Consider the following 144,179-nt stretch of genomic DNA (forward strand, 5'->3'; position numbering starts at 1 on the left):
CAGGCTAGTAACAACAATATATTGCATTTAGTGCATCATAAACCCCATGATAGCATGGCACACATGATGTGCTTGTTATGGACTTATTAAATTTGCTGAAATTTGCCTATAAATACATATTTTCTTTTCCAGATATAGTGGATTCAGTTTCTGAATAATAAATAGAACATATTTTTGCTACTAGCCTCCAGCACCATTGCTGGCCTTCTCATTAACCACGTGTTTCACGCACTGATGATATTTCACATGTTGAGCTTATTATAAATATTATAATGAGATTATAAATAAATTTGCTGTTGAGAAGGCACACAGAAAAGTGTTCATTATTTTTATTCATTATTTACTGATAAACAGGATTTATGTGTGCACACACAGACACACACATATGTTGGGACATGTTTTATGGGGAGTTTCCATATAATGATTTTTAGCCTGTACCAACTATATATTTTATCCCCTAAACACAACCCTCAAAACATAATTTAGTATGATTTATAAGCTGTTTTTCTCATGGGGACCAAAACCCAAAGACATTTCGTATACCCACAACATATAGGGAACCACCTGAAACACACAAATAAATATAAAATGCTAAACAAACATTGGTTAAACTGTTGTTGTTTTTTTTATTTATGATTAAAGCAAATAAATATGTAATAAATATATGTGTGTGTTTGTTCAGAACCTATTATTAGCTCTGTTATGCAAGAGTTCATCAGGTCGCTCCTCTCCCACACATTGCAGTGTTTGAAGAGTGTAGTTGTAGCTGCACTTGCTGTGGCACTGGCACCCATTACTAGTCTTCTTCAATCCTCTGTGAACTGCAGTTCAAGCTTAGCTGATATATGATGAAATATCTGCTTCAGACCTTTGTGTGAGGGAATAGTAAAATGGTCATAGGCTGCTTTTTTTAGATTATGTTTTGGAGACAATTGTTTCGTTGAACTTGAAATTGTTGAAAATAAATGACATAAATGTGACAAGTGAATGAAAAAATAATCATTTATGCTTCTCATATCTTTTTTTATATTTTGATTAAAGATAGAACATGTTCTGGGAATTTGGCTATTGAAAATATAACATTTAACTAGCTCAAATTAACAAAATTACTTCACTAATGATTTGTGCTGAATGAGATTCAAAGTTAAGTCAGCTAAATGATCCTCTCTTCCCATTCTGCAGTTAACATGTATGGCAACTTGTATAAAAATAGCTTATTGTATAAGGTGCGTATGTGGCCTTAAACAGACAATGTGATTCAAATTGTTCATGAACACTTTTTGTTCAAGCTGAACAGTTTTTGTTTTCAGAACAAGGTCATCTACTTGATTTAAATAAAATCACCACAATAAATGAGAGATTTCTAATGTATACAAGATTTTTAGCATTGAAGACACAAACCGAAATGCTTTCCACACTCTGACAGTAACTCTCAAAATAATTAATGGAAAAATGCACTCTAATCAAACACAACAACCATTACAGGAAAATATTGTAATCAGTAAAAGGAACAGTAAACAGTAAACAAAAAATTTACAAAAACTACCACAGTAATTTGCAGAAACATGGTATGTTATGTACATCTTTCCTATATGGCCATTTATATACATTTATTAATTTAGCTGAGGCTTTTATCCAAAGCGACTTACAAATGAGAACAATGAATTCTCAAACAACTTACAAATGACTTGCATTTCATTATCATACATGTCATATTATTTATGCATTGTAGAATGCATACAACTGTGTCACTTATAATGCAATGAACTTGTAAGTCAAGAGAAACATAACTCGAACCCAAATTAAAAAAGCAAAGCTTCAAACTCAGCGACCCTTCTGCTAACGGCTATCGGATATGTCCTCGAGCCATTTGCCGGCATCGTGACAATTTCACCGCTGCTTTCATCAATTGCACAGCCGTTCACTCGATCAAAGGGATCTCAGAAGAGAGTTGGTAAGAGTAAGTGCCGCCCTCTGACAAAACCAAAGCTCTGCAAATGGCTCTCGCTCCAGCACTCTCGTGTTGCAAATGATCAGCTAATTGGCTAATTAAAGTAATCTTTGTATAATTGCTCCTTAATTACAACCAGCCAATAATGAGCTACCCCAGAGGGAGAGTTAACCCCCTACCCACACCCGTGTGTAACTATTATTACCCCTCTTCAGTTTATATGAGCATTAGATTGGTGAACCATTACCATTCTTATTGACAAACACACATTTAATGCCAAATGAGTCAGATACCCAGAACAGCAAATACATGCAATTACTTGCAAGACAACAGCTGGCCACTGCTGACACTGAAAGGTAGATTCTGGAAAACTAATCTCTGTAATTTACAGACAAACCAACCCGATCTCACGGGAATTCATACGAATTTTACGAGGTGGCTAATTCGTAACAATTTGTACGACCTCACTCTATTTAGCTAAATCGTACATATTTTACGAATTAGCCAATTCGTATGAATTCGTACGAATGACCTACCCCTGACCCCGCCCCTAAACATAACCGTCACGTGGGTTTAGACAAATCGTACAAATTTGTACGAGTGAGGTCGTATGAATTAGTACGAATTAGCCACAATTCGTACGAATTGGTCGTGAGATAGGGTAGGACAAACCCCATTTTCTGATTGCGTTTGTTATGTTCCAGTAAAACATTCCTGCTTAATCTCCTCTCTCACTTTGAACAAATACTGGTAATTGATTTAGAAATGTAGGCCAACTGCCTTGAAATGATGCCTTTCAAGCAAAGAAGGCTATGCAATTTATACACTGTATTTTTTTCTCCAAAAGAAGTCCAGAAGTCTAGAGTTCTTAGAATGCATTTAGTTCAAAAAGATTGACATTTTTCACAAGGGAAGAAAATTGGAGTCCCATGACAGCTGAAGTGCTTTCAGGATAATATAGTATGAAGACTGGTTGGTTCATCTACTGGAATCCAGTGTGGTTATATATGTTCATGATTTAAGCATATTAAGACATTAGACATGTAGGCATACCTAAAGGGGCATTTTGTAATATTTAGGAGGATCTGTTGACAAAAATTCAATATCATATACATAACTATCTTTTCAGTGCATAATACTTGTCCTTGTATAATCTTTGACCTCATACTGAAAGAAAAGTTTCTCTTTTCAAGTTTTATGGAATTCAGTTTTTGATGGTTAATAGGAACAGCGAAGGATATTTTTTTTAGATATATTAGTTGTGTTTTGTAAAGTTTCTCTGAGAAGGCCTTGCACAGGTGCCACACTATCATTTTTCATTTCATGACACTGTCCTCACACATGGCGGTTTATTTAATGGGCCAAATAGGAGCATCAAGGTTATTTGAAGCCATGATGCAAAATGGGGGTGTGTGGTTGGGGGGTTACAGCTGAGCAACAATAACAAAACGTGAGACACTACTGAAAAGGTGGCACCCACATTATGCATGACCACAACAGCACCTTTGAAATAAAAGGGTTTGTCAATACAGTTAGCTTTACATCTTTTCAATGGCAACACAACGGCTTCAGACAAAGACATGGTGAGAGGCAGCTATGTGAACGCAAAAAAATATATATTTTTCGAGCTCACTACGGCTGCCTTGCACACTTTTGGTGACGGGTTTCTACAGTAGGTTTGGCCAGCGCAGTGTGGGAGAGTGCCTCTCGACCTCGCAGACTGAAAGGGTTTCCCAGGGACAAGCCACAAAGAGGTCCGTCCGTCAGAGGGGCCCACGCACGCCACCTCAAAGATCCGCAGCAGCTGTCACGCTGGAGTTCTTGCCAAGCAACAACAGTTCGCTGCTTTGAATAATTTCAGTGAGATTTGAATAAGCACATTTTAAAAGGGGGTTTTGCCAGCTTCAGGGTGACTGCGAGCAGCTGAAAAAAGAAAATGAGGTGACTGGAGTGAGAAATTGAAGCTCGAAGTGAAGCTTGAGAAGTTTAGAGGTGTGAGGAAATCCATCTTCTGGGTGTCGATAGAGAGATTCAAGTATGAACTCAACAAATGAAGTAGCTAAACTAATATCATGCCATTTTAAAACTATTCATTGTTTATTGTTATGGCAATTACATAGGCCTATATATTTTCAGTGTTTTCTTTTCTGTTTTGTCTCATGCTGTCTCTGCAGCCCCGTCTAGTCTTGAATTCCACATAAATGGATAGTTCACCCAAAAATGAATCAATTACTAACTCTCGTGTTTTTCCAAACCCATTAGACTTTTGTTCATCTTCGAAACACAAATGAAGATATTTTTAATGAAAACTGAAAGATTTCTCAGTTGAAAATCTTTTCAGCCTAACTCATGGTTCAAAGCGATCATAAAGAGATTGTAAAAAAAAATAATAAATCCAAAAACTAGCAACGGTCTATTTTGCTGTGACTTTTTTAAGACTTTTTTGTTTGGTGGAACAAAAGCGCAAAAATTAAATAGGACCATAACTATATATTTTTATTAATCATTCTAAAGATAACAGGGAAGTCTACACCAGCTATAATGATAATGTCACAGAGGCACAATAATGTTCGAATTTCTTTCAGAATGATTATTTTTTTCAGCTGATAATCAAGAAAAACATTAACAGCCAATCAGAATTCATCCTGCTTTAAAAAGCTCAAGCATTTAAAGTGGCAGTACTCAATACTAACCAAGCGTGCCAAGGTCACCCCGCCTCCCCATGCTATTCAACTGGACGCGAGACCAACTAAACAATTAAATTACACTTCACATATCCTATTTCCAAAGATTTTCTGTGATTTACTGTAGTTTCTATCATGTTGATGTATTTTCAAGTGTTTGTTTTTAAAATAAATTTGTTTTTAGTTAGTTATTTGATGCTATAAATGACTGCACGACTGCGCATGTCTGGTCCCGAAAACACAAGTGCGCAGACTCAAGTTCCAAGTCATATAGGGACACTGATGGCTTCAGTTCTCTCCGATGGAAAAGAGCGAAGGGGCATCGTCCATCTTTTTTTAAGTCTATGATATTGACATCTTGCTTATTGATCTCTCTTTAAAATGTTCTCTCTTTTCTTTCTTTTTTTCTTTATCTATTACATTTGTTTAAAGTTTCAAACCGTTATTTTAGTAACTTAGTGACACGTAACTCTGATATTGTATATGTATAAATATTATGATGTGCATTCAAAAAATAAATACTGCTAATCATGTTCATCATACGATGCAAGTTCAGTGCAATGGGAAAATGCAAGTGATATCTGATGACAGAAGGTTCTGGTTGATCTGAAGGGTTTCTGTACATCTCAAAATAGTCATCCTCATAAACCATATATCATACCATATATCACCACGTTTACTGCAGACAGCTTCAGCAGCCAGGAACACAGGCCCCAAGCTCAAGTTTCATTTGCATCTCTGATCAGGATTTTATCTACAAATGATGTGCAGACGCCATCTCGTCTCCTGGTCTGTGTGTTTGATCTCAGGCGCAGTGAGAATCTGATATCAGAGGCTCTTGTAAAAAAAGACAGGCATCAAAAGCCTGCCACAGAATAAGTGTTTACCCATGACATAAGGACCTGTCAGTGTGTCGTCTTTGCTGTCTGTCCCCTTGGGATAAAGAGCTGTGCAGATTTTAAGACTTTATCTCTAGAAGGGATTATATGTGGTTACAGGGCAGAACTGAATCATTAAAGGAGGCTTCCGGGTTCAAGAGAAGTTATGTTTTGGCTTAACATGCCATAGCGTTGATTGACAAAAACATTTTTTTTTTTTTTTTTTTTTTTAGATTTGTCATTTTTTAAGACAAAATTGTGGTTACAGTAAGAAACTCAAAAAATGCAAGGGTAAAGAAAATCAACCTAAAATGACAACCTTGCTTTAGGTTTTTAGTTATAACATCAGATTTCATAACTTGCAGAGCTCATGAGAACAGGCCTTGATTTCACAGCATCTGCTCCAAGATTCTGTTGTAATTGTCAATGCCAATGTTTCATTGTCTGACGAGCTTACAGCGAAGTATTTGTTCTTCTGCCAAGAAACAAAACAAAACACCAATAAATCTGACAAATGAATTTTTTTTCTCCTTTTTTCGGGTCTGGTAACTGACTTTGCATTGATGTCCTCTGGCAAATCACATTATTCATAACTGTTGACTCATTATTCAAAATCATTACCACGCAAACAAGCAATTAAAATGCACCCCAAAGTTGTTTCCAATGTGTCATTTTTTAGGGACAACTGGGCAGGCATACAGCATATTTCACACAATACAAAGATTTCTATTGTTTTTGATCTCTCAGTACAGTTCTTGTATATTACGGTTTTTGAATGCAGTTTTAAAAAAAACCTCAAAATAGTGCTGATCTCTAATGAGCTTTTTGCATTTTTATAATTCTGTTTATCAGTGGGGGAAATGTTGTTGAAAGATGTTTTGAAAGATGTTTTCCTATAACATGTAGCAATATTTAATATTACATTTTAATATCAATAAATAAAAATGTTTGCTTGAAAATGCTTGAAAAAATACTAGAAAATGACAAAAATGTTAAATATGTAATGATTTACCAAAAAAAAAAGAGGGGGGGGGCGGGGGGCTGGGTAATGAAAATAAAGAAAAATGTTATTGAACATTTTAAATTCAGCTTCCATGAGAGAATCAATGGGTTCTGGTTCAATGAACAGGTTTTGGGTTTAACTCGTTCTGGCTAACTTGCCTCACTAACAGGTAAAAATAAACAAACATAACAATACAATATCCATAAAAGCAAACCCCAAAATAAACTTAAATTCTTTTGTCAAAGCTTTATTAGTTTGATAGTTATCTAAGCTTAGGTCAAGAAAAGAACATTTTAAAATTATATTTCCATGCTTTTTTGTTCTCTCATAAAAGTTTTGTTCCTCAGAGAAATTTTGCGTTTTCTTGGAAAACTATTGCCTGAGAAGCTTTATGTTAATTTACAAAATCACTCAAATATAGTTTTTCCTCTCACCTCACAAAAAAATTGTGAGTGAATGCAAAGCTTTTTGGGGGAATGCACACGTTGTACAACATAATGCGAAAAATTTCTCCTCCTATCTATCTATTTTTTTTTTTAGCCATCACAATGTCCTAAATTGGGCTTTGTACTCTCTGATAGCACTTTATACGAGAAGTCAGTTCTTTCAACAGCTCAACATATCCTAACAGCATTGCATGATAACGTTTCATTATCAATATAATTTTTATCATTTTTGTGTGTTTTTAACAGTGATTTCCTTCATTTAAATAAAACAGGTGTGAATTTGAGAAAACAGGCCATGGTGGACCACTACAGGGAATTGAAACCCATCTGGCATCGTTTCAAACTTAACAATATCACTTTTCCAGAATGTGGCCATGGCTGACAGCAACAACTTAAATGAATCAACACAGAGGTGGCATATGCGATTTTCTAAGCTCCTCTCTCTGTCATCTTGAACAATATCTTTTTCAACCTATGGCTGGAATGGTTGAGGCCTGTCAACCCCACCAGTCACCCTTGGCTTTTGCTTTCACATGGATCACTTTGATAGATTCAGTATGATTTGAGATCAACTACCTTGGACAAAACCACTTCGGCAGGAAGATACGAGGAGGGGAAGGAGAACAGCAGGAACTTGAGAAATGGCTCTTTTATCAGCACTAAAGTGCTGGTTGATCGATGGGCCGAGATTAAAGAGACTCTGATGCTGGCCACGCTTGAGAGAGACATCAGGAGAGCCTGCCAGGACAAGTTTCTCAGAAGTGTGTTTATGCGAGTAAGCGTATAGCCGATTTGGTAACTGGGTTCAGCTGAGGACAGGAGCAGCATGGGGACTCAGGCCAGAACATTCCGCTGGAGAGACACGATCAGATTGGCCCGAGGGAAAAGAATCTCCGTTTTGAGGATACAGTCCCAAAGTGCACATTTGTGCTTGGCATCTATTCAGCACTATTGTTTGCACTAACATTTATTCAGATTGAAAACAAAATTTGATTGTGCCTTTAAAGTTGCCATGAAATATATATATTTTTTTTGTTTTTTGGCATTTTGTATTTATATGTTAGCCTTAGTGTTATCTATAAGCTGTGATCCAAAACAATGACACAATTCACATTAAGAAAATATAATGGTTCAAAAAGTACAGTCTTTCACTTCTGCCAATATGGATCAACGATTATGATGACATCACCCTGCACTTCAACAGTTTTTCTGTCGAATCAAATGCTCTCTAGAATCTGAAGCGTCCCATCCTCTACATTAACAGACGCATCAGCTACGGCTGAATTCGTCCGCTTGTTCACACATTTATGATGTTCACACACTGGAGAATGGCACATAGTGCACTATATAGAGTTAGGGCACAAGTCAGACAGTGAAAATATTGCCCCCATTTTTCATGAGCTGAACTCAAAGATCTAAGACCTTTTCTATGCAGACAAAAGGCCTATTTATCTCAAATATTATTAAACAAATCTGTGTTAGTGAGCACTTCTCCTTTGCTGAGATGATCCAGGTGTGGCATATCAAGATAGACAGCATGATTATTGCACAGGTGTACCTTAGGCTGGCCACAATAAAAGGCCACAATAAAATGTGCAGTTTTACTGTATTTACTTACTTTGGAGAGGTGTTCTCTTCACGGATGAATCCCGGTTTTCACTCTGCAGGGCAGATGACAGAGTGTATAGCATCGTGTGGGTGAGTGGTTTGCTGATGTCAACGTCGAGTGGCCGAGTGGCCCATGGTGGCGGTGAGGTTATGGTATGGGCAGGCGTTTGTTATGGACAACGAACACGGGTGCATTTTATTGATGTAGCCCAATGTAGCTGAAAGCTGAAAACATCTCAGTTCTTGCATGGGCAGCATACTCACCGGACATGTCATCCATTACCATTGAGCATGTTTGGAATTCTCTGGATCGGTGTATACGACAGTGTGTTCCAGTTCCTGCCAATATCCAGCAACTTCGAACAGCCATTGAAGAGGAGTGGACCAACATTCCACAGGCCACAATCAACAATCTTTGGGACCTGCACATTAGAACTGAACACTTTTATTGTGGCCAGCCTAAGGCACACCTGTGCAATAATCATGCTGTCTAATCAGCATCTTGATATGCCACACCTGTGAGGTGGATGGATTATCTCGGCAAAGGAGAAGTGCTCACTAACACCGATTTAGACAGATTTGTGAACTATATTTGAGAGAAATAGGCCTTTTGTGAACATAGAAAAAGTCTTAGACCTTTTAGTTCAGCTCAAAAACAAAATGTGCAGTTTATAATTTTGTTCACTGTATATGATGTGTGGGCAAATTATTGGCATCATACATTTCCATATGATTCACATCGCACAGATAAATGCGACATTGTGACCTTGTAAAATAATAACAGATCACGTTGTTAATTTTGTGCCATGTACAGACACTAGAGGAAGAGCAGTGAAGGACAGACATTTTCCAGCCATTCAGAAAAGGTTCTGTACTCACAACAGATTACAATAAATGAGGGAGATCAAATGAAGTGGTTTTTTAATTGCAAGAGAGAGGCTATTAGTGAAGTGCCCACGCAGAACCAGCTCTGCTCGGCCATCGCTACCACATTTCACTGCAAATTAATCTATATAAATAATTAAAACATAGAAAAGGCAAGATAGATGATAAAAAGCAGCAGGGAGATTCACTCACAGACAGTAGATGTAATAATTACAGAAAAGGGCAAGGTGAACTTTGGGGACAACAAGACGTGGAATGGGATCAGAAAACTGAACAAAGATCAAGGTGAATGAGGATACACAAAATGTTCCTGAAGAGTTTACTCTGGTGTCATCCGCTATATGTGTCAGCTCTGACATGTGGCATTTTCGAAAGTTTCCCTTTGTTTACTCTTTAAAGTGTGATAACAAAAGGTCCAAGTCCTGAATGGTAAGTCCTACATAAGTTTACTTTTTTACTAATGTATTCTTTCTTTCTTGTAATATACAATGAGCATTTCATAGGATCATTTTTTTCTGAAGTTTTATATCTAAATGTTATATGCTGTTGGGGGATGTGCAGTACCATCTGTGCTGTGCTTTTGAAGGTCATTAACAGGTCCACAAGGAATCTGTGCGAACTAAACTCTGCAGATTTCCACAGAATTGGAACATCCGTCTTTTTTACCAAGTTTTACCACATGTTTGTGTTTAAATGCTTTCAGCTACCAATAAAAAAAATGCCCAAGCCTGGTTTTTAGCACATGCTGGAGAAAGTTTGTAAATGTACATGTAAAATAAATCCTTGCCTTTGTATAATTCTCAAATGTTGATATTCACCAAAGAAACCTTGATGACCACATTTGAGTCATGAGGTGCCATGACACTTTTATAATCCATAATGCTATATTAGTCGTAAGTGCTCACTATGAAGTTTCAAAAAGAAAGCACCAGCAATAAATGTAAATAATCTCATACTGGTCTCTACTGCTCATGTTTTCAAGCAACTAGCTTCACACTTGAACACCAGATGCTGACCTAGATATTAATATATTTTCCATTTCACTACATCCTGTTTGATACCCACAGACACCACATCCTTTTGTTACAACCTTACCTGTTACTTTTATTTTGTGTAGTGTATAGGGTTGTCAATTTGACGATTTATTTTGGTACAATTAATTATATAATTAAATACTAATATTTACATAGTTAAAAGGGCATTTAATCATTGCAAACATTACAATAACTGTAAATAAATTAATTAATTTATCAGGATATTAATTATAAGTCACTTTGGATAAAAACGTCTGCCAAACAAATTAATAAAAATTAAAAAATATTAATATAATCCCAGGTTTTATTGACTTACAGATTGTGTTATATATGTTTTGTACATGCATGTCTCAAAAATTTTTCCAATGTTCTTCCATCCTTCTCAAAGAGTTGAAATAGTGAAGATGAGGGCAGAACGCTTCAGTGTCTGAAGTGTTTAGTTGTGTTGGGTCTAGTGGATGTCAAGAGGCACAGCCAGGAACACTTTCTCAGGTCATGTAGTCACAATACAGCCTTCAACCCCACAACCACCAGGTAAAGACAAACACAAAAGGAACCCCTGCCTGTTTGTCCAGGTGTGGGGCGACACCGCAGCAGGGGGTGGGGGGGCTCACAACCTTTACAGTTTTTCTCAATTGCTTTGGCTCAGTTCTCAAATGTTTTTTTTATTTCCCAAAACATTAAGTTCAGATCTCTGAACAATTCGCTTCTTTTTCACATCAGATTGGAATTTCTTATTGATTTGAGCAAATTGCAAATGCTTTGGCACATGTGTGCAAAGAGTACATACAACTGTCTGCAGTTTGGACAACAAATAATTGTATATGGCTTGTTGATCAAAACTGATGACTCGATTCTCACTTACACTGTCAAACACTTCAGAACTTCTCAGACATTTTTTATTGTGTAAGCCATCACATTCAAAACGATCTATTCAATTATCATAATTAGTATACATGAATGTATATTCTAAAATATATCTGACATTGACATTGTTTGTAATGTTTGCTAAATTGGCACATGACTTCTAATTGCATTCGCAATCTAATTGCAAATTACCTCTAATATGAATCAACCATTTAACCATTTAACCAATCAACTTTATACTGATATATATATATATATATATATATATATATAGAGAGAGAGAGAGAGAGAGAGAGAGTATATATATATATAGAGAGAGAATATATATATAGAATGGCAACGCATTCTCACCCCAAGGCGTCACCTTTGACCATGCTTCAATATTTGACGTTTTAGGCGCCCTTTAGCGTCACTTACATGACGCGATCCTACGGCGTCATCTAACTGACACTAAAGGAAAGCGTCAGTTAGAGGACGCGGTTAGGTTTAGGTGTGGGGTGGGGGTAGGGTACACGCGATCCTAGGGCGTCATCTAACTGACGCTAAAGGGCGCCTAAAGCGTCAGATATTGAAGCATGTCCAAATGCTTCCCAAGGCGTCAGTTAGGTGACGCCTTGGGAGTGAGAATGGGCTGAGAATGGAGGACACTCACAACCCTGAACTGCAGCAACATGCTCATGGAAGAGCAATTGGAAGGCGTGTAAGAATACGTGGTGGTGGTAGAGGAAGAAATAATCGAGGAAGAGGTGGAAATAGTCAGAGTCTCTGATGAAATCAGAGCCACACTTGTGGATCATGTCATAAATCTGACCATTGCAGGGGATGAGTGCGGCATTCAAGGAGATTTTTTCCACGGTGTGTGGCAATGGTAACATCAGATGTGATGTTGATGAAAATCTTTGGCCTGACCAACGTGAGCGACAAGATGTCCACCAAGAATAATTTGTTTTTGTTTTTTTTGTTTTTTTTTCATGAATGTTATTTGTTGTTTGTGTATTTGTGGTAATACACAAATATGAAATGTAAAGTGAAATCTTGTTACTGTTGTCAGTTACTTTACATGTACAGTAAATACACTTATATTGTGTACACATGAAGTACAAAAATAAACACTGTAAAAATACAAATGTTCATAGAATATTTTTTTTCTACATACTATTGACTTTTCTCAACAAATATGAGATTTGTTTACAATAAACCCTTAATTTTCATGGTTGACTGTTGTGGTGAACAAACAACTAAACATTTTGACCAGTGTGGCTCACACAATGACAAAAATACTTTAGATTTTGATGGCCTTGGCCAAATTATTGACAAAATAACTAGGTTTTGAAGCATGAATTAAATGTTTTGGGTGAGTAACTACATTTTGCAGACATGCTATAAAGTTTTGAAGTTCCTGCAAACAGTTGTGACATTTGCACTCACAGTTTAGAGAATGTTAAGACTGTTTCGAAAAATGTGCCAAAGCAATTGAGAAAAACTGTAATGTGGGGCTAGATGCAGGCAAGCTTTCCTTGAAAGTCATGCTGTCAAAACCATTTTGATTCCCAATGTGAACTGTTTATGAGAGTTTTAAGGAAAACATCGCTTTACAAAATCTGCAGCTACAGTTTACATGCTGTGATAACTGTTATATATACATATAGCTATAGATAGCTATAGATAGCGATAGATAGATTGGTAGGTAGCTAGATAGCTAGATAGCTAGATAGCTAGATAGATAGCTAGATAGATAGCTAGATAGATAGATAGATAGATAGATAGATAGATAGATAGATAGATAGATAGATAGATAGATAGATAGATAGATAGATAGATAGATAGATAGATAGATAGATAGATAGATAGATAGATAGATAGATAGATAGATAGATAGATAGATAGTGGTCAAGATAACAATAAAGTGAGGATGTCCAGTGGAACAGCATGGCTAGTGAGAGACACATTCGCGCTGTGAAGAATTTATCACTATGGCTCCATCAGTCTCTGCCCAGCCAAGCTGCCAGTCTTTGGATGAAACCCCACTTGGCACCGGCCACTAGCTTTTCATTTCAGCCACGTACAAACCGAACAATCAGAGAATGAGACACAAAGCAGTTAAAAAAATAAAAATAAAAAAGATTTTTTTTTTTCCTGTGATTCTCAATTATGACCTTGTGACAACCACTTTGCAGGGCACTATTGGGGCAAAAGGAAGGTACCAGTACAGTTTAATGTATTTTATTGATACAAAGAAGAAGCTGGAAAGAGCATGTGCCCTGAACAGTAAGCCATGGGTCTCTATGACATGAGGTCTGACACCCAAAACAGAGAGGCAGTATGTAAAGTGAGAGTATGTTATATTGTGAAATCAAACTGTGGGGTGTGATGTCACGGTTCTGTCACTTCAGTCTGGTTTATTCTTTGTTTAGACAAAGAAAAAACCAGACTGACAGAGCTTTGACATTCCCAGTTTGTCATGTTTTGGTGTTATAGGCTGCGTTTGAAACCACATAAGTACTTACTTAATGAGTGCTAGAAAAGTTGGTAATTTATGGCCAAATCTTGCTGAGTATAAATGCGACCTGGACATCTGCAATGTTGACGTTATCATGTGACCTACGACGCGTTATCACAAGCACAACAACTTATATGAAAATATATGAACAACATGTTTAACATTCAACTTGCTCATTTTGTGGTAGTATTGTTGAAGAAACAGCTGCCCATTGATTTTGTGAATAGATTTGGGGTTGATTTAATTTGTTATAATATAAACCCTACTAATATGACCCACAGTTTTATCCTTAGGTTATAACAATATAATTTTTCATTACGAAACCCCGTGTGACTGAATGAATTGACTGAATGAATTGAGAATATCAACTGTAAATCCGATAACATCAGCGATTTTCATTCAAGCAACTGATTTCTGTAAATTAATGTAAAATGTTAATGTTTGGGGGTTTGTATGTGGGCAGTAGGTCCCATGATGGGACCATGAAGGCTGCTCTGCCATGCCATGGTCTACCGAAGGGTTTTGTAATGTCACAGTTCTGTCACTTCAGTCTGCTTTATTCTTTGACAGATCTCTGACATTCTCTGTCGGTTTATTTTGGTGTTATAATCTTGTTTGTTGTGATTACATGGCTTGTCACGTGTTTCCTTGTGCCATGTGCTCCCCTGTCTATTGTCTAGTCCCTCCCATCTTGTTATCTGATTATTGGTTAATTTGTCCCACCTTCCGCCCCACCTCACCCCATTTAGTCTCCCTGTGTTTGTAGTCCTGGGTTTGTTTGTTATTGATGTTCACCCATGTTCTGAGTTATGACTCGTTTTGTGTCTGTTTTTGTTATACCTGGATTTATTTGAGTCCTGCATTTGAGTCCTTGCTCTCCTTTCCACAACCATTCCGTGACACGTGGTGCCTCTTATTTCACCATATGCTGCAACTATTTTCCTACCTTTTCACAAGCAGTTTTATTCTCAAGGGGAAAGTCATTTATTCCTCCTCTGGCCCAGAGGCACTGATTCCATCTAAGGAACTGAAAAATAATTAAGAGCTCTTTCTGCTTATTATGTGTTTGTTGTAAGGCACTAGCTTCTCCATATGCTTTTCAGATTTATTTAGACACTGTCTGACGTAGACAGCAGGACAATGATAAGGTCAGTGATATTTGAAAAAAAAAAAAAAAAAAAAAAAACAGGATGGCAGGCACATAATAAAAAGACTGAAACTCTGCTTTCAATTGAAAGACCCTGTCTATCAGTGCCTTAGGGTTGGAAGATTGATATGATATGTTTAGGTTTTTATTCTTTAAGTATTCTATTTTACATGCACAGCAGTATTTTAGTGAGATTAAAGGGATAGTTCACCCAAAAATGAAAATTAGCCCATGATTTACTCACCCTCAAGCCTTTCCTACTGTAGGTGCTGCATAAATGACTATCTTCTTTCAGACAAATTTTTTCAGGCCGTCTTAATTTAGTTGATAAAGTTTTAAATATGGATATTTTTCTTACACAAAACGCAACGCTTCGTTTATCAACCCATTGGAGCCATATGGATTACTTTTATCATGGATAGATGATCTATAATAAAAATTCACTGCCATAATAAAGCTTGGAAGAGCCAGGAATTTTTTTTAATATAACTCAGATTGTATTCGTCTGAAAAAAAAAAGTCCTATGCACCTAGGATGGCTTGAGGGCGAGTAAATCATGAGCTAATTTTTAGTTGAACTATCCCTTTAAAGCGAATTAGGCATGTGTCATTTTGGCCTGGGTCACGCAGGTAATCTCCAGTCACCTTTAGTCTCTGAGATAGTCACAGTCAACCTTAAGCCTATGCCTTTAAACAAATCTGTTTCATGCACATGTTAATCTCTACTCTCACATAGCACTTTGGAATAATAACAGCCATTGTTTCATCTAATAAATGTTGGTCAATTAGCTCTGCCATTGCCTTGAGTTTGCGGTGTGTCTCTTTATGTTTGTATCATAACATTACGAAGACAGCCACTGCTGTGAAATGAGCCTATAATCCTCTAATTGTTTATATTGTGCAATAAATCATTTTCTTAATCAGTGATTTTTTCCTGTTTTCTAGTAAACATCTTTCAAATAAAATAAACAAACTTTAAGGGCAAAATATATTCAAGACATACAGACTTGTTTACTGAGACTTGTTCACTTATTTACTCACTCACACTAATGGTGTTCCCAACCTGTATGACTTAGCTACTTTCTTCTGTGTAACAAAAAAGAAGGTATTTTTTTTATATATTTTTCACAGAACATAACAAAAGGAACATTATCTGAGACAATAAGAGACTTCAAGTGATAAAATAACAAGAATACAATAAAGAAAAAAATAATAATAATTAAAAAAAAAAAAATATTGAAGAATGTTTCAACAGGTTTTGCCCATATGAAAGAATCTGAAAAAACAATTAACAAGAAATAAAAAAATAAAAGAGAAAAAAGAGATAAGCTAAAACGGAGATAAAATAGACTAAGTGGCCATTCACATAGAACTGTTTTTACATTCCACTGGTCTGCTTTTCATTGTTTTTCTATGTAAACTTGCTAGATGGACGTGTTTGACAGTTGCGCTCGTGTCTCTTACATTATCACGCACACGACATGATGGCGTTCTAAAAATGAGTCAATGTCTTAGAGTGTAAAAATGAAATGATAAGACTAATGTTCTTCAAAGCAAGTTTATCTTCCGATGCATGCATTTTTACAGAGGTGGGTGGGGGGACAGAATATAGCCTGGTATGCTCTGAGAGACTCTGTTGTGCGCAGTGCATATACCAGAGTATGTTATGCTAAACCCAAGCATACATCCACTATTTTTCTCAGAATACATTTCAGGACTGTTTTCAGATCTTTCTAGCTATTATTGTATAGAACGTGGTCAGTGGAATAGCTGTAATTTAGCATTTGAGACTTGATTACAGCTTTCAGAGATAAATGATAGGGCATCGTTAAGGCTGCCATAAAATAATTAAATTGAAGAAAATGAAAGGGAAGTGGAAGTTGATGCCTTGATTTGCTGTTATGGTGAATGAATAGGGGTATTCTTGTCACGTGTAAAGGCTCAGCATTAATGTGCTTTAAGAGAACAGGATGTAATGTGATTTGCCAGTGCTTAGACTGTGCGCTTAGCCACGAGCAGGAAGAGGTAATATAAGACGCAAGAATGTGGCTTAGTTTTTGAGAGCTCATTTTCCAGGCAGGGGTTATGTTTGCATCAAATACGCAATCATATGATTTAATCTTTGACACACTACTAATTCATTGATTTAGCGTGATGTTAGTACAAATACAAAGACCCAGCTCCATTGTGATTGGGGCCTGACCATAGGTTTTGCATAATTATTGGGCATGCAGCAGTGGCAGTTAAAGCACCATGGAAAATGCTAATTAGCCACACAGAAGAGCCACATGTCCATCGGCCCAAGGACGCCCGGTCCGACGGGTATGACAAGCACTGACAGATGCGCTGCCATTTCACACGCTCCCTTTGAAATATATCGGGATAATCCCTGGCACGTTTAGAACTTTGATTAAAAGTTAATGAACTCACAGGAAGAAATATGTTAGGCATCTGCAGAATTCCTGCAGTCAACCTGCAAGGCAGAATATTCTTTGTGGTCCAGTGTGCATGATGTCACACTAAGACACTGTGCTGACAACAAGTCAGTTGAAGTATGTGTTAAATATCCACTCGAGCATTGTGTGGTGCATGTGATTGTCTAAGCAAAGAGGTTCCTGTGTGTCACAAGGTCGATAAAATGGGTAATTTCAATGGCTTACAATGACCGTCCATGGGAGCGCACGGCTACTGTAGATAAATTCTGATTTTCTAGCTCTTAATTATGATGAGCTGGAAAGGAGATAAACACTTAACAGCCACTCACGGTCAAGTTGACAGTCCCTCAAAGGCCACAAAAGAGTAATTCCATTTTAGACCAAACGTTTAAAATCATTAGCTGCACAATATGGAACAATGAGGTTTCCTGGTAATTGCTTGGCAACACTGCTCTGGCCTTGAGCAATAGAGAAATAATTCCTGTCGATCAGCACAGAGCAGATGACGGCCTAGTGAACTGCTATCTGTGGCGAATGGAAGAAAAGATGCTCTGTAGTCAGTCTGTCAATTTCCTTTTCACAACTGTTTTACATCACTGTGTGAAAGGACATGTCAGAAATATAAAACCCCCAAATTATGTTATACTACTACTAATAATATTCCTCTTATGACCAAGTAAGGAAAATAAAAACTGATGGAATAAACTGAAGTAAAAACAACATGCACTGTAAAAAAAAAAAAAAAAAAAAATCCCGTAAAAAAACGGCAAATATCTGGCAGCAAAGTTTCCAGACGGTTTCCGTTAAATTACAGCAAATTACCATTTCACAAAATTTCATGCAAAAACCCGTAAAAATACAGAATTTACTTTACAGTCAAAATTCATTAAATTACAGTAAATTACTGTTGATAATGGCTTATGGAAAAACAGATAAATTATGTCAAATTACGTTAAAAAGCCATTTATCTTTCAGGTTAAACTGTAAATTTAGGGTTTTATAAAGTTATTTTATATAATAATGCCGTCTATCTACAGTAATTCTCTTTTAATATATAGTTTTTCTGTGTTAAATAACAATTAATTATGTATGAAAATGTAATAAATACATAAATTAAAATACAAATGTTTGTAAATTTAGTTTTATTTTTTATTTGTACAGATCCAATTTCACAACTTTGACCAATCTCTATTTAAGTACTTAATAATAGCAAATTTACAGTCAATTTCTGTTCATTAACTAAATGTATGAGTACAGAATACATGTCAATGTTCTCTAAATGTAAATATCTAGGGAGAAACACAATGAGTTGTATTATCAGCACTTCAAAGTTTGGAAAATCCAATAGATATCTATTATGTCTAATTCATTTTACAAAAAATAAATAAAAATAATAATAATGTTATTTGCTTTTCCCCTAATCATTAGAATATACTGTCCCTCTGATCACACTGCAGGAAAGTAAAATATGAAGTCTTGAGTCTTGTTAAAATAATCAAAATGAAGAGTTTTATGATTAAAAAAATAACTTATGATTAATGATTAATAAATATCTGTCAAATGGGCTCAGAAAAACAAAATAAATTCAAAGGAAAGTTTTCATAACTCATTGACATATTCTTGTTTTAAGCGTAAACTCACTTGTGTTAATTTTTTTTATTTGATTTAAAGGGTTAGTTCACCCAAAAATGAAACTTATGTCATTAATGACTCACCCTCATATCATTCCAAGACACTGTGTGTCTTGGAAAAGTGACACTGGTGACGTAAGATGCTGGTTACCAGAGAACACGTCAGCGACGTCTTACTTCACCAGCGTCACCGCAGAACTGGAAGAGAATACAATGTTTAATAAAGTTGCAGTTTCTGTTATTTTTGGACCAAAATGTATTTTCGATGCTTCAAAACATTCTAACTAACCCACTGATTTCTCATGGACTTTGATAATGTCTGTATTTCCTTGTGTGAACTAACCCTTTAAAGTGCATCCATTCACTCGTCCATCCATCCATCTATCTGTGGAACTGCATTGGTTCCTTTTAAAAGGGAAAGAGGAGGTGTGGAGGTTGGTAGAAAAGAGCGATCTTCAGCATTCTCTCAGGTTTGAAATATCAGGAGAGGGAGACAATGTGCGGTGGGCACTGTCATTGATCATATGTCTTTGACCTTCACACTAGCTTAGTTTGAATATTTCCAAAGTCACCTCAGGTTGGTGGGAAATTGACATTTCACTTGTGAAATATGCTTTAGGGTGCTCTCTTCACATTTAGTTCCAAAGCTTTCAGCTCTTTCATTGTATGCAACGAATCAAGAAACAGAAAGACTTCAACAAAGGTTCAGATCACTGCAGCAATGGAAAAAAAAAAATGCTTATGGTTAAATAGGGCATCAGGATTATGTGTGAATATTTGTGGATCAGATTACATAGGCTGCATTGGGCCAGGTTGGGAGTTGCTATTATGTTACAATGAGAGCAGCACACAAATCACTAAGAACAGTCCTCTGTGGAGACCTTGTGTAGATTTATGATGCTTTTCATTTAAAAATAGTCTGGTTACTTCTCTGATGCTACATTGTTATAGTACATTTAAATGTCCGAAATAAATATATATTTTTGCATTAGGCCTAGATTAAATTAAATTAAAATACACAAAGCTGCTTCACACAATGGTCACTCCTGATCGTGACAACACATACAAAAGCATATTAAAATCAACAACAGTTACTGGTTAGCACAGAGGTGTAAAAAATTGTATTACAGCTCATATGAAGATTAATCTGCTTCATAAAGTTGAAGTATAAGTGCACTTCAACCTCTGTTATGAGTTCAGACGTTCTAGTCAACACGTGACTAAATAAAATCATTGGGATTATGAAGCAAAAGAAAATGAATGATATGTTATTTAAAGGCAACTATGCTTTTAAGGTGAAACTTTCACAAGCTTTTGTTCTAAAAAAGCTTTTTGTTCTATAGTAAAACAATAAATTAAATAACTCATTACACCTCTCCATTTCTATGATTGGTTTCCTTTCATATGATTCCTATGCAAATAAATTATTCTGTGCTGACATTTTAGCTATAAAAAGCTTTTAAACATCATCACTGTTATTGGACAAATCAATAGCGAGAATCACACTACGGGGTAGGTTGTCATAACGGGAACATGGCATCAAATAGCCTATCTACTTGTTACATCGACATATCGAAAACTGTTTCGGTGTACAAGCCTCTATTCTGTTTCAAGTGAGAATACTACAGTATCTTCAAAAAAAAAAAAAAAAAAACAGTGTAAGAGAGGTATTCATTTATAACACAAATGTAAAATCAGATGCAGTCTCCAGACTCACAGTGTTTGGACACCAATATTTTAGAGATTCAGAAGAGATTAATCAATGGCCAACTGAGATTTTGCAAAGGAGATAAAGTATTTTTAAGTACTGCACACCAAGTGTACATAGCACGTTTGTCGTTAGAGCATTAAACACAGAAATAGGGATGCCAAACTTAACAACTGTATTATAAGCTTTTCTGCTCAATTGAAATAGTTTAACAATTATGGGTAACACTTTCAAATAATGTTAATATGAAACTTTGCAGGAAGTCAGCAAGACAAATTAGTAGTATTAACACTTCAGCTATAACTAATATGAAAACAAGATTAACTAATCAGTAAGAAATAGTATTTAGATAGTTCATTATAAGGTAATTAATAATTACTTAATTAGATTGGCCTTATTAAGATCTAATAAGTATGAAAAATTAGAAAGAATTACTCATAATATTAACATGTCTGAGACATGAGAAATTTCTTATATATAACTCTGAATTTGGTCATAAAATGCATCCCTAACTACTAAAGGGTTATAGTTACTCCTCAAGAACTAGTGATCTGGAGTCAACCATAATTTTAAAGTGAAAGAAATAGAGGCCCACATCACTAATTCCTGCAGAGTGACTACATCATAGTTTAGTAATTGTTATGCATTTTATGACCACATTCAGAGTAAAAAAAAGATAACAATCCGGTCTGGTCCAGAACACCAGTAGTTCTTGAATAACACAGAACGTTCCCCTAACGTTCCCGAACGGTCCCATGAGGTTATTTTTTTGGGAACCAAACAAGAACGTTATAGGAACGTTCCATGTAGGTTATTTTTAGGTTCCATTTTTATAACGTAGGGAGAATGTTCCGGGAACGTTCCCTTAACCTTAAGGGAAAGTTCTAGGAACGTTCTGGGAACCAAAAACTAACGTTCCCAGAACGTTCCCAGAACCTAAATTTGTTTGCTGGGCACTAACACTTTTATGACCACATTTAGAGTAAAAAAGACAAAAAGACTGCATGTTAACTAACTGTCAGAGTATAAGTAGACTGTGAGGGTTACGAAAATAATTTGCATGTAGGCCTACTGCAAAATTAGTTAGAGACTGTATCCTTAAAATCTACTAATGCCTTATTTTGATGGTCCCCCATCAAAAGTTCTACTGACTAATAGTTGACCTGTTGCAAAGTTACTTATCATTAGCAGATTGTCTAAAGTGTATTGTAGAAATAAAGTGTTACCATAGTGTCCCGTAAATGTGCATGCATTTAGCCTTCTTTTTCTACTGACTTTTTGGGAGTGATTTGGAAGCATTGCTCTGCTTGAAATGTCAGTTGCTTTGCTTTGGCAACATTTTTAGATTTTATAGCGGGTTCTATGCATAGAGAAAACGCTCTCCTGTAATTGGACTTTAGACTCAAAACCTTAGGCTGTAGTGTTATTATATAAAAATGGTGACAACTTCCCCACGTGAGAACTAGCCTTGGTCTTCCCAATGTCTACCAAGGTGCAACATAAAATAAAAACAGACAATACTGCATTTTTATTCGTCTTTTCATAAAATGGGTTACATCACAGGTACGATAGTAGGCCTATAATACACAACTATTAACATACAGTGAATATTTACTGCCTTCCTTCGCCACTCTACTGCCACACAAACCCCTCATAGAGAGGGCTGGGTTTATGTGAACCCAGCAACCATAATGGTTGGTTTCAATTATTTACATACTCGATTCTGATTGGATAAAAGGCTTGTCAATCGCTACGGTTCTGAGCCTACGTAAAAAATGGGCGGGTAAAGGCAGTGGAAGACAGAAAAAAACAAAAACAATCCGCCCGGGCGTCCATCTTGAATACAGTAAGCCACTGGTGACTGACAGCAACGGAGAGTGAAATCGCGATAAATTGAGTTGCGACTGCTCTAAAAAGTCAACCGACTGCGATCACCGGGAAAATACATATTGAAGGATTACATTTAGTGACGTTATCTGTCAATTCCGTCTCATTTTTGGCGTCATATTCCCGATGAAGTTATTTCGGAGGCTGTAACGTTACATGCTAAGCTTTATTCAGCCGTCGACATGTCTTAGTTTAAAACGAGTGTTTGTTTTAACTATGCACCTTAGCAGTTCTCGAAAAGCTTCGTGAGGTTGGTAATTGCAGGTTTGAGTCATTAACACCCGAAAGGAATGTGGATATAGCGCGTTTGGCCATATTTAAGTCCTTCACTGTCAACTTGAGCTCGCGCGTGCGCTGAATCGTGCGCGTGACCCCATTTATCTATGATCAGTAATTCTACATTTATATATATATATTTAAAAAATAAAAACGCAAAGTAAGCGTGATGTGGAAATATCGTATAGGTATGTTAATTCCATTTTTATCCCCGTAAATATGCATGCATTTAGTGAACTGCCATAGACTTTTCAGGTGGGTGTGAGGCATTGCTCTGCTTGAAATATTAGTTCATTTGTATTAATAACAATATTTTATACATATTTTATGGCGGGTTCTATGCATATATTGTCCTGTTCTGTTCATTGGAAATGGGAGCTGACCCATTTACTGAAAGATCTTATTGAACGGGCTCGTTTATTCTGAGCGCTCGACAGGGCAAGATTGTATAACGTTAGATATTATTCGTAGGAATTTCCTCGTTTTTGACATGGGTTTTCAGGAAAACTGCATGGACAGTCACAGATCACTTTATTTCGAAAAGCTCGTCTGCTTTAAATGAACTGTCACTAGTGGACTCTTTGATGCCGTTTCCCAGTCGCTGAATCTGAGGACTATAATCTACCATTGGATTTGTGCACTGCCATATATCACTGACTCGGTTACATGGATGTGTTTCACTGACTGCTGATCAGTAGTTCGAGGGGAAACTTGAATGCAGAGAGTCTTGGATTTTGTAGGACAAGACAGAAGATTGAAAAATGGGACCTGCAACGAAGCTGGCGTTTGGAGTGTTCCTCATCTCCTGCTCATCAGGTGGGTATTACTATGTTGTAACAACTCTAAATGCAATATGCATGTACAGAGTGTTCGTTTCTATCATGACATGTTTGTGTGTATGTGCCACCGGAGGCTGTTTCTCTTGTTACTCCGCATTGAGATCGAATTCACTGGTTTCTCGTAAAATAGCTACACAACGCCATCTGAATATTATCTGAGCGTGCACTATACAGGAGCAGCGTTTACTGCTAGGATTATGCAGCTTATTTTCTCAGTGACTGGTTTCCAACGTGAAGACCTGTTCAGTAAAGTTTAGACAACACACTCGTGGTGTATTGAACAACTGTATGTTCGTGTAATATTGACCAATAGCGTTGTGCTGGCTGCTGCTCATGCATGCATGCATGTTTTATATGTTGCATGTTAAACCCCCTCTACTGGTAGCTCATATTTTTTTAATTATTCATGGATAAGGATCGTTCAATTTATGCATATTAGTAAATGAGTGGTTTAAAAAGGAATAAAATCATTTGATGAGGCCGGCTAGGCCAAAGGTCATTTGCATGTGAGAACGTTAGATAAGATATGGCTGAAGTTACATGAGCACATTTAATGTGCACCTTTATGGTTATATTTATTCAGAAATATATTTAAGGAATAGCAAGTCAAACGGGGGATGTTTCTATACAGACTGTGTGTTCATCATTTGAATTTTGGTTTTATTGAAAAAAGAGGCACAATCTTTGCCTGTTCTCTGTGTTCCCACTATATCCCTCATTCTGGGTTGCACTTGCCCACACAGCACTGCACTCTTTTGGCTACAGAGACAATTAATCAATACAATGTTACATTTGAGCGCATTGCTTCTGTATTTATATCAGTCTAAAGGCAGAAATATTCATGAGCATCTGGGTAACATAAGAAACTGTATCTTTTGGGTCACATTGCACATGCTCTCTCGGAGGAATCGGTGTAAACTAATGGGACGAGCATACAAACCATTATAGACCTGCTTGTAGTGATACGAGGAACTTTTCACCTGATTGTTGTTTGAATCGTGTTTATGGATTTGTTTTGTATACTTGTGTTACTGAATGCCTATTAGAGTTACTTCAGGATGTTACTGGATGTTTTTGGAGGACCATTCTTGCTACTGTTCAGATACCAATTGAAAAGTTCAATTTTGTGTGCTGCATGTACATTTTCATTTTCACAGAAGTTTTGCCAAGACATGAGTTAATGGCTACTGTACTGAAAGAATCAAGTCTAAGCACTTGCCCAGCTGAATGTAAATTAGGCCTATGCCTTAAAAGCCACAACTCTTAAAATAAATCACAACTGGCAACATCTGACCAAAAGCACACAGAAAAACGGGAAGCTTAAAGAGGAATTTGTGAATTTATTTAAATTGAGATTCTATAGATTTATCAATGCAGAATGACAGAAACAGTGTTTTTCTAATATAGATATATTTTACGAAGTAGGTGCAATGCTGTATTATTTGTTATCGTTTTCAAATGGATTATTTTTTTGTCCGTTTGGCAGGATAACATGAATTGTATGATTTTTTTTTTTCTTTTTTTTTTCAACTTTTATGAGCGATCAGATTAATGTGCTCTGATTAATTTTTTAAACCTACAACCTAAAAGTTGCAATAAGACACATTTGTTGTTGTTGTTACTAATAACAACAATAATAATCATAAAAACAGTTTAACTTTGTGAGTGGTGGTTACAGTGCCTCAGATCTGATGGATGAACTAGGGCTGCCCCCTAATAGTCGACTAAACGTTATTTGACGAGAAGAGGCTTAGTCGACCAAGATTTTATTAGTTGGTTAGTTAGTAACTCCATTTGAAGTGGCGAAGGCACGCAGTCTGTGAGGGACAGATCTTTAATAGCTGGTCCTTGTGGTGATTAGCCTACAGTATGTCGGGCAGGAAATCCAAACATTCACCTATCATCCATCAACCTCAAATATGGCTTATCATTTAAAACATGTAAGTAGTAACAACTTTACTTGACCGCTCGCTCTAAAATAAAATGCACAAAAATGTGGCCCTGCTTGATATATAGCCTGTAACCACTGATGAACTTATTCAGTTCTGATGAGAGAGCAAAAACTTTGAACGTGTAACCTCTGACACATTTGGCAAAAGATCTACCACTAAACCATTAAAGAACTCAAACAAAACTTGCGGATTTATGCATTTATTTACGGGTTGAGCAGAGAGGCTTAATCTCTTTTTCTTTTTCCTAGTCTCTTCCGACCACGTTTTCTTAGCTTTTTCGAGTATCGTATTGTCGAGTATCACATCTTAAATACGCGCAAGTGTCTTCATGCTGCATGCTGTTGTTGATGTGTGTGACGTCGTTGACGTAAAGCATGTTGTGATTCTCGCGAGATTTGTCAGGGGTGCTCCTCTCAAACTTGCATTGCTGGTTTGCATTGCTGGCTGGCATTGACCCCCCCCCCCCCCCCCCCCCCCCATACTACCAGGATGATTCTCCCTACTATGAGTTTGTTTACCACCGAAATTACTTTGAAGCTATTATATTAAGGTGCCTTTTAAAGGTTAAGGATTCCCCCCAGTAGATTCTAATTGAACGTATGCATGGAATCAGTCGACTAATGGCTTAAATGGAAAATCTTTTGATGAGGCAGCCCTAATGGTAACATACTTTAAGTGTGAAATAATGCACTTTATTTTATGATACACATAGCCTACTTCTTGGTTGAACTTTCAAACTTTATTAAGTGGCTTCTGTTTCCTGTATCTGTTTTTTTCTTGTACATATTTACTAGCTATTATAAGTAAATGCCATGGTCAGCTTTTTTTTTCATGGGACCTTTGACGGAATTGAGTTTCTTTCAAGTTTAACATTTAAAGCAAACAAAAAAAGTTTGTGTGACTTCCAGACTGCATCCTTATTTGGCAGTGTGCATTAAAATGTCACATTTATGCACAGCATTATGTACGGTTGTGAGTTTTAGACTAGCTACATACTGACTGGAGTGCAGAATAGAAGTAATGGTGGTTGCTCTTCCACTGTCTTATTCACTGTAATCTGTCAGCATAGCTGTTGTGGATAAGATGGGTTACATTTATTTCCCTTGTATAACCCAAACAGCTTAGCAGGGGTTATTGTTCAGCGACATAACTTCTAAAACAAATCCCCAAAACAAAGATCTTTCAGTGTTGTGGATAACATTAATTTACTTCAGAAATCCTCTTTTTTACAGCCACAACAGAGTTGCTGATGAGCAAATCAATAAATGTGCTTTTGGATACAGTGGCTGGTTTTTGTTGTGAGATTTTCACTCAAAAAGAATGTTCTTCACCATCATCTTCTTACTTGCTTATTTCTTTTTTGTACGTATGTGATGTGTGAACGTACTTGGAGGCTACAAGGCTAGTGTTTGTGTTGGTGCAGAAGAAAATAGTCATAAACTGTTGGTTGCTGTCTTCCTTTTATTTAAATTTTCTTGCAATTTCTGGAATAATGTGTTAACTTAATTTACTCTTTATACATGGTCATTTGTATTAACCCTTTCATACGCAAGTACAGACTGCTCTCATGAAATGGCGTATGTAATGACACGCCAATTCGTATTTCCATTTTTGGTGTGCCATCAACACGCATAATCGCTTTTCAGCGTGTTTATGAACGCCGTTGACTTATCGTTACATTACTGTATAAGTATATGACCTACCTCAACCCTGTCCCTAAACCTACCGTCACAGGGGTTAATACCATTTATGAGTCTTCCCTTACCATCCTAGGAAAAAAAAAAATCGCTCCACAGATATAGATCTACATTTTGCTTCGTTTCGCTCGGACATTTAACGGTGTGTACATTAGGGCTGGGTATTGACACACATTTCACAATTCGATTTCGATTCACAAGCTTGCAATTCGATTCGATTTCGATTCAATATTGATTATTTTGGATATCAGTAACAATACATTTTCTCAAGGAAATCAAATCTCTTAACTAATGCTGCAAACTATGGGAGTCTAGTTGTAGCCTACTAGGCTTCATTAGCCTAATATGAAGGTAATAATTAACTGTTTTGTAGCTAGACAAACACTTAAATTACACTTTTATTTATTTTTATAATAAGAAGATTATATGAAATATAAACATTTAAATGGTGGCTGTCAAAAAAAATTTGCCAGATTTATTCAAATATGCATTAAATATTGAAGAACATTAAGATTATAATGCATATGTAATATGGTGTATATTTAGCAAAATGCTCCTCTCTGGAGTTATTTTTTCTAGCTGACTAACGAGTTTATGTGGGTTTTCTGAGGTAAATATGACGATACATGACATTGATTACAAGCTGTTTAACTGACGTCTTTCCATGGTTGAAACGCTGATTGAGCGAATCAATGTGACATGATATGGATTTCGATAAGTTGTACTCTATTTTTTAACACACTTTCAGATGCTCATTCATGTTTATTTCACACTGTGACTGGTATTATTAAGCCGGAAGAGAGATCAGCGCTGCTGCTTCTCTTGAGCTGTGCCAGAGCGATCTCACGCCACAGCGCCAAAACGTTATATATGTTTTTGAATTTCTAAAGGAAATGGACGTAATTTGAAAATTGAGACTTTTTCATATCAATATATGATTAATTAATCAATAGATTTTTTTTGGATGCACGCAGCCGCGATACAATGATCCATTCATTCAAATGAAACAGGATGACTAATCGATTCTTGAGATTTAAGAATCAATATCGGTTCGTAAAAATGAGAATCGATTAACATTGAGAAATCGATATTTATTACCCATCCCTAGTGTACATACATGCGGAATCACTCAGACATTTAACAGCGTTTACATACACACAAAAGATGACAGTTCGTTTCGGTGTGGACATACACGCGGATAGCTCAAAATGCTTAGATAACACGCCACTTGACTTGAAAGTGCCGTGTATGTTTACACAAAGTCATGATGCCATGTTTACAAGTAAAAGAAAATCTAGTTGAGCCCCCTGCATGAGTTTTTTTTTAAAGGGTTAGTTTACCCAGAAGTGAAAATTCTTTCATTAATTTCACACCGTCCTCTTCGGAACAAATACCTGAACTGTATGAACGCAGTTAGTGGTTCGACTTGTCAAGACTGTCGAAAATATATTGATCTGAAATATAGCTCATTAATTTGGTAACACTTTACAATAAGGTTCATTAGTTAACATTAGTTAATGTATTTACTAACATGCACTAACCATGAGCAATACATTTGTTACGGCATTTGTTAAACTTTGTTAATGTTAGTTCATGAAAATACAGCTGTTCATTGTTTGTTCATGTTAGTTCACGGTGCATTAACTAATGTTAACAAGATTTTAATCAAGTATTAGTGTTGAAAATAACATTAACAAAGATTAACAAATGCTGTATGTGCTATTCATTATTAGTTCATATTAACTAATGTAGTTAACTAATGTTAACTAACGAACCTTATTGTAAAGTGTTACCATTCATTTTAAAGAAATACTTTAGGATTTAGCATTAAGCTTTGTATTTGTAGAAAACCTGTAGTATTTTTTTTTTCAAAGCTAAGCTAGCAGGCTCTTGTTCTGTGAAGAAACCTGAGTAAATTAGTAAGAGAAAGCTGAGTAGTAGGGGTTACTGTCGAAATCGTACAAAATGTCTGGGATTCAGCTTTTGATTTCTGCAGTCGCCTATCACTTGTTTACATGTGCAGCTTTTGTTTCAATCTAACTGAATTAATTCCGATTGGTGAATCTGAATGTAGTGTTTACACGAACGCTAAACAAGTGATCGGCTGATGTGCGTTTTAACATTGCTAAGAAAATAGACCTTTCTCACAACTTCCGTATTTGTGACCGGAAATACGCAATTGTCGTGGTAATCTTCTTCCGCTCCATTCATAACAGACAGCGCCGAAGGCAACTAGTGAGAGTTGTTGCGTACCGATCTTTTTGGTTATTCCCAAAAGCAGCCATACCTGTCGTTTTCATTCCTTCCCTCGTCAGTTCCCTGTCGATGAAGTTCAAAGGAACTGGATTCAGGCAATCTGGCGGGATGTTATTGATCCTGTGATCTTCTGTACTTCTCATGTCACCATTCACTAATAAGCCGTCATTGTTTGTTTATTTTGTATGTTTTGTGTATTTTTGAAGTAACGCTAGTTCATGTTCAACTTTATTAAGATATTTGTATCCAGCGGAATAAGCACATAAAAATATACACCACAATATAAAACAAGATAAATAAGAACACACAACAGTGGGCTACATATAAATTTAAAATATTAATATATACCATTCTGAGTATTTAACAATCTGAGTGTACAAGGGATAAATTAATATTTGTATAATTTTTCTTCATCTTTGATCGCTCTATAGCAACAGCAGTGCAAAAAATTCAGGATAACTGTTAAATAAAACTGACAGACTTCTTTCTGGTATTCACATCAAAATGCAGTTTATTGTAAATAATACTCCCTAAATATGAATAACTTTCCACACACTCCACCTTCTTACCTTTAATGAACGTATATTGGGAAGAATGAGCTTCAGTTCTGAAATCAATTGTCATATCTTTGGTCTTAGATACATCAGCTGCAGACAAGCATCACCACAGCATTTTACAAAGTCATCAACAACTGGACCATGACAAGTTTACATTTTTTTGAAGTTTTGAAGACTCTCTGATCAATTTTCTCCTCCCAGAGTAGGTTTTTCTAATGTGTCGACAGTTGACGGGAACTCCGTTTCCACAACGATTACGTATTTCCGTTTTTTGTGAAAAAGGTCTATTAGGCCTCTTAGGGCAGTAAAGCAAGCAGGTGCATTCTGGGAGTTGTTGTCTTTCATTCACATAAGCCAAAAATACATTTTCAGGCTTTTCTCAGTCTAGAAAGCTTCAAATTCAAAAATAATTACACATTTATTCTGCATAAATGACCCATTTTAAATACACATTCATCTTTCCAGAGGTGAAGGTATTTTTGTCTTTTTATTAATTTAATTAATAAACTAATTCTAAAAATATTGTCAATGCATTAAACTGGTTCTATGCCTTTACTTGTTCAATAAAACTTATTTAAAAATACAAGGTTTAAGACATTTATTTTCCTTTAATCCAGCCCCAAGCGCCCCTCCCAAAAAAGCAAAACAGGCCCCTTAACTAAAAATAATAAACACAAACATGGCAAAAAACTGTATTATATATTGATTGATGAAGTAAAACAATAACATACGATTGAAAAAAAATAATTCAATAAAACTTTAATTCAAGTTTAATTACACAAATACAATTGGGGGCACAGGTTTTGTTATATATAAGGAGGAGGACTTTAGTGAAAATAAATTAAATAAGATTCAAAAACAAGTTTACAATCAAAATCTAAAATCAGAATCGATTTTAATCGATTTGTGAAATTCCAAAAGATTACGACCCCTACTAAACGAGCGGGAAGAAGAGTAGGCCTACGTTTGAGCTGCGCCTCACAGCTCACACACCCATTGCAGCTCTGGTGGATTTGTGGATGAACGCATTATATGAAGTTGCAGACAACTAGTTGTCCAGCGCAGTTTCGTTCATTCAGCGCCGGTTTGTCGAGAATGCGGTCGAGACTCGAGAGTCCTGAATATGTGCAGGTGTCAGTTTAGATTGGAATTGTCACGCTTATAAAAACCAAAATGCTTTATGAACGCATTAGATCTCTGAATTTGTATGTTTTAGTGTGTTTATTGTGCATGATCTGTAGGGTTGGGTATCGAGTATCGATTGGAACCGGGACTAACTTTTCGTTTTTCCCGGAATCGTTCAAAAGTTAAAATTTCGATTCCTAGTTTCGATATTCACAGTGCGCCGAGCAGAAGAAGAAAACGCTGAACAACACCAACGAAGAAGTGTCTACCGGAAGTGGTGGCATAACCGCGCGAGTCGAACATGAGTAGCTTACGTCGGCGGTCCAAAGTGTGGCTTCACTTTACTAAAAATAACAAAATCTTGGCAAAATGCAAAATTTGTGACAAAAGGAGTATTTCCTTCAGAAAGGATTATTTCCTTCAGAAAGACCGTTGGTTAGCAAGGTTAGCTAAACCTTTTTTTGACCCTGCCTCTTAAAAGAATCGGAATCGAGAATTGTTAGGAACCGGAATCGAAACCAGGAATCGGAATCAGATTCGTTCAAATTCAAACGATACCCAACCCAAATGATCTGTTATTAATTGTGATTTAATTATGATCTGATCTATGATGAATTATGAATTATGAGATTTTTCCACCAAAAATAAAAGCCCCATGGTAAATTAAAATGGAAACATGAATCACATACTGTAATTTTACTGCTGTTCTACAATTATAAAGATACAATTATCTTTTAATAATAATAATTATTATTATTATACTTATTCTTCTTATTAAATGGGGTGGTTCAGCTTTTTCTTGTTCTTTTCCCTTTTCTTTGCCTCGTTTTTATCTGCTCAAATATCCTGTTTTACTGTGGGCACACTGTACGTCATTTGTGCATTAATGTACCATTAGGAAAAAAAAAACATACAAAATAAGCAGTTGTTACAACTTCTTCCTTACTGTACTTGACCTTAGCCTTCCTTAGCTGGTTTATCTCCGTAAAGTATCTTTACCCAGATGTAATCAGTGTTCTCGGCTGCACCATGTTTCTTTAATGCCAGTCGGATGGATGTTTTCATCCCAGTATCAAATGTCTGTATGAACCCATGTGCTATGCAGTTTGTTGCACTGTTATAAAATAATTCTCATTTCCCCCATGTCACAGCGCTAATATTCAAAGATGGACTACAAAAGAAGAATGGACTTTCCATTTGCAGGAAGAGAGTTTAAAAATGGAAAGTCTTTCGTTTAAAGTTATTCTTATTGATCCATGCAATCTTGATGATACAAACACATTATAATTTGATCTTTTTTTTCGCCTAAAGTGCTAATGTGTGATTGATAGCTTGACCTTGTGTTGCTTTGCAGTGTATTTTGATCCTCGCCAACTGGACTTCCATGACATAGGCAGGTTGCAGCCACTGTTGCCCAAGATGCAGATGCCTCTGTGAATAATTTACAACCACGGTTGACCACTGCTGACGGAAGGGCTATTTGAAATCAAATGTGCTGCCTTTGTCCTCTAACAGTCTGCTTTGACCCGTGCCATAGTTTTCTTATTTCTCGCTGACAGAAAGTAAATCATGATCGAATAAATATATATCAACCCATCAGTTTCTCACTGTAATAGCACAAGTTTAGGGCTTTTAGCGTTAAAAATCTGCTTGGCCTAAATATTCTAAATGGTTTTTCAAAGGATAGCAGATTAAACCTCTCATCTTTCAACGCGTTTGCAACCCCTAAACAAGATTTCCAAGTGTTTTCAAACATTTCTGTACATGAATTTCACTGTTTGAAATTTCAGTGCGACACAAAGTCTAGTTGTTTTCTGACAGCTAGGCACAGAAAAAAAAGGCTGATCCAGTTTGTTTTTTTGAGTGTGATCGTTCATGTCATATATAGATAGTCCTTTGGTGGTGGAGGGGAATCAAAGCAGATTAAAGCGATTTGCAGCAAAAAGTATGTTAAACATGATTGACAGCTGATTGACTTGAATGTAAAAATTGTAAATTGGCAGATCATTGGTGTCTGGATCTATTTGCTTATTCAGAGTTGTATTGTAATGATGAAAAATAAAGTTTCCTAAGCCTGAAATTCTTGACAAAATAGTTAACATGTCTGTATATATATATATATATATATATATATACTGTATATATATATATATATATATATATATATATACTGTATATATATATATATATATATATATATATATATATATATATACTGTATATATATATATATATATATATATATATACCAGTCAGTCACGTCAAATTACAGGACTGAATAATGCATTTCTATGGACAAAATGCATCTAAAAATAATGGGGGGAATAGAGCGAGCTGTTGAGGGATAGGTGCGTGATCCAAGCTGACAAAATAATATTGAATAATTTCTGAACATTGACTCCTTATTTATTTATCTATTTAGCTATTTGTAGAGTTGTTCCGATTCTGATACTAGTATCGGAAATTACAGAGTTTTGTTTTAAAATGTGCAACAATTCCTCAAATATTTGCTTCATTCTATTAGTATCCGGTTTTGAGCATTTCTTGGAAGGAACTTTAGAGACATGAATGCCAGGAAGTGTGTTTGTAATGGTAAAGTGCAAGGTCTCACGCCTGAGAGGGCTTTTTTCTGAGCTTCTCAATATTAGCACAGCCTAAGATAGATACCCAATCATGCAGCTTCCAGCTAATTTTTTTAAAGCAAATTTATTGTTGTTCTGTTTATTTTAGAGGATTTATAACCGAGGTTCAGCATAATATACAACATTGCATAATTATTTATGCCTTATATTCATAAATTTATAACCAGCTTAGTTCTATAAAGGTTTGTTTTTCCTTTCAAAATGTAATTCATTTGGAATTATTCAGCCTTTAAGATCAATCAGAAGCTAATGCCATCTTCTATGGTATTGGCCAAACTAATGTGCAACTATTAGCATCCCAGATCGAGTGAATGCAGAACATGATTGCTTGATTAATATTCATTTACCCAGCAGCTGCAGTGGTTCTCAAAGTGTTTTGGTCATGCCTATCTTATAGAGAATGTATTGTAAAAGGCCTATACGTAGACATTCCAAAATGCTTATTATAGATATTTAAAATAAATCTACCTATCAAATTCAACCTCATACCAAATGATTACATTTTTGATTGAAGTCGCATGAAGTCGCTTTCATACAGTGCCATTCACTCACCGGGATTGTTCCAGCATGGCCACTGTATGACTTTAAACAAAATCCCCTCGTTTAAAACTCCCTAAATACATAAACATCTACTTTATAACCTTTTATTTCACTTATAAACATCTAAATAATTACAGCTCTGTGGAAATTAATTATGATCTCCACGAGAGAAGTTCTGTGGAAATGCACAGATAACAACAGTTGCTGTGTCAGCCGGTATGTCATAATCTTGAGACCAACAAAATATTTATTAATAATTTTGATGAGATGGACTTTTTTTTTTTTTTTTTTCAGTTGTTGCAAGGGTGGCGTAATACAGAGCAACTCAGGCCACCCTCCTCCACTACTTGGGCCTCGTTTACTCTTGCTATGAAACTGCATCTTAAGTAATTGGATAGCTATCTGATTGTAATTCAATTGTCCTAGACCACATAAAAGCACTTTGTTGTGTTTACATGGACGATTTTATGTGTTTTAAACCAATAAATCTGATTACTCAACTCACTTTTTAATGGCAAACGTAATGAGGCCCCTTGGTGTGTGATGCAGTATGTGAGTACATCTAGTCGCTATGTGTCTTTTCCTGCACACGGGTATGGTAGTTAAGTACTGATGTCTATATCGTTACGCAAGGAACTAATAGGCATGACTGAAAATAAGCATTAATATTCAGTCTGATCACATAGTCTTATAGATCACATTTAGAAAAACAAATAGGAATTCATGATTTAAAATGTGCAGTTTATTTGTTAAAATGGTAGTTTGAAATGGTTCATAATTCTTTCTAATGCTTCATGGACCATTTATTCATTTAGCTGACGCTTTTATCCAAAGCGACTTACAATTGCTATATATGTCAGAGGCCGCACGCCTCTGGAGCAACTAGTGTCTGTCTTGCTCAGGGACACATCGGTGTCTCACAGTGGATTCAAATCCGGGTCTCTCACACCAAAGGCATGTGTCTCATCCACTGCGCTATCACCACCCCTACCAACAGATAAGAATGAAAATTTGATTTGATTACGATTCAGAGGGCTGCGATTCGATGCTAAAGCGATTATCGATTATTGAAATCTTTTTGTGTGTGTGTGTGTGTGTGTGTGTGACTATAAATACTTTGCTTTAAAAGTACAAAGCAATGACCCATAAAGAATTAATATACAATATATTTTGTTATCATTGCAAAGAACAAACTGCAAATAAATGTGTGTCTGTACTAGCAGCATACTTTTAGTAAATTAATAATAAAACAACGACCGGTAGCCTACAGCCGATTGTTTTTCCTCCTCTGGGTGGAAACATGTCATTTTATATATATGGCTTCATCATGTTTCCGAAATATTTAGTTTTATTCTACAAAGCTTACAAATAGTGTGGCCCTTGTCCAGCTCCTTTCCCTCTTCAACTTCATAGAAGCCAAAATATTTCCACACATTATCTTTTAACGAGGAGGGTGTTTAGATTTTGAGCCGTCTGTGTGCACGCCAATGAGGGACCGTCTGCACTTCCGCGCTTCAGAGTTCCGTCTTTTGCGTTTCTTCAATATTAAGTTTTTATATTTTATAGAAATGATTTTTAAATTGATTTTTGACATTTGTGAATCGATTCAGAATCGTCCACATAGGGCTGCACGATTATGACAAAAATCATAATTGTCGATTATTGCCCTGAAATTATAATTGCGATTATTAATTAAGATTATCACAATTTACATTGAATTTTGTTTTGAACAACTTTATGCCATTGTTCGAAGAAACTGCATGCAAATTTTTATATCAAAATAAAATGTCTGAAAACTCCTGAAACTTTCAATGCTTTTCTACAAGTAACTTTAAGTGCTTTTAACGTTTTAAATGCTTTTCTACAAGTAACTTCAAGTAACACCAAGTAACTTTTCCTCTTCGGTCGCCCTACTGGTTGGAAACGAAATTGTCCATTGCCGCTATCGTAAATAATTTAGCCTACCGTCGCACGCACACTCGCTGTTTATCCAGCACCGGCTTTAGAATGAACGATGTCCACAGACAAGGTAGAGTATGTTACATGATTTCATGAAAGGATGATGTATTGCGACATCAGAAACAAAAAAACAACAACGAAATAATGACTATTGTAGTGCTTGATGTAAAGCAGTCGAATTTTGTAGTTCTTTTTTTGGTCGGGTTCCTACCCGAACCCCGAAGTTAGTGCTAGTAAAAGTGATACAGACCCCGTCAGGCGACGGCAGAAGTGCCTTTCACCCTGTTACGACCTGATGAACCACTGATAAGATTTTGGAAACATTATTTTAAGTAAACAATGCTAGATAGTGTTGCTTTAATGCTAATTATAATTATAATGTTACACTAACTAAAATTGAAACAATGGGGAAAAAACCCTTAAGATAAACTGTAAAAAAAAAAAAAAACATTTTAAGCACACAGAATAATGTAAGTGGACTTTTTATAATTGTGCCATTGAACGATTACATAATTGTGGCATCCATAATTGTAATCGCCATTACAAATTCGATTAATTGTGCAGCCCTACGTCCACATTCACATCACAATGCATCTAAGAATCGTTTTTTCCTCCACCCCTATTACATGTCCTGTGGAATTGATTAGAATAGGTTAAAACCACCCTGTAAACTTGCACTCGATCGGCCCAAAGTCCACCATCCGACCAGCATCCGACCAGGAGGTCTTTACATGTTACTGTCTTTTTTTTTTTTATTACAACTGTGATAATTGTCTGATTACAAGCAGACTATTAGGGTCCATGTCCAGTTAATAGTAAAGTCAGTGTGCGGTCTCGCTCTCAGTGAGATTAATTTGTCACAGCATAAAAAGTTTAAACCAGAAACATTTTTATGTACAATACAGTAATGTTTTACATTATGCAACGTCAATTATCAAATTTGTGACTTTGATCTTGTGAACCTTTGTCTGGATGATCAGATGTTGTTCTTTCATTGAAAGACAATATGCTCTTTGGATCTTCCCAAATCATTTCTCTGTTCAATTTCAAAATATTATGCTGCTTATGTAATATATTTGTAATAAGGAAAAAAACAAACAAATATTATTTTGTTACACTTTAGATTGGGGTCCTATTACTATTAACTATGACTTTCATCTCAAACTACTGCTTATTACTAGTTAGTAAGGTAGTTAAGTTTAGGTATTTGGCAGGATTAAGGATGTAGGCTGGAACATGGTTATATAGAATAAAGCAAATATGTGCTTTATACAAAAAAAGCAAACACCCATTGCTATAACAACATCAGCACTGCTTTTCCTGAGGCTTCCTACACCGTTAACTAAACTGACGTCGATTGCGAGAGTTTGAAGATGAAACATTAACCCTCTGGGGTCTGAGGTGTTTTTTGGGGTCTTGGAGGTGTTTTGACATGCTCTGACATTTGTGCTTTTTTCTGATACTTGTGACATTTTCATGGCTAAAGTCTAATAACACTGTATTCAGCAGCACAAACTCAAAAAATAAAAAACGCTTTAGCCAACCTTTACATTCTAGAGAACAGGCCAGGTCTTCTTGACATGATGCTGTCCAGTATCCACAGGAGGTTCAAGTTTTCCCTGGTGTATGTGAGTGCAATAAGTGGGCGGGCAATATGCTAATGTAGCCTATCGTCTTGATGTTACACGACGAAGCGGCCTATGATTAATTTTATTGATTCAGATTCAATAGTGTTTGAGACTCACTGTATGTCATGTCCATGTACTGAGCTCTTGTTATTTAACTATGCCAAAATAAATCCAATTTCACATTCTAGGGCACCTTTAAATATGACAGAGATGGAAAATGCAAGCTTGAGAAGCATCAAACATGCCATCAGCAGACCACTTCTTCTACTAGTCAAAACCTTTCAAAAGACGTTGAAGCTTGTTTTTAATGCACAGGCAAAGTGTTGGTCATCAAGTTGTGTACGAAACCACTATACATGATCCATTATTATTAACATTGTGTCATGTGGTCTTTTCACTCATACCGTTGGCTGTCACTGGCCGTGTTTTTAAGCTTCTTCCACCAGCCCCATACAGTGCACTCTCCCATTTTACCTTGTGTAACCCTGCTGACTCAGAGGAGTCTGTGTATCCCAGCGTCTCATATTAAAAACCGAGAGCAGCTCAGCTGAGGGGCAAGGGCTGTTGTCAGGAAGAGCAGTCGTAGAATATAGGTCAAATATTTATTTAGCCATCTACTTGTTAGTGGAGAGGGCAGGTGAGTAATTCCCTTATGTCTCCCTTTTTTGTAATTTGTTTTTAATCCTAACAGATGCTCAAGGCAATGGAGCAATCCTTTTGTCATTTAGGATGAGTAAATGTTATTTGTCCTCTGTTAATCATTGTGCGTCTTGTGCACCATCATTCTTCTCTGCCTTGATGTGAATGTGACAGTAATTCCTGAAGATTTCCTCCTAATCCCAATAATGGTAACTTGTGTCTCTGGAACAAATCCTGAGGATTTATCCCCACTGAATGGCAATTAGCAGATTAATTCCCACCACAAAAAAATTAACTCCAATGTTTCCTTCAGAATATGTCTTTGTAGTGTAATAAACTGTAACAATACCTATTTTTCCCAACACATTATTACTGATTTTTGGTCATTAAAATTCTTTTCATTAAAACAAAACCTGTTGCAGATATGTTTCACTATACATTGTCATATTAACAACCAGTGAGCTTTCTGTGATTTTGCATGTATTCACATAAAATGTAATGCTATTGTTCAAAATAAAGTTTGAGGAGGGTTTTTTTTTTCCCTTTATGCTCTTCTCTCACCAAGGCTGTATTTACTTAACCAATAAACAGTAAAAACAGTAATATTATGAAATTGTATTACACTTTAAAATAAATGTTTTATATTGTAATACATTTTAAAATGTCATTTATTCTTGTGGTGGCAAAGCTGAATTTTAAGCATCAATATCTTCAGTGTCTCGCATCTCAAGGTCCTTTTGAAATCATTCTATGCTGATTTGGTGCTCAAGAAACATAACAAGATAAAGGTAAATCACAATATAGCTAGTTGTTTTTGCTTTAAAAATATTTTTTATGATATCAACATTTTTGTTTCTATTGAAATTTCATAATTCACAAAACAACTAATACTATAAGTTTAAACAAAAACTCAAGCTCACTGCAGACAAGTAAAAAGTGATAAAGAATGAAACTAATACAAGCATATGCATAGGTAAACTAACTACAATTGAACAAAGACAAATGTAATAGACCTATCTAAAACTTCAAGCACTAAAAATAAGAAATAAACTGTGTAAAGTAGTCAGATGTATTAAAAAACACTGCATAGTCTTCACTGTGTGAATGAAATATACATTTATTCTTATTAAAGTTAAATGATTCAGTCAAGAGCAGTGAGTTTTTTTCTCTTTTTGGTTGTTTGATTAACATTAATGACGACAACTGGTTAATTTGGATGCTGTCACTTTAAGACTGATATACGTTTTCTTAAGTGAACTGTTTACGTTCACTTAATAAGTAAATGGCTGTGTTTACTTGCAATTACATGATCACGTTGATACATAAATATGTGTATTTAACCGTTCAAGCCCAAAGTCTGCAAAAAGAGTTCAGTTCTCACGCGCTTTATGAGCGGCTGCTTCAGAAACAGTCTCTCTGCGTGCTGCATATAGCAAAATGAGGGATCTTTCACTTCCACCAAAATCACTTGTTTTTAAACCACAATCCTTAAAAACGCATGCAAAAAATAAGCTTCCGTGACCGTGTAGCACAGCCATGTCAGCAAAACAGCGATAGAGAAGATAGTCCAAAACATCTACCGGTTGACAAACTTTTACAGGTTAATCGTGTCTGTTGGGATACCGCCCACCCCTACTTGTATGTAGGTGTGAAATTCACTTACTTAATGATTAGGCTAATTGTTTTTGCTGTAAGAAGTGGTATGTATTTTTGGAGGATACTAAAGTGCAGTTTGTAACATTTGAAGGAGGTTTCTGTAATCACTTTATTGCTGTGTTTTTATGCACAATGTGTTCCATTCAAATATATCCAGCATGGTGCTGTCACTAAACCTGTGCTACCAGTCCTCGAATACTTGGCCCAAAGCATGAACTGTTCCTTGTGGTGCAATATGTAAACATTAGCTCAAGCCAAATGTCTGTATTACCAATGTTACCATAGATGCAAAACTCCCGCCAAGCTATTGCTTCTAACACCTGACTTACATTTACATTTATTCATTTAGCAGACACTTCTATCCAAAGCGACTTACAAATGAGAACAATAGAAGCAGTTAAACCAACAGTTGGACAACAAACGTTACTGCTATGTCCCCTCAGTTTAATTTAACACAGGTTTTTTTTTTTTTTTTTTGATGTTGTTTTAAGAATAGACTAGAAGAGAAAATAGAAAGTGTTAGTATTATTGGATCAAGTGCTGTCGAAGAAAATACTTCTTCAGCAGCAGTTTGTTGAAAGTGGCTACTGACTCAGTAGCTCTGGTTGTGTTAGATCATTCCACCAGCAGGGAAACAGTCATGGTAAAGGTCTGAGAAAGAGATTTTGTGCCTCTTTGAGATGGTACCACAAGACGACATTCGCTAAGTTTCTGGATGGCACATAAGTCTGAAGTAGTGAGTTTAGGTAAGAGGGAGCAGTGCCAGTGATTATTCTGTAGTCATATGTCAGTGACTTGAATTTAATGCGAGTGGCAACTGGCAACCAGTGCAATTTTGTGAGGAGAGGAGTGACATGTGCTCTCTTCGGCTCATTAAAGGCTGCGGCGTTCTGGATCAGTTGTAGAGGTTTGACAGAGCAAGCTGGAAGACCAGCTAGGAGAGTATTACAATAGTCCAGTCTGGATAGAATGAGCACTTGGACAAGGAGTTGTGTAGCATGCTCTGCTAGGAAGGGACTGATCTTCCTAATGTTGTGCAATCAATTCAGTTGTTCAACTGATCATCAATTACAACCCCAAGGTTCCTAGCTGGCCTTGATAGAGTTATGGATGATGAGCCTAGCTGAATGGAGAAGTTGTGATGAAGACTTCCAGTTATATTCTATTCTGTTATGCGACGTCTAAATGTTTTTGAGTGCAAGAACGGATCTTATGTAAACGTCCATGCAGAGACTTAGCCGTGCGACCTTTCAGAACCTGCACGAGATCCCTAGTGTATTTGATCAGGATTAGCAAGTAAAGAATTAGATTAGAATCTCAATCCACTATTTGCTCTTTATTTCGTTCATGAAATCCTCTGGATTTTTTTCTTGTGTGTTAAGTGATGGTGATGACATGGGGTGTGTTTTGGATAATTTCTTAACACTCATCACATCTCTGCCATATTCAAACACGATCTGAGTTGCGGTTGTTTTAGGAAAAAGTTGTGAAACCGCCCTCCACCACATCCTGTTTCAAAGTGGCCCTTCTGTGTTAATCACACTCACTACCTTACATTTGTTTTTGTTTTTTTGGTTAACCACAAAGTTTTGCTTCAACACAGTGTTTTGCTTTCTTTTTCACCATATGGTAACTCATGAGTAGCTTCTGAAAACAAAAGTCCCATCTGCGGATTTCACTTTTTGGGGGTTATTTTAAAACACTTGTGTGTCGATTATTTTCCTCCAATGCCTGTCATCTTTAATTGATTTTCAGCTGCTAATCAGTGACGGACTGATGGTATTTGAGCTTTACACTTTGGGTTGTGGTTAAAGTCTTCTGAGAGATCAGTACAGCAGGTGTCTGTTTCCACTGCAGGCAGTCCATGTCTTAACCAGCTTCCCCTGTGTTTTTTTTTTTTTTTTTCCAGGTGCCATTCTCGGCCGCTCAGAGACACAAGAGTGTGTCTTTTACAACTACAACCCCAGCTTGGAGAACCGTGGAAACCGCAGCGGAATTGAATCTTGCGTGGGAGAAAAGGACAAGAGGCTACATTGCTTCGCAACTTGGCGAAATGTGTCAGGATCAGTTGAAATAGTAAAGCAAGGCTGCTGGCTTGATGATGTCAGCTGCTATGACAGGTAATCATTTTGAGCCAAATCTAAATGAAAGAGACAATGACTTGTGAATCTTGTATGTTTATTCAATGCTCGCTCTGAATGATTTGTTAAAATGATTCAAACTGATAACCCTGCAGTTTTTTATGCTTTTTGACTGGTAGCTTCCATCAGTATTAATCAGCATAATTTTAAGTGTCATATTCATTGCCAACTGTAGTCATTTGTCACAGCCTTCCCCTCTGAATAGCAATTGTTTTGATTTAACTTATAGAGGCGTGGTCAAACCCTCCAGCATTTCCCATGCGATCATCATTCATTTTTGCTTATATCATAGTTTCCAACACTGTAACTGTAGTAGAGATGATTTTGCTCTTCATATGCAGTTTTTCACTTGTTTTGCATCAGCGTGTGTACAATTATTGTCATTTTGTAAAAATATTGCAGTGTGAGGGGCACTACCATTCAAAATTTAGTTTTAAAGAAACAATCATTTTATTATGTAGCAAGGAAGGACATTTATAAAGTTATTAGAATGCTTTCTGAAGTGACAGTGAAGACTGGAGTAATCGCTGCTGAAAATTAATTTTTGCCATGACAGGAATGAATTACATTTAAAGGAGCTAAACGCAAGTATCTGAGTTTTTGCAGAACTACGCCCCCTCTGGTGACAAGTGAAACTGCGTGCGCGCTCACACACACATACACGAACGTTTGCACGAGCTGTTCATAACCAAAGGAGCATCAGCCGCACACTGTGCGGCACACATCTTTTGTTACAGTCATAATGAGGTAATACAGTTATAAATCTGCAGGTCATTTAAAATATATGAAAGGAAAGGCATTCGAGTACACACTTATGTGTGTGTGAGGGGAAAACAGGGGTAGTAGAAAACTTTGGTTTTTGTTTCCATCTATATATTGAACTGTTTTATGTGCTTACTGTATCCACGTATTATTGTATAATTATGGAAACACGTTCATGGACAATATAAGTTATTACTTTGTATAAGACCCGTTTGAGCCCTAGAGCAGACCAGAGATCTCTCCGTTTGTTGAGCCTTCCCGATGTTGACTCTTGTCTTATTCCGACGAATGGCACTGGACAGACAGAAGTTGTATTTTCTTTGTCTCACGTGGAGTTTGCGTTGGGGTTTGGAATGAACTACAAGCCGGTCTCTTTTGGGCTGTTTACACCTGGCCACAATGCGTTTTCTCAGATCGGATAGCTATCTGATTTATCAAAACGATTCCATTACACCTGGTCACATAAATGTGTTTTTGCAAAACGGATATAATCTGATCTTTAATTTCCGCGCTATACAGGCTACAGAATTCATGAAGTGCACGTCACCGAAAGCAACAGATATGAGCTGCATTTTATTAATCATCGGCTAATTTCTAAATCAGCAAAGACAGCAATAAGAGAGAGAGGCAACAGCCCTGGTTGCCTGGTAAGATCATTTCATTTCTTTACTTTTAATGAAGATGGTAGTGTTAAGCGTCTGCGACTTACTTTCACTTTGATTTGCGATTGATTGCGACGATTGCGGCTGGCTTTATGAATAGGCGCTCAGCTGCTCATCTGAGGTGATGCGCGTCGTCATATATATGACTTAAATAACATGACATAACCTATAGCCTGCTTTCAACAACCAGATGCATTTACACTTGTCCAGTTTTGTCTGGAATATGGCCCAGACCACGTCCTCAAGTGATTTGAGCGATTGGATTCAAATCCGTCTTAAATGCGTTTCGGAGGGCAACCTGGTCTTTTCACGATCGAAAGCTATCCGATCACAGAAAACGCATGAAGTGACCAGGTGTAGGCTAAACAGCTCCTTTGAATCCATCTTCTACTTTTGTGGAACGTTGACTAAAGTTGTGTCGCTCACGTTGTCTTCTCTGATAAGGAGAATGGCGGCGAATACACTACCTGCAAGACATAGGCACATAGCCAGGCGAGCGTGAACGCACATGACGTCACGGCCAGTCTCAGATTCGAGCCCGAATCCCTCTTATTTATTTCTCTCAGAGAAGGGCTCATTCAGCCCATCAGGCGATTGTTTAAGCATGTATGGGTTAGAAAACGGCTATTTTTAACATGAAATGTTGCGCAATGCACCTTTAAATATTTGATCAAATCAGTCCAGCCTTTGTGAGCATTAGAAACTATATCTTACGTCCCCAAACTTTTGTACAGTAGTGTATGCTCTTTTTTTCTTCCATTTTCAGGCATGGTTTAACTTAAACTAACTAAATTGCCCATGCTCAATGTTCTACACATTACAGAGAGAATACACCACACATTCCTTGTAAACAAATTCATAGTATTTCAGATAAAGTCTTGTGTAAACGTGTTTCCATGTTTAGGCTTAGTTGTGAACCTTGTAACCTCCGGCCACAAAAGGGGAGATATTAAAAACAGGTTTCTCAATGCATCTGCCCCTATGCGACAGGTAGCACTGCTGGTAGATCAGGAAGTGCTTTTCCTGAACGAAGCTGTTTTGATAGCGTGCAAAGGAAGCAACACTTCTCCTGTCCTAACATGCTGCTGAACCCGTTTACCTCCCTCGCTTGAAGGATTTATGTTTTTTTTTTTTTTTTTTTTCATGCACGTTGCTCTGCCATGTCAAGTCCTTAAGTAGCTGAGCAAGTATTGCGATCGCTTAATGGCTCGTGTGCGTCTCAAGACAGTAACCGAATCACTTTTCTGACTGAATGCCTCTGGAATGTCATCCATTCCCCTTTTATTTTTTCATTTGTACCTGTTTGTGTATCTTAAGGATTATTGGTGTGCTGCTAAGCTTTGTTTATCTTCTTTAAGCCAACCTGAGAGCTCTGCTTTGATGTGGGCTGCCAGATTTTAAAAAGTATCTCTTTGGCTCAGGCATTTTTCAATCCATGTGCATTTGTTCATTTGTTTGCTCTCTTAACCCAAGCGAAATCCAAATAAACCTTGCAGCACGTCTCAATAATCCCCAAATGTGATGCAATCTTTATTTTATTGCCCAAAATTAGGGGGAGGGTGGGGGGTGCTGTCAATCTTTTTTTAATCAAATGAATTACATTAAATGTATGTAATTAATCAAATTGTATGTAATCAGTTATTTGGTGAACAGATTAAATATTGAAAAATGTGTTGTGTTCTAGAAATTTCAGTATTTGAGTGGTTAAAAAAACGTTACATCAATTGTGGACTGATAGCTCTGCTTGTTCTTTATCTTACAGCACCGAGTGTGTGGAGAAGAAGGAGGACCCAGATGTGTTCTTCTGCTGCTGTGAGGGCAACATGTGTAACGAGAAGTTCTTCTACAACCCTGACACGCAGCCAGTTCAGAGTAAGGCTCCCTTCAGCGACACAAACAGCAAAGTCTTTAAGGGTATTTGAAGTTCTTCAGTTATACCTCTTCCTTTGATGCAATTGTGCTGGTGTTTGATTCTGCCATTCTGTCTTTGTCTCATCATAGCCTATATTCCCTCATAACCACATCATCAAAATCATCAGAACAAAGCACCTCTCAGGTGTTTTTCATGACTAATCATTTCAAAAGTCATAACAGGCTCACTGTGTTTTTTGCATCTTACAATCCATTTTAGTTTTTTTTTTCATGTTTCAGATCCTGAATTATGAGGTGTGTTTCTGTAGCCACATTTTAGCACCACAATCCAACGCATACCTGCCTTGTTTGTGTTGCGTTATAATGAACACTTACTCTGATAGTCTGTACATCAGTGTTTTGTGCTTCATGTTATTTATGAACTTAAAAAAAATGTGCACATTAGGAAGACAATTTTGTGAATAGCATATATATATATATATATATAAACATCCACTTTCTTTTTCTGCCAGAACATCATAATATATAACTGTTATGATGTTTATATTAAAACAACTGGTGGTCTTGAAGGTGCTGTGTGCCTAATTTTATTTTCGACATGTTCAAAGTGTTGTCAGTGGTGTGAATGTTCATTATTAGTTCATGTTGGAAATATATGGTGCAACTGAAGATCTTTTCTTCATGCTTTTTGCCATGTATTTTTAATATCCTGTGTGTCTGTATTTATCCGTGTTTACATGGATCCTAATAATCTGATTGTAATCCGATTAATAGCACAGTCTGAAAAAAAAAAGTCACACGTATCCAGTCTAACCACATCAGTCGGAATGAATTGGCCAAATCCAATTAAAATTTCATTCAGATTGTAAGGGGTGGTTTTTGTAAACTGATCGAGAGGACATGTAAACACTTGATCGGAATGAAAATCACAACTGGAAAGTACTGCACATGAGCAATGATGTAGAAATGGCATAATAAACGCAAGGAGTGAGCTGTTGATGTTGAATAGTGGCATAAATGACTGTCGTGTCATTCTAAAATTCTCCTTCCACTCATCGTCTATGGGGTTGAGCAGGCAAACATCCCTCCAGTCCTTGTTTAGGACTCTTATCCACAGACGCCTTATTTTGGGATAGGGATGGACAATCGACAATCGTTAATTGATAATTAAGAATTTTGTCGATCACGTTCATTTGTTATCGATTAAACTAATGCAGGTTGCATTGCATAGTGTGAGTCTTGAAGAAATGAAATGAATTTCACTGTGTGGCAGCAATTAAACATTTTACCACCTGGGAGCAATATTTGACGCCATACTCAGTTATCTGCGAGTTTCAATTTTGATTTCAAAAGAAGAATCATGAGGAGAGTGGGTGTTTTCGTCGGCTGGACTGAAAGTCACCAGGTTGCGGTCGCGTCTGACCCCAGATTATGTCAGCATGCTTATCTTTCTCAACAAAAATCTGAAGACTGGTGTAGAGTAACTAGTTATATTTTTTATGAGGCTTTGTTAAGTAGCCAATAAATTGTTAGGTAGGCTAATCTCTCTCACCCTCTTTCTCGTCTCTGTGCTTTAGATAGTTTTGAGTTACATTTTGACAAAACCTGTCAGAGCTATGTATTATTATGTTTTGTTTTGGTTTTTTTTGGTCAAGTTATTGATTAACATGAACCTTTTTTAATTATTTATTATTTTGGAACAAACAAGGGTCTCTGTTTAAGTTGATCTTCCTGTAATTCCAGTTGTACTGGTGGATTTCCACGGGAGATTCGATGTGTTTACATCATTACATCACATGTACAAATAAAGGAGTATAATATACTCTCAGCTAGTATAATATATATTGCGTGTGAGGATGTTGGAGGTGGAGATTTAAAGGATTTTCTAACAGCACTTGATATAAATAAACTTATCAATTTGATGGCAGATCCAGAAAGGTTCAAACGACAATCACCAGAGACAACAGATTTAATGAATAGCTCGAGTAAAACAAGAAAACTAAGGAAGGCAAAATAAAGAGAAGTTAGTCTTAGATAACCCCAAAGCAAAAACTTCAAGGATACAGGAAGCTACAGAGGGAGCTTTGGAAAATCACACCTAGATATAACACGATACTTGAGAAAGGTCTTAGACATGAACACAAAACAACGATCCAGCAATGGCCTTGTCCACACGGACACGGGTATTTTTATAACCTTGACTTTTTTTACGCGGTTCGGCCATTTGTCCACACGGAAACGCAGTATCAGGACACTGAAACCGAACATTTTTGAAAACCCCTGCCCGGGTGAGGATTTTCAGAAACGCCGGTTACAGTGTTTTCGTGTAGACAGTGAAACTGGGGTTTTCGCCTTGCGACGTCAGAGTGTGCGCCTGTGCTGCGCTGTTATCCGCCTACCGGAACCTGTAATAACTTTTTGTTAGGCTTCTGATTGGCCAATGTGGCTTTCCGGTTAGGGTTATATTGCCACCTGCTGGTGTGGCATGCTCTTGACAGCCCTTGGTAGCGGGTTTTTGCATTTTCATGTGGACAGGATTTAAAAAAAAAAAACACAGGAGGAAAAACTCCGACAAGGAGAAAGACAAACAGCAAGGTGACACAATATAAAGGGAGTGGAGCAAACAAGGACCAGGTGAACACAATTAGTGAATCAGGACTAGACAAGGACAGCATGAGAGTGGGTTTTTTGGCGGTGGATGTGTTTTTTCCTCCGCTTGTGAATTAATCCAGAGTCCTTAACCCACTTCCAAGTCCATAGCCGGCACGATAGAGAAGAAATGGCACCACAAATAGGATCTCGGCTGGACTAAGGAACGCAATTAGGGAATCAAGACTAGACAAGGATGAGGGGACGTGGTAAGGGGAAACTAGGAGGCAAGACAAGGGAGCACAGTAAAAAAAGAAAAGAAAATATACATGAATTTGTTACAAAAATAGTACTTGTTACAGTTTAGCGTTGACCAAATTGTAAGGCTAAATCTGTAAGGCTGTGTTGTGGGACGTAATGTGTGTTTGGGAAGTTGGGAACAAAGTGACCTTTAATGTGCACAAATACAATCACAATCAATTTGACAGCATCACATTGGGACACAAATTGGTGCTAAATACAACTTGAAAAATTGTTATATTAAGTTATTTGTAAATGTATGAAAGAAATAGCACTACTTTTAATTTTTAATTACTTTTAACTAATTTTACACTGCTCTGTTTCACATGGTAATTTGACTAAGCTTAACATTACAGAGTTTGAGCCTATGTAGCTTTTCATCCACTGCAGTAGATCTTCAAAAATACATGAATTGAACAACCATCTATTGAGTGATTCTGTAATCAAGACATCAGAGGTTGCGTTGCACCATTTTAACAGCATAACGTGCTCTCAGAGATGACCGTGTCTTTTAGATTACCAGGGCTGATCTGGTCGCTTTATCTCTTCTGAGTAAACACTGACATCAACATCCTCTTAACTAAATGAGGGATGGAGGCATGTCAGCGAGCAACTGCTCTCAGCTCCCTGCAGGAGGGCTGTTGCAGGTTTCAGCAATCGTGATTTATCAGCTACCCGCGGCTGCTTTAAAAGATTCCCGATTTAGTTGCATACAGCACTGGTTGAGCTCCGACTGATGAGTTTTGCCACAACAACAGTGCAAATGTGGTGGGTAGAAGAGTCTTCAGTACTTCAGTAGCAGAGGAGGTGGGTTGGGTGTGTTGGGGGGGGGGGGGTCTCACTCGTACTTACGTAATGGGTCTATTTCCAGCACTGACTCAGTCCATATGGAATGATCTTGCATTGAATGCAAAAACCCACAAGGACATGGAGAGTTGAACAAAGCACACTGGAGTTTCTCAAAACTCGCTTACTGCAAGCATGGAGCTGTGTGCTGTTCATGACCTTGTGACTGGGTACTTTTTTGCCCCATGGCTGCATGTGGCCATTCTGCCCGTTGAGTGGGGGAAGGGTGAAGTAGGGTCGGATGAAAGTGGGTTTTTTGGGGGTGGATGTGTTTTTTTCCTCCGCTCGTGAATTAATCCAGAGTCCTTAACCCACTTCCATGTCCATAGGCGGTACGAGAGGAAAGAAATGGCATCAGGAATGGAATCTCTGCTGGACTAAAGCTAACACAGGTTCAGCCGAAGTTCGACCGAGTGGGTTGCGCACATGGTCCCGCAGTCAAACCAGGCGAATGGGAAATGCTCTGCCATCACACAAGGGTGAGGGATCACTGCATCTCTGGCGAAGAGCCACGGCCCAGTCCGATCTCTGGCACTAGATGCAGAGAAACCAAAGACCACCGTGTACTCTAAGTACACACACTATTCTCCCTCAAGCGTACACTCGTGCAGTTCTGTTGAACTGCTTTTAACGGGAATGTGCATTTGCATAGATGCATGTGCACTGGAAATAAAACTGTTTGCACAAGGCAGGATCTGTCAGTAGCCGCCAGGGAATCAAACCAACCTTGAAATACAAGGCTGGCGTGTAAGAATTGTAATTAGCAAGTTTAAAAGGTGCGGGACTTAAGATAAGTATGCAGTGAGAGATTCTCAAAGCACACTGTGAATCTCGCTAATGCAACGTATGTTAGACTTAACATCTGGCTTGTGTTTGTGTGCTGTTCCTCCTGAGGGAAATTGTATCTGATATTCTGCTTAGTAATGCTGATATCATCCCCTTTCACATTCATATCTCTTATTAAACCAATAATAATGAAGTGTGGTATTCAGCTGTTTCCAAAGAGCATATGTTTTAAAAAGAAGGGAAATGCAGATATTTATTTGTTTATTTTTATTTGTTATTATTTTTTATTATTGTATTCTTAATTATTATTTGTATTATTAATCTATTTTATTTTAGCCCTTTTCAGTGGGAGCAGTTGACTAAATTTAAAAGAATGCTAATTTAATAATAATAATAATAGTAAAATCTTAGAATGTGGACTCTCTATAATATGCATAAATTAGATCTGACTCTTTGCTTTTTTTACAGACAAATTAGAAATGTTCACTTTCATGTTTTATTAAATATGATCATGATGATCATAATTGGTATCTGTAAAAAATATAATGACCTATATCAAATCAGTATATTGTAACAGTCATACAACAAGCGTATTTGTGGTAACGGCCGATAATCAAATTCTATGATTTGACCGGGAGTCACTAAAGTAGGCCGATCCCACCAACTGATTGGAAATTATTGACATTAGCGGTGCAGTTATTACGTGGTTTCAAGAAACAATGCATTTTATAAGCCTTGTGATTGAAAAACAAGTGATTTGAAACCGCTCATGCACAGTAGGCAGCGAAACATCTGATATGTTCGCACGCTGTCTGAGAGACTGGTTCTGACTGAGCGCACAGTCATGGAACGTGCGCACTTAAAGCTGCAGCTCATACAGCGTATGAGCACTTCTCTTACTGGGCTTGTTTGTCAAAATGCCCGAGTATCTTCGTAAACGTAAACAGTGCATTCGGTGTTAAAGTGAAAGCAGGCTAATAAAGCTGCTGCCGTCTTTGCCATTCATGTTAATCAAACAGTCTTGTGAAGATTATGCATGCACTGTTTTTCTCTATTTGGTAAATGTATGCAATTTATGTTGTATTTCTATTTCTATTTGCTTGAAGTTTAGCACTCGTGTGTTGATGATGAGCAACAATTCAGCACAACTACTGCCACATGTTTTGGATAAAAAGAGGAATGGACTCTCTCCCCAAAATGCAGAAAAGCATAAAGAGAATCCTGCCTTGCCTACTTAAGTAGGACTTAGGAAGAAATGACTCAAATACTCAGCAGTTGCTGAATAATATTCCTGATCATTTTTGTATCAGACTACTCATTTTGTTAATTTCGGAGTTTGCAGTGTTTCTATTTGTTTTTGTCCTCAGTCACATATTGGCCAATGTTTAATTACGCCTTATGGGTTGTAATTATGTTCAGTTTGACATGAAGTCTTGTTGGCTCTTTAACGAGCATCCTCATTTGGATAGTGTTTTGCATAAGCCCTGTTTTAAATGGCCTATTAAAATGCTCATTGTAAAATTAATATTTGTTGTGCTTATTTCTTTTATTCTCAATTAATACAACAATCTATAGCATTGTTGTAAATATGTCTGTGGTATTACTTGAGAAAAACACTGACATTCAGCAGAGAGCTTAATTATTACTTGTATAAAAGCTTAAATGATCGGGATCTGTATTGGTCAATCATGATGACAAAACAGTCTGTAATCGGTATCGGCTACAAAAATCCTGATCGGAGCATCCCTAGTGGTCACACTTTATTTTACATTGTCCTTGTTATATTCTACATATAGTTCCTATAGCAATAATAACTGTCATGTTTGCATAACCAAATGCATGTAACCCTAAACCAAACATAATCCTAACCCTAACCCTATATTAATATGTATTAATTAATATTAATCAGTAATTAAATGTTTAATTACACTGTAACAAGGTCACCTTAAAATAAAGTGTAACCGTATTTGTATGTAAGGAGGCCTTAACACAAGCACATTGAATCAAACACAAGGGTCTTGGGGATTTTTAATGTTTCATATTTGTCATTATTTTTATCATTTTGTGATTGATTTTGCAAGTTACAATGGCTAAAACGTCTGCTAAAGGACTAAAAGTAAATGGAACTCACGACAGAATGTGTGAATTGTCATTTCCTAGTTAGTAATATTTTGGTCTCATATTACAATGTTGTTCAAAAGTTTGGGGTCAGTAAGGTCAAATTGTTTTTATTTTTTTTTATATGTATACATTTTCAGCAAGTACAAGTGTTAAATTGATCAAAGGTGACAGTAAAGACTTTTGAACCTTTTTTGACTTTCTATTCATCAAAAAATTTTTAATTAATTTTAAAAATTATTTTTTTGTACCATCCATAAAAATAATAAGCTTTGCCTCTCAGGATTTAATTACATTTTAAAATGTAATAAAATAGAAAATGGTTATTTTAAACTCTAATTATATTTCACAACATTACTGTTTTTACTGTATTTTGATCAAACAAATGCAGTCTTGGTGAGCATAAGAAACTTCTTTTGAAAAATGTTGTTTTTTAAATTACAGACCCCACACTTTTCAATGGTAGAGTACATTAAAAGTACATACAGTAATTGATTGATACTGATGTCTCTCGTTCATTTTATCTCCCCAGCAACATCCAACCCCTTCACCCAAAAGCCATCACTGTTCAGCACCCTCCTATACTCCATCGTGCCCATCATGGGCATCGCTGCCATTGTCTTGCTGTCCTTCTGGATGTATCGGCATCACAAGCTGGCGTATCCACCTGTTCTGGTGCCTACCCAGGTAACCTGATACTTTTCGTATATTATGCATGTATTTTGATTCACTTTTAGTAAAATGAGAATAAAAGTCTTATTTCAGTGTGTGAGAGAGAGAGTTTCGGTGTATCAGGAAATCTTCATATCACTAGAAATTGTGCTTTGGGGCGCTGTTATTTCCCCTGGGCAGAACCTCCTGTTGACGTGAATGACAGTGAATTCAGGGATCTAATGTGCTCAATGTCACACTAGCTCAAGCTCAAACTCACTGTCAGCTGAAATCAAACGAGATCTGTCCGGACACTGTTGTGTTTCGATGCCCGCTTCTCTTACAATAAACAAAAATGACATAATACAAGACATGAGCAATCAGGTGACCTTTACACCTGGTGTGTGTCTAGTGTTAAGATTCACATCTACTTCTGAACTACACAATAGAGCTTTATAGATTCAGTGAAGTGAAAATCTGCACTACTGGGCCTGTGGGGGGGGGAAATCTTTACTTGTAGGACATCTTTGGCAGGTCAGAATAGATCCATTTACAAGCGTGTGCTGGGATGATATATGGGACCGTATGGTAGCACAAAGGGTTACCTTTGAGTCAGGTGAGCATTTGGAATTCCCCGATTGAGTTTCAGTGTTATGTAGGTCAGATCTGACAGATAAACCATCCCCACATTACTGCTGATATCAGATATCACAATCAGCCTAAACTTGTTTTTGATTTGCTGGAAGCTTTATTTGTTCTTAGTGCAGCAGGCATAATTCTTCGGGGACTATTACAACACTTAGTCAATAAAAAACTGAGTTTGCAACTTCCATAATGGATTATTCTTTCTCTGTAACTGCTAAAATTGTTGGAATTTAATTCTTAATTGGATTGTGAAAAGCAGTCTGTATGTGACTGGTGGTTGGGAACGTGTTTGAAAATAAGGCTTGGTGATGTCAGCTGTAAAAAGAAAATCGTTTTGGAGGCGGAGAAAGTTTTATTTCATATACATTTACACTTCTGTTTCAAGGTTTAGGGTCAGTAATATTTTATTTTATTTTATTTTTTTTTTTGAAAGAAAGAACACATGAAACATTTTACATTGTTACAAAGGATTTCTATTTTAAATAAATGCTGTTCTTTTAAACGTTCTATTCATCAACAAAACCTGAAAATATTGAGCATATGATTTCGGAAGAATTCATGTGACACTGTATCCTGATGATGTCGTCATACTCAGATTCTAGTAAGAATGTGAGACTGATACCGCTCCATTGGGTGTGTTTCAACCGAACCAAGAAAAAATGCCTCAATTGGATAGATCGAATCCTGTAGGAAAGACGGCAAAAACATATTTCCGGTCTACAAATGCCTTGATCACGGTTCTCTGTTTCTCTTTTAAAATGAATGTGCTGTCTACATCTTCAGTAACTGCCACGATGGCTGAATCTACACATCTCAATTCTCCAGCGGCAGCCATTCTTCAACCCAAGCGAACCAAACAAAGGAATAAATTACATTTTAAAATGTTTGATTTAAATAGAGAACAGGTATTTTATTTAGTATTATTTCACAATATTTAAATTTTTACTTTTGTTTAATGAAATAAATGCAGCCTTTGTGAGTAAATAAATCTTACTCCACATTTTTGGATTGATATTAATTTATAGTATATTAATTTATTTCATCCAGAATTGTATCTAAAGCTGTAATGATTCAGCAGACTCAAGGGGATCCATATGCAGCTTTTATGGAGTAGTCAGACAGGCAGGGATCAACACCAGTAAACAAGGTAATGGAGAAAAGGCAGAGACAAACCAGATGACAAGCAATGCTCGGGGCAGGCGGCGAGAAGCAAGGTCCAGTAAAAATACAAGTCGAAGCAGGCAGAGAATGATCAGAAATGGGGTATACAGTCCAAGGTCGTGTAAATGAGAGGCAGATGTGTGCAACAATCACCACAGTGCAGGTGTATGGTGTGTGGTATAATCAGTCCAGGGAGGTGCGTGATGGGAAATGTAGTCCGTGATAATCCAGGGAGTGCGTGGCTAATCATGAAAAAAGCCTCGAAGCTGTCACTCCACTGAGCCACAAACGTTGGGAGATTGCCAGAAATTATTTTGTAATGGAAAGTGAGTGCAGAGAAATGCTTTAAAGTTATCTTTATACTTGATGAAACCATTCCCTTCCATTACCTTGCTCAGTTTCTGTTGATAAATAACAGTGTGTGTTGTATTTTGATGCATTCTATTGCTGCTACCACCTCCCTTTCTAGTTGGGATGCACTAATTAGCATTTTTGCTGCAGATACTGATATCGACTACCAATTTCTTGTAATCTTGATCGGCCGATACTGATTTCGATATTCATTTTACAGTGAACCTTTTAATAGGCAGAGCTTGCGCAAAACACTATCCGTTTTAGGATACTTTGGCTCATTAAAGACTTTTTTAAACTGAACAATTGCAGGCTGTCAACATGACAGGCGACTGCGGTGCTAAAGTTTGATGCCACCGCATGTTTTACAACATCAAATTGGGGTCGGTATGTAAGATCGGACCGATCGAGTCGTAGAATGGGATTATCAGCTAATACCGATTTGCAGCCGATCGATCGGAGCATCCCTCCTTTTTAGAGTTTTATACAAAGCTTTAAGCTTAACTTTCACAATGGTTTAAATATGTATATAAGTAACACAAGATTTGTCTTACTATATACGTTTGGTTAAAGACTACTCTCTTGTCTCCCTGTAACTTGGTCAGTTCATTCATTCACTTGTATCATCTCTATAATCGTCTACACTGAAACTCCTAAATGCACTGTAAATCTTTATTTAAATTTAAATGGGTCCATCTTTGAATTTGTATGGTTGCCTGATGGCGGTTGCTGTATGCATTTACATGGGATGTAATGCATGCTGTATGCATCAACATAAATGAGAATCATTTTATGATGCCCTTATCAGTTGTCATCAACATTGTTTTGTATAGCTCTAATTGAAACATTCCTCCATCAATTCTCAGGCCCTTTTAAAACATGGAGTTAAAAATAATGTCTTAGTTTGAAGCATTTGGCCCCAAGCCTCCACTTTAGAGTCTCGTACCATTTCGAAGGCAGAGAGACGCTTATTTAACAGTTTTCTTACAAGGGCCCAAGACCCAACATGCCCCTCAAGAGATAGTACAGTGTGCTTTAACAGCATTAAGTGCTTGGCTTCATGGTGAGGAAGGGAATTTCTTGTTTCAGGAAAGAACGGAGATTCAGGCAACTGAACACGTTGTGCAGTGTTTAAAGCCATGAGGTCTGCTCCTGCATTAATGTGCAACTCATTGCCTTGGTTCCATTTCTTTATATTCAGGTTTTAGCTCTTGTGCATTACAATGCTCAGTTCTTCAAACTTGTTTTGGTGTTGTTTATGGCAGTAAATAATATTTTACATGTGCCACTTCATCTAAATCATTTTTATATATTTTTTCCAGCTTTTAAAAAAATATTATTTGGTATGGATAAGAGGATGTGCTTACTGTTGCGTTATGACTCTGAAAACACCATATTCTCTATAATTTTCTAAGTTTCCCAAAAAGTCCTGCACAAACCTTTGTGCTAAGTGTTGGTTGTTTTGAGTTGAGTATGGTAAGTCTGAATGAGAATGCAGGGATATCTGTTGTACTCACTGAACAACAATGATTCATGGCCAATTTTCTTTAAACTATCTATCTTCTTTGTTTTCTTTTTTGAGATTGTGAAACTTTCCTAGTTTTCCGTTTTATTTGAAGAAGTCTCTCTGTATCTTGTGGAAGTCTGGCAGTTGCTGTAACATGCAGGTTTGGCCTCAGGTGAGAGCAGCAACTTGAGTGGTGTCCTTGGGGCAGAAGGTTCATTCTTTCCAGTTATATTCATTTATATAAAGTTAAAATTGCACACAAGCCAGAAATTCTTCTACATAAGGCAAGATTTTTAATCGGAATATCGACTTGAGGCCAAAGCCTGAACCAGTATATTTCTTTTTCATCTTAAAGATGAAATATGTGCTTTTAGCAACATAAGCTGCATCAAATAGAATTGCAAAAATACAAAATCCTAAAATTATTGGTTGGACAAACAGATTGTCCAATTCCAAAGGCAATGGTTCAGTCAGTGTAGCTTTGTTCGCCCGTTTTCGGACAAGTTAACCTCTGAATAGCTTACTTTTAGTTTCTGCACATTAAAGTATCAAAAGAAAGAAAACGCCTATTTTTTATGAATTTTAGACTTTGGCTTGACATAAATCAAAAATATTTTGGACAGACAAAATTGAGTTAACCTGTAGAAATATGTTGTGTTGGCCAGCAAGTAGAAGTTATTACTGAAATAGTGAAATTGATTTACTCGTTCTTCCAGAAACCATGAAATTCCCCATCTCATATACGTTAAACTAAAACTAACGCTTGATTTCCTCTTTCCTTCCTCAACTAGCACGCCTTTCATATAATGATAGAGGTAAGAAAAGCCTGATTCATTCATCTTTTTTTTCAAGATTATGTTGGAACTTCATTTTAAACCTTTTTTTTTTTTTTCATTGCTATCAAAAGCACCCCTTTGTTTTCGTTAGCACATTTTCCTATAATATCCCACTGGTTTTATTTTGCGTTTATCCCTGCACATTGCCTCATCAATCTGTGATGTTCTGAATTTCAGTGCACGGATAACAAAATCGAAATCCCCTCTGATTCAGGGGATTCAGGCCGAGATCCCTTGATTTAGGTGCATGGTAAAACGTCAATACTGAGATTGATGAATGCACGTCTCCAAGCATGCAGCAAATGTATGCAAAGATGAATGTCATGAATGTGGGAATGGGGAACAGCTTAAAGTGTTTTTATTGTACTTAGCATATGAAACATTTGCAGTCATATTGAAAGATTCATAGCAAACTGTCATGTTGCATCAGCGTCACTCCTTGGACATTTTCTCATTCAGCACACAAATTGCACATGAAAAATCTGTTGTTTGATCAGTTTAATGGATATGAAGCTGTGGGCCTGTGCAACACTCGTTTGCCAATCTGTGTGGTAGTTTTTGCCAAAACTCTTAAAAACTGGAATGAACCAAGATTATTCCCTAATGAGTCCTGAGCTTTACTTACTTTTGTATGAATGCACTTCATGACAGATGTTCGTCCATGAGCTAAATAAATCTTAAACGGCAAAATATTAAAAATGCCTTGCTATTTTTTTTTTCAAGGATCATGTTATGTAAAACTGGATTTTCCCACCTCCCAGCAAAAAAAAAAAAAAAAAAATGCAGCAGTATAGTGATTATATGGATTATATAGATTATATTTTATGTTTTTCAGCAATTATTTTCTATGTCACCCTAACTGCAAAAGCAGTCTGTTTTATTCCTAGGGCCAGAAACTTTAAAATGGTATGAAAAAAACTGAATATGACCAGAATATTTAACTTTTGGTCCAGGAAACCTTGATTAACATTATAAGTGGGCCTCAGGGCGGAGGGGGGAGGGGGGATGGATAAAATGCTACAGAAATATAAGATATTGCCCTTTTAAAACTTGTTTAATCACTTTGTATTCCCAGAAGTTGCTTAAACAGTAATGTTGGGCCTAGTCATTCAGTGTGTGTGAAGCCAAAAATTGTTGCTCAATTGCTGCACAGATTTAGTCCATTCTGAAGATGTATTACAAAACATCACATTGATGCTTTTATCCATCCTTGTGTCAGAACTGATAAGATGATAAGCACTCTGATAAGCACTCTGGCACTTAGATGTCTTTTTAGTTCTGTAAGGATTTTGCTTTGAATTACATTGTATACAGCATGTGCTGTCTACTCTTCCATTTGTTTCAGCAAACAGCTGTGTGTTGCTTTGGTCTAAATTTGTCATCCAAATGAACAACTGTATGTAAAAAAAATCACAAAAGATCAAAGGCCCCAAATTGCACTTGCTTTCTTCCAAAGGTTTAGTCTTGGTAAACAGTCATGGACCTTATGGCGAGGATTTTTTTTTTTTTTTTTTTGTTATAGAAATCCAATTATTTTTACCACACAGGAAATGTACAGTAGGCTTAATAACAATGCTTAAAGCTTTGCGTGCAAAAAAATGTATATTTATATTTGCATCAGATTAATTTAATCTATTAAAATTATTCAGACATGCATTAACAAAAATGTAACAATCAAAAAAAAAAAAAAAAAAGAAGTTCAGCTAATACATCTTGAATGTGATGAGAATGTGATGTACCACAAAGTAATGAAGGCAAGTGTTTCTGTGAGCTGTCCTTGTGGGCTGAATGCAAAAACAGACTGACTGATTGAATTTTTACAGAAAGTATGTATAAAATAAGAAAGCAAATGAGAAAGAGATATATCTAAAAACATATTGCTTAAGTTATATTTTTTAAAAACAGTTATGCAAAATGTAGGGTGCTTAAGATATAAGAATTAAGGACATCTGTGTTCACTATGAGACTTAACCCTCTGGGGACTAAGCCCTTTTTGGTCTGTTTTCTCTATTTTTACATTTGGGCTTATAAACTACATGTAATGGAGATGGAACACTATGTGGTATCTATGGATTTAGAAGACACTAAGCTAACATAAGCATGAATGTAATGTGTTTTTAAAGGAAGTATGAGTGAAAAATGTACAATATACTAGAGAATTTCAAAAACGGAAAATTCGATTTTTGTCATTTCTTTCTGAAAATCACACATCACACAACAATCGTGAACAGTTTTTGAACAAAAAATATATTTGTCAAAGCCTTCTGCTTGACAGACATGTGTAATTGTTAAATAAGATGTGTAAATAACATCGAACTTCATTTACAAATAGTCCCAGGCGTTTTTCTTAGGAATGTAGGAATGCTTAGAATTTTCTAAGCAATGCTTTCTCCTTGTCACTCTCCTTGTCACTTTCTCCTTGTTTTCTCGCTAGCCATATACGTATATATAGAAAAATATGTATATAAGAAAAATATTTTTCCATCGGCAGTTTTTCCATTGGTTGTTGCTTGTGAATCTGCCAAACAACATCGATTTCATTGGCCTTTGCCGGTGAGTATACAAGCCGGGTGTCCAGTTATCACTGTTTTCAGCGGAATCGGAGGAAGACGCCAAAAAGACCACGCATCCCTATCCTGAATAGTTTTTAAGATAAGTACACATTTGTAAAAGTTTGTAATTTTGGGCAGTACCGCCCAATCCGTCCTCAGAGGGTTAATATATGCATGAACGCTTCACCTGTTCAACAAATGTCCGTTGGGCTTTTTCCACTGGTCTCTTTATTTTCAGTCTTTGAACAACACAAACAACTCCAGTAACCGGCTCAATGAAATACTATATCTGCCACAGGCATCTGGGTAGACGGATAGCCCTCTTAAATTACCTTTGTTGTTCTTTCTTTTACTCTATTTTGGAAAAGGAATGCGTTAAAAATGTCAGCCTTGGGCTCCATCCACGTCTGCGGCCCCAGGGGCAGACACTTCCCATAAGACCTATTGTCATCATGTTTATGAGTGGTGTCTGTTTAGTGACTGACGTTTGGGCAAATGGAAAAGTAAACATGACCCTGACCTGTGTGGGTGTAGGTATATGAGGTCATGGTGAGGGTTGCGTCCCCCTCAGGAGCTCAGTTCCCTCCCTTACCTCCATCATTACGAGTCAGCTCTCTCGGTTTGTGTAAAAGCAAAGTGTTGCCATCTCAGAAGCAGGGTTTCCGTTGTCCGGTAATTACCAGACATTGGCCAGGAAAAAAATAAATGTCCGACAAAATTAAATCTTTCCGGTCAAATTGTCTGATTAAAATTGCCTAATAATCCTGCCCCGCTAACACAATCTGAATCTGAGAATAAGCCTAAAATGTATAAAGAAGATCAGAAGGATTATTTGCCATTTTACAAGCATTGAGTCTGCGGACAACGATCCTCTTATCAATGTCGTAAGCCTGCGACGTGAAGCACTTGCTGTCACGCACCTGCTGCATTTCTGACAGTGGCAATAGAGAAAAACAATAAAATAATACAAATTAAAAAAAAAAAACATAAAATTGGTCAACACTAAATATATATTTTTTAACTTAAATAATTAACAAATTAAAACGCCAAAGAGAAAATACTAAATCCGTTTGAACGAAGCTTTCAAAAAACTGGTAATTTTTTCCATTTCCATATTAAATAAATGAAAAAAATAATATAAAAATAATACCAGTCCTACCTCAATCCACAATGAGATGTTTGCTTCCATAATAAGTGCGCATACCGTGCACCTACATTTGAAATAACGAATTTAAGTGTGCAAAAGACATGATATGTGAACAGGCCCTTACGCTGCTTATGCGCATTGCAAGTTGTGGAGACACTGCGAAGTTTTGATTTTAAGTCGGCAGCTGCACAATTCAGCACTGCAAAATAGTGGAAAAAGTTGCCTAAAATGACAGTGTTATAGGCCTAGTCATTTGTTTGTTCCAGTTCATTTGACAAAGAGTCATTTCATGGTGGCCAATTTAAATGTTACCCGCTAAATGAGACCTACTGAGAGTGTATAATTAAGTTTGCTTGAGTAACAATAGGCTACTATTCAGATATTTTATGTGGGGAAGGGGGATTGGTTTGTTAAACTATGAACGTGAAACCATAGTAAAAACAATTGACCCTTCGCTAAGCCACGCCGAAAACCACCACTGGCCAATCATGTCTTAGCAACCCTAACTAGGCATGGGAGGTCTGGCAAGCTTTCGAGTGAGGGAAACATGCCAAAGAGTTGTGTGTATGGATTATGCAAATCTGATAGCCGTTATCCTTAAAGTTTGGATGGGGGAGTGATTATGTATTTATTTTTTTCCCCCCGAAAATCTAAAAGGCAAGGGGAGAAATAATGGGTGTGGATCAAGCAGTGGGATAAACTGTTTGATATTTAATTTTAGATTATTTTCACATTCACTTACCCTGTTGTGCTCGAACACAGCTGTTCCTCAATTTGTGTTTCCCAGTTTAACGGTCAGCGTATGAGGCGCTGCTTCTTAAGCTGGGACGATAGGCTTTAGCTTCAATTTTTATGAAATTATTCTCTACTCGATTGCATATTATGTCGTGAATATATCCCTCGAATGCATACTGCAGTCCCTTTAGTCTGGCTCTCTCAGATATTTTACGTGTTCCCCAAAAATTAGTAATTATCTCATTGGGAATGTCTGACACCGGTGCATTCACACTGTAATAGGGAACTAGGGAGAAAACTAGGGAACTGTAACTAGGGAGAGCGGGGCTTAGCGAAGGGTCAATGGTGTTGATTGACGCCAATCAGATGTTTATGTTTTTTTTCCCCGTCTATTTGAATGTTTGGCTAATAAAAATGTTGCATTCAATATGGCTTGATTATGTCATTTTGAAGTTACATTAAGCCTGCCTCCAGTTTTCCTCAACTTGACTAATTAAGGGGCATTATTTGACCGGCATTCATCAATATGTCCGTAAATCGAAAACTCTGCTGGTCACTTTGACCGGCACCAGAAACTCTGCTCAGAAGTATTCTCTTCTCCTGACCGTTTTTTTGTTTTCTTCTCTGCATGATGGATGTTCTGTTCTTTAACCTCGTCTCCTCCCGCCCACTGTAATGTGATGTACTTTTCTTTGGTATTGGTTTCCTTGAGGACTTGGAAAAAAGTTAACAACCCAGATCCATATGCTAAGGAGTCTCGGTACAGAACAATCGGTGCCAAAAACGTGCCTGTTCTCCATTTGTCCTACTTTTGCTTGAACTCCAATTCACATTTCAGCAGGTGCTCTGTGGACAGCCTTTCTTCATCCTACCTACTTACTTTTTTTTCTATTTTTTCTATTTTATTTAGTATTTTTTTTTTCTAAGGGAGGCCAAATAAAGCTGTTTTTTTTCCCCCTTTAAGCACTTAAGACTAACACTAGCCGTGTTACCAATGACTGGCCACTGTCACTTCTGGAGCTTGATCGGCCCTCGTCGGGGCCAATGGCCAGGGTTTTTTGGCCCGCCAAATTGATTTCGATGAAGAAATGAAGACATATCATATAGGCTATCACAATCATGTTTTTTTTTTTTTTTTTTGGATCTGTCAGTACGTCTCGTCTCTTTATACTGGACTCTCTGATCCATATTCATCTCTGTATATGTCATAACATGAAGCAACTCCTTTTTTTCAGGAGCTTCCTCTGTTTCTCTGACTGAAAATATAACTGTATTGCGAGTGTACTAAAGCTCATCAAGTCATATTTTTGGTGGAAAATTTGTAGAAATGAATAAACATACTGTCCTGTGAGTACAAATAAACAGAAAGAGACACGACTAAGTACGTGTATCCTTTTTCTTTTGTGATAACTGTAAATACCACTTTATTTATTTGTGACTAATGTGCAATCTTGCCAAATCAATTCCTTATGATCAATGAATCACTTATTATTGTAAAACTCTGGTAAAACATTGATGATTGCTTTTAAATCTTAAAGTAAACCACAAAAATGCCATGTTCCTTTTGCAATCTCGCTAGTTTCCAGTGATTTCTTTCTGATTAGTTTTCTGATAAAACATCCAATTGTTGGTGAATTGATGGGTGTGTGTGACGTTCTTCCAGAGAGGCGTGTTATGGGCAGGTTTTAGTAAAGCGCTGCGGAGCTTCTGGCCTGACGGTAGAAACGCAGCGTGGTTTTGGGCTCGGTGCTACTAGCTATTAGCGCGGCCCAGCCCGGTGAAAGCCCTGGCTCGCACTCGGAAAAGTGGGTACTGAGAAGTAGGTTGTTCTGAAAATTAAATTGTTCTTATATTTGCTTAAAGAAAATGTAGGCTATTGGTTATGTTTACATTTTAATTTATTGCGATATGTACTTATTGCAACAATAATTGTTGTTTAAAAAAAAAAGATATACACTTTTATATGTATATGTATCTTACACTAAAATTATATTTGTGTTAGTGAAAAATGTATTGTCTTTATATTTATATTTTGCTAAATATTTCATTTATATATTTTCATTTATTTAGCGGCAGGGTTTGTGCTTACAGATGCCATATATATTGCTTTCCTACACTGATTCACTTGAATAACTGGGATTAGTTAACTTGATAAGCGGGAAACAGCCTATTGTGTTTTGCTGACAAAGGATAATTGGTCAGAAAAGGTCATGTCGGGTGTAGACAGCGCACACTCATGCATTTAGATGAACTGCTAAATAGTCTCTGCCTGCATAAGGCATATTCAGAAAGGTTCAATCCTTCTAGGTGTAATGGCATGCATTTCACAGCACCCACAAACTAGGTCAGCTGATTATCACATCTGTGGTCCACTTACAGAAGCTGTGGATTATGTTTAACAAGCTCTGAACTTCAACTCCCATAAGCCTCTTCTGTCAAAGCTTTATGCAGCTCAGCTGCATGAAATGGGTCCACCTTTACCCCACCACATCACCGCAATCAGCTAGTATTATTTGCCTGTGTTATTTCATATACGGGATCTGGCACAATAGTTAGGAATATTTTGGAATCTCACAATTCGATTAAAAATTCTTGGGGTCACGATTCGATTAAAAATGTATTGGTGATTACTGGCTTTAGAACTATAAAGTCATGTTTCTCTTCTGAACTGTAGCTTGTGTTCTTCACTTCTCTTACACAAACATTAAAAGGTTCAGGGTTAGTAAGATTATATCTATTTTTGAAAGAAAGTAATACTTTTATTCAGGAAGGACACAGTAAATTGATTTGGAAATTGTTTTTTAAACATTTTCAAAATATTAGCTATTTTTTACAGTATGTTGAAAGAATTAGAGTGTTGATGTGCATAAGAGACTACTTTCTAAAACATTTTTAAAACATGACCTAAAACTACCAAAATGAGAGTATCCTCCATGCTTGATTTTAATCCAAGAATTCAATCTGGATGTTTTGATCCTATATTTGTCAAATAGATTTTCTCTATGCTGATTCACAGGTCAGGGTGCAGTGAAGACAAATTATTTGCATGTGCTTGTGTACCCATTCTCTTACGTTTGCATGCACATAAAATTGAAAATAAAATCTAGCATGAAACGACCCTGAATTCCTTTAAAGTGGGGATCACAATTTCTGTGCAATCAGTAATCAACAAAACGGAGATGATGTATTAGAAAAGAGTCATGGGTTAATTTCAGGGTCTAAATTCCAGACAGTGTCCATCTGTAAAGGTCATTTTAAATGGCCCTTCCCTGTACACACATCTAATTGAAATGACCTTGGTGGTTAATGGTGTCACTCTAATCTGTCGCTGTGAAACATATTGTTTGAGGATGGTCACCAAGTCTTCAGCAGTTGGTCTGTTTAACCAACCCTAAAGCTTACACTTCCTTATTTGTTGTCTTTATAGGACCCTGGACCCATGCCGCCGTCTCCCACCCTGGTTCAGAAGCCACTGCAGTTGTTGGAAATCAAAGCAAGAGGGCGCTTTGGCTGTGTGTGGAAGGCTCAGCTGCTTAATGACTATGTGGCAGTGAAGATATTCCCCATTCAGGTACCACGTGGACCCAAGGCCAGGGAATCAGCTTCTAAAGCTGATGAGTTAATCTAACCTGATTAACCAATTGCACAGCCAAATGTGGAGCTGAGCCATGTGTCAGCCTGTGAAGCACACAAACAATACATTGTTACAAAGCATTTCTATTTCAAATAAATGCGGATTTGAAATGTCTGTTCATCAAATAATCTGAATAAATCAGAAAAATTGGGTATATTAGAATGATTTCTGAAGGATGTGACACTGAAGAAAGGACTGCTAAAATTCACAGGAATAAATTACATTTTTACAACATATTCCAATAGAAAAGTGTTAAATATTCACAAATTAAATCACAATACATAAATTATAGAAAGATAAATAAGTATTTCTTGAAATGAAATGAAAATGCCTTAGTGGAAACACACCTAACAGGAGCCATCTCTCTCTTAGAGTTACAGCTTAGAGTTTGGTGAAATCGTGTTTCATCTATCAATCACCCGTGTAATAATTTGCTCTGGTAAATACTTAAATAATCTTAGTGTATTGCGAATGTCAGCTAATACTCAATATGTCAATTGTTTTAATGGTCAGTTAGCAGACCTACTGATGTCGACTGACCAGTGGATCAGTGTTTAGGGATTTGCCCATCATGCCAGTGTGCTGTAATAACTGTGTACTTTGTGTCTTTCGCAGGACAAGCTGTCTTGGCAGAATGAGTATGACATTTACAATCTCCCTGGCATGAGGCATGAAAACGTTCTTCATTTCATCGGGGCCGAGAAGAGAGGAAGCAACCTGGACATTGAATTGTGGCTCATCACTGCTTACCATGAAAAGGTCTGGAACTGGATGGGGGCTGGACAGCATTGGCTTTCGCCTTTTATAGGAGGAACATTTCTAGATCCATATTTTAGTTTCTCAAATTTAAAAATCTCTCTGCCATCATTATCAGCAGGGATTACTTTATATTCTTTTTTTTTTTGCAGTGTTTCTAATGAAATTTAAAGTCTTTTATTTATTTGATATACATTTTTGTTAAGACTTTGAACGAAAGACTTTAGACGAAAGACTTGAGTTTTGCTCATTGAAATTACCAATCCTAGTAGCTGAACACTCAAATAAACATGACAAAAAAAGTGATAAATGATAAAGAAAATTAATATATCACATTGCATGGCTATTTTTTGAACGCTTTTGCTGTTGTAAATTTGCTGTATAAAACATTGTGTTATGTTGGTCTTAAGGGGCAGAAGGAATGAAGTGACAAAATATTCATTACAAAAGAAACGTTTTTCATATGTCATGTTGATGCCCTGTAGGGTTTATACAATTATACAAAATAAATCATTTTCATAAAAAGATGATTAAATATTTTTGAGTCAATATGTGCTACAATAGTGCTCAAAGTGAGTTACTTTATCAGCAGTCAAGTCTTTGTTATTGCTGATTTTATACTTAGGAGTTAAAAGGTTTTAGTTGTTGATACTGTAGGCTGAAGCACAGCCATGATCGATCCAAGCGCCTCTGTTGTCTGTGTGCAGGGCTCCCTGACAGACTACCTGAAGGCCAACGTGGTGACGTGGAACGAGCTGTGTCTCATTGCTCAGACCATGGCTCGAGGACTGGCTTACTTGCACTCTGACTTCCCAGGACACCGAGATGGCCACAAACCGGCCATCGCACACAGGTTAGAAATAATATACATTGTGTATTCTTTTATTGCAAGGTGGACATTTGGTCTAAATCTTGTCTCACATGTTGTTTCAAACCTGTAAGACTTGCACAAAATATCTTTTTTAAATGAGCATCTGTGTTTCTTGTCCATACAGTGGAAGTCAATGCGGTCCTGTGTTGTTTTGGACCCTGTTGCCTTTCATTGTATAGACACAAACAAAAATATCTTTTTGATCAATTATTATGTATTATACATGCACAGGGATATTAAGAGCAAGAACATTCTGCTGAAGTCAAACCTGACGGCTTGTATAGCTGATTTTGGTCTGGCTCTGAAGTTTGAGGCAGGGAAGTCAGCTGGGGACACGCATGGGCAGGTAAGTGTTGGAGCCAGTGCTGTTTGAAGTGCCGCCCTTCGTGCGAGGGTTGGCTGTGTGAAGTGTGTTTAAATATGAATATGATTCTGTGGAGGTGTATCAGAGGCTGCATCTCAGCTGTCCACATAATAGACAGACTAGACCAAAATGTCAGTAGTCGATATCGAATGAGCAATGAAATTTCATTATCGATACCACAACAAAAACATATGCAATTGACCACACTCTATGTAAAAAGTTAAATTATAATCTAAATGCTAATATAAATTATAACAAATTCAATTATAACCATGGCATTTAGCAGGAGTGTTTCTCGATGAAGTAAAGACATCTTGAAGTTTTTCCAAGAAAATATTCAAGTAAACAGGTGGTAATAAAAATTTAAAATAAAAGAACAATTAAAAACAATAGAAAACGGATACAAATTAATTATGGTTGAGGTTTAAGAGCAGTCCATCCATTTTGAAACCAAGATTGAACTGACTGCAGTGCTGGCAGAAACTTTGTAGAAGGACTTACTGTAGAAGGATACTATCAAATGTATCAAATATCATTTTTTCATTGCAATGACTTGCTGGTACCGATTTTTTTTTTATTATAGGTATGTTTAAGCATCTAGGTCATTAAAACATTCTCATATACTTTAATACAAAATTTGCTCTGGCAGCTGCATCCTAGCCCATAATTCCCTTACACTGTACTCATTAAGGCAGACTATATGCATTTACATGTACCGTTTTTACTGTTGTGCTAATCAGAACGTGGCCTCTCTGTGCGCTTCAGGTGGGAACCAGGCGTTACATGGCCCCAGAGGTGTTGGAGGGGGCCATCAACTTCCAGCGAGACTCTTTCCTCAGGATAGACATGTATGCGGCTGGGCTGGTGCTGTGGGAGCTGGCGGCCCGCTGCACTGCATCTGATGGTATGAATGCGTGAGCTGCTGTTCCTCTAAGACTGTTTTGACATCACACTATACAGTTGTATCAATTATTATACCACAGTCTTGCTAAATGCTCAATTGCTTTTGTCAGTAAAGTGTGCATTCAAACCATGTAATGCACAGGTTGTTCTAGTCAGTTTAATCACATTCTGTATTAACATGCTGCCTTCATTGAAGCATGCAAACACACAACAGAGATTGGAGATCGCGCAGCACACGGACACACAGAAACATTCACAAATTTGTTGTCAATACTGCCCTGTGGCTTTTATTCATAAATTAGTTTTGCTACTGAATCGCTGCCTTATATTTATCAGCAACAAGGTGGTATGGTTATGCAGGGTTTCCGCGGATCCTTAAAAAGTCTTAAAGGGGTCATGCAGTATAATGACATTTTTGTACAAGCTAATATGAATCTTTAGGGTCTAAATGAAAACTTTGTAATATACTTTTATTGAAAATTCTCATTAGTGTTGTAAGAAAACACTAAAATAAAACACGTTTACCTGGTCAAAAACAGCTCTGTTTTGAGCATGCCATTTCAGTGCATATGCCTTTAAATGATAATGAGCCTCGCTCACTCCGCCCCTCTGTTCTGCGGGTGTTTTGATAATAATGATTATATAGATCAGTGTGTTGCCTTGACAACAGTTGAGGATATATTTTGGAGAAAGAATGGCAGTGGTAGTCTCTGAGTACACATCTGTGTCTCGTCGATGTTGTAATATTGATTGACACGAGGGGGAGGCGGGGCCTTGAGTAGTTTGTGCAGCCCTACGCAACTTGCATAGTGTGCGTATTGGGAGGATCGACTCTGTGGATAGGTCTACAAATGTCCATATACTGTATAGGTGAAAATGCCCCTGGAAATCAATTTAAGGTAGCAAATATTACCCCTTAATAAAAAATGTTAATTTGTTACTGCTGTGAACTGACCACTGCATAGAATATGACAAATATGAATATCTTTTTGAGTCAACTGTCGAAATTAACCATAATTTGTACACTTCCAGTCAGGTGATTCTTTGCCTCCATTGAAATCTTGTAATGCACACCCCTAGCTGTGTATTATCCCTTTCTTATATAGTAGATATTTCATTAAAATTAGAGTTGTAACAGTCTGGCAGCACTCCCTGATCACAAGCACCCATTTTGTGAATGTTTTACTACCATTCGAGCTCCTGAATAAGCCTGTCATTGTAAGTGCAGTATGCTCGCCATTATTGAGTATTGCTGTCTGGTCTAATGGAACAGTATTGATCAGGTGTGGACGGTGAAGCAGACTGGGACTGTTGTGACAGTGGTCGGCATGTGTGACGACCTCATTGAGTTCAGTGCATGATGGGATTGAATGGAGTGTGATGGCAGATCAGGTGTTTAAATGTTAAAATTTCCTCTTCTCCAAAGCTTCTCTCCTCAAACTGAATTTCAAAGTCGTTAAAGGGGACTTTTCACTTTCATGTGGTGTTTGAACATAAATGTATGTCGGTAGTGTGGTAAATGGTCCACCCGCTCTTTTTTTTTTTAAATCTCCATACATCATAAGCAGTGTTTTCGGTATACGCCGTTTGCAGATTGTAACAGTGACGTCACACATGCTTATGCCCACTACTGCTGACGGGCTGCATTTACACTCCAAGTCTTAATACACAAATCCGATATCCGATACAGACCATATCCGAATTAACTTTAGACAGGACTGGTATCCGATATCTGTGTTTACATTAATTCCCGCCCAAAATGATTTTCGACAACCTTTTTACTACACACATGATAGACCCCGGTTTTGAATGGCCGTGCAATTAAAATTATTTACATAGTATACATGTTGGGTATATATATATATATATATATAAATTAACCAGAGAGAAACATCGATGTTGGTTTTGTTTTAATTAATTACAGCAAAGTTATCACCTCATTTCTGAGAAATATAATGTTGCCTATAGTAGTGAAGCTGTTTTATTTATAAAAGACACGGGCAGAGGTTTAAAACCAGCTTTTGAATGTTTCGGTGTTCACTAATTACGTTTCTTTATAAAGATTTTAAAAAAGTTCCCACCTAAATAAAAAGCTGTGAGCGAGCGCTTACAGGCACGTCTCCCTCATAATACAACATTAAAAAAATATCTTTGTGAATAAACGTGTCATCCTTGCCATGTATTGGCTTGGAATTCAAAGAGGAATCGGAAATGCGTGTTTAGATGTCCAGATATCGGATATGTATCTGATTTAAAACCACATTTGGAAGTGTCTCTGATCGGATGCGAAAAAATCGGATCTCATGCAGATTTTTGTGTTTATGTGTGCAACAAATTCCGATCAGTCAGGTGTGGGTAAAAGATTGGATTTGGATTTTCTAAAATACACCGATCTAATATACACGTGAATTCTTCACTTGCTGTTACGTTCACAGATGTAACCGATAGTGTTATGTGAACTTTGTGTTTTTTGACATAACCTTGTGTGATTTTGACAGTTTAAGCGCAATAATACGTGAAAGAGAACTTCGTTTAATACTCACGTGACGCGCCGTCTGACATCTGTGCGCTCAGTAAACCATACATCAAATATATCTTAAAAATGCATGCAGTTAATAAACATTCATGATGATGAACTGCAATGTCATGTGAGCGTGACCGCGATAGAGATGATAATAATCAAATCCAAATTAGATGTTTTAGGTTCATATACCTAGATAAATCACTTTTTGTTTTTGTCTTGCAAATTTTCTGTGTACCCCTTGTAGCTCCCTGAACCAAGTTTGAGAACACCCTCAGTGATTGGACTTCCTGATCTGAGCAGATGTTTGTTCATTTTTTCTGAAGGTCCAGTTGACGAGTACATGCTTCCGTTTGAGGAGGAGGTGGGCCAACATCCCTCTCTAGAGGACATGCAGGAGGTTGTGGTCCACAAAAAGCTCCGGCCCACTCTCAGGGAGTGCTGGCAGAAACATCCGGTACATAACGTCTATCCTAAAACCTCATCAAAAATTTTCATTGAGTGAATATTATGCATAAAATAAACACGTTCATATGTCTCACAGGGTCTGGCCATGCTGTGCGAGACTATAGAGGAGTGTTGGGACCACGAGGCCGAGGCGCGTCTCTCCGCGGGATGTGTCGAGGAGCGTGTGGTCCAAATGCAGCGACAGACCAGCATCTCTGCACCAGAGGAAATAGTCACCGTCGTAACCATGGTGACCAACGTGGACTATCCCCCTAAGGAGTCCAGTCTATGACTAGAGGAGATCAGCATGTGAATTGCGGGCTGACCGAACAGAAAACACGCGTCGGGAATGGTGGCGGACAGCTGTTCTGAAAGCCGGCTTCAGACATGCTGGATGATTGTCCTGTACTTTCGGCTGGAGCAAATGCAGACTATACATTTTGCGCCGAATCTGGGTTTAATACAGGTACACCTGGAGTCCGCTATGTTTTAATGTATGTGTGTGTGTATATATAAACTAGTACCACGGGGCACTCCGGCAAAGGACGGAAGATTATAAGCCGGCATCAAAAACGTTGTTGTCGTTTCCCTGCTTGGAGAAGAAACTTTCCCGATCAAGGAGGAAACGAGACCCTGCCGCACGGCGCTAGTGTCATTTCAGTATAAAAAAGGGCAACGTCCATGTAAAATAACACATTTAATGTGTTCATATGAATGACTATTGTAATGCCAATAAGAAACAGCTTTTTGAATGTGTAGTGTGACGCTGCTGTACAGATATCAACAGAAAGGGTGACGATACAACCCAAATCAACACGCGTTTTCTCTGAAAGCTTTCAGAGTTTCTGTCAGATAACCACCAACCTCTCGACAAGGTATACCTCAGTTTCTCATCCTAATAATGCGTTTGTTTTGTAACACTATATGATATTAAAAAAAAGAGGCTTTTCGATGACCTCCATTTGGCACGGAAGCTTTTTAAATACGGGGAATAGTTTTTTTATATGACAGATTATGCCAAGAAACGATGGCCATTCATAAACCAGTGTTCTGCCTTCTTTCTTTAACCCTCCTATTATCCTTGGGGTCAATTTGACCCCATTCAATGTTTAACGTCTGTAAAAACATAATTTTATTTTTATTTTTTGCTTCAAATTTAATGACTTGTCCTAATTTAATGGGGACAACTCTGAAAACATAAAATTTACCTGCTAATATTTTTTCAAAGTCCTGTACAAATTTTGTAGCATCGGTGTTCCTTGGGGTCAATTTGACCCCAGGCTCTTTTAGTTGTATAATAAAACAGAAGAAATATTGAAATTTCACACACATTTGTTTTGGTTGTTATATTTTGGTCATTATAACATGTTATAATTTGAATTTATAATGTTCATTGTAATTTTACATATTCAATATCATTTTCAAAAAACGTCCCTCTGTTTTAGGGCTCTAACCAAACATAACCATATCTGTAGTATTGCGAGAACTACTAGTAGTTCACATGACATGTGACATAATTCTCAAGATAACTAATAATTCTTCCCTGTGTATTTGGGAGGGGAAAACATCATTTTTGTGAGAACTTGGATGTTTCCCGTGCCATGGGGGAGGAGAAAACATAATTTTTGTGAGATTGACCCCAAACATAACTCGTGTTACTATCCTTGATAAAATAAATAGTTTTTCTTTCCAAATTTTATAGATTACAAAAATTTATACTTAGAAATATTATAAAACAAAATAAAACACCAGATGTATTTATACTTTTCCAATTTTAGGTCAAATCAGTAAGATTTTATGTTGATTTGTAAATTTGTCCATAGTCGTACAATGGGTATTCTGGATGTGTAAGGGGTTAGGTGGGGTTAGGTGGGGTTAGGTGGGGTGGGGAGGGGGGTGGTGGGTGGATGTCAACTTAAAACGTTACTTAAGTAGTCAACAAAGACATAAATTAACTAAGACAAAACTTTGTAAAAAAAAATACACATATTGTGGAGGTTTAAATTACTGGGGTCAAATTGACCCCAGAGGGTAAAAAGTGTTATCAGATTTGAGGGTAACAGGAGGGTTAAAGTCGTTCTCTGTGTTGCCCTGCTGTTTAAAATGTGATACTTTTGTTTTGTTTTTTGTTTTTTTAGGATTGTGACCGTTTTGACATTTATCTTGACCTGTTGAGAAGAAAAGAATCCCTGACAATATGAATTTTGTGAAAATAATACAGAAGCACTTACCAATATAGGTTTGCGGTGTCCTCACAACATTGACGTATGTGCATGCCTCGTGTTCTTCTTCTTTTTTTTTTTTTTCCTTTGTTTTTCAAACCTTTGTTATCACGTGGAGCTTGTGCATGAGATCCCGTTGGCAGTCATTGAAACCCCTTCATTATTCGTTAATCTGAAGTATTTCCTGTCTTCAGGGCATCACTCATTTTCATTTGGAATCCTCCAATCCTGGTCTTCTATGACCACCGTCTGTCACGTCAAACTGGTTTCAGATCAGCAGCCAGGCGACCTTCTACACACTTCTACAAGAACTGTATCTCAGTATGTCTCAGGAAGCGTTTCCCTTTGCTTTGAGCCCTCTGGTGCCATTCTGGTTACCCTTGTTGTATTATGTATGCAAGGGCCCTTGATATACAACACCTTATTAGTGTGATCATATTATGTGCAATAACATCCTAAGCAGGGACTGTTTCACAGATCACAGGCCACTTCCAGTGTGGTAAAAATATAAGCGCCTAGTGGGTTGCTGAAACCATAATGTACATCATGAACTGAAGTTGACGTCATGCTATGCATATGTTATGATGCCCGGTGGTCTGAGAGTATTAAGGAAATGATATGCTGTAATGGGGACCGAACACATGCAGTAACTCTCTGCCGACTGGCTGACAGTCTTTTAAATGAACAGCTTGTCTGCTGCTGCTCTTAGGCTTTGTTCACACTGCACTTAAATCCATTTTGATTTTTCAAATCCAATTTTTAGGATCAACTGTCATTTTGCAAGAAATCGAATGCATTTGTTCAGACAGTAGTCAATATCTGTCCCAATATCGGTCATGCATTACCATCACATTGCATCCCAGATGATCAGAAATCTGTTCACCATTAATCTGATTTCAAACTACATAAGGGTCTGATTTGAATCAGGCTTAAATCTTATTTTTATGTGGGGTTGTTTTTTCCGTTCAGACTACAAACTAAACTGATTTGAGTCAGATTCCTGCTGTCTGAAGAAAACCTGAAATTTGATTCAGTGGCTCTGTGATTTTGTTAATTTTGCTTTTGATATTAATCACGTCAAATTCTGAATGGTGTAAAAATGAATTGAGATCTGATCTGACCATTCAGACTTGATGCATAAACGTCTGATTTCAAGCCACATGTGGATGTGGTTCGAATCCGGTTTGTAAACATTACGTTTTCACCCATTCATACTACGAATATCTAAACAGATTTGAGTATGATAAAAAAAAAAAAAAAAAAAAACGGATTTCTGTTGCTTGTCTGAACAAATTCTGAAATTTTGGTTCATTACCTTTCGCATTTGACAATGTTCAGGTTCATATAACCGTATGCAATCAAGCCCTTTCAATGAAAGCTTTCTATCTCTCTACTGTAGCATTCTCAGCCAGCTCATTCTGTTGTACTTCATCTGACTGCTGTCAGAATGGTTAAGTAATAAGGGCCCATGCCATCTTTCAAAGGCCTTCCGTTGAACTCTGTAGGTTCATAATTGAAGGCCAGGTGGTTATAAGCCCAAATTAAAGTTCTTTGCAGGTTAGGGTTAGGAGGACGAGTGCTCTTGGTCTACGAGCATCTCCTGTGGGGTTCTTGCAATTTGACTTTTTGACTGTAAACACTACAGAAGATTCACTAATCCTGAGTGACTGCTGCTGGCCTGTAGAGTGTTTTCACCAGGTGCTGTCCTGTACCCTTGTCTGTTTTTTGGTGTTTTATTTGGGGAATCTGGGAAGAAGGTTGAATAAGATGAAAAGCCAAACTTTTAAAAAAGCCCCCTGTTTAGTAGAAGACTCAATTTAAAATGCACCGTATGTACATATGAATGTTGTTTAAGATTGTGAAAAGAGCATGAGGTTTTTTTATGTCACAAAGAAAGAAATCCTTTATTGATATTATTATTATTATTATTATTAAATATTTTAATGTTAATTTTGTACATCTGTATCTTAGTTTTATTCATTTATGTCATGGCCCAACTGTCATTCTTCTTTTCTGGATAAATGAGAAGTGATGCTTTCTCTGTTTTGAAAACTGGTCATATAAAACACTACAAAAGAATCGATCCTTTACCTCAGACTTCCACTCACGGCGTTCAAAAGATTGAACAAACAGTGTAGCACGACTGACAACATGGTGCAGCGTTGCAAAAATTGCTCCTGGGATTCGACCAGCAGCTTCTCTTTGTCTTTTCTCTCAGACATGCTTCAGTGACAATATTTCTTCTCATTGAGTGAATGTCTCCACTACCAAAACTCTCTATTTTAGGTGCGAGCAGCTGTATTACTGTTGTGCTGGACATGCCATTTTTGTCCACATTACTCTCGAGTATTTAACGCATTCAGGGCCTGATCAGACGTAATCGTTACATAATGTACAGATTCAATTTTATGCTACTACTCCCCTCAAATAAAGTATAGTGACTGCTCTCAAATGTGTACTGTGTCTCAATTACTCAACTGATCTGAAAATAGTCATGCGTATTTCAGTCTGTTTTAAAGACGGAAGTGAAGATTTCCACTGATAAATGTTTAAGCACAAATATGGATCTGAAAACATATATTTTTATACATATGTTACTGATTGGAATATTGACAATTTGACATTTTCTTAAAGCCATGGTCAGTACTGTCCACCCTGACGTGAATTTGATGAATAGCTGTTGTGTGTGATCACACCACTAGATGTCAGCATTTCACCTCATTGTACACTTTATGGTTGTAAGATTTTACTGATGCCCCTTAACCCTTTCATGCATGAATATCCTCAGTCAGGAATTTTTTTTTCTTTGTGTTTTTATTGCTCTTAAGGCATGAAAAACAAGATTTTATTTATTTATTTATTATTATAAGATATTTTCAGATGTCCACTTGAGTGGACAGCATAGTTTAAACTGAAGAGATACTATATTAAACATAATACAATAATCAAACGGATAAAGTATGTGTATTTAACAATCATGCGAAAACTTTAAAAGGGAAGGGGGGGGGGGGGCTCAATGGCTTACAACTTTGTTGCAATGCATTGCAGTGCAGGGTCCACTTTCCCATCAAAACCCTTGCAAATTCAAGAAAATGCTTTTTAAATAGCTGTCCACTGTAGTGACCACCATGCTTGAAAGGGTATTAAAAAAATCAGATTTTTTAAAATTTATTTTTTATCTTCAGCAAGGATGCGTTATATTGATCAAAAATAACAGAAGACAATAGGCTATTACAACTTTTTTTCAAATAAATGCTTTTTATTAATAAAATAATCCTTAAAAATAAATGTATCACGTTTTCCACAAAGTATTAAGTATCACAACTTTTTTCAACATTGGTACTAATAATAAATGTTTCTTGAACAGCAAAAGAGCATATTTTTAATGGTTTCTGAATGATCATGTGACACTGAAGACTGGACAACTTCTCTAGTACTTCTCTAGTGTTTCTAAAATTGCTGTAATTGTCTCTTTTCCCAGACTCGCCTGGAAAAGGGATTGAAGCTCCAGCTGGAGAGTTCTACTGTCCAGTGACTGAACGCCCACCATAGAAGTTATATATAAATTCAAGTGGACTGCTTGTCCCGCATCTCATCTCACTGTTTCTCTTTGAGCTGTTGAACTGAATCACCTGGTCAGGCTGCTGTAAATGTCCTTGAATAACTGTGTGGGAGTCAACAAATCACTTTCTACTGCATGCTGCTGTATGTGTGAGGAAAGGAAAAAAAAAGGAGAAAGAGTTCATAATGCAGTAGGCCAGAGAAGCATTCATATCTGAAGCTTGGAAAACTAACCAATAACCAGGATGCCCTATTGAGATCACATGACCAATCAGATACTGCTTTTACTCAATACCTTGAACATGGATAGCCTAATCATTGCTAACTGTGAACAGTGCATTTCTGCAATGGCATCGGTAAGTTTTATTTTATTACTATTTATATGCTATTATAGTTTTTATAATGATTTTTAATATTTCATGTCGCTTTTAGTATATTTTAGTTCAATATTTCAGTTAGTTGGCAAAGCAAAATTCGACTACTTTTTATTTTATAGTTTACGTTTATAGTTTTTACCTAATATTTATGTTGTGCTTTATTTCAGTTGACAAACATTCATTTTTTTTAATAGTTTAGTTTTGGTAAATGATAACCAAAACTGTAACTGAAAACAATTTTGTTATTCTAGATTTGAGTTCCGTTCTGTAAATAAATCCAATTTTGAGGCTGATCTTGTGACTGTTGTTATAGTTTTTATAGAATAGCTGTTATACAATATGTTCCTCTAAAGTCACTTTGGATAAAAGAATCTGTTAAGGGCAAAAAGTAAAATTTCATTCTTTAGAAATTGAGTAACAGGACATTGAGTTCTGTTTTATCATTTCATGCTACAGCACTGTAGCCCAAGACTGCATTGCCCACTGAAGCTAAGCAGGGCTGAGCCTGGCCAATATTTGGATGGGAGACTCCTGAAAAAAACAAAACAAAAAAAAAAACAGGTAGTTGCTGAAAGAGGTGTTAGTGAGGCCAGCAGGGGGCGATCACCCTGTCGTCTGTGAGAGTCCGCCTCCCAACCCCCGAGTATAGTGACGGGGACACTATTGTCAGAAAGCACCGTCCTTTGGATGAGACGTTAAACCGAGGTCCTGACTCTGTGGTCATTAAAAATCCCATGGCACCTCCTGTAAAGAGTAGGGGTGTAACAGTGTCCTGGCCAAAATTCCCTCCTTTTGCCCTTATCAATCATGGCCTCCCAATAAACTCCATTTACTCCCTGAATTGGCTCCATCACTCTCTTTCCTCTCCACCTATTAGCTGGTGTGTGTTGAGCGCACTGGTGGCGTTGTACTGTGGCTAATATCCAAGTGGATGTTGCACACTGGTGGTGGTTGAGGAGAGACCCTGATATGATTGTAAACCGCTTGGGTGTACAGTAGTACATAGTAAAGTGCTACATAAGTGCCTCATTCATTAGAAACAAGTTTCACACACATTCTTAAGTGTTTTGGTGTGTTTTGAATTTCACCAATTTGTCCAATATCCATGCAAAAGCAACTCCTTGGAGTCAGTCAAAGTGCCCAGTGAGGCCGAGTGGTTGATAATAACCTGATCAGAGAGAGCCATTATCCCTGGAGGAGAAAATTAACATCTATTGAGCTCCTCTTGGGAAAAACATGTGTCTCTAGAATCATTTGGCAGCTCCCCAAACACAGATGTCGCAATGCCAATGCATATGCCTTCATGCACATCTGCCTCTACATCAGTTTCTCACAATGCATCTGAGCATCTTAACCAGTTTAAAATATTGCAACGAGATGCAAACGAAATGTATTAAAATTTGCTTTCAGTGGTTAAAATAATTATAGGCCTGTATAAATAAATAAATATATACAGTGTGTATATATGAAGAGTTCAGATGCAAAAGCCTCTAAATGCCATTTGAAATTTTCTTCTTTAATGATGATTTTTTATCAAACTTGTATATTTAAGTTCAGTAATTTCACTTAAATAACAATTAATAGGTAATTATCATTGCCATTTAAGTGAAATTACTGAACTTAAATATACAAGTTTGGTAAAAATCATCATTAAAGAGGAAAATTTCAAATGGCATTTAGAGGCTTTTGCATCTGAACTCTTCATATATATATATATATATATATTGTGTGTGTGTGTGTGTGTAATTAATCAATTTTCATTTAAGTTTTATTTTTTAAGAAATGTGTTTTAGTCCACAGCCATTTTAATATTAGTGGTACAGCAAAGTTTTACATTTAACTTTTTCTGTTCACCCATAAAATGTATTAATTTGTCTTAGGCAGAACAGAAAACTGTGTGAAATAACAAATGGTACAACCACATGTATCTATTGCAATCCAACTGGCCAAACCACAACTCGAGATCTGGAAATGTGCTTTAAGACCTAGTAATACTTACATTTATATAATGACAGAATACAACAATGCTGTGATCACAAAAATACTTTATTTAAATTTTTATTTGGACAGATGTGTTTGTCTTGTATTAAATTTGGATCACATACTTGACTTGTTTAGACAACTACAAAGCTTGACAACTATATTTTTGACAGGGATTCTACTTGACCACCATTTAACAAAATCAGTCCACAACTGAATATGTATATGAAGAGTTCAGATGCAAAAGCCTCTAAATGCCATTTGAAATTTTCTTCTTTAATGATGATTTTTATCAAACTTGTATATTTAAGTACAGTAATTTCTGGCAATAATAATTACCTATTAATTGTTATTTAAGTGAAATTAATGAAATAAAATATACAAGTTTGATAAAAAAAATCATCATTAAAGAAGAAAATTTCAAATGGCATTTAGAGGCTTTTGCATCTGAACTCTTCATATACAGAGCTATCCAGGTTTTATGAGGGGAAATTTTATATCCAGTTCAGAAGACATGTGTTTAAGTGATAAATGTATTTTTTTTTAACTGTCTCTCCTCTCCACAGGCAAAAGGGAAACTATATGGAAGCGTGACTTTTCTCTCTTTACACTCTCAGGCAGAAATGTCAATATCATGTGCCCAAGAAGTTGCTTAAAAAACATTCCACAATGAATGTACATTCACACATGAGCTGACTTGAAACTGGGTCTATAATTCCTGTGACCCACATGGAGCCACGTCACAATTTCACAAGGGCCCCTGGGCTCACTCTTCCCCCTCAGCGAATACACATAGCTCATAATATATAATTCAGGAGGTCTTTAGGTCATTTGCATCCCATACTTTTACTGAAGTGCTACCCAAAAAATCTACTGACTGAAACTTCCACTTCTTTTTCTAGGGAATCTTTCTAATGTTCATACAGGCTCCCAAAAATAAAGAGGGAGCTCAACTCAGACTGTATCCTAAACTCCTACATTTGGCCACACTCCTGTCACCATTGACAACGTGGAATGTCACATCCAGAACTCCCAGGACTTAGCAGAGAAGGACCTGCAGTACCTAAAGTACAAGACCCTGAGGGGAAAGAAGAGTGTACAGTAATGAGGAACGTCATAACTGTCACAGCACAGAGGGGATGGGAAACCTCTGGACAAGACTAAAATATGAGGTTCACACATGCAGGCCAGGGATATTCAAGTCAAAGTTTTGAAGATACAGGGTGATTTGTGAGAGGAAAGAGACCATTTGTGAAAAGTGGAATAGCCATCTTTGAAGCTTGTGACACCATTTGCTGACTACTTGCCTTTCATCCTTACTGCAGCAATTTCACACCAATTCACACTCGTGATCTCAATCCCTTCAATGACTCCAACAATTAACGAGTCTTGTTGTGACATCATTGTTTTGAGGTGAAATGCATGCAGGGAATCTCCACTATCAACAACCTTGGTAGTAAAATGTCTTGAACATCATAAAATAACATTTAGGACAATAAAACTTAATGTAGGGCTACTACAGGATTTTCAGAGACATGCACAGTTTTAGATGAAAAAACAAACAAACAAACAAAACAAAAAAAAAACCAACAACAACAAGTTAACATGTAGGTTACAAGGAAATTTGCAGCGTGTACGTAGACATCTTAAATGAACCCATCTGGTATTTTCAATGATCAGTAGGCTAATAGTGGGGCCAAGGCACACAGTCAATTTCTATAACCATTTAAAACCAACTGAACAGGGAATCAGATTCATTTGTAAAATGCATAGGAGAAAATGTTCCAAAACTTTTGAACAGTATAGTGTAAAATAATGGCCTATATTAATTCATGGATAGTGTATGCAAGCAATTCAGAAAATGTTCTGTAAAGAAACACTGGGAGCTCAGACACTCTCCACTTATGCATCACACATCCACCACTGCTTTAGGATTGCCTCAGTGCTAGAAGTACTGCTCGTTCCTCTCATTAAAAATGATGTCTTTATTAGCAGTAAGGTAACTTTTTTTTTCAAGCAGGCCTGTCACACTCCTGCTGCTAGCAGACAGCCCAGGAAACTCAATTGCAGTAGGCGTATCAGAAATCTAAAAGTGAAGGATAGATGCTATTTAATAAAAAATAAATAAATAAAAAAACTCTTATAATCAGAGTAAAAGGTGGAGTAGTGGTTTTACTGTGGTTTTAATAACACCATACAGGTTTTAATTATGTTAACCAGGTAAATAAAAAGCAGCAACAAACAATGCATTGCATTTGAATCGAACATTTCTGTTATTCACAGGATTTTATAGGTTTATGTTGTCATGAACCAAGTAATTTTTTTCATTCTAAACATCACATTTTTTGGTGTGAAGGTATACTAGTACCAACACATTCATGGAAATTCGTAACCATTTTATGGTTTGGCGAATCGGCTAATTTGTTCAAATAGGCTATGTAGGGCCTATACGATCTGCTTATGCCTCACTGATGGTTAGGGATGGACCTTTATGTTGAAGTTAAAAAAAATGTTTCAATACAAATCACATTTTACAAATTCATACAAAATAATTATTGTAAAATAGTTATGTTATCTCATGAGATCAAGTTGGAAGGCAAGCTACCAATTAAGGGGATAGTTGCCCAAATGTACTATATAAGTTGATCAACAGAGACACTGTAATAGGGGAAGATTAGGACAATTTTAAGGGCCCTGCCCTGGCCCGTTCGTTGCTCCAAATCCCCCCCTTCCATCGGCCAGTAAGATAGGTGGCACTGTCAAAACCAATTCTATTACCCAGAACCTTTAATACTTGCTTACATTCTTGATTTTAGGCCATCTTTGTCTGGGGCACGTTTGAAGACATTTTAATGATCAACATGCATTTGTAATGGAGGGTCTAATGTATGTGACAGCTCTCCGATGCACACATATGTGTGTTCCCTCGTGCCCGTGTGTCGTAATACCGTATGCACGCATGTTGCATGAGGCGCGCGCGCAGCGGCACACGCGCGCTCTCGCTCACGCTCTTTGGCAGTGTCGCGCGGGCTGTCGGGATCATGTCCGCCATGTTTTCACACCAGCCTAGAAAAAAAAGCCCGTGAAAAAACACCATAACTCGCACAGAGATGCCTTTAGCCACCGGATTTCGATCGGAGGGACGTCAGTGAGTGCGGCCGCGGAGAGAACCGTCGGCTCGTGTGTGTACTTGTACCGAATGATCCGTGTTTAGTGTGTTTGTGATAGCTGAAAACAATGAGTAAACTCTCGTTCCGCGCGCGAGCGCTAGACGCCGCCAAACCGCTGCCGATCTACCGCAATAAAGACCTCCCGGACCTCACCGACTGCGTCTCCATCAACCGAGCGGTCCCACAAATGCCAACCGGAATGGAAAAGGAAGAGGAGTCGGTATGTAAATGATTTTAAATTTATAATTTTTCATGAGGTTCAGGTGCATAGCAGGGTGTTGGTATTCACGTATCGTTTACGCATGTTTTACTGCGCAAGTCCGTTCTCTGCGTATAGGGATCTGTAAGCAGCGTTCTGGGGCTCTAGGTTACGTATACAGTGCACGACAATTGCGTAGTCGTGGGAAATGTTTTACACTAGTGGCGTGAACAAGGATATATACGTGAGAGATTTGCTTGTGGTCAATGTGCATTGACGTCAGACTTTTTGCGCAAATGCGTTCGAGATTGACGTATGTTACGACAGGAATACATTAGCTGAACGGCGTGCCTTTCTGAAGCCTGAATCGGTTTGATTCTTCAATGGTCCTCCTGATGTTTAGTTTCTGCATCTGCGGGCCCTAGTCATCAGTTCAAGCATACGCAGAACTACGGACACACAGTCCAATCCACCATTATGGCATGTTTCATTCTTCACATTTGAATATTATAGTACAGTGGTATATTAATATGGGCATCATTCAGTACCATGGTATCAGAGTATCATGGCCATCAATATTTGTTATGTTCAAACCACTATCCAATGAAAAAGTCACACACAAAAAAACCATAATAATTCTTAAAACAATAATTGTTATTATTTGCTTATTTTATTTCTGTTATTATAAAAAAAATAGTATTTAAACATACAGTATTATATATGTTCAATATTAGATATGTTCTAAATACATTAGATATGTACTGTGTATTGACATTAGATATGTACTAGGCCTACATATCTACATTTTATATTATTATTACTATAAAATTTACTTAAGGAAATAAGCAAATTTGTTTTATATTTTCAAATATATTTTTGTAAAGTAAATTCATATTGTTTTAGTATTTGGCTACACCACTTTTATCTTTTTTTTTAATATGTGTGACATGATCAAGCATTCATTAATTCATTCAGTTTGATCCATTTGTTTTGTTAGTGAAGTTAGTTTTATTAAAATAGAAGTATGAACTGTCATGTGATCAGCAAGCTCAATGTTATGTTGGACAGATGTACAGTACAGAGAGCAAGTACTTGTTAAAAATAGGTTGGTATTGTTGGAATTTAACTATTCTGATTCTCTTCGATTCCCAGTTTTAATTCCAGTAAGATAAAAAAAAAACATTTAGTCAAACTATTATATCAAACACATTTATTCTGTGTCTTTTTATGAACAAAAATCAGCAGCCTAAAGCACACTATTTCCACAAAAATACCACAGCAAAAACAATTAGACTAGGCCTAACTCATATTCATTTCGAACATTATTAAAGACAAGTTTAACGTTATAAAAATAAGAACAAATTTGCAACAGCACAAATAAATACAAAGTTCAGGTACAGAAATTGTAATTAAATGTAAAATAACACTGAATAGTTATTTTTTATAAATAAAATATGGATTAATGCTTATTAAAGTTAGGCTACTAGTGGTGCACTAGTAACTCACTAGTGAAAACTTGGTTTTGACAAAAAAGATGAGCGACAAGCATCGCCCATCTGCAGTTTGTTACTGTTACTGACCACCTCTACTGCATGTTTACACTTACACTGTTATTTATCAAAGAAGTGTTTTGTAATTTCAAAAGCATGTCTATTATTAATAGAGTACTGTTTGCTATGTACATATATTGTACTAAAAAAGCACTGTTCTTGTATTACAATAAATATTTAGTACAGTAACTTGGTTCATGTATGTTTAAATCAATAATGTCTCTTTATGTAGCCTACTAGTAATTCTATACAAACGAAATTAATGGAACTTGTGCACTGTTTTCTGTCAGCTTTACTAAAGCCCTGTTTACACTACAAGCGATTTTGTCGCTGCAGGTCGCAGTGGCTGCACTGGAGGGCGTTCCCACTACTGGATTCCTAGTAAAGTTTGTGAGTGACATTTAAGGATGTTACTCTGTTAGACAACAAATATGTTTTCTTGCTGCTTTAAACAAATATTTTGGAAGGAAAATTCTAAATATAAATGGAATCAGTACATAAAATGCATAATATTAAAGATGAACATGAACGAGAATCAGTGAGTGCTCTTTGCCATCGCGGCTATTTAACTGCAGCAAACGGGCAAATACCGCTCTATCTGGGTTCCAGAAACCATTCAGGCACGGAGTCAGTATGGTCAATACCACTGTATGTACACGGAGATATATCATCAATTATAGGATAGTTTCTGACTGCTAAAATGATCTTCTCATTCAACTTGCCTCCGGTCAGACTCAGCATTGAAGAGTGACACGCTCCACTGATTCACTCCTATTGGTTGACGCTCCGAAAGTCGCTCTGCATTTGCATAAAGTTAAACAGATCTCAACTTTGTTGCATCGCCAGACACGCCCCACCGGTCGCCAACGGTGTCGTCAGAAATCGCCCGCTCCCCATTGAAATGAGTGGTATCGTATCTCTTGTAGTGTGAACGTGGCTTAAGGCGTATTTTTGTCCCGCCAAAGCCTTATTTGACTGTTGAGTGATGTAGATGACTGACTGCTGTGCATTTTTAACTGAGAGAATGAGCAGAGAAAGTGAAAGCCCAGGCACTCACTCACCATCTTCAAACTGTCTTGATCTCTCTTCCTCCCTTGTTTATTAATGTATTGAGTTGACTGAATATCTTTGAGAATACACGATGGTAAACGGTCAGAAGACCAAATTATTGTTTTTTTCTGAACTACCACTTGGTGTCGTCAATTGTGCTAATAACTTTGCCTTTATATCTTTTCTGAAAAGCTTTCCACACATTCAGATGACATAACCCACACTTTCAATAAACAAAAAAAGTGATGATGTAGTGATGAAATGTTTTCTGTGTTGATACAAATCTTTTGCAATGTCCTATACTGCCTGGATAATCACACAACGTGTGCCGTCTGTTAATGACATGTCCGAATCCGATTTGCGAATTAATGACTCCTTTGAATCGATTCACTTTAATGAATGATTAAAACACGTTTAAGTTTCTATGTTAGTTTTTATTCTATTAAGTGTCAATGTTGCTGGCAACATTGTTTTACGATGATACATTAAAATGCAGTTACCTTCTGTAAACAGATCTACAATGCATGGCATAACATGTGGATAATAGTGGATAATTTGATGTGCTTCCGTGAAAAAGTGTCTGTTATTAGCGGATTCTGTTCATGTGTGCCCAGACATTTTTAGAAATCGTGACCAGCTGATTTTTAACGGCCATGTCCGGAATAAAGAGTAGACATTATCAATGTATGGTATTGGTAGGCTTTTATTTTTAAATTTTATAGGTTTGGTCCTCCATAGATAATGAACTGCTCACCTATTGAACAGTCTTGATTCCAAAAGTAATCAGAACAACTTTGAGTTCATTTGGATGCTTGCAAGCTGTGTAAACCATTGCAGTGGGTTTCATCACGTTGCTCTTTTCAGCTGCATTAGAATTTGTACTTGCCCAATTCTTATTTCCTCTTCTGTGTGAGTTGTTAAAGGACTAGTTCACTTCAAAATGAAAATTTCCTGATAATTTACTCACCTCAATACCATCCAAGATGTTCACATCTTTCTTTCTTCAGTGGGAAAGAAATTAAGTTTTTTAGGAAAACATTTCAGGATTTTTCTTCACACAATGGACTTCAGCGATAACCAAATTGATGAAGTTGTTGAATTTTCATGATAATCGAATGTTCCCAGTTTTAGGTCGAACTACAGATTAGCTTATAACGCTTGTATGTAGGGCATAAAGTAAAAATAAAAATCGCTAGTTAATACCACTACTAACAAGGCTCAAAATAGTCCCACACTAACACAATAGCATAATGAGGGGCTCTACCTGCAAACCGAAGCATTGAGAACTTTGTAAGTGTACAGACAGTGTAATAAGAAGATACTTTATGAAGACAGGAGCCATCTTTGGAAAACAGAACCACAAATGCCATGCTACATTCGACTAGTCGAGACTATTCCTACGATGGAAGATTATTTTTACTTGATCTATGGCCTATATACTAGCGTTATAAGCTAATCTGTGGTTCGAGTTAAAACTGGGTGGGTACATTTGATTATCATGAAAACACATCACATGTTATTAACCCCTAGGTTCATTTTGCACCGGAATTGTCCTTTAACTAACTTGCTAATAGAAATATTTTGTGCTATATCATATGAGATAGCAAAATCTTTACTGTTATGATGTAACCTGTTCACATATTTGAGTTCACCCACTCTGTCAATGCAGAATTAGCATTACTTACACTCTCTCTCATGGTGTTTCAGGAGCACCATCTCCAGAGGGCCATCTCTGCCCAGCAGGTGTTCAGGGAGAAGAAGGAGAGCATGGTCATCCCTGTGCCAGAGGCAGAGAGTAACATCACCTATTACGACCGCCTTTACAAAGGAGAGTTCCGCATCCCCAAACAGCTCATCCACATCCAGCGTGAGTGACGATCTTACTCAAGCCCCACTGGATACTTCAATTTGGTTTTCAACATAAACATTACGTGATTTGAATTTAAATATGACCTTAATCTGACCTTTACCCCTTATACTCTGCACTAGCTCTGGGTCTGGATAACGAGGTGCCTGACTATGATATGGACTCAGAGGACGAGACTTTACTGAACAGACTCAACCGCAAGATGGAGCTCAGACCTGTGCAGTTTGAGACCATGATGGACCGGTTAGAGAAAGCCAGCACCAACCAGGTAATAACAACTTCATTAGGGTATTAGGGGGTGTCCGGGTTTTACACTGGATACATTAATAAAGTAGTATGGATGACTCACGATTTTAGAATATTCGATTTGTTGATTTAATTATAGAATATGCGATAATTGTCTAAAAAAAATCCAGAAGTTTTCGCCGTGTTCATGTAACCAAAGGGTGACGCTGCCAATAACACAGAAGCTGTCACAAGGAAAAGTAGTGATTATGAATATTTCAAATAGAGCAAGGAGACATTTTAACTGTTCATTAGTATCTGTGTCAGCTGCAATAGTGAGCACAGTAGTTAACATGCTTATAGAGAGAAATGCACTTTTCATATAGATTACATAAGCAGAAAGCAGTCGGTTTCTTTTCGTTTTGAATTGTATTGTTTGAAATTAGACATTGTTAAGCTTTCTATATATTTCTTGTGTCTGTGAGGCAGCTTAAACACTGAGTTTCGGTTAATTTATGAGAAGAGCTCCAGTTCACGAGCAATGCTATCTCTCCTGCGCCTCCATGTCCATATTAGTAATTTAGTTATTACTAAATTAAAACCTAGTACGTCACGTCCTAGTCGTTTTTTTAACCCCTCCAGTACTATCAGAGACCTATTTTTGAGTTGTGATGAAGTTGAAAATTGATCTAAAATACACCTTGCCGTATTTGATTTTTTATTCACACGGATTCCTCTGTCTCTCTCTCTCTCTCTCTCAATAATTTTGTAGTTGGTCACTCTTCAGGAGGCCAAGCTGCTGCTAAATGAAGATGACTACCTTTTAAAGTCAGTATATGACTACTGGGTGAGGAAGAGGAAGAACTGCCGGGGCCCGTCACTCATCCCACAAATCAAGCAGGAGAAGAGGGATGGCTCCACCAACAATGATGCTTACGTGGCCTTCAGGCGTCGCACAGAGAAGATGCAGACTAGGAAGGTATGCATGTACTATATGTTTTGTCATGGATGCCTCAAACAGCATTATTAGAGGGCATTCAGACAGGACTGTTTTTTATCTTAAACATTTGTGCATCAAACTTACGCATACGAACATGGTCCACACATAGGACAAAGTACCCTACCTGTGAATGGCAACCCTAGTACGGACAATGAATCCAAAATAAATGCAAAAAAAACAGTTGTTTATATTAGCTTATCCTATTTATTCAGGAATTCATATTCCAAGACTTCATGTACAGATCATTTGACATACAGCTTCATATTGTTTTGTTCCATCCAATGTAGGGATGTAAACGATTAGTCGATTATCGATTAGCTGTCGATAAGAATTTACTCAATTAAATTAATTGGCGGCTAATTGAACATTGCGAAAGTATCATGAGATTCTCACGTGAGAGACCTGACACAAGCTTGAGGTGGCAAAAAAGAAACCAAACATGAGGTGGGGTGAAACGGAGTGGACTACCAGCTACAGTATATATAGCGTCCTAACCTCGGAAATGCAGCTCTATTCTAACAATAACTTGGCTCTCCTTGTTAGCTAGGCTCCTTGCATGCTGGCTAATAACTTTTTTTAAAGCTGGGTCTCAGACATTAACACCGCTGTGTTGGAGTGATTTGTGCAGTGGTGCCCCATGAGGGAGAGAGAGCGCGAGAGGCAAGGTAGTGCTGCGCAAATGTGCTACGGCGCTCTGCAATTAAATACGCTTTTAAATGGGCTTAGTAAAAAAAAAATATCGAAAATAAATGTGTGGTGATCAGCATTGATATTGTGGCGTGCTGCCACAAATAAATGAACGTATGGGAAACTATGCCCGCTAAGTTTACTCTCACCTTCCTCAGGGATAATTTAAATTGTGTTCAGTTTTAAATTTGAAGTTTCCAGGTCTAGTAATTTTACTTTAACCTTTCTCAGACCAAGGTGGGTTATAAGTGCTGCTGCTAATGTTTCAAGTTTTTCACACAAGTAGTAACAAGGCTTAATGTAGTGTAGGCTAAGCCTACCCATACAGATTTTTATTTAAAATGTATTTTATGTTGCTTAATGTAAACTTTGCAACGTAGTTAACAGCATATATATTATATACAGAAAATGAGTAAAGAATGCTGCCATTATGATTACTGAAGTTAGTACTGAAGTTAGCCTACAACGCTATGTATGTATATACGTACACACATGCATACATATAAATGGACACACACACACGCACACATCCCTAATGAAGATCACATTTTCCCCTCAATAGAAGTATGAACACCTACTGGAACCATCCGTCTCTCTGTTATGCTGTCTCTGTAGAATCGCAAGAATGACGAGGCGTCTTATGAAAAGATGCTGAAGCTGAGGAGAGAGTTCAGCCGAACCATGAGCATCCTGGAGATGATCAAGAAGAGAGAAAAGAGCAAACGAGAGCTGCTGCATCTGACACTGGAGGTGTTTGAAAAAAGGTTTGCCAACAATACAGCTGTTTTGAGACAATGTCTTTTGTTGCATAGTCTATATAAAAAAACTGTTATGTGTAACTTAACAGTAGTGTTGTCAAAAGTACCAACTTCGGTTAAGATGCCAGCATTTCCCTTTAGTTTTTTGAGCACTCTTGAACTATTCTTAAATGTTTCTGATTGGCCATTTTGTTCACATGCTCAACATGTCTGTGATTGGCTACAATGATCAACGCTTCAAAAACACGTTGTCTTCACCAAGCGCTTACATAGGTACAGGCAGGAGCATTTGAGAGCTGGCATCTATCAGTGTTTATATTTTAATTATTGTATTTCATAAATAATGATACACTGTGAGGTTGAAAAGACAGCGGGGGTCAGCGGCAGCTCCAAGACAGATTTGAATATTGCTATATGATTTTGTCAAAGGTTTAATAGACAAACGAAATGGAAGACAGTCACATAGGTGTTTGAATTGAGATCAGTCTTTTAAAGATTAATTGTGCAGAACCAGTGTCTTATCTCTCTCTCAGCATTTGAGTAGTGCAAGGGCTGTTCTGTGCATTCAGTCTCACGTCGCTTCCACTTGGAAAGGAATATTACGTCACTTTAACACTCATAGATAACGTCTCATTTCATACTCTGTTGGAACGAAAGTGTCTAACTTCTGTCAATCTCCTCTATAAGCAAGGACAAAAATAAAGCAATTTAATTTGAATTAAGATTGATTCTGTAATAAATGAACAAAAAATCGATATTAAAATCTTTTTAAAATTAAAATTAATTTTTTAAAATTTTTTAAAGAAAAATGATAGCTAGGTGAATCGTTTTTTTTTCTCCCAGCCTTACTATATTTTGTTGAATATTAGACTAATTAGATACATTTATTTCATAGACAGCCTTCTCTTTTATCCCCCTTATACTCTCTGTTGTCTGTGTTTCTTTGTCTGGACAATATGTACATGCTGCGTGGTATTGGTTGTTGGTATCAGAGCATTTTTATGTGTGCACGGTGCAGTCCTGGAGCATCCCTATTTTTTACTTATCCTTTCTCCTTGTTTTGTGTATATTAGATATCAAATTGGAGATTTCTCAGGAGAGGTTCTGAATGAAGTCACTGTACCTCTGGCAGAGAAAACCAGTTACCCTGCACCCACATCCTTACCCATGAGCAGTCGGCACAAGGCAGAGAGCAAAATTAAGGTAAAGGCCAACAGTAGGAGGGAAAAGATCTGTGTGCAAGAAATGTCTTGAATGTGCTCAGTGATAATTGTCAAACCATTTCTTCTGCGTCTTTCCTTCAGTCATACAAATCTGGGCCCAAACTCCTCCACCCCTTCACAGTAAAGCCTGAGCCTCACTTTGACTTTGTGCGTTCTCATAAGAAGTACAACAAGAGGCCCAAACTTGATACATTTCGGCAGCCTGGTCGATCAGAGCGACAGCAAACCATCATCAAGGCAGACATTAAACAGTACGACTTCCACAGCTCTGGAGAGGAGGATTACCCACTGGTCAGTATATAATCAGTGTTTCACTACACGTGTAAATGTAATGATGTAAATATTTAGAGGTTTTACTTAAAGGAACACTCCACATTTTTTGGAAATAGGCTAATTTTACAACTCCCCTAAACAGTTTTACCGTTTAAAAGTGGAATGTTCCTTTAAGATGTTAGAATAATTTTTTTCAGAAGATATAATGGTATATATTCTCCTTATTTTCTCTTCTGAAGTCTCCAGCATCAGAGCCAGATGAAGAGAACGATCCTGATGGAAACTTCGCCTTTAGAAGGAAAGCTGGCTGTAGTTACCTCTCGGTGAGTTTCCGAATGAACATCAGTGCTGGGTGAAGAGCAGGGAAATAAAGCTGAATAATTATTGCTATTTAAGCTGTTCTAAAATGGCTTAAAATGGCTAAAATGGCTTAATTTGAAGCCCCCCTGGTTGTTGTTTTGCTTAAAAAACGTATTTTAATCCATGGACACTCCTTTAGTAGTTTTATCATTTGAAACAGTAACTGAAATAATTAAATTTGTCAATTTTTTTTATGTTTTTTTTTTTTTTTAAATGTTTAACCATATTTTAAGGCTTGTTTTGTCTGCCGAGGCCCTGTAGTGGGCCCTGGACCCCTGATTGAGAACCATTAGCTTTTTTCTACCATCATATCAACCAGCCGTTGTCAAGAAGATCATTTCTTTCACTAAACATTTAAAATGTATTTAAAATTGAAATAAACACAATATTTTTTCTACATTTATTTGTAGTAATTGTATTTATTTAAGTGGATGCTGTTATCCTAAATACTTGTAATGTACGCATAATAAAATGCTGCTTGAGGACTTTTGAGAGTTGAATGTTAATTCCATCAGATCATTGTTTTTTAACTTACTCAACCAGTGTGAAGGCACTAGCAGTGTTTTTCTTTTTCTTTTTTTTGGTATGTAAATTAAAGGGCATGGCCAGTATTGAATATTGTGATGAAATCCTCCTGCCCATAGAGCATGATGTACTTGCTTTATTAGTTATAGAGCGCCATAATATTTGGCTCTGGTGCATTGGTTCATTACCTTTGCCATTGTTATAATTGTTATATGTCCTCAGCCACTGGTGGATCAGAGCTGCACTCCTCACTGGCAGCAGGCGGATCAGGACCGGCTGTGGCAGAGGAACTGTCTCACCGCCCTCTCTGTGCCGAAACGCTGTATAGCAGTGGCACACAGGAGGGTGGGCAGAGGTGGCAGGTGTGTCACTATTTACAATTTACCCATTCCCCCTTTTATCTTATCGTTTCTTGTACTCAAGTATAGATGATGTGTGGTTTGAATTTATGACTTTGTTACTTCAGATTAAAGTAGAAAATGATGAGGCTACTCCCTAATGATCAGCGCTGAAGGTCACCGATAGTACCAAATATCCTAAAGCTCTCTGTTGTTTTCCTTCAGGGTTGTTTTTGATCGTACCTCGTCGGAACTGGACCGTGCCCTAAGGCACCTGGACCCTGACATGTTTTATCCCTCCGCTGGCTCTAGTGTGCCTGACCTCCCCGTCCACACGAACATATACTCTCACATCTCCAAATCAACCCCTGATTGCTCACTGACTCAGCTCCTGAATGACATCCAGGCCTGTAGGTGGAAGTTTTTCCGCCCTCGGCCGCTACAGGACAACTCAAAGAGTGAGGACAAGAAAGGAACTCCGCAGGTGGAAAAAGGTGGAGGGACGCCTCTCTCTAACAGTGTGTCAGGTGAGGCGTCTGAGCTGAACAGGATTCAGAAGGTCAATCACCCGCATAGGCGTTCTCTGTTGTGCCTTTCTGTCTGTCAGTTTACTCTTGGGTTTTTCAACAAATTCAGCCTGTCAATCATTTTGATTGTGGGCTGCTGATTGATTTTGATGAAATTGCTGCACTGTCTGATACAAAATAACATTCTATGCATAACACTCAGCAGAGAGTTCAACAGCTCTCACTGGTTGTTTATTAGCAGACTGCAGTCCATATGCAGAGCACATTTAAGATTTTTATTTTTTTTGCTGCTCATAATTCAGCTACATTTCTTTTATAAATTTGATCTGGCATCATTTAGGCACACACATTCAATTGTGTCTAATTCTGTCAAACGTATTTATGAAAATAGCTTACCTGGTAATGTATATATTCAGGCAAAGAAGCTATACGCCAGCTTATGTGCACAATACCACTGTGGCTTATTCAGTACTGCAGAATTTGATGATGAATACTAACCTTTTGAAGTATGCTAGTTGGTTTTGAGTTATGTTTACCTTAAGTATTAATTATCTAGAAAACAAAAATAACTTGAGGAGCCCTATTCACTCGTGTTTATCTGAGGTGAGCTATGCTTGAAGCACTGTCATTAAACAAGCAACATTGTGTCTAAGTTGAAGGGCTGAGTGCAGTGTTATTAGTGTTGCACATGTACAACATAACCGTTTAAAAGTTTGGGTTATGTAATATTTATTAATGCTTTTGTAAGAAGTCTTATGCTTACCAAGGCTGCATTTATTTGATCATAAGTGCAGTAAAAACAGTCATATTAAATATTATTACAGTTTAAAATAACTTCTATTTTAATGTTTTTAAATGTAAATTTAAAAATGTTATGGAAAAGCTAGCACTGTGTTCATTTTCAGTTTTGATTCACAGTAAATGCTACTTTGCGAATGCTGTTCTTATAATCGTTTACAATTTGCAGTAGGGAACGCAATGTGCACCAACCATCTTCCCAAAGAGTTAGGGTCATCCTGAGGTTTTCCACCATCACCAAAAAAAAAAAGCTCCGTTTATTGTTTGAAAGCAAAGAAATTAAAGCAAACATAAATGTTGGTATATAATGATAATTATTATAAATAATAATTATTATTATTCTTTTTGAATAATACAACAATAATAAACAATAATAAAAATGAAATAATAAACAATAATAAAACAATAATAAAAATTAATATTTGAAGAGTTCAGATGCAAAAGCCTCTAAGTGCCATTTGAAATTTTCTTCTAGAATGATCATTTTTATCAAGCTTGTATATTTGGGTTCAGTGATTTCACTTAAATGACAATGATAATTACCTATTAATTGTTATTTAAGTGAAATTACTGAACTTAAATATACAAGTTTGATAAAAATCATCATTAAAGAAGAAAATTTCAAATGGCATTTAGAGGCTTTTGCATCTGAACTCTTCATTTTTATTATAACATGGTATTATAATGTAATTTATTGTTATGATTATTAAATGAAGAGTTCAGATGCAAAAGCCTCTAAATGCCATTTGAAAATTTCTTCTTTAATGATGATTTTTATCAAACTTGTATATTTAAGTTCAGTGATTTCACTTAAATGGCAATGATAATTGCCTATTAATTGCCATTTAAGTAAAATCACTGAACTTAAATATACAAGTTTGATAAAAATCATTAAAGAAGAAAATTTCAAATGGCATTTAGAGGCTTTTGCATCTGAACTCTTCAAATACTAATTTTACAGTACAATAGTCTTGTTTTAATAATAATTAAAACATGGTAAGGTTTCCCTTCTTTGTCTTTAGCTGATCACATGCCTGTTTGATGCTCAAGTATCATTTCTTATCATCACTACTGAAAACAGTTGTGCTGCTTAATATTTTTTGTGGAAACCGTTATGCACTTTTCAGGATTATTTAAATAGAAAGGTCAAATGAACAGCATGTATTTTAAATAGTAATATTTTGTAACATAATAAACATATTACCAATTTGGTCAATTTAATGCATCCTAGCTGAATAAAAGCATTAAATTCTTTCAAAAGAAAGAAAGTTCCTTTACTGGCACCTAGTGGGAGAAATTTAAAATTGCTGGTTTAAAGCCTCTTATATTTGTAGAACATCACATTTACACCCGTGTTCTTACATGTGCAGGTGGATTCACAGAAGAGCAGTTTCACTCCCATCAGCAGCAGCTGGTACAGATGCACAAACAGTTACAGCAGCAAGAACTCCAGCAGAACCTGACAGCACCAGAACCCCACAAGCCCCTGCCCGTGAGTATATCCACACAACGTCAGGCATTATGGCGCTAATGCTCATTCTTACTCTATTCTATAATAATTACGAAGTCATTCATGTTGTATTTATTTAGGAAGTAAAAAATAATTTATTTTACAGAACACAACCTCATCTGAGTGCATGTCTAAGACTCTTGACTCGGCTAGTGCACACTTTGCTGCCTCTGCTGTGGTCAACACTCCCAACAATGAAAATAGGCCCCAGGTTGCAAGTGTCAATGGCATCCTTTCTAATTCAGGTATGTGCAGCTCATTGGGAATTGAGCAGAGGCATTGAAATATAGATATTATATTATTATAAAGATATTAAATCTTTAAATATGCCAGTTATATATTGAAATAAATATAATTAAAAATAAACTGCATTATAGAACTTTTTGGGGAATCATCATTTTTGTCTCTTGCAGGAAGTTTTAGACAAGCCAAATTAAACCGTTCTGCAGGTGGTGGCGAGTCAGGCTCTTTAGTACGGATGACGAGTGCATCTGGCCTTCAGCTGCCCGTCCCTCAGTCTCTGCCTCACGGCCACGGGCACCTGAGTACAGTGAGCGCTGTGTCTCCTGCCCACACACACCACAGTGCACGTCTGTGTGCCCCTTCACCCTCAGCCTTAAAGCTGGCCAGTGTTGCTAGCAGTCTGGACCGGGTACCTAAAGTCACCCCCACTAGTGCCATCGACATCGCCAGGTCTGAAACCTGAAACAGGACTTATTCACTTTACATTTGTTTTTCTTTTTCTTTTTTCTTCTTTTTTTTAATGTTTGGGGGGAGGGTGAAAATGAATTCAAGTATCAATATTTATTTATTACTTTCGGACTACAAAAGGAGATGTGTATGATTTCCATTACACGAGAGTAGATGTTAAAACTTCATGCTGATTTGTACTATGATTTCGCCAAGATAAGCACAAACTAAGACATAGCTTTACAGTAAACTATGCTTCTCCATCCATTTACGCTGCCTTCCATATGTTGATTTTGTCTGGATTGAGCAGAGTAGGGGACATCTCTAGGATCTTCAAGTCAGTACCTTCCGCCCTCAGTGTTTCGTCGACTAGCCCACGACACCTCAAGAGGTTTTGACAATGACTCTGGCGCCCAGAGTCGTAAGAGTTGTAACTGTAATATTTCTGTTCTTCCTTTAGCACCACCTCCTGTCGGAGTGAAATCACATTTTTATTCAGTTGGTGGATTGAATATATAATTGTAGTATTTGATTTTAAAAACCCTGCAGATACCCTGGCCTGGACTGCACATTCATGACTATAAGCGCCGCAAATCACTCTGACTCGCCCAGAAAACACACAAGTTGTGAGAAATTGAGATTAATAAAATCGCAACATTAAAATCCCCAAAAAGTATGTGTATTTTCTTCACTGAGTTAAATATATCTCCGGTTAGGAACTCTTTAGTTTGTATCTTTATTCTATTGTGTTTATTTGTGCTACTGCTTGCAATTTAGGCTAAGGGGGGCGTTGTGAGGCGCGGCGTGGATTGTTCTAAATTCACTATAAACCACTGCTTCACAGGGCTTATTACGGTTACTCCATACAAATATTTATTTTATATTTTATTTTATTCACAAAATAAACACACAGTAGCAAAAAATATGTTTGTAGAGTAATTTACAGCAGCTTTGAACATGACTCAACCAATCAGAATCCAGTACTGGAACTATCTGTTTTATAATTGTTCTTATTTTAATGACTGTTTGTAAAGTCAGTTAAAAATTTGAAATCAAGCTTCCTTGTGCTGTAAGTTATTGCACACAAAAAAAATACCCCATTGTCAAAATGAACGTGTTAATGCATGCATTTTTTTTTTTCATCCTTTGGCTAACACTACATTTATATGATCACGCTCTTATTCATGCAAATGTTTCTAATCTTTTCGATTAAGACACAAAAGATAATGCAGTGCTGGCGCTAATCTGTGTGACACACACAACTCATGCACAAAGGAAGCCGCTTGAGACAGCTCACGAACATACAAAAACCCGTTTTTATCCAAGTCTTTAATGAACGTAAAGAGTTGTGAGGAAATGTGTATTGTTCTTGACTGATTAACTTCTGTAGCATTCAAAAGGATTAATCTACCTTAGGATGATGACTGTGAAGTGTTTGATAACTTTATTAATTTTTTGAAAGCATCCTACTTCTTAAAGCACTCGTTGCAAGGTTACATGGGTCAAAAACAGTGAAAAATTTTTGTGCATTTGTGACAGGGCAAGTAAAAATCTGACCCAGTCTGACTGGGCCAATAGAAAAAATTGAGCCCTGATATATTGAAGGGCACAGGCAAATGTGACCTTTATTATAATGGGTTTTATGTGAAGATTGTTTTTATTTACTTAAATTAAAAAAGTTTTTTAAAGCCTAATAAATTTTTACAATTAATAGCTTTCAATTATACCTATATAATTAATGGCTAAATTTGAGAAGAAAAAAATATATAATATTGTTTTTTTTTGTAATTCTGGCCTTTAAAAAAAAAAAAAAGCAATTTAAACAAATATTTAAAATAAATAAAACTGTCTCTGTTGTTTCTATTAATTTTGAGATCAAATGTGAATTCATTATTATATAAAAATGTTAGATGTGATTTTACTTTTTTGTTAATATACATAGACTTTCATGGAACATGAATATTTGCCTCAAGTCATGGAAAAAACATTGGTAAAAATGTTTGTGGACCCTGAAGTATTGTTCCCAAGAAACAAACTCTTGCTAATCCCAAACTTTTGAACGATAATGTCTTATATCTTTGCATTTAAAATGAAAATTTTAAATTCTATATTTTTATTGATCTTCCAGGGAGAATCACGAACCAGAGAGGCTGGCTCTCAACGGATTATCAGAGACCACAGTCGCCATGGAGGTCACATAGCCCATCAGAAACAAAAAGACTTCAGTGCTGAGATCTGTGCGCTTCTACACGGACTTGTACCCAAAAGCAGCATATCAAAATATTAAGAGAAATTTGTCAATATTATAAGTGTACATTTTGTAAAATTGGGAATTATCACTACCTTGTAAAATAGTATATTTGTATCATTAGTCTGTCATTTCTGTTACTTGAATCCTAGATTATTATTTTTTTTTTTGTCATCATGCTTTTGCACTTGAAAATGCAAGCAAGACAAGTGCATTAGTTCATGTTGGGATCATGAGCATGAATATAGGTCCTGCATCACTTGTTTTAACTATTTATTTTGCAATGTTTACATTTTTGTATCTCGTACAAATAAATCCAATGTTGTGACCACAAAATGCAGACATAGCCAGTATACCATGCTTCTGTGCCTTTTTTGCTTTAGAGGAAAGAGAATTTCGGTTTCACGGATGAAGAAATGTGCCGATCTTGAAAAGTGATGATCTTGACCCTCTTGAGATGATGACCGTATTTTTTTTTTTTTTTTGCCACCTTCTTGTCTCATCAAGAAAGCCTCCACTGTGATGGCCTCCATCAGAAGGTATTTACATGAAGTTCTTTAAGAAATCTAGCTGAAAACGTTCACTCTGGCTCAGTTTTTGCTCCTCTGATTGAATCAGCCGAACGCTCATTTTTTTTTGTATTTAGCCATTTCTGGTTAACCAGTCTGAAGCGAGCCGTTCGGGGGTTTGACAGATATTATCTTGGAGGAAACCTCAAAGTCTACAGGTCATAAACATTATCAGCCAACTTGCTTATGAATGCTGAAATTTCCACATCCTCAGTCCAGTATCTTCAAATAAATTACACCTTTTCAAACAGCCTTTTCAATGAATTGAGTGACAGCTGTCAGTTTGGCTAAAGTAATTTGAACTTGCTTTAAGTACACAAGGTTTCAGTTTTGTTGTTGCAAGTTCTTACAATGTTTAGGGAGATGTATGCAAGTTTACAGGCCGTCTTCATTTTATTCTGTTAAGTCTTAACTTTTAGTTCAAAATAATGCAGGAATTTGCTTTTGCCACCAGAGGGGTGAGTTCTTCCATTTGACACCATTTCAGCTCTTCATGCCATAAAACCCAGGGGAAGTGGTTGGTCTGAGAGGCTGCTATGGCGCTGCTGTGAGTACCACTTTGTTAGTTTTCGCAGTTGTTCGGCTCACTGGTAACTCAGTGACCTCTGCTTGGCTGGATATGCCATGTGACTTACATGACATTTTCTCAATGTTGATGCTGATACATGCCACACAAAATATTTACATTTCTATATTTCTTGTGAAGCAAAGCTGAATTTTTAGTAGCCATTCATTATCACATGACACATGGAAACTTCTTCCAGGATTCTTTAATGAACAAACAACCATCATTTATTTGAAACAGACATCTTTTTTTTTTACATTGTAGATGTCTTTACATACACTTTTGATCCTTTTAAGACATCTATAAAATAGTTTTCTATATAGTGAAAATGTTTGTCATGTTTATTTTGTTATTTATTGTTTTCTTAGATGGAGTTCATGAGCTTATGATTAAAGACAGAAAATTGTAAAGTTTAGGATCTTGTTTAAAGACAGCTTATACACAAATAAGCAAAGAACAAAAACTAATTTTAATTTCAGGTTTGTGGTAATTTAAGCAGTTCTAAGTTATATATTCATTTATTTAACTAAAAGTGCTTTGTATGTATGGCTATTGATCCCATTTAAAACAAAATATTTCTTTAACACCTCATTATTGTGACATTATGGCCTGGTTCCACAAACTGGGGTTAAATTAAACCAGAAACCAGGCCTTTATTTTATATATTACTAGCTTCTTGAGACAAAATAATGGCAATAATAATGGCATTTTGGGTAATAATGACATGCTGATTAGATTTCTACGCTAAAATTGCTATTGTTAATCCTATTTGTTCTTGTGCACATATTGACTCTTTATTAAGTTTAATATTGCTAAAATAACACAAATGACAAAAAAAAAAAATACAACTTTTGGTGCAGAAAAGACAAGTTCACATTTTAGATGTAAAAAAAAAAAGGCCTCTGAAAAGCTGAAGAACAAACAGCTACACTGAATTAAAGAAAATGTGGAAGATCTGCTGCTTTGTCAGAGACACCCATGTATGATTCTCGTTCTTCAGGGCTCGCAGATCAAAGTCTCCACCACAAACTTGTTTTCAAAATGGCGGATCTTGTGGCAGTTTAGAGCCTCGCGCTTCTGCATACCTGCAGTGAAGCACATTCAGCTTTTAGAAGTTTGAAAGTATGCACAGCTATGGTGTAAAACTGGATCTTACATGTATTCAGTTTAATGCAGGCCAGCATATTTCAAATGTACGATCTTGTACAGTGAACATGATGAGAGAAAATACTGTCCTTTTCACCCATATTAGTACTTATTTATGCACAGACATAACCACTGTTTCCTGTAAACACAGTCTTATCAACGGTTTGTTGGCGTACACTTACCCAGTATGGTGTCTCTGCGCTGTAGTCTGTATGTGTCTTTGTCATTGCACAGGTTATAGATGTAATAGCCCAGATCACTGACGCTGTCCAGCTTCTCTGTCACCATCATCTGTTCATGCACCAGGTACGATTGAGGAAGATACATTCCTGCCTGCAAAAAAAACCAAAAAAAACAAGTAGAGAACGTAAACCTAAAGCCAGGGACACACTGAGCCGATGTCAAATAACTCTCAGCAACCAAAGATGACTATTGTTGCCTCTAGTTTGAAAAATCTGTGCTTCAAAATAAAAAAAGGATAACTGGCGATGCATCAATAGGTATAGTCTATCAGGTATAGTCATTCAAAAAGGGAAACCAAAACTACACTGTAAAATATTATATGATCAATAAGTAATGACAGCGTGTTTTTACATTGCTTTAACTCATCAAAATAAGTTAAGCAATTTTAACTTCTTTTTTTAAAGTTATTTAAGATTTAAGATTTTTTTTTCAGTTTAACGTAATTTAAATTGAAATGACTTAAACATCCAAGTTGATTGAACTTAAAAATGTAAAGCAGCAACCTTTTTTTTTTTTTACAGTGGATTAGAGATATACAAACCAAAAACAGCAGCGCTTGCTTATCATTTTGAATATCAATAATGCTGATCACTTTCTTCATTCTAGTCGGCTGATGTTATTATGAAAACTTTGTGCATTCGAATGCTACAGTAAGATCTTGTAAAACTTGACCTCGTTACTTGCTTTTATATCTCTTTTATTCTCATACAACAGCCAGTCTGAGTTCTCTCTCTCATCGAATGTGCTGACGTCAATTCAACAGGTTGAATCAGCCAAAACAGAGTGTGGAACACACCGAAAAAACTGATGCTCAAACTTGCCTAAGGGCTGAACGTTGTTTCGGGTGTCCCGGGCTTAACGTCTGAAATGCATTTGTGTGGAGAAAAAAAACCCCAACACATTCATGCAAAAACAATTAAGAACCACTTATTGACATGGATTCACAGCGTCTCCTTGTTTACCTTGATGTTGACCAGGAACTCATGGAAATCTCTGGGTGGCATGACAACAGAGGTGTTCAGGGCGATGATGTAGCATTTGTTCAGATTCAGGTCGAGATAAGCAGTCAGCCTCTGACAGCAAAGAATGACATGCAGGATTATTCACATGGAACCAGAGAGCTGCACTTAAGATTAACCAAATATTCATAATTGAGGGGGGCCAGAACTAAAAAATGTAAGAACTGGTCACTGAAAAATACATATTGATAATCTAAATATGTCAGACTTTTTTCTGACAAAAACTGCTGATATTTGCAGCATTTTAGTGTTGCTGAGCATTGAAAACCCATAAATAATCATGTATTTATGCAAGTAGTTTGGGGTCTGTAAGATTTACACAGTAAAAACAGTAATATTACAAATTAAAATGACTTTTTTTTTTTAATTAATTCTATTTTAATACGTCATTTATTCAGCATCACTACTCCAGTCTTCAGAGTCACATGATCCTTCAGAAATCATTCTAATACGCTGATTTGGTGCTTATTATCAATGTTGAAAAGAAAAGTATTTATTTGTAAAAGAAGTCTTTTGTGACATTTGTCTTTAAATGTCACATTTGATACATTCAGTTCATTCTGAAAACAGGTTTTTGTGGACATGGGATAAAATAACATATAATTAATTATTGCACGTAATATATCCTGAAGGGGGAAATTCTGGAGTCCCTTGTCTTTTCAATATATCAATATAAAATATATCCTTTTGAATGATTTCATGAGTGAAATATGGACTTGTTTTGTTTGAATTGAGAGAGGCCTCTAAACATGTGTCAATACATCTGTGTTTCTAGCTTACCCTGACAGCTATAGGTCACAGGGGTCATTGTAATCAATAGTTTAATTGATATTAAAAGTTATATAGCGCTTTTAACAATGTAGATTGTTCCAACAATTTTAGTTAAAGTGTTTACTTTACTGTTCAATATTAAAGTGTCCTCTCACTGAGAGAACATATAATCTTGATGTTTTGGGAAGAGTCTACTGTTTATAGTTAGAGCCAGACCAAATCCAACCTGCGTGTCTATGTGCGTGTTAGTATATTTGGTTACAAGTAAAGGAACAACTGGCATTATTGCAGACTGACTGACTGTTGTTCCAGACAAGCATGTGACCAGAAACGCAGTTCTGATCGATGGAGATATGCTTCTGTCATTTCTTAGCCTATCAGAATCATTCAACCAAAGGTAATAATGCAGCTTAGACCTTGGTGAAGGGTATAATTGCTGTGAATTTTGTAAATGTAAAACAGAACGGCCTCCTGCTCCGGGTCTTCATTCATCGTATCTGGTTTTGGGTCTTTAACTGTATGTCCTAAACAATACATTTTGTAAATTAATAACTAAGAGATTGAACATTTTAGAAAACCAGTCCAATCCCCACTCAGTTTACAATGAATACAAATACGGTGGCAGGACATTTGAACACATAGTGATATTACTTATGATTTATGAATTTTGATTAGCTAATATTGCTTTTCCCCCTTCAGGTTAGCATTTTTTTCAGAACAATTATGAAAATACTACAAAAAAACATTGCTTGAATTTGCATTAATGAACTACATCCTGGTAGGACTGATGTTATGTGTGTGGTGGTTATGGCTGAACACTGGGTGTGTGTGTGTGTGTGTGTATTTTTGCACCATTCTGAAGTCGTGCAGGATGTCAGCTGGATCGCTGTCCTTGAACTCAGGTACTGGCACTTGGATGAGCTCCACCTCATCGTCTTCGAAAAATCTCACATTCTCTTCAATCTGCCTCAGCGGCATTCCCACCTCCACCTCCACTTCCACCTCCTCATCAAACTCATACTCTTCATCCAAGTACTTCATCCCATAGGCAAACACCTCATCCTCCTGTGGGGTTAGAAAGACATATATAGAGTCAAAAAAAAAAACAAGCATGTTTATGTCTGCATCAAAATTTCCAAGAATGGTTGGGTATACACTTCCCTGCCACAAATAATGGTGATTGGTTGAATTTGCATTAATTCTTGCAATCACAAGATCGAAAAATGAATTCAATGAAACCTACGATGACAAATGTTAGTCGACAACCTGTTTTATGACTAAAGTTGGGTGGACACTTGGGAGGTCGTGAGCCATTGCACACATTGCGAGCGAGTTTACTTGATAATCGCATCAAAGCCGCTGGTACACGTCAAGATTGTACTGTACAGTGAACAGGCGGCAATCGCAGGAGACTTTCACACTCACCACAGAGACTGCAGATTTCAATATTGTTGCAATCGCTTCAGATAGATAAAAGAAAGAAAATAAAAAGACGAGCGTGCAAATGATTTGGTGCAAAGCAGTGGACATCACAGCCATTCAAACATTAAATATTTAAATGAAACATTTTCAATGAGATGTGGCTATGCATGTTCGTTCATTTTCTTAGGCTAGTTAATAGAAAAAAACATTCATGTATTTTAGAATTATTACAATTATTATAAGGGATTACACTGCTTTAGCTAGATTTTGAAAGATTTTTTTTGTTTTACCAGTTTTCATAATGTAGAGAGTGTTATATTTATATGATAAATAGCCTATAATAAATCAGGAAACTAGATGAGGTCAAATAAACCAGTTTGTGCTTTTAAGTGCTTTTAAGTTTTAAGTGCAAAAAAATCGGATTATCCATTATACAGTGATGAAAGTGTGTCTAAGTTTTCATTGACTAAAACTAGATTAAAATTCCCAGACATTTAATTGACTAAAACTTGACTAAACAGGTCAAAAAAATTTACATGACTAAAACGAAATAAAAGCTATTATTTAAACAATTCTAACAACAACACTGAACTAAACAAACTTGTTTTATAATTAACACTTTTTAAATGTTGTAATTTCTGAAATTGCACTGCCTTCTAACATACAAAACAAAAATACATCAATAAATGGAGTCTGAAATCTGAAAAAAATATGGTCACAATTATAGTATGTATCTAAACTGCCTGAAAAAAAAAACACTACAACTTTATTGTATCTTAATTATCCTAGTTGCAACTTTTTATTTATAACAATAGCAATCATATTAACAACAGGTAAAACACATTTACATTACAAAATGTAATGGTTTCAAATAGAGAACATTAATAAATGACAGAGGAATCTATTAACTCTCCATAAATATAATACGCATGAATAGAAGTATTTGTTTTAAAAGGTTTAAAATTGTTTTAAAATTATTAATAATCGGCCTAGATTATGAAGTATCAGCTGACTGACACGGCTACAAGATGGTGCCATTTATCGGTAAATCCAATTTTACAAAACCGATAACCGATTATGAGAAAATGCTTAAATATCGGAAAAAATATTGCTAAAACTGATTATCGGTTGATTTCTAGTTTGAAGCATTCTGCCTTGTTTTGGAACAAAACTTGTTTCTTAGAAGTTGCCACCATGTAATGTAAACTGGGTGGCTTGTATCATCTCAGAAACATGTAGTCTGGGTTGTATCATGGTTGAGAACTGCTTTATGAAACAGGCTTAGACTGATTAAGACATAATTATAAAAACGAATCAAAATAAAGACAAACAGTGACACAAGACGACAGGATGTTAAGTTTTGTTTTTGATATCACCATGGTTAAAGCAATTATCTCACCTCGACCACGTAGTATCTATACAGGTAGGCTCCTCCCACCACTAAGCCAGAGAGCATGAGAGCCAATCCCAGACAGAAGCACCAGCACCACACCTTAGACTGTTGACGCACCCACACCGCTGCTTCAGCATCCTACCGGACAAATCACACAGTATAATGATGGTTAACAACACTTAATAACTCTAGTCTAGATACACACACACTACCATCCAAATCTACTATTTGTTTTACTAGATTCAGCAAGGATTCAAATAAATGCTGTTCTTTTGAACTTTCTTTTCATCAAAGAATCCAGAATTGTTTCACAAAAATATCAACCAACAAGAAATTTTCGACATTGATAAGAAGAAATGTGCAATTTTTTTGAGCACCAAATCAGCATGTTAGAATGATTTCTGATAGATTAATGTGACACTGAAGACTGGTGCGGCTAGTAAAAATTCAGCTTTGACATCACAGGAATACATCAAAATATATCATTAAAATAGAAAAGTTGTATTAATATTTCACAATATTACTGTTTTACTACATTTTTGATCAAATAAATGCAACCTTGATGAGCAAAATAAACAAAACGTAAACCACAAGGACAGGTTAACAAGAGGAATAAAGTGGTTTCTTAGAAAAAGGGTGATTTTCACAAAACTAAAGGAAAAAATTGTGCATTTAAAAAAAATAAAATAAAATCCCAGATTTTATGTACTATGTACTGTAAACAGCAAAGGGCAACATGTCAAAACAGGGCCTGACCTTCCTGTACCCTAAACCTTCAATCCAGACAGCAGATTGCCTTGAGATACACTGTTAGATACATTTTAAACAGAAATTATGACTAATGAAGTTATGAGGAAATTCGGTTTCAAGTCAAATGTGTTAAAACAGTCAACTTCTGAAAAGTCACGAGGAGGAATAGTCAGCAACATTTAATCTATAACACTTCCTCACTCAAACAATAACTGCAGAAAAGCTCACACATGAATCAAAAGAAAAAGTGAAACAAGTTGTTTCCATTTAAAGAGCAGAAGGGGAATTCAAGTGACTATCTAAAGAGAGACTGACAACATGTTCAGGAGTGAGATACTGCCCCAATTAATCGTTTCAAAGTGCTCTACTCAACTTACAAATAGTTTATCCTCATTCAATATCTTTTAGTGCAAAAGCAAAACCAGTTTTTAGACTTTTTGCACATTAACAAAACCACACAGACCCTTTATTGAGTAAGGCAGATGTTGGATGGTCTTAACCAGGAAGTTGTGAATGTGAATCTTTGTAAAGCTTCTAGAAACTTACTCCTTTTGCAATACAGTCATTATCATAAACATGTTTGAGAGTGCACATATCAAACATGCCTCAACAAGTCTGTCTTTCACAACCCATGAAAAGTCTCCTGGTACAACTGAGTGCAAGGCATTTCTAATGTGTGCTGTGAAAAACACAGCTAAACTATGTCTGGAAGAATCCCATTATAATAAATTCAACTATGCTTACTGCTTCAAACTTACAAAACAAACACGTCTTGGGCTACCACCACTGAGACATTTGAAGATTATTATTTTTTTTTTCAGTGTCATTACTGATTAATTCAATAGTGACTGATTAATTTTCTTTCCTTCCCTCCCTAATCGCAAATTTCAGTTGATGAACCTTTCTTCTAAATATCACATTTGAGCGTTGCATATATTTTAGAAGTATGATGACAAATAAAGTTTTTTTTTTTTTTTTTTTTTGCATTGATGATTCCACAAAGAAATTAACATACAATTGCAAAAGGTTCTTCATAGTGGAAAAGACACACACACAAGATTCACTGAATTCACTTCCATGGCAAAGCTGCGAAAACCCCGCTTTTGTAAAAATTTTTAGAGTGCAATATAGTCTACATCTGTAATATAATATAAACCACACTTTCATTTAATATACAAATGGATGTTTATTTCATCCATCGTTATTTACTTTAGTTATTATCCATTTAATTAAGATATATTGAAACTAAGTGATAAACGTCTGTAGTCATGTTTAACGTGTAAATTCTCTACACTTCCTGCTAAGTGGTCTATTGGTCACGTGCTCTCAGACTGAATATTCAATCCCTTCGGATTGAAATCTCACTAAATTCGGATTGAAATCTCACTTGAGATGGCACAATACAATGTGACGTCTGTGCAGCTAGGGCACAAATGGTCGAATGAAATGCCTTTATCCATCTACATTTTTTCTGGGTTTTTCTTATTTTGAGGGCCCTGAGCACTTGCCCATAGTCCCTTGATTTGATTACTTTTGTGGACAGTCTAAATAAATCGATTTAAAATGGGTTGTGTTTGTGAGGACATTTTCAGATATTTGGCCCTTAGTACACACAAAAAAATGACTTTAACTACCCTCTGTAACTTCCTTATTTGAAAGGGCACAGTTTGTCATTGAAATACAATGAAAGCTATCAGCATACAGATAGGTAATATAAATAATATAATACTATAAAATAATAGGATGGGTTATATCCATTTTGACAAGCTTTGGGTCGTCAGCCATTTTATATAACGTTAACACTATGAACTGATCAAAGTCTGTTAAAACATAACGTTACTTAAACAAAGAAACACTATTCTGCATTTGATATAACTCTAGCCAACTTCTCTCAAGATAGGAACAACGTGCACACATTACTAGACTTTTCTATTAAAATAATTAAGACATTATTGGACGTATAATTTTGGACGTATAATTTAAAAAAAAAAGTGAACAATATTTGTTAATAACCTACCTGCACATCAGGAATGAGGCTTTCCTTCTTCGGATCCTTTAGGGCAAGAGCCTTGTTAAAAGAAACTTTAACCATAGTGAAGAGTCTCTGTAAGTTGTTATTTCCGTGAAAGCGAAAGAGAAGTGAGACAAAACTCAGAGAGCGTTTAGTTTCCTGATCAGCAGCAATGTTTGTGTGTGACGCACATGACCTATCACAACAACAGAGGCTCCCGCGCTGCCTCTAGTGACAACTAAAATCAACTACAACACCTGGAAACAACAGAAATACTTACTAGAAGTTATTACTACCTTTCGTTATTTGTAAATGTGGAATAGAATAGATAATGCAGCAATTGTAACAACAACAACAACAACAACTAACAAATAGAATAGTTTGCATGGAAGCCATGCATCTCATATGTCCAAGATGACTTGAAATTATTTAAAATAAGACAAAACAAGCTTTGAATTAAGCTACATTTAAATTATTATATTATTATATTATTTTATAGTTACTTAAGTAAGGATACAACTGTATGATAATAATAATAATAATAATAATAATAATAATAATAATAATGCAAATATTCTTATCGAGCTATTTTGGTCATTTTGGTCTTACTGCCAACAGGTGTCACTGTCTGACACATGCGTTTCTTTTTGGTTTCTCGGTTCTCACGCATGCGCAAGGAATGAGAAACATGGCGGCGGCAGAGAAGCCCACGAAGGAAAAGCTTTTATCTACTCTGGATGATATTGAAGTTTTATCCAGGTTTGTCGTTATATATATTGCACATTTAGATGAAGAATTCATCATTCATGAGATTTCCAGTGATTCTGTTAACAGTTTCTGGTTTAACGTTAGCGATTAATGAATAACGATTAATGAATAAATAAAGTCCCACTCTCTCTTGTCTACCCCAGCCTACTGTTTTTACTGATAATAATACTACTGTGCACACACGGCTCATCTTTCGTTTTTATTTATTTATTGTTTTATATATATATTTTCTTGTTTCTGTTGTAGAGAGTTGATAGAGATGCTAGCACTGTCCAGGTCACAGAAACTGCCCCAGCCCGGAGAGGACACACAGGTGAGAGACACTGTTTATACATACAGAGACAACACTCAATCAATGACTGAGATTGCATGCTTTAAAGTAACTGAAAATCAATTACATTTGCTAAAACAATTAATTAAGAGTCAGTATTAAAATGATGAATTACTATATGCTTGCTTGACTATTAGATGGCAGTGACTGTATGCTGCTGATTCTGTGAACAGATACTGGAGCTGTTAGTGCAGAAAGATAAAGAGTTCCAGGAGCTGATGCAGACGGCGATGGAGCAGGGCAGAGTTCACCAGGAGATGCAGACGCTGGAGAAGGAAGTCGAAAAGAGAGACAGTGATATCCAGCAGCTCCAGAAACAACTCAAAGAGGCTGAGCACATACTGGTGACTGATATGAATCATTTGATTTGAGGCACTCACAAACATCATTCGTCATTTGAAATGCATTTTGATTTAACTCACATTCTTGAACAATTTTAAGTATCCTGGTTATACATCATTCATCTATGAACTATTAGAAATAACAGTAAAGTATACTTAATTACAAGAAACTAACCATATAATTAGTACACATTGCTAATTAATATTGTTGTAATGTTACTTGTTTGTGTATTTACACCGTAACAAAGACAACTTATAATAAAGTGCAACTCATCCAATCTTTTTTTTTTTTTGTATAAAACATGTTTTATATTTATGAGCCTGAGATAATAATTATGTTTTTCATTCATCATCAGGCTACTGCTGTCTATCAAGCAAAAGAGAAACTGAAGTCTATTGAAAAGGCCAGAAAAGGTATTATTTGTTACACAAAATAAGTTGCACTGGGTCAAAATAAATTGCATTGTTGAGAGACAAAAAAAAAAAGTCGCATTGGTCTGTAAGTCACATTTTATTGCACTCTGTAATAATAAAACAAAACATTTAGGAACATTATAAACATGTATTTTATTAGTTTCCCCTGACTCCACAACAAATCCTTTAAGTTTGATTGTATTTAGAACAGAACAGGATGGAAGAATATAAGAATAAAACATAAACTATATTGGCATTCATTATAAGCAACAATATAATTATATACAGCAAGCTTAAACAAATGTATTAAAAGCAAAACTAAAACTGCTGACAATTAGTAAATGTGCTATACAAATAATCTAAGGGCCATGTACCTCTTATTCAGCACAAATCAAAATGTGATTGCTTTGCACATGTTTTGTTTGCTTGACATTAATTGTGTTATATAAGTTGCTTTAGAATTGAAGTTGCAGCATGTTTCAGATAATAAAAAATGTGACTTATATTCCAGTGTATGTGATCATTATCTGTAGAATTGATAGTTATAAGACTGAAATGCAAGTAATTGTAGTTTTTGTTTTACTTTATATTTACTCGATATACCACAGTATCTACTTGTACATTTATGTACACAATTTCCTCAATGTTTCTTCTTCTTTTTTTTTTTTTTTGGTTGTTCTGTTTGTTTTGATTAGGGAGTATCTCTTCAGAGGAGATCATCAAGTACGCTCACAGGATCAGTGCCAGTAATGCAGTTTGTGCTCCTCTGAACTGGGTTCCAGGTAAACAGACTACTACTTCCTTCTGCATCATGTTTTTCCATTCCTGTCATTCCTATCTGACTTGATTTATTCTGAAACATTTCCAATGACTTGATTGGCTGATGTCTGATTGTATCTGTAATCTCATGTGATGTGTGTGTAGGTGACCCCCGCAGGCCGTACCCCACTGATCTGGAGATGCGCAGTGGAATGTTGGGTAACATCAGCAACATGTCCACCAATGGAGTGAATGGACACCTGCCTGGAGATGCATTGGCTGCTGGGAGGTTACCAGGCAGGTTTTTTTCTTCTGTTCAGATGTTTGATTCATCTGTCCATGCTCTCTTCTCTTCTTAGTTGTCTTTATCATGAGCCCATTTCGCACAGAGATTACAGATAATGTGTTGCAGGATCTTTTAATTTTGGTTCATTCACACTGCCAGGGATTTTCTGGAACCTGTGGATGCATTCACACACATCCCATAAAGACATGTGATGACAAACACAAACACGTGTGTCATCACTACGACACACCCCGTACGGCTTTAGCCCTGTCTTTTGTTCATGCAGGCCATGTTGCTGGACTGATTCCAGCGATGTCACTAGGTCCCCATCACTGGATCAATCCCGGGATGTGTTTGCATTCACTTCAGCAGTTCAATGGAAATTTTCTGGGATCAGCGCTCTGTGTGAAAGGGGCTATAAACGTATTATAATGTGTGTGTGATTATGTATTTTTTTGTTAATGTATATTTCTCCTTTTGCTTTTAGATGTACTAACCCCACAGTATCCTTGGCAGTCCACTGATGTTTCCATGGGGATTCTGCCTCCTCACCATGGCAACGATTTTGGGCTGGAGCCACCAGGTCATAACAAAGAAAATGAAGATGATGTTGAGGCCATGTCAACAGATTCCTCCAGCAGCAGCAGTGACTCTGACTGAGTGTGTGTGTGTGTGTTATGTGATGTGTCCACATTAACATGAGTTTGTCCACCTGAACAGCTTGAAAGGTATGAAAGTATGTTGTCTGCGTCAATTCATCTTGTCTCTGTGATTGTGGAGATCTGAGTGGCAACATAAAATGCTACACAGGTCCTTTCTTAAGCAAAACCTCATATACAGCTGGATATATTTTACCAATTTGTTTGATTTTTCATTTTCCAAATGTCTACAGTCATCATTTGTTAGCATAATTTCATTCAACTGGCCTCAAATGTCACCAGTGTGTTGTTTTCATTGTGTGCAGCATGACAGACTCATTTGCATTTTGCATATTTGTAATCTAGTGAAGCGTTAATTTCTGGTTTACAGTTGTGATATAAATAGCATTGTAAATACCTCTGAACTTTCAGGCTGTAAATAAAAGATTTTTTTTTAAGATTATGGTTTTGTTTTTTTATTGGAGCTGCGTCTGATTTAAATGACCTTTTAAGTCATCCCGTGTGTGTGTGTGTATTTGTGTGTGTGTATATATATATATATATATAGGTACATCAGCCTGTAGCCAAGACCTGTTGCCCACTGAAGCTAAGCAGGTTTGAGCCTGGTTAGTACCTGGATGGGAGACTTCTGGGAAAACAAGGTTACTGCTGGAAGAGCTGTTAGTGAGGCCAGTAGGGGGCGATCACCCTGTGGTCTGTGTGGCTCCTAAAGTGATGGGGACACTGTAGCCCCTTCCAGAGCTGAGATATCGAAACTCAAAAATTCGGCCCGAAAAAAAAAAACGACAGTGGTACCCCTTACGGTTTTTTTTTTTTTTTTTTGGGCGAAAAATTAAGTTTCTCCAATCTTCCCAAAACTCTGGATTCTGATAGAGGGCCATGAGACTTAGACCTGAGTGCAAAAATGGAGGCTCTAGCCCCTTCCAGAGCTGAGATATCGAAACTCAAAAATTCGGCCCGAAAAAAAAAACGACAGTGGTACCCCTTACGTTTTTTTTTTTTTGGGCGAAAAAAAAAGTTTCTCCAATCTTCCCAAAACTCTGGATTCTGATAGAGGGCCATGAGACTTAGACCTGAGTGCAAAAATGGAGGCTCTAGCCCCTTCCAGAGCTGAGATATCGAAACTCAAAAATTCGGCCCGAAAAAAAAACGACAGTGGTACCCCTTACGTTTTTTTTTTTTTGGGGGCGAAAAATTAAGTTTCTCCAATCTTCCCAAAACTCTGGATTCTGATAGAGGGCCATGAGACTTAGACCTGAGTGCAAAAATGGAGGCTCTAGCCCCTTCCAGAGCTGAGATATCGAAACTCAAAAATTCGGCCCGAAAAAAAAACGACAGTGGTACCCCTTACGTTTTTTTTTTTTTTTGGGCGAAAAATTAAGTTTCTCCAATCTTCCCAAAACTCTGGATTCTGATAGAGGGCCATGAGACTTAGACCTGAGTGCAAAAATTGAGGCTCTAGCCCCTTCCAGAGCTGAGATATCGAAACTCAAAAAAAAAAAAAAACGTAAGGGGTACCACTGTCGTTTTTTTTTCGGGCCGAATTTTTGAGTTTCGATATCTCAGCTCTGGAAGGGGCTAGAGCCTCCATTTTTGCACTCAGGTCTAAGTCTCATGGCCCTCTATCAGAATCCAGAGTTTTGGGAAGATTGGAGAAACTTAATTTTTCACCCGAAAAAAAAAACGTAAGGGGTACCACTGTCGTTTTTTTTTTTTCGGGCCGAATTTTTGAGTTTCGATATCTCAGCTGTGGAAGGGGCTAGAGCCTCCATTTTTGCACTCAGGTCTAAGTCTCATGGCCCTCTATCAGAATCCAGAGTTTTGGGAAGAGTGGAGAAACTTAATTTTTCGCCCAAAAAAAAAAAACGTAAAGGGTACCACTGTCGTTTTTTTTTTCGGGCCGAATTTTTGAGTTTCGATATCTCAGCTCTGGAAGGGGCTAGAGCCTCCATTTTTGCACTCATGTCTAAGTCTCATGGCCCTCTATCAGAATCTAGAGTTTTGGGAAGATTGGAGAAACTTAATTTTTCGCCCGAAAAAAAAAAACGTAAGGGGTACCACTGTCGTTTTTTTTTTTTCGGGCCGAATTTTTGAGTTTCGATATCTCAGCTCTGGAAGGGGCTAGAGCCTCCATTTTTGCACTCAGGTCTAAGTCTCATGGCCCTCTATCAGAATCCAGAGTTTTGGGAAGATCGGAGAAACTTAATTTTTCGCCAAAAAAATAAAAAAACGTAAGGGGTACCACTGTCGTTTTTTTTTCGGGCCGAATTTTTGAGTTTCGATATCTCAGCTCTGGAAGGGGCTAGAGCCTCCATTTTTGCACTCAGGTCTAAGTCTCATGGCCCTCTATCAGAATCCAGAGTTTTGGGAAGATTGGAGAAACTTAATTTTTCGCCCAAAAAAAAAAAAACATAAGGGGTACCACTGTCGTTTTTTTTTCGGGCCGAATTTTTGAGTTTCGATATCTCAGCTCTGGAAGGGGCTAGAGCCTCCATTTTTGCACTCAGGTCTAAGTCTCATGGCCCTCTATCAGAATCCAGAGTTTTGGGAAGATTGGAGAAACTTAATTTTTCGCCAAAAAAAAAAAAACGTAAGGGGTACCACTGTCGTTTTTTTTTCGGCCCGAATTTTTGAGTTTCGATATCTCAGCTCTGGAAGGGGCTAGAGCCTCCATTTTTGCACTCAGGTCTAAGTCTCATGGCCCTCTATCAGAATCCAGAGTTTTGGGAAGATCGGAGAAACTTAATTTTTCGCCCAAAAAAAAAAAACGTAAGGGGTACCACTGTCGTTTTTTTTTCGGGCCGAATTTTTGAGTTTCGATATCTCAGCTCTGAAAGGGGCTAGAGCCTCCATTTTTGCACTCAGGTCTAAGTCTCATGGCCCTCTATCAGAATCCAGAGTTTTGGGAAGATTGGAGAAACTTAATTTTTCGCCCAAAAAAAAACAAAAAACGTAAGGGGTACCACTGTCGTTTTTTTTTCGGGCCGAATTTTTGAGTTTCGATATCTCAGCTCTGGAAGGGGCTAGAGCCTCCATTTTTGCACTCAGGTCTAAGTCTCATGGCCCTCTATCAGAATCCAGAGTTTTGGGAAGATTGGAGAAACTTAATTTTTCGGCAAAAAAAAAAAAAAACGTAAGGGGTACCACTGTCGTTTTTTTTTCGGGCCGAATTTTTGAGTTTCGATATCTCAGCTCTGGAAGGGGCTAGAGCCTCCATTTTTGCACTCAGGTCTAAGTCTCATGGCCCTATATCAGAATCCAGAGTTTTGGGAAGATTGGAGAAACTTAATTTTTCGCCCGGAAAAAAAAAACGTAAGGGGTACCACTGTCGTTTTTTTTTTTCGGGCCGAATTTTTGAGTTTCGATATCTCAGCTCTGGAAGGGGCTAGAGCCTCAATTTTTGCACTCAGGTCTAAGTCTCATGGCCGTCTATCAGAATCCAGAGTTTTGGGAAGATTGGAGAAACTTAATTTTTCGCCAAAAAAAAAAAAATGTAAGGGGTACCACTGTCGTTTTTTTTTTTCGGGCCGAATTTTTGAGTTTCGATATCTCAGCTCTGGAAGGGGCTAGAGCCTTCATTTTTGCACTCAGGTCTAAGTCTCATGGCCCTCTATCAGAATCCAGAGTTTTGGGAAGATCGGAGAAACTTAATTTTTCGCCAAAAAAAAAAAAAACGTAAGGGGTACCACTGTCGTTTTTTTTTTCGGGCCGAATTTTTGAGTTTCGATATCTCAGCTCTGGAAGGGGCTAGAGCCTCCATTTTTGCACTCAAGTCTAAGTCTCATGGCCCTCTATCAGAATCCAGAGTTTTGGGAAGATTGGAGAAACTTAATTTTTCGCCCAAAAAAAAAAAAAAACGTAAGGGGTACCACTGTCATTTTTTTTCCAGGCCGAATTTTTGAGTTTCGATATCTCAGCTCTGGAAGGGGCTAGAGCCTCCATTTTTGCACTCAGGTCTAAGTCTCATGGCCCTCTATCAGAATCCAGAGTTTTGGGAAGATTGGAGAAACTTAATTTTTCGCCCAAAAAAAAAAAACGTAAGGGGTACCACTGTCGTTTTTTTTTCGGGCCGAATTTTTGAGTTTCGATATCTCAGCTCTGGAAGGGGCTAGAGCCTCCATTTTTGCACTCAGGTCTAAGTCTCATGGCCCTCTATCAGAATCCAGAGTTTTGGGAAGATTGGAGAAACTTAATTTTTCGCCAAAAAAAAAAAAACGTAAGGGGTACCACTGTCGTTTTTTTTTCGGCCCGAATTTTTGAGTTTCGATATCTCAGCTCTGGAAGGGGCTAGAGCCTCCATTTTTGCACTCAGGTCTAAGTCTCATGGCCGTCTATCAGAATCCAGAGTTTTGGGAAGATTGGAGAAACTTAATTTTTCGCCAAAAAAAAAAATGTAAGGGGTACCACTGTCGTTTTTTTTTTCGGGCCGAATTTTTGAGTTTCGATATCTCAGCTCTGGAAGGGGCTAGAGCCTTCATTTTTGCACTCAGGTCTAAGTCTCATGGCCCTCTATCAGAATCCAGAGTTTTGGGAAGATCGGAGAAACTTAATTTTTCGCCAAAAAAAAAAAAAACGTAAGGGGTACCACTGTCGTTTTTTTTTTTCGGGCCGAATTTTTGAGTTTCGATATCTCAGCTCTGGAAGGGGCTAGAGCCTCCATTTTTGCACTCAGGTCTAAGTCTCATGGCCCTATATCAGAATCCAGAGTTTTGGGAAGATTGGAGAAACTTAATCTTTCGCCCGGAAAAAAAAAACGTAAGGGGTACCACTGTCGTTTTTTTTTCGGGCCGAATTTTTGAGTTTCGATATCTCAGCTCTGGAAGGGGCTAGAGCCTCCATTTTTGCACTCAGGTCTAAGTCTCATGGCCCTCTATCAGAATCCAGAGTTTTGGGAAGATCGGAGAAACTTAATTTTTCGCCAAAAAAAAAAAAAGTAAGGGGTACCACTGTCGTTTTTTTTTCGGGCCGAATTTTTGAGTTTCGATATCTCAGCTCTGGAAGGGGCTAGAGCCTCCATTTTTGCACTCAGGTCTAAGTCTCATGGCCCTCTATCAGAATCCAGAGTTTTGGGAAGAATGGAGAAACTTAATTTTTCGCCCAAAAAAAAAAAACGTAAGGGGTACCACTGTCGTTTTTTTTTTCGGGCCGAATTTTTGAGTTTCGATATCTCAGCTCTGGAAGGGGCTAGAGCCTCAATTTTTGCACTCAGGTCTAAGTCTCATGGCCCTCTATCAGAATCCAGAGTTTTGGGAAGATTGGAGAAACTTAATTTTTCGCCCAAAAAAAAAAAAAAAAACGTAAGGGGTACCACTGTCGTTTTTTTTCCGGGCCGAATTTTTGAGTTTCGATATCTCAGCTCTGGAAGGGGCTAGAGCCTCCATTTTTGCACTCAGGTCTAAGTCTCATGGCCCTCTATCAGAATCCAGAGTTTTGGGAAGATTGGAGAAACTTAATTTTTCGCCCAAAAAAAAACAAAAAACATAAGGGGTACCACTGTCGTTTTTTTTTTCGGGCCGAATTTTTGAGTTTCGATATCTCAGCTCTGGAAGGGGCTAGAGCCTCCATTTTTGCACTCAGGTCTAAGTCTCATGGCCCTCTATCAGAATCCAGAGTTTTGGGAAGATTGGAGAAACTTAATTTTTCGCCCAAAAAAAAACAAAAAACGTAAGGGGTACCACTGTCGTTTTTTTTTCGGGCCGAATTTTTGAGTTTCGATATCTCAGCTCTGGAAGGGGCTAGAGCCTCCATTTTTGCACTCAGGTCTAAGTCTCATGGCCCTCTATCAGAATCCAGAGTTTTGGGAAGATTGGAGAAACTTAATTTTTCGCCCAAAAAAAAACAAAAAACGTAAGGGGTACCACTGTCGTTTTTTTTTTCGGGCCGAATTTTTGAGTTTCGATATCTCAGCTCTGGAAGGGGCTAGAGCCTCCATTTTTGCACTCAGGTCTAAGTCTCATGGCCCTATATCAGAATCCAGAGTTTTGGGAAGATTGGAGAAACTTAATCTTTCGCCCGGAAAAAAAAAACGTAAGGGGTACCACTGTCGTTTTTTTTTCGGGCCGAATTTTTGAGTTTCGATATCTCAGCTCTGGAAGGGGCTAGAGCCTCCATTTTTGCACTCAGGTCTAAGTCTCATGGCCCTCTATCAGAATCCAGAGTTTTGGGAAGATCGGAGAAACTTAATTTTTCGCCAAAAAAAAAAAAAGTAAGGGGTACCACTGTCGTTTTTTTTTCGGGCCGAATTTTTGAGTTTCGATATCTCAGCTCTGGAAGGGGCTAGAGCCTCCATTTTTGCACTCAGGTCTAAGTCTCATGGCCCTCTATCAGAATCCAGAGTTTTGGGAAGAATGGAGAAACTTAATTTTTCGCCCAAAAAAAAAAAACGTAAGGGGTACCACTGTCGTTTTTTTTTTCGGGCCGAATTTTTGAGTTTCGATATCTCAGCTCTGGAAGGGGCTAGAGCCTCAATTTTTGCACTCAGGTCTAAGTCTCATGGCCCTCTATCAGAATCCAGAGTTTTGGGAAGATTGGAGAAACTTAATTTTTCGCCCAAAAAAAAAAAAAAAACGTAAGGGGTACCACTGTCGTTTTTTTTCCGGGCCGAATTTTTGAGTTTCGATATCTCAGCTCTGGAAGGGGCTAGAGCCTCCATTTTTGCACTCAGGTCTAAGTCTCATGGCCCTCTATCAGAATCCAGAGTTTTGGGAAGATTGGAGAAACTTAATTTTTCGCCCAAAAAAAAACAAAAAACATAAGGGGTACCACTGTCGTTTTTTTTTTCGGGCCGAATTTTTGAGTTTCGATATCTCAGCTCTGGAAGGGGCTAGAGCCTCCATTTTTGCACTCAGGTCTAAGTCTCATGGCCCTCTATCAGAATCCAGAGTTTTGGGAAGATTGGAGAAACTTAATTTTTCGCCCAAAAAAAAACAAAAAACGTAAGGGGTACCACTGTCGTTTTTTTTTCGGGCCGAATTTTTGAGTTTCGATATCTCAGCTCTGGAAGGGGCTAGAGCCTCCATTTTTGCACTCAGGTCTAAGTCTCATGGCCCTCTATCAGAATCCAGAGTTTTGGGAAGATTGGAGAAACTTAATTTTTCGCCCAAAAAAAAACAAAAAACGTAAGGGGTACCACTGTCGTTTTTTTTTTCGGGCCGAATTTTTGAGTTTCGATATCTCAGCTCTGGAAGGGGCTAGAGCCTCCATTTTTGCACTCAGGTCTAAGTCTCATGGCCCTCTATCAGAATCCAGAGTTTTGGGAAGATCGGAGAAACTTAATTTTTCGCCAAAAAAAAAAAAACGTAAGGGGTACCACTGTCGTTTTTTTTTTCGGGCCGAATTTTTGAGTTTCGATATCTCAGCTCTGGAAGGGGCTAGAGCCTCCATTTTTGCACTCAGGTCTAAGTCTCATGGCCCTATATCAGAATCCAGAGTTTTGGGAAGATTGGAGAAACTTAATTTTTTGCCCGGAAAAAAAAAACGTAAGGGGTACCACTGTCGTTTTTTTTTCGGGCCGAATTTTTGAGTTTCGATATCTCAGCTCTGGAAGGGGCTAGAGCCTCCATTTTTGCACTCAGGTCTAAGTCTCATGGCCCTCTATCAGAATCCAGAGTTTTGGGAAGATTGGAGAAACTTAATTTTTCGCCAAAAAAAAAAAAAAAACGTAAGGGGTACCACTGTCGTTTTTTTTTTCGGGCCGAATTTTTGAGTTTCGATATCTCAGCTCTGGAAGGGGCTAGAGCCTCCATTTTTGCACTCAGGTCTAAGTCTCATGGCCCTATATCAGAATCCAGAGTTTTGGGAAGATTGGAGAAACTTAATTTTTCGCCCGGAAAAAAAAAAACGTAAGGGGTACCACTGTCGTTTTTTTTTCGGGCCGAATTTTTGAGTTTCGATATCTCAGCTCTGGGAGGGGCTAGAGCCTCCATTTTTGCACTCAGGTCTAAGTCTCATGGCCCTCTATCAGAATCCAGAGTTTTGGGAAGATTGGAGAAACTTAATTTTTCGCCCGAAAAAAAAAAACGTAAGGGGTACCACTGTCGTTTTTTTTTTCGGGCCGAATTTTTGAGTTTCGATATCTCAGCTCTGGAAGGGGCTAGAGCCTCCATTTTTGCACTCAGGTCTAAGTCTCATGGCCCTCTATCAGAATCCAGAGTTTTGGGAAGATTGGAGAAACTTAATTTTTTGCCCAAAAAAAAAAAACGTAAGGGGTACCACTGTCGTTTTTTTTTCGGGCCGAATTTTTGAGTTTCGATATCTCAGCTCTGGAAGGGGCTAGAGCCTCCATTTTTGCACTCAGGTCTAAGTCTCATGGCCCTCTATCAGAATCCAGAGTTTTGGGAAGATTGGAGAAACTTAATTTTTCGCCAAAAAAAAAAAACGTAAGGGGTACCACTGTCGTTTTTTTTTCGGGCCGAATTTTTGAGTTTCGATATCTCAGCTCTGGAAGGGGCTAGAGCCTCCATTTTTGCACTCAGGTCTAAGTCTCATGGCCCTCTATCAGAATCCAGAGTTTTGGGAAGATCGGAGAAACTTAATTTTTCGCCAAAAAAAAAAAAAGTAAGGGGTACCACTGTCGTTTTTTTTTCGGGCCGAATTTTTGAGTTTCGATATCTCAGCTCTGGAAGGGGCTAGAGCCTCCATTTTTGCACTCAGGTCTAAGTCTCATGGCCCTCTATCAGAATCCAGAGTTTTGGGAAGATCGGAGAAACTTTCTTTTTCACCCGAAAAAAAAAACGTAAGGGGTACCACTGTCGTTTTTTTTTCGGGCCGAATTTTTGAGTTTCGATATCTCAGCTCTGGAAGGGGCTAGAGCCTCCATTTTTGCACTCAGGTCTAAGTCGCATGGCCCTCTATCAGAATCCAGAGTTTTGGGAAGATTGGAGAAACTTAATTTTTCGCCCAAAAAAAAAAAACGTAAGGGGTACCACTGTCGTTTTTTTTTTCGGGCCGAATTTTTGAGTTTCGATATCTCAGCTCTGGGAGGGGCTAGAGCCTCCATTTTTGCACTCAGGTCTAAGTCTCATGGCCCTCTATCAGAATCCAGAGTTTTGGGAAGATTGGAGAAACTTAATTTTTCGCCCGAAAAAAAAAAACGTAAGGGGTACCACTGTCGTTTTTTTTTTCGGGCCGAATTTTTGAGTTTCGATATCTCAGCTCTGGAAGGGGCTAGAGCCTCCATTTTTGCACTCAGGTCTAAGTCTCATGGCCCTCTATCAGAATCCAGAGTTTTGGGAAGATTGGAGAAACTTAATTTTTTGCCCAAAAAAAAAAAACGTAAGGGGTACCACTGTCGTTTTTTTTTCGGGCCGAATTTTTGAGTTTCGATATCTCAGCTCTGGAAGGGGCTAGAGCCTCAATTTTTGCACTCAGGTCTAAGTCTCATGGCCCTCTATCAGAATCCAGAGTTTTGGGAAGATTGGAGAAACTTAATTTTTCGCCCAAAAAAAAAAAAAACGTAAGGGGTACCACTGTCGTTTTTTTTTCGGGCCGAATTTTTGAGTTTCGATATCTCAGCTCTGGAAGGGGCTAGAGCCTCCATTTTTGCACTCAGGTCTAAGTCTCATGGCCCTCTATCAGAATCCAGAGTTTTGGGAAGATTGGAGAAACTTAATTTTTCGCCAAAAAAAAAAAAAAACGTAAGGGGTACCACTGTCGTTTTTTTTTCGGGCCGAATTTTTGAGTTTCGATATCTCAGCTCTGGAAGGGGCTAGAGCCTCCATTTTTGCACTCAGGTCTAAGTCTCATGGCCCTATATCAGAATCCAGAGTTTTGGGAAGATTGGAGAAACTTAATTTTTCGCCCGGAAAAAAAAAAACGTAAGGGGTACCACTGTCGTTTTTTTTTTCGGGCCGAATTTTTGAGTTTCGATATCTCAGCTCTGGAAGGGGCTAGAGCCTCAATTTTTGCACTCAGGTCTAAGTCTCATGGCCGTCTATCAGAATCCAGAGTTTTGGGAAGATTGGAGAAACTTAATTTTTCGCCAAAAAAAAAAAATGTAAGGGGTACCACTGTCGTTTTTTTTTCGGGCCGAATTTTTGAGTTTCGATATCTCAGCTCTGGAAGGGGCTAGAGCCTCAATTTTTGCACTCAGGTCTAAGTCTCATGGCCCTCTATCAGAATCCAGAGTTTTGGGAAGATTGGAGAAACTTAATTTTTCGCCAAAAAAAAAAAAAAAACGTAAGGGGTACCACTGTCGTTTTTTTTTCGGGCCGAATTTTTGAGTTTCGATATCTCAGCTCTGGAAGGGGCTAGAGCCTCCATTTTTGCACTCAGGTCTAAGTCTCATGGCCCTATATCAGAATCCAGAGTTTTGGGAAGATTGGAGAAACTTAATTTTTCGCCCGGAAAAAAAAAAACGTAAGGGGTACCACTGTCGTTTTTTTTTCGGGCCGAATTTTTGAGTTTCGATATCTCAGCTCTGGGAGGGGCTAGAGCCTCCATTTTTGCACTCAGGTCTAAGTCTCATGGCCCTCTATCAGAATCCAGAGTTTTGGGAAGATCGGAGAAACTTAATTTTTCGCCAAAAAAAAAAAGTAAGGGGTACCACTGTCGTTTTTTTTTCGGGCCGAATTTTTGAGTTTCGATATCTCAGCTCTGGAAGGGGCTAGAGCCTCCATTTTTGCACTCAGGTCTAAGTCTCATGGCCCTCTATCAGAATCCAGAGTTTTGGGAAGATCGGAGAAACTTTCTTTTTCACCCGAAAAAAAAAACGTAAGGGGTACCACTGTCGTTTTTTTTTCGGGCCGAATTTTTGAGTTTCGATATCTCAGCTCTGGAAGGGGCTAGAGCCTCCATTTTTGCACTCAGGTCTAAGTCGCATGGCCCTCTATCAGAATCCAGAGTTTTGGGAAGATTGGAGAAACTTAATTTTTCGCCCAAAAAAAAAAAACGTAAGGGGTACCACTGTCGTTTTTTTTTTCGGGCCGAATTTTTGAGTTTCGATATCTCAGCTCTGGGAGGGGCTAGAGCCTCCATTTTTGCACTCAGGTCTAAGTCTCATGGCCCTCTATCAGAATCCAGAGTTTTGGGAAGATTGGAGAAACTTAATTTTTCGCCCGAAAAAAAAAAACGTAAGGGGTACCACTGTCGTTTTTTTTTTCGGGCCGAATTTTTGAGTTTCGATATCTCAGCTCTGGAAGGGGCTAGAGCCTCCATTTTTGCACTCAGGTCTAAGTCTCATGGCCCTCTATCAGAATCCAGAGTTTTGGGAAGATTGGAGAAACTTAATTTTTTGCCCAAAAAAAAAAAACGTAAGGGGTACCACTGTCGTTTTTTTTTCGGGCCGAATTTTTGAGTTTCGATATCTCAGCTCTGGAAGGGGCTAGAGCCTCCATTTTTGCACTCAGGTCTAAGTCTCATGGCCCTCTATCAGAATCCAGAGTTTTGGGAAGATTGGAGAAACTTAATTTTTTGCCCAAAAAAAAAAAACGTAAGGGGTACCACTGTCGTTTTTTTTTCGGGCCGAATTTTTGAGTTTCGATATCTCAGCTCTGGAAGGGGCTAGAGCCTCCATTTTTGCACTCAGGTCTAAGTCTCATGGCCCTCTATCAGAATCCAGAGTTTTGGGAAGATCGGAGAAACTTAATTTTTCGCCCAAAAAAAAAAAACGTAAGGGGTACCACTGTCGTTTTTTTTTCGGGCCGAATTTTTGAGTTTCGATATCTCAGCTCTGGAAGGGGCTAGAGCCTCCATTTTTGCACTCAGGTCTAAGTCTCATGGCCCTCTATCAGAATCCAGAGTTTTGGGAAGATCGGAGAAACTTAATTTTTCGCCAAAAAAAAAAAAAAAAGTAAGGGGTACCACTGTCGTTTTTTTTTCGGGCCGAATTTTTGAGTTTCGATATCTCAGCTCTGGAAGGGGCTAGAGCCTCCATTTTTGCACTCAGGTCTAAGTCTCATGGCCCTCTATCAGAATCCAGAGTTTTGGGAAGATTGGAGAAACGTAATTTTTCGCCAAAAAAAAAAAACGTAAGGGGTACCACTGTCGTTTTTTTTTCGGGCCGAATTTTTGAGTTTCGATATCTCAGCTCTGGAAGGGGCTAGAGCCTCCATTTTTGCACTCAGGTCTAAGTCTCATGGCCCTCTATCAGAATCCAGAGTTTTGGGAAGATCGGAGAAACTTTCTTTTTCACCCGAAAAAAAAAACGTAAGGGGTACCACTGTCGTTTTTTTTTCGGGCCGAATTTTTGAGTTTCGATATCTCAGCTGTGGAAGGGGCCAGAGCCTCCATTTTTGCACTCAGGTCTAAGTCTCATGGCCCTCTATCAGAATCCAGAGTTTTGGGAAGATCGGAGAAACTTAATTTTTCGCCAAAAAAATAAAAAAACGTAAGGGGTACCACTGTCGTTTTTTTTTCGGGCCGAATTTTTGAGTTTCGATATCTCAGCTCTGGAAGGGGCTAGAGCCTCCATTTTTGCACTCAGGTCTAAGTCTCATGGCCCTCTATCAGAATCCAGAGTTTTGGGAAGATTGGAGAAACTTAATATTTCGCCCAAAAAAAAAAAACGTAAGGGGTACCACTGTCGTTTTTTTTTTCGGGCCGAATTTTTGAGTTTCGATATCTCAGCTCTGGAAGGGGCTAGAGCCTCCATTTTTGCACTCAGGTCTAAGTCTCATGGCCCTCTATCAGAATCCAGAGTTTTGGGAAGATTGGAGAAACTTAATTTTTCGCCAAAAAAAAAAAAAAAAATTAAGGGGTACCACTGCCAGAACTCTAGATTCTGATAGAGGGCCATGAGACTTAGACATGAGTGCAAAAATGGAGGCTCTAGCCCCTTCCAGAGCTGAGATATCGAAACTCAAAAATTCGGCCCGAAAAAAAAAACGACAGTGGTACCCCTTACGTTTTTTGTTTTTTTTTGGGCGAAAAATTAAGTTTCTCCAATCTTCCCAAAACTCTGGATTCTGATAGAGGGCCATGAGACTTAGACCTGAGTGCAAAAATGGAGGCTCTAGCCCCTTCCAGAGCTGAGATATCGAAACTCAAAAATTCGGCCCGAAAAAAAAAACGACAGTGGTACCCCTTACGTTTTTTGTTTTTTTTTGGGCGAAAAATTAAGTTTCTCCAATCTTCCCAAAACTCTGGATTCTGATAGAGGGCCATGAGACTTAGACCTGAGTGCAAAAATGGAGGCTCTAGCCCCTTCCAGAGCTGAGATATCGAAACTCAAAAATTCGGCCCGAAAAAAAAAACGACAGTGGTACCCCTTATGTTTTTTGTTTTTTTTTGGGCGAAAAATTAAGTTTCTCCAATCTTCCCAAAACTCTGGATTCTGATTGAGGGCCATGAGACTTAGACCTGAGTGCAAAAATGGAGGCTCTAGCCCCTTCCAGAGCTGAGATATCGAAACTCAAAAATTCGGCCCGGAAAAAAAACGACAGTGGTACCCCTTACGTTTTTTTTTTTTTTTGGGCGAAAAATTAAGTTTCTCCAATCTTCCCAAAACTCTGGATTCTGATAGAGGGCCATGAGACTTAGACCTGAGTGCAAAAATGGAGGCTCTAGCCCCTTCCAGAGCTGAGATATCGAAACTCAAAAATTCGGCCCGAAAAAAAAACGACAGTGGTACCCCTTACGTTTTTTTTTTTTGGGCGAAAAATTAAGTTTCTCCGATCTTCCCAAAACTCTGGATTCTGATAGAGGGCCATGAGACTTAGACCTGAGTGCAAAAATGGAGGCTCTAGCCCCTTCCAGAGCTGAGATATCGAAACTCAAAAATTCGGCCCGAAAAAAAAACGACAGTGGTACCCCTTACGTTTTTTTTTTTTGGGCGAAAAATTAAGTTTCTCCAATCTTCCCAAATCTCTGGATTCTGATAGAGGGCCATGAGACTTAGACCTGAGTGCAAAAATGGAGGCTCTAGCCCCTTCCAGAGCTGAGATATCGAAACTCAAAAATTCGGCCCGAAAAAAAAACGACAGTGGTACCCCTTACGTTTTTTTTTTCGGGCGAAAAATTAAGTTTCTCCAATCTTCCCAAAACTCTGGATTCTGATAGAGGGCCATGAGACTTAGACCTGAGTGCAAAAATGGAGGCTCTAGCCCCTTCCAGAGCTGAGATATCGAAACTCAAAAATTCGGCCCGAAAAAAAAACGACAGTGGTACCCCTTACGTTTTTTTTTTTTTGGCGAAAAATTAAGTTTCTCCAATCTTCCCAAAACTCTGGATTCTGATAGAGGGCCATGAGACTTAGACCTGAGTGCAAAAATGGAGGCTCTAGCCCCTTCCAGAGCTGAGATATCGAAACTCAAAAATTCGGCCCGAAAAAAAAAACGACAGTGGTACCCCTTACGTTTTTTTTTTTCGGGCGAAAAATTAAGTTTCTCCAATCTTCCCAAAACTCTAGATTCTGATAGAGGGCCATGAGACTTAGACATGAGTGCAAAAATGGAGGCTCTAGCCCCTTCCAGAGCTGAGATATCGAAACTCAAAAATTCGGCCCGAAAAAAAAACGACAGTGGTACCCCTTACGTTTTTTTTTTCCGGGCGAAAAATTAAGTTTCTCCAATCTTCCCAAAACTCTGGATTCTGATAGAGGGCCATGAGACTTAGACCTGAGTGCAAAAATGGAGGCTCTAGCCCCTTCCAGAGCTGAGATATCGAAACTCAAAAATTCGGCCCGGAAAAAAAACGACAGTGGTGCCCCTTACGTTTTTTTTTTTTTTTTGGGCGAAAAATTAAGTTTCTCCAATCTTCCCAAAACTCTGGATTGTGATAGAGGGCCATGAGACTTAGACCTGAGTGCAAAAATTGAGGCTCTAGCCCCTTCCAGAGCTGAGATATCGAAACTCAAAAATTCGGCCCGAAAAAAAAACCACAGTGGTACCCCTTACGTTTTTTTTTTTTTGGCGAAAAATTAAGTTTCTCCAATCTTCCCAAAACTCTGGATTCTGATAGAGGGCCATGAGACTTAGACCTGAGTGCAAAAATGGAGGCTCTAGCCCCTTCCAGAGCTGAGATATCGAAACTCAAAAATTCGGCCCGAAAAAAAAACGACAGTGGTACCCCTTACGTTTTTTTTTTTTTGGCGAAAAATTAAGTTTCTCCAATCTTCCCAAAACTCTGGATTCTGATAGAGGGCCATGAAACTTAGACCTGAGTGCAAAAATGGAGGCTCTAGCCCCTTCCAGAGCTGAGATATCGAAACTCAAAAATTCGGCCCGAAAAAAAAACGACAGTGGTACCCCTTACGTTTTATTTTTTCGGGCGAAAAATTAAGTTTCTCCAATCTTCCCAAAACTCTAGATTCTGATAGAGGGCCATGAGACTTAGACATGAGTGCAAAAATGGAGGCTCTAGCCCCTTCCAGAGCTGAGATATCGAAACTCAAAAATTCGGCCCGAAAAAAAAACGACAGTGGTACCCCTTACGTTTTTTTTTTCCGGGCGAAAAATTAAGTTTCTCCAATCTTCCCAAAACTCTGGATTCTGATAGAGGGCCATGAGACTTAGACCTGAGTGCAAAAATGGAGGCTCTAGCCCCTTCCAGAGCTGAGATATCGAAACTCAAAAATTCGGCCCGAAAAAAAAACGACAGTGGTACCCCTTACGTTTTTTTTTTTTTGGGCGAAAAATTAAGTTTCTCCAATCTTCCCAAATCTCTGGATTCTGATAGAGGGCCATGAGACTTAGACCTGAGTGCAAAAATGGAGGCTCTAGCCCCTTCCAGAGCTGAGATATCGAAACTCAAAAATTCGGCCCGAAAAAAAAAACGACAGTGGTACCCCTTACGTTTTTTTTTTTTCGGGCGAAAAATTAAGTTTCTCCAATCTTCCCAAAACTCTGGATTCTGATAGAGGGCCATGAGACTTAGACCTGAGTGCAAAAATGGAGGCTCTAGCCCCTTCCAGAGCTGAGATATCGAAACTCAAAAATTCGGCCCGAAAAAAAAACGACAGTGGTACCCCTTACGTTTTTTTTTTTTTGGCGAAAAATTAAGTTTCTCCAATCTTCCCAAAACTCTGGATTCTGATAGAGGGCCATGAAACTTAGACCTGAGTGCAAAAATGGAGGCTCTAGCCCCTTCCAGAGCTGAGATATCGAAACTCAAAAATTCGGCCCGAAAAAAAAACGACAGTGGTACCCCTTACGTTTTATTTTTTCGGGCGAAAAATTAAGTTTCTCCAATCTTCCCAAAACTCTAGATTCTGATAGAGGGCCATGAGACTTAGACATGAGTGCAAAAATGGAGGCTCTAGCCCCTTCCAGAGCTGAGATATCGAAACTCAAAAATTCGGCCCGAAAAAAAAACGACAGTGGTACCCCTTACGTTTTTTTTTTCCGGGCGAAAAATTAAGTTTCTCCAATCTTCCCAAAACTCTGGATTCTGATAGAGGGCCATGAGACTTAGACCTGAGTGCAAAAATGGAGGCTCTAGCCCCTTCCAGAGCTGAGATATCGAAACTCAAAAATTCGGCCCGGAAAAAAAACGACAGTGGTACCCCTTACGTTTTTTTTTTTTTTTTTGGGCGAAAAATTAAGTTTCTCCAATCTTCCCAAAACTCTGGATTGTGATAGAGGGCCATGAGACTTAGACCTGAGTGCAAAAATTGAGGCTCTAGCCCCTTCCAGAGCTGAGATATCGAAACTCAAAAATTCGGCCCGAAAAAAAAACCACAGTGGTACCCCTTACGTTTTTTTTTTTTGGCGAAAAATTAAGTTTCTCCAATCTTCCCAAAACTCTGGATTCTGATAGAGGGCCATGAGACTTAGACCTGAGTGCAAAAATGGAGGCTCTAGCCCCTTCCAGAGCTGAGATATCGAAACTCAAAAATTCGGCCCGAAAAAAAAACGACAGTGGTACCCCTTACGTTTTTTTTTTTGGGCGAAAAATTAAGTTTCTCCGATCTTCCCAAAACTCTGGATTCTGATAGAGGGCCATGAGACTTAGACCTGAGTGCAAAAATGGAGGCTCTAGCCCCTTCCAGAGCTGAGATATCGAAACTCAAAAATTCGGCCCGAAAAAAAAACGACAGTGGTACCCCTTACGTTTTTTTTTTTTTGGGCGAAAAATTAAGTTTCTCCAATCTTCCCAAATCTCTGGATTCTGATAGAGGGCCATGAGACTTAGACCTGAGTGCAAAAATGGAGGCTCTAGCCCCTTCCAGAGCTGAGATATCGAAACTCAAAAATTCGGCCCGAAAAAAAAACGACAGTGGTACCCCTTACGTTTTTTTTTTTTTTTGGCGAAAAATTAAGTTTCTCCAATCTTCCCAAAACTCTGGATTCTGATAGAGGGCCATGAGACTTAGACCTGAGTGCAAAAATGGAGGCTCTAGCCCCTTCCAGAGCTGAGATATCGAAACTCAAAAATTCGGCCCGAAAAAAAAACGACAGTGGTACCCCTTACGTTTTTTTTTTTTGGGCAACAAATTAAGTTTCTCCAATCTTCCCAAAACTCTGGATTCTGATAGAGGGCCATGAGACTTAGACCTGAGTGCAAAAATGGAGGCTCTAGCCCCTTCCAGAGCTGAGATATCGAAACTCAAAAATTCGGCCCGAAAAAAAAAACGACAGTGGTACCCCTTACGTTTTTTTTTTCGGGCGAAAAATTAAGTTTCTCCAATCTTCCCAAAACTCTAGATTCTGATAGAGGGCCATGAGACTTAGACATGAGTGCAAAAATGGAGGCTCTAGCCCCTTCCAGAGCTGAGATATCGAAACTCAAAAATTCGGCCCGAAAAAAAAACGACAGTGGTACCCCTTACGTTTTTTTTTTTTTTGGCGAAAAATTAAGTTTCTCCAATCTTCCCAAAACTCTGGATTCAGATAGAGGGCCATGAGACTTAGACCTGAGTGCAAAAATGGAGGCTCTAGCCCCTTCCAGAGCTGAGATATCGAAACTCAAAAATTCGGCCCGAAAAAAAAACGACAGTGGTACCCCTTACGTTTTTTTTTTTCGGGCGAAAAATTAAGTTTCTCCAATCTTCCCAAAACTCTGGATTCTGATAGAGGGCCATGAGACTTAGACCTGAGTGCAAAAATGGAGGCTCTAGCCCCTTCCAGAGCTGAGATATCGAAACTCAAAAATTCGGCCCGAAAAAAAAACGACAGTGGTACCCCTTACGTTTTTTTTTTTTTGGCGAAAAATTAAGTTTCTCCAATCTTCCCAAAACTCTGGATTCTGATAGAGGGCCATGAGACTTAGACCTGAGTGCAAAAATGGAGGCTCTAGCCCCTTCCAGAGCTGAGATATCGAAACTCAAAAATTCGGCCCGAAAAAAAAACGACAGTGGTACCCCTTACGTTTTTTTTTTTTGGGGCAAAAAATTAAGTTTCTCCAATGTTCCCAAAACTCTGGATTCTGATAGAGGGCCATGAGACTTAGACCTGAGTGCAAAAATGGAGGCTCTAGCCCCTTCCAGAGCTGAGATATCGAAACTCAAAAATTCGGCCCGAAAAAAAAACCGACAGTGGTACCCCTTACGTTTTTTTTTTTCGGGCGAAAAATTAAGTTTCTCCAATCTTCCCAAAACTCTAGATTCTGATAGAGGGCCATGAGACTTAGACATGAGTGCAAAAATGGAGGCTCTAGCCCCTTCCAGAGCTGAGATATCGAAACTCAAAAATTCGGCCCGAAAAAAAAAACGACAGTGGTACCCCTTACGTTTTTTTTTTCCGGGCGAAAAATTAAGTTTCTCCAATCTTCCCAAAACTCTGGATTCTGATAGAGGGCCATGAGACTTAGACCTGAGTGCAAAAATGGAGGCTCTAGCCCCTTCCAGAGCTGAGATATCGAAACTCAAAAATTCGGCCCGGAAAAAAAACGACAGTGGTACCCCTTACGTTTTTTTTTTTTTTTTGGGCGAAAAATTATGTTTCTCCAATCTTCCCAAAACTCTGGATTGTGATAGAGGGCCATGAGACTTAGACCTGAGTGCAAAAATTGAGGCTCTAGCCCCTTCCAGAGCTGAGATATCGAAACTCAAAAATTCGGCCCGAAAAAAAACCCACAGTGGTACCCCTTACGTTTTTTTTTTTTGGCGAAAAATTAAGTTTCTCCAATCTTCCCAAAACTCTGGATTCTGATAGAGGGCCATGAGACTTAGACCTGAGTGCAAAAATGGAGGCTCTAGCCCCTTCCAGAGCTGAGATATCGAAACTCAAAAATTCGGCCCGAAAAAAAAACGACAGTGGTACCCCTTTTTTTTTTGGGCGAAAAATTAAGTTTCTCCGATCTTCCCAAAACTCTGGATTCTGATAGAGGGCCATGAGACTTAGACCTGAGTGCAAAAATGGAGGCTCTAGCCCCTTCCAGAGCTGAGATATCGAAACTCAAAAATTCGGCCCGAAAAAAAAACGACAGTGGTACCCCTTACGTTTTTTTTTTTTGGGCGAAAAATTAAGTTTCTCCAATCTTCCCAAATCTCTGGATTCTGATAGAGGGCCATGAGACTTAGACCTGAGTGCAAAAATGGAGGCTCTAGCCCCTTCCAGAGCTGAGATATCGAAACTCAAAAATTCGGCCCGAAAAAAAAACGACAGTGGTACCCCTTACGTTTTTTTTTTTTTTGGCGAAAAATTAAGTTTCTCCAATCTTCCCAAAACTCTGGATTCTGATAGAGGGCCATGAGACTTAGACCTGAGTGCAAAAATGGAGGCTCTAGCCCCTTCCAGAGCTGAGATATCGAAACTCAAAAATTCGGCCCGAAAAAAAAACGACAGTGGTACCCCTTACGTTTTTTTTTTTTGGGCAACAAATTAAGTTTCTCCAATCTTCCCAAAACTCTGGATTCTGATAGAGGGCCATGAGACTTAGACCTGAGTGCAAAAATGGAGGCTCTAGCCCCTTCCAGAGCTGAGATATCGAAACTCAAAAATTCGGCCCGAAAAAAAAAACGACAGTGGTACCCCTTACGTTTTTTTTTTTTCGGGCGAAAAATTAAGTTTCTCCAATCTTCCCAAAACTCTAGATTCTGATAGAGGGCCATGAGACTTAGACATGAGTGCAAAAATGGAGGCTCTAGCCCCTTCCAGAGCTGAGATATCGAAACTCAAAAATTCGGCCCGAAAAAAAAACGACAGTGGTACCCCTTACGTTTTTTTTTTTTTGGCGAAAAATTAAGTTTCTCCAATCTTCCCAAAACTCTGGATTCAGATAGAGGGCCATGAGACTTAGACCTGAGTGCAAAAATGGAGGCTCTAGCCCCTTGCAGAGCTGAGATATCGAAACTCAAAAATTCGGCCCGAAAAAAAAACGACAGTGGTACCCCTTACGTTTTTTTTTTTCGGGCGAAAAATTAAGTTTCTCCAATCTTCCCAAAACTCTGGATTCTGATAGAGGGCCATGAGACTTAGACCTGAGTGCAAAAATGGAGGCTCTAGCCCCTTCCAGAGCTGAGATATCGAAACTCAAAAATTCGGCCCGAAAAAAAAACGACAGTGGTACCCCTTACGTTTTTTTTTTTTTTGGCGAAAAATTAAGTTTCTCCAATCTTCCCAAAACTCTGGATTCTGATAGAGGGCCATGAGACTTAGACCTGAGTGCAAAAATGGAGGCTCTAGCCCCTTCCAGAGCTGAGATATCGAAACTCAAAAATTCGGCCCGAAAAAAAAAACGACAGTGGTACCCCTTACGTTTTTTTTTTTCGGGCGAAAAATTAAGTTTCTCCAATCTTCCCAAAACTCTAGATTCTGATAGAGGGCCATGAGACTTAGACATGAGTGCAAAAATGGAGGCTCTAGCCCCTTCCAGAGCTGAGATATCGAAACTCAAAAATTCGGCCCGAAAAAAAAACGACAGTGGTACCCCTTACGTTTTTTTTTTTTTGGCGAAAAATTAAGTTTCTCCAATCTTCCCAAAACTCTGGATTCAGATAGAGGGCCATGAGACTTAGACCTGAGTGCAAAAATGGAGGCTCTAGCCCCTTCCAGAGCTGAGATATCGAAACTCAAAAATTCGGCCCGAAAAAAAAACGACAGTGGTACCCCTTACGTTTTTTTTTTTCGGGCGAAAAATTAAGTTTCTCCAATCTTCCCAAAACTCTGGATTCTGATAGAGGGCCATGAGACTTAGACCTGAGTGCAAAAATGGAGGCTCTAGCCCCTTCCAGAGCTGAGATATCGAAACTCAAAAATTCGGCCCGAAAAAAAAACGACAGTGGTACCCCTTACGTTTTTTTTTTTTTGGCGAAAAATTAAGTTTCTCCAATCTTCCCAAAACTCTGGATTCTGATAGAGGGCCATGAGACTTAGACCTGAGTGCAAAAATGGAGGCTCTAGCCCCTTCCAGAGCTGAGATATCGAAACTCAAAAATTCGGCCCGAAAAAAAAACGACAGTGGTACCCCTTACGTTTTTTTTTTTTGGGGCAAAAAATTAAGTTTCTCCAATGTTCCCAAAACTCTGGATTCTGATAGAGGGCCATGAGACTTAGACCTGAGTGCAAAAATGGAGGCTCTAGCCCCTTCCAGAGCTGAGATATCGAAACTCAAAAATTCGGCCCGAAAAAAAAACCGACAGTGGTACCCCTTACGTTTTTTTTTTTCGGGCGAAAAATTAAGTTTCTCCAATCTTCCCAAAACTCTAGATTCTGATAGAGGGCCATGAGACTTAGACATGAGTGCAAAAATGGAGGCTCTAGCCCCTTCCAGAGCTGAGATATCGAAACTCAAAAATTCGGCCCGAAAAAAAAAACGACAGTGGTACCCCTTACGTTTTTTTTTTCCGGGCGAAAAATTAAGTTTCTCCAATCTTCCCAAAACTCTGGATTCTGATAGAGGGCCATGAGACTTAGACCTGAGTGCAAAAATGGAGGCTCTAGCCCCTTCCAGAGCTGAGATATCGAAACTCAAAAATTCGGCCCGGAAAAAAAACGACAGTGGTACCCCTTACGTTTTTTTTTTTTTTTTGGGCGAAAAATTAAGTTTCTCCAATCTTCCCAAAACTCTGGATTGTGATAGAGGGCCATGAGACTTAGACCTGAGTGCAAAAATTGAGGCTCTAGCCCCTTCCAGAGCTGAGATATCGAAACTCAAAAATTCGGCCCGAAAAAAAACCCACAGTGGTACCCCTTACGTTTTTTTTTTTTGGCGAAAAATTAAGTTTCTCCAATCTTCCCAAAACTCTGGATTCTGATAGAGGGCCATGAGACTTAGACCTGAGTGCAAAAATGGAGGCTCTAGCCCCTTCCAGAGCTGAGATATCGAAACTCAAAAATTCGGCCCGAAAAAAAAAACGACAGTGGTACCCCTTTTTTTTTTGGGCGAAAAATTAAGTTTCTCCGATCTTCCCAAAACTCTGGATTCTGATAGAGGGCCATGAGACTTAGACCTGAGTGCAAAAATGGAGGCTCTAGCCCCTTCCAGAGCTGAGATATCGAAACTCAAAAATTCGGCCCGAAAAAAAAACGACAGTGGTACCCCTTACGTTTTTTTTTTTTGGGCGAAAAATTAAGTTTCTCCAATCTTCCCAAATCTCTGGATTCTGATAGAGGGCCATGAGACTTAGACCTGAGTGCAAAAATGGAGGCTCTAGCCCCTTCCAGAGCTGAGATATCGAAACTCAAAAATTCGGCCCGAAAAAAAAACGACAGTGGTACCCCTTACGTTTTTTTTTTTTTTGGCGAAAAATTAAGTTTCTCCAATCTTCCCAAAACTCTGGATTCTGATAGAGGGCCATGAGACTTAGACCTGAGTGCAAAAATGGAGGCTCTAGCCCCTTCCAGAGCTGAGATATCGAAACTCAAAAATTCGGCCCGAAAAAAAAACGACAGTGGTACCCCTTACGTTTTTTTTTTTTGGGCAACAAATTAAGTTTCTCCAATCTTCCCAAAACTCTGGATTCTGATAGAGGGCCATGAGACTTAGACCTGAGTGCAAAAATGGAGGCTCTAGCCCCTTCCAGAGCTGAGATATCGAAACTCAAAAATTCGGCCCGAAAAAAAAAACGACAGTGGTACCCCTTACGTTTTTTTTTTTTCGGGCGAAAAATTAAGTTTCTCCAATCTTCCCAAATCTCTGGATTCTGATAGAGGGCCATGAGACTTAGACCTGAGTGCAAAAATGGAGGCTCTAGCCCCTTCCAGAGCTGAGATATCGAAACTCAAAAATTCGGCCCGAAAAAAAAAACGACAGTGGTACCCCTTACGTTTTTTTTTTTTTTTGGCGAAAAATTAAGTTTCTCCAATCTTCCCAAAACTCTGGATTCTGATAGAGGGCCATGAGACTTAGACCTGAGTGCAAAAATGGAGGCTCTAGCCCCTTCCAGAGCTGAGATATCGAAACTCAAAAATTCGGCCCGAAAAAAAAACGACAGTGGTACCCCTTACGTTTTTTTTTTTTGGGCAACAAATTAAGTTTCTCCAATCTTCCCAAAACTCTGGATTCTGATAGAGGGCCATGAGACTTAGACCTGAGTGCAAAAATGGAGGCTCTAGCCCCTTCCAGAGCTGAGATATCGAAACTCAAAAATTCGGCCCGAAAAAAAAAACGACAGTGGTACCCCTTACGTTTTTTTTTTTCGGGCGAAAAATTAAGTTTCTCCAATCTTCCCAAAACTCTAGATTCTGATAGAGGGCCATGAGACTTAGACATGAGTGCAAAAATGGAGGCTCTAGCCCCTTCCAGAGCTGAGATATCGAAACTCAAAAATTCGGCCCGAAAAAAAAACGACAGTGGTACCCCTTACGTTTTTTTTTTTTTGGCGAAAAATTAAGTTTCTCCAATCTTCCCAAAACTCTGGATTCAGATAGAGGGCCATGAGACTTAGACCTGAGTGCAAAAATGGAGGCTCTAGCCCCTTGCAGAGCTGAGATATCGAAACTCAAAAATTCGGCCCGAAAAAAAAACGACAGTGGTACCCCTTACGTTTTTTTTTTTCGGGCGAAAAATTAAGTTTCTCCAATCTTCCCAAAACTCTGGATTCTGATAGAGGGCCATGAGACTTAGACCTGAGTGCAAAAATGGAGGCTCTAGCCCCTTCCAGAGCTGAGATATCGAAACTCAAAAATTCGGCCCGAAAAAAAAACGACAGTGGTACCCCTTACGTTTTTTTTTTTTTGGCGAAAAATTAAGTTTCTCCAATCTTCCCAAAACTCTGGATTCTGATAGAGGGCCATGAGACTTAGACCTGAGTGCAAAAATGGAGGCTCTAGCCCCTTCCAGAGCTGAGATATCGAAACTCAAAAATTCGGCCCGAAAAAAAAACGACAGTGGTACCCCTTACGTTTTTTTTTTTTGGGGCAAAAAATTAAGTTTCTCCAATGTTCCCAAAACTCTGGATTCTGATAGAGGGCCATGAGACTTAGACCTGAGTGCAAAAATGGAGGCTCTAGCCCCTTCCAGAGCTGAGATATCGAAACTCAAAAATTCGGCCCGAAAAAAAAACCGACAGTGGTACCCCTTACGTTTTTTTTTTTCGGGCGAAAAATTAAGTTTCTCCAATCTTCCCAAAACTCTAGATTCTGATAGAGGGCCATGAGACTTAGACATGAGTGCAAAAATGGAGGCTCTAGCCCCTTCCAGAGCTGAGATATCGAAACTCAAAAATTCGGCCCGAAAAAAAAAACGACAGTGGTACCCCTTACGTTTTTTTTTCCGGGCGAAAAATTAAGTTTCTCCAATCTTCCCAAAACTCTGGATTCTGATAGAGGGCCATGAGACTTAGACCTGAGTGCAAAAATGGAGGCTCTAGCCCCTTCCAGAGCTGAGATATCGAAACTCAAAAATTCGGCCCGGAAAAAAAACGACAGTGGTACCCCTTACGTTTTTTTTTTTTTTTTGGGCGAAAAATTAAGTTTCTCCAATCTTCCCAAAACTCTGGATTGTGATAGAGGGCCATGAGACTTAGACCTGAGTGCAAAAATTGAGGCTCTAGCCCCTTCCAGAGCTGAGATATCGAAACTCAAAAATTCGGCCCGAAAAAAAACCCACAGTGGTACCCCTTACGTTTTTTTTTTTTGGCGAAAAATTAAGTTTCTCCAATCTTCCCAAAACTCTGGATTCTGATAGAGGGCCATGAGACTTAGACCTGAGTGCAAAAATGGAGGCTCTAGCCCCTTCCAGAGCTGAGATATCGAAACTCAAAAATTCGGCCCGAAAAAAAAACCGACAGTGGTACCCCTTACGTTTTTTTTTTTTTGGCGAAAAATTAAGTTTCTCCGATCTTCCCAAAACTCTGGATTCTGATAGAGGGCAATGAGACTTAGACCTGAGTGCAAAAATGAAGGCTCTAGCCCCTTCCAGAGCTGAGATATCGAAACTCAAAAATTCGGCCCCAAAAAAAAAACGACAGTGGTACCCCTTACATTTTTTTTTTTGGCGAAAAATTAAGTTTCTCCAATCTTCCCAAAACTCTGGATTCTGATAGAGGGCCATGAGACTTAGACCTGAGTGCAAAAATGGAGGCTCTAGCCCCTTCCAGAGCTGAGATATCGAAACTCAAAAATTCGGCCCAAAAAAAAAACGACAGTGGTACCCCTTACGTTTTTTTTTTTTGGGCGAAAAATTAAGTTTCTCCAATCTTCCCAAAACTCTGGATTCTGATAGAGGGCCATGAGACTTAGACCTGAGTGCAAAAATGGAGGCCCTAGCCCCTTCCAGAGCTGAGATATCGAAACTCAAAAATTCGGCCCGAAAAAAAAACGACAGTGGTACCCCTTACGTTTTTTTTTTTCGGGCGAAAAATTAAGTTTCTCCGATCTTCCCAAAACTCTAGATTCTGATAGAGGGCCATGCGACTTAGACCTGAGTGCAAAAATGGAGGCTCTAGCCCCTTCCAGAGCTGAGATATCGAAACTCAAAAATTCGGCCCGAAAAAAAAAAACGACAGTGGTACCCCTTACGTTTTTTTTTTTTGGGCGAAAAATTAAGTTTCTCCGATCTTCCCAAAACTCTGGATTCTGATAGAGGGCCATGAGACTTAGACCTGAGTGCAAAAATGGAGGCTCTAGCCCCTTCCAGAGCGGAGATATCGAAAAAAATTCGGCCCGAAAAAAAAACCACAGTGGTACCCCTTACGTTTTTTTTTTTGGCGAAAAATTAAGTTTCTCCAATCTTCCCAAAACTCTGGATTCTGATAGAGGGCCATGAGACTTAGACCTGAGTGCAAAAATGGAGGCTCTAGCCCCTTCCAGAGCTGAGATATCGAAACTCAAAAATTCGGCCCGAAAAAAAAACCGACAGTGGTACCCCTTACGTTTTTTGTTTTTTTTGGCGAAAAATTAAGTTTCTCCGATCTTCCCAAAACTCTGGATTCTGATAGAGGGCCATGAGACTTAGACCTGAGTGCAAAAATGAAGGCTCTAGCCCCTTCCAGAGCTGAGATATCGAAACTCAAAAATTCGGCCCCAAAAAAAAAAACGACAGTGGTACCCCTTACATTTTTTTTTTGGCGAAAAATTACGTTTCTCCAATCTTCCCAAAACTCTGGATTCTGATAGAGGGCCATGAGACTTAGACCTGAGTGCAAAAATGGAGGCTCTAGCCCCTTCCAGAGCTGAGATATCGAAACTCAAAAATTCGGCCCAAAAAAAAAACGACAGTGGTACCCCTTACGTTTTTTTTTTTGGGCGAAAAATTAAGTTTCTCCAATCTTCCCAAAACTCTGGATTCTGATAGAGGGCCATGAGACTTAGACCTGAGTGCAAAAATGGAGGCCCTAGCCCCTTCCAGAGCTGAGATATCGAAACTCAAAAATTCGGCCCGAAAAAAAAACGACAGTGGTACCCCTTACGTTTTTTTTTTTTTTTGGGCGAAAAATTAAGTTTCTCCGATCTTCCCAAAACTCTGGATTCTGATAGAGGGCCATGAGACTTAGACCTGAGTGCAAAAATGGAGGCTCTAGCCCCTTCCAGAGCTGAGATATCGAAACTCAAAAATTCGGCCCGAAAAAAAAACGACAGTGGTACCCCTTACGTTTTTTTTTTTTTTGGGCGAAAAATTAAGTTTCTCCGATCTTCCCAAAACTCTGGATTCTGATAGAGGGCCATGAGACTTAGACCTGAGTGCAAAAATGGAGGCTCTAGCCCCTTCCAGAGCTGAGATATCGAAACTAAAAAATTCGGCCCGAAAAAAAAACGACAGTGGTACCCCTTACGTTTTTTTTTTTGGGGCGAAAAATTAAGTTTCTCCAATCTTCCCAAAACTCTGGATTCTGATAGAGGGCCATGAGACTTAGACCTGAGTGCAAAAATGGAGGCTCTAGCCCCTTCCAGAGCTGAGATATCGAAACTCAAAAATTCGGCCCGAAAAAAAAACGACAGTGGTACCCCTTACGTTTTTTTTTTTTTGGCGAAAAATTAAGTTTCTCCAATCTTCCCAAAACTCTGAATTCTGATAGAGGGCCATGAGACTTAGACCTGAGTGCAAAAATGGAGGCTCTAGCCCCTTCCAGAGCTGAGATATCGAAACTCAAAAATTCGGCCCGAAAAAAAAACGACAGTGGTACCCCTTACGTTTTTTTTTTTGGGCAAAAAATTAAGTTTCTCCGATCTTCCCAAAACTCTGGATTCTGATAGAGGGCCATGAGACTTAGACCTGAGTGCAAAAATGGAGGCTCTAGCCCCTTCCAGAGCTGAGATATCGAAACTCAAAAATTCGGCCCGAAAAAAAAAACGACAGTGGTACCCCTTACGTTTTTTTTTTTCGGGCGAAAAATTAAGTTTCTCCAATCTTCCCAAAACTCTAGATTCTGATAGAGGGCCATGAGACTTAGACATGAGTGCAAAAATGGAGGCTCTAGCCCCTTCCAGAGCTGAGATATCGAAACTCAAAAATTCGGCCCGAAAAAAAAACGACAGTGGTACCCCTTACGTTTTTTTTTTTTGGCGAAAAATTAAGTTTCTCCAATCTTCCCAAAACTCTGGATTCTGATAGAGGGCCATGAGACTTAGACCTGAGTGCAAAAATGGAGGCTCTAGCCCCTTCCAGAGCTGAGATATCGAAACTCAAAAATTCGGCCCGAAAAAAAAAACGACAGTGGTACCCCTTACGTTTTTTTTTTTTGGGCGAAAAATTAAGTTTCTCCAATCTTCCCAAAACTCTGGATTCTGATAGAGGGCCATGAGACTTAGACCTGAGTGCAAAAATGGAGAATCTAGCCCCTTCCAGAGCTGAGATATCGAAACTCAAAAATTCGGCCCGAAAAAAAAAACGACAGTGGTACCCCTTACGTTTTTTTTTTCCGGGCGAAAAATTAAGTTTCTCCAATCTTCCCAAAACTCTGGATTCTGATATAGGGCCATGAGACTTAGACCTGAGTGCAAAAATGGAGGCTCTAGCCCCTTCCAGAGCTGAGATATCGAAACTCAAAAATTCGGCCCGAAAAAAAAACGACAGTGGTACCCCTTACGTTTTTTTTTTTTTGGGCAAAAAATTAAGTTTCTCCAATCTTCCCAAAACTCTGGATTCTGATAGTGGGCTGTGAGACTTAGACCTGAGTGCAAAAATGGAGGCTCTAGCCCCTTCCAGAGCTGAGATATCGAAACTCAAAAATTCAACCCGAAAAAAAAAACGACAGTGGTACCCCTTACGTTTTTGTTTTTTTTTGGGCGAAAAATTAAGTTTCTCCAATCTTCCCAAAACTCTGGATTCTGATAGAGGGCCATGAGACTTAGACCTGAGTGCAAAAATGGAGGCTCTAGCCCCTTCCAGAGCTGAGATATCGAAACTCAAAAATTCGGCCCGGAAAAAAAACGACAGTGGTACCCCTTACGTTTTTTTTTTTTTTTGGGCGAAAAATTAAGTTTCTCCAATCTTCCCAAAACTCTGGATTCTGATAGAGGGCCATGAGACTTAGACCTGAGTGCAAAAATGGAGGCTCTAGCCCCTTCCAGAGCTGAGATATCGAAACTCAAAAATTCAACCCGAAAAAAAAAACGACAGTGGTACCCCTTACGTTTTTGTTTTTTTTTGGGCGAAAAATTAAGTTTCTCCAATCTTCCCAAAACTCTGGATTCTGATAGAGGGCCATGAGACTTAGACCTGAGTGCAAAAATGGAGGCTCTAGCCCCTTCCAGAGCTGAGATATCGAAACTCAAAAATTCGGCCCGGAAAAAAAACGACAGTGGTACCCCTTACGTTTTTTTTTTTTTTTGGGCGAAAAATTAAGTTTCTCCAATCTTCCCAAAACTCTGGATTCTGATAGAGGGCCATGAGACTTAGACCTGAGTGCAAAAATTGAGGCTCTAGCCCGTTCCAGAGCTGAGATATCGAAACTCAAAAATTCGGCCCGAAAAAAAAACGACAGTGGTACCCCTTACGTTTTTTTTTTTGGGCGAAAAATTAAGTTTCTCCATTCTTCCCAAAACTCTGGATTCTGATAGAGGGCCATGAGACTTAGACCTGAGTGCAAAAATGGAGGCTCTAGCCCCTTCCAGAGCTGAGATATCGAAACTCAAAAAATCGGCCCGAAAAAAAAACCGACAGTGGTACCCCTTACGTATTTTTTTTTTTTTTGGCGAAAAATTAAGTTTCTCCGAACTTCCCAAAACTCTGGATTCTGATAGAGGGCCATGAGACTTAGACCTGAGTGCAAAAATGAAGGCTCTAGCCCCTTCCAGAGCTGAGATATCGAAACTTAAAAATTCGGCCCGAAAAAAAAACGACAGTGGTACCCCTTACGTTTTTTTTTTTTTGGCGAAAAATTAAGTTTCTCCAATCTTCCCAAAACTCTGGATTCTGATAGAGGGCCATGAGACTTAGACCTGAGTGCAAAACTGGAGGCTCTAGCCCCTTCCATAGCTGAGATATCGAAACTCAAAAATTCGGCCCAAAAAAAAAACGACAGTGGTACCCCTTACGTTTTTTTTTTTTCGGGTGAAAAATTAAGTTTCTCCAATCTTCCCAAAACTCTGGATTCTGATAGAGGGCCATGAGACTTAGACCTGAGTGCAAAAATGGAGGCTCTAGCCCCTTCCAGAGCTGAGATATCGAAACTCAAAAATTCGGCCCGAAAAAAAAAACGACAGTGGTACCCCTTACGTTTTTTTTTTTTTGGCGAAAAATTAAGTTTCTCCAATCTTCCCAAAACTCTGGATTCTGATAGAGGGCCATGAGACTTAGACCTGAGTGCAAAAATGGAGGCTCTAGCCTCTTCCAGAGCTGAGATATCGAAACTCAAAAATTCGGCCCGAAAAAAAAAACGACAGTGGTACCCCTTACGTTTTTTTTTTTGGGCGAAAAATTAAGTTTCTCCAATCTTCCCAAAACTCTGGATTCTGATAGAGGGCCACGAGACTTAGACCTGAGTGCAAAAATGGAGGCTCTAGCCCCTTCCAGAGCTGAGATATCGAAACTCAAAAATTCGGCCCGAAAAAAAAAACGACAGTGGTACCCCTTACGTTTTTTTTTTTTGGCGAAAAATTAAGTTTCTCCAATCTTCCCAAAACTCTGGATTCTGATAGAGGGCCATGAGACTTAGACCTGAGTGCAAAAATGGAGGCTCTAGCCTCTTCCAGAGCTGAGATATCGAAACTCAAAAATTCGGCCCGAAAAAAAAACGACAGTGGTACCCCTTACGTTTTTTTTATTTTTTTTGGCGAAAAATTAAGTTTCTCCGATCTTCCCAAAACTCTGGATTCTGATAGAGGGCCATGAGACTTAGACCTGAGTGCAAAAATGGTGGCTCTAGCCCCTTCCAGAGCTGAGATATCGAAACTCAAAAATTCGGCCCGAAAAAAAACGACAGTGGTACCCCTTACGTTTTTTTTTTTTTGGCGAAAAATTAAGTTTCTCCGATCTTCCCAAAACTCTGGATTCTGATAGAGGGCCACGAGACTTAGACCTGAGTGCAAAAATGGAGGCTCTAGCCCCTTCCAGAGCTGAGATATCGAAACTCAAAAATTCGGCCCGAAAAAAAAAACGACAGTGGTACCCCTTACGTTTTTTTTTTTCGGGCGAAAAATTAAGTTTCTCCAATCTTCCCAAAACTCTAGATTCTGATAGAGGGCCATGAGACTTAGACATGAGTGCAAAAATGGAGGCTCTAGCCCCTTCCAGAGCTGAGATATCGAAACTCAAAAATTCGGCCCGAAAAAAAACCCGACAGTGGTACCCCTTACGTTTTTTTTTTTTTTGGCGAAAAATTAAGTTTCTCCGATCTTCCCAAAACTCTGGATTCTGATAGAGGGCCATGAGACTTAGACCTGAGTGCAAAAATGAAGGCTCTAGCCCCTTCCAGAGCTGAGATATCGAAACTCAAAAATTCGGCCCCAAAAAAAAAACGACAGTGGTACCCCTTACATTTTTTTTTTGGCGAAAAATTAAGTTTCTCCAATCTTCCCAAAACTCTGGATTCTGATAGAGGGCCATGAGACTTAGACCTGAGTGCAAAAATGGAGGCTCTAGCCCCTTCCAGAGCTGAGATATCGAAACTCAAAAATTCGGCCCAAAAAAAAAACGACAGTGGTACCCCTTACGTTTTTTTTTTTTGGGCGAAAAATTAAGTTTCTCCAATCTTCCCAAAACTCTGGATTCTGATAGAGGGCCATGAGACTTAGACCTGAGTGCAAAAATGGAGGCCCTAGCCCCTTCCAGAGCTGAGATATCGAAACTCAAAAATTCGGCCCGAAAAAAAAACGACAGTGGTACCCCTTACGTTTTTTTTTTTTCGGGCGAAAAATTAAGTTTCTCCGATCTTCCCAAAACTCTAGATTCTGATAGAGGGCCATGAGACTTAGACCTGAGTGCAAAAATGGAGGCTCTAGCCCCTTCCAGAGCTGAGATATCGAAACTCAAAAATTCGGCCCGAAAAAAAAAAACGACAGTGGTACCCCTTACGTTTTTTTTTTTTGGGCGAAAAATTAAGTTTCTCCGATCTTCCCAAAACTCTGGATTCTGATAGAGGGCCATGAGACTTAGACCTGAGTGCAAAAATGGAGGCTCTAGCCCCTTCCAGAGCGGAGATATCGAAAAAAATTCGGCCCGAAAAAAAAACCACAGTGGTACCCCTTACGTTTTTTGTTTTTTTTGGCGAAAAATTAAGTTTCTCCGATCTTCCCAAAACTCTGGATTCTGATAGAGGGCCATGAGACTTAGACCTGAGTGCAAAAATGAAGGCTCTAGCCCCTTCTAG

General features: G+C 37.9%; 4 protein-coding genes across 8 annotated transcripts; 3 read left to right on the forward strand and 1 right to left on the reverse strand.

The window, feature by feature from the left end:
- The first annotated feature begins 22,584 nt into the window (after positions 1-22,584).
- acvr2aa (activin A receptor type 2Aa) lies at positions 22,585-72,911 on the forward strand. Of its 4 annotated transcripts, none has more exons than XM_039655386.2 (12): positions 22,585-23,755; positions 42,339-42,549; positions 45,757-45,908; positions 53,038-53,192; positions 57,612-57,635; positions 65,518-65,661; positions 66,340-66,483; positions 67,188-67,333; positions 67,583-67,697; positions 68,481-68,619; positions 71,466-71,596; positions 71,684-72,911. In XM_039655386.2, the coding sequence occupies exons 1-12, from the start codon at positions 23,701-23,703 to the stop codon at positions 71,876-71,878; spliced, it is 1,611 nt and encodes a 536-aa protein (XP_039511320.2). In that variant the 5' UTR covers positions 22,585-23,700; the 3' UTR covers positions 71,879-72,911. The 4 variants fall into 4 exon arrangements, with proteins under 4 accessions (XP_039511320.2, XP_039511322.2, XP_039511321.2 ...); XM_039655388.2 differs by having other exon boundaries at positions 45,757-45,866; XM_039655387.2 differs by lacking the exon at positions 57,612-57,635.
- A 9,859-nt stretch (positions 72,912-82,770) lies between these two features.
- On the forward strand, positions 82,771-99,077 carry epc2 (enhancer of polycomb 2). The gene is made up of 14 exons (XM_039655825.2): positions 82,771-83,116; positions 87,403-87,562; positions 87,685-87,830; positions 88,560-88,766; positions 90,090-90,238; positions 91,306-91,435; positions 91,537-91,746; positions 91,968-92,051; positions 92,836-92,975; positions 93,177-93,478; positions 95,647-95,768; positions 95,893-96,031; positions 96,200-96,479; positions 98,605-99,077. Exons 1-14 carry the CDS (start codon positions 82,964-82,966, stop codon positions 98,675-98,677), a joined length of 2,295 nt encoding a protein of 764 aa, XP_039511759.2. The 5' UTR covers positions 82,771-82,963; the 3' UTR covers positions 98,678-99,077.
- A 1,486-nt stretch (positions 99,078-100,563) lies between these two features.
- Positions 100,564-108,791, reverse strand: itm2bb (integral membrane protein 2Bb). Its single transcript, XM_039655828.2, has 6 exons — positions 108,620-108,791; positions 105,859-105,990; positions 103,890-104,102; positions 102,210-102,320; positions 101,187-101,337; positions 100,564-100,943 (listed from the first exon to the last, which is right to left on the reverse strand). Exons 1-6 carry the CDS (start codon positions 108,692-108,694, stop codon positions 100,855-100,857), a joined length of 771 nt encoding a protein of 256 aa, XP_039511762.2. The 5' UTR covers positions 108,695-108,791; the 3' UTR covers positions 100,564-100,854.
- A 441-nt stretch (positions 108,792-109,232) lies between these two features.
- Positions 109,233-112,309, forward strand: med4 (mediator complex subunit 4). 2 transcript variants are annotated; one of them, XM_089133228.1, is made up of 7 exons: positions 109,233-109,372; positions 109,628-109,694; positions 109,850-110,056; positions 110,410-110,467; positions 111,163-111,249; positions 111,392-111,523; positions 112,000-112,309. In XM_089133228.1, exons 3-7 carry the CDS (start codon positions 109,931-109,933, stop codon positions 112,170-112,172), a joined length of 576 nt encoding a protein of 191 aa, XP_088989354.1. In that variant the 5' UTR covers positions 109,233-109,372; positions 109,628-109,694; positions 109,850-109,930; the 3' UTR covers positions 112,173-112,309. The 2 variants fall into 2 exon arrangements, with proteins under 2 accessions (XP_088989354.1, XP_039511180.1); XM_039655246.2 differs by having other exon boundaries at positions 109,239-109,372; positions 109,886-110,056.
- Positions 112,310-144,179: the final 31,870 nt, after the last annotated feature.

The sequence above is a fragment of the Pimephales promelas genome, chromosome 7 (assembly GCF_988280905.1).
Source record: "Pimephales promelas chromosome 7, fPimPro1.hap1.1, whole genome shotgun sequence".
Classification (NCBI taxonomy): Eukaryota; Metazoa; Chordata; class Actinopteri; order Cypriniformes; family Leuciscidae; genus Pimephales; species Pimephales promelas.

Bases quoted from the DNA above. Each gene is read 5' to 3' on its own strand.
- med4 (XM_039655246.2), top strand. From the start codon at position 109,293: ATGAGAAACATGGCGGCGGCAGAGAAGCCCACGAAGGAAAAGCTTTTA. The intron at 111,250-111,391 runs GTAAACAGACTA...ATGTGTGTGTAG, and splicing joins TCCTCTGAACTGGGTTCCAG to GTGACCCCCGCAGGCCGTAC. The intron at 111,524-111,999 runs GCAGGTTTTTTT...TTTTGCTTTTAG, and splicing joins GGCTGCTGGGAGGTTACCAG to ATGTACTAACCCCACAGTAT.
- epc2 (XM_039655825.2), top strand. From the start codon at position 82,964: ATGAGTAAACTCTCGTTCCGCGCGCGAGCGCTAGACGCCGCCAAACCG. The intron at 92,976-93,176 runs GTGTGTCACTAT...GTTTTCCTTCAG, and splicing joins AGGGTGGGCAGAGGTGGCAG to GGTTGTTTTTGATCGTACCT. The intron at 96,480-98,604 runs GTCTGAAACCTG...TTGATCTTCCAG, and splicing joins AGTGCCATCGACATCGCCAG to GGAGAATCACGAACCAGAGA.
- itm2bb (XM_039655828.2), bottom strand. From the start codon at position 108,694: ATGGTTAAAGTTTCTTTTAACAAGGCTCTTGCCCTAAAGGATCCGAAG. The intron at 105,991-108,619 runs GTAGGTTATTAA...TTTGTCCGGTAG, and splicing joins GCCTCATTCCTGATGTGCAG to GATGCTGAAGCAGCGGTGTG. The intron at 104,103-105,858 runs GTGAGATAATTG...CTAACCCCACAG, and splicing joins ATAGATACTACGTGGTCGAG to GAGGATGAGGTGTTTGCCTA.
- acvr2aa (XM_039655386.2), top strand. From the start codon at position 23,701: ATGGGACCTGCAACGAAGCTGGCGTTTGGAGTGTTCCTCATCTCCTGC. The intron at 42,550-45,756 runs GTAATCATTTTG...TTTATCTTACAG, and splicing joins GATGTCAGCTGCTATGACAG to CACCGAGTGTGTGGAGAAGA. The intron at 68,620-71,465 runs GTATGAATGCGT...TTTTTTCTGAAG, and splicing joins CCGCTGCACTGCATCTGATG to GTCCAGTTGACGAGTACATG.